The 139,821-nt window shown below is 45.7% G+C and overlaps 11 protein-coding genes, 1 long non-coding RNA gene and 1 pseudogene across 14 annotated transcripts; 2 read left to right on the top strand and 11 right to left on the bottom strand.

Moving 5' to 3' along the window:
• Positions 1–3,182: 3,182 nt before the first annotated feature.
• On the bottom strand, positions 3,183–16,505 carry LOC118671387 (keratin-associated protein 4-6-like). Its single transcript, XM_036339523.1, has 5 exons — positions 16,118–16,505; positions 14,924–14,942; positions 9,032–9,171; positions 8,733–8,942; positions 3,183–3,361 (listed from the first exon to the last, which is right to left on the bottom strand). Exons 1-5 carry the CDS (start codon positions 16,503–16,505, stop codon positions 3,183–3,185), a joined length of 936 nt encoding a protein of 311 aa, XP_036195416.1.
• A 15,770-nt stretch (positions 16,506–32,275) lies between these two features.
• On the bottom strand, positions 32,276–32,905 carry LOC118671386 (keratin-associated protein 9-1). Its single transcript, XM_036339522.1, has 2 exons — positions 32,753–32,905; positions 32,276–32,668 (listed from the first exon to the last, which is right to left on the bottom strand). Exons 1-2 carry the CDS (start codon positions 32,903–32,905, stop codon positions 32,276–32,278), a joined length of 546 nt encoding a protein of 181 aa, XP_036195415.1.
• A 2,449-nt stretch (positions 32,906–35,354) lies between these two features.
• Positions 35,355–42,760, top strand: LOC118672305 (keratin-associated protein 4-6-like). 3 transcript variants are annotated; one of them, XM_036341911.1, is made up of 3 exons: positions 35,355–36,629; positions 42,317–42,504; positions 42,607–42,760. In XM_036341911.1, exons 1-3 carry the CDS (start codon positions 36,039–36,041, stop codon positions 42,758–42,760), a joined length of 933 nt encoding a protein of 310 aa, XP_036197804.1. In that variant the 5' UTR covers positions 35,355–36,038. The 3 variants fall into 3 exon arrangements, with proteins under 3 accessions (XP_036197804.1, XP_036197806.1, XP_036197805.1); XM_036341913.1 differs by lacking the exons at positions 42,317–42,504; positions 42,607–42,760 and having other exon boundaries at positions 35,355–36,192; positions 36,319–36,941; XM_036341912.1 differs by lacking the exons at positions 42,317–42,504; positions 42,607–42,760 and having other exon boundaries at positions 35,355–36,202; positions 36,287–36,941.
• Positions 42,761–48,965: 6,205 nt separating this feature from the next.
• KRTAP29-1 (keratin associated like protein 29-1) lies at positions 48,966–50,048 on the bottom strand. Its single transcript, XM_036339513.1, has one exon. It carries the CDS (start codon positions 50,046–50,048, stop codon positions 48,966–48,968), a length of 1,083 nt encoding a protein of 360 aa, XP_036195406.1.
• Positions 50,049–54,914: 4,866 nt separating this feature from the next.
• On the bottom strand, positions 54,915–56,439 carry LOC118672358 (keratin-associated protein 16-1). Its single transcript, XM_036342001.1, has one exon. It carries the CDS (start codon positions 56,437–56,439, stop codon positions 54,979–54,981), a length of 1,461 nt encoding a protein of 486 aa, XP_036197894.1. The 3' UTR covers positions 54,915–54,978.
• A 5,933-nt stretch (positions 56,440–62,372) lies between these two features.
• Positions 62,373–63,835, bottom strand: LOC118672170 (keratin-associated protein 17-1). The gene has a single exon (XM_036341668.1). It carries the CDS (start codon positions 63,113–63,115, stop codon positions 62,792–62,794), a length of 324 nt encoding a protein of 107 aa, XP_036197561.1. The 5' UTR covers positions 63,116–63,835; the 3' UTR covers positions 62,373–62,791.
• Positions 63,836–64,887: 1,052 nt separating this feature from the next.
• LOC118672417 lies at positions 64,888–69,582 on the top strand. Its single transcript, XR_004973054.1, has 3 exons — positions 64,888–65,119; positions 66,894–66,990; positions 69,185–69,582. It is a non-coding gene; the product is annotated as an uncharacterized LOC118672417 (long non-coding RNA).
• Positions 69,583–74,074: 4,492 nt separating this feature from the next.
• On the bottom strand, positions 74,075–80,515 carry LOC118672295 (keratin, type I cuticular Ha3-I). The gene is made up of 7 exons (XM_036341903.1): positions 80,081–80,515; positions 78,105–78,187; positions 77,269–77,425; positions 75,914–76,075; positions 75,704–75,829; positions 75,083–75,303; positions 74,075–74,882 (listed from the first exon to the last, which is right to left on the bottom strand). Exons 1-7 carry the CDS (start codon positions 80,426–80,428, stop codon positions 74,765–74,767), a joined length of 1,215 nt encoding a protein of 404 aa, XP_036197796.1. The 5' UTR covers positions 80,429–80,515; the 3' UTR covers positions 74,075–74,764.
• A 6,164-nt stretch (positions 80,516–86,679) lies between these two features.
• LOC118672297 (keratin, type I cuticular Ha1-like) lies at positions 86,680–92,543 on the bottom strand. The gene is made up of 7 exons (XM_036341904.1): positions 92,151–92,543; positions 90,604–90,686; positions 89,544–89,700; positions 88,435–88,596; positions 88,225–88,350; positions 87,859–88,079; positions 86,680–87,142 (listed from the first exon to the last, which is right to left on the bottom strand). The coding sequence occupies exons 1-7, from the start codon at positions 92,496–92,498 to the stop codon at positions 87,031–87,033; spliced, it is 1,209 nt and encodes a 402-aa protein (XP_036197797.1). The 5' UTR covers positions 92,499–92,543; the 3' UTR covers positions 86,680–87,030.
• Positions 92,544–99,236: 6,693 nt separating this feature from the next.
• Positions 99,237–102,976, bottom strand: LOC118672296 (annotated as a pseudogene).
• Positions 102,977–108,688: 5,712 nt separating this feature from the next.
• Positions 108,689–112,430, bottom strand: LOC118671678 (keratin, type I cuticular Ha1). Its single transcript, XM_036340295.1, has 7 exons — positions 112,029–112,430; positions 111,799–111,881; positions 111,301–111,457; positions 110,332–110,493; positions 110,122–110,247; positions 109,728–109,948; positions 108,689–109,055 (listed from the first exon to the last, which is right to left on the bottom strand). The coding sequence occupies exons 1-7, from the start codon at positions 112,374–112,376 to the stop codon at positions 108,929–108,931; spliced, it is 1,224 nt and encodes a 407-aa protein (XP_036196188.1). The 5' UTR covers positions 112,377–112,430; the 3' UTR covers positions 108,689–108,928.
• An 8,010-nt stretch (positions 112,431–120,440) lies between these two features.
• LOC118671740 (keratin, type I cuticular Ha7-like) lies at positions 120,441–124,767 on the bottom strand. Its single transcript, XM_036340476.1, has 7 exons — positions 124,322–124,767; positions 123,253–123,335; positions 122,134–122,290; positions 121,683–121,844; positions 121,456–121,581; positions 120,855–121,075; positions 120,441–120,636 (listed from the first exon to the last, which is right to left on the bottom strand). Exons 1-7 carry the CDS (start codon positions 124,748–124,750, stop codon positions 120,501–120,503), a joined length of 1,314 nt encoding a protein of 437 aa, XP_036196369.1. The 5' UTR covers positions 124,751–124,767; the 3' UTR covers positions 120,441–120,500.
• A 5,692-nt stretch (positions 124,768–130,459) lies between these two features.
• On the bottom strand, positions 130,460–134,615 carry LOC118672402 (keratin, type I cuticular Ha7-like). Its single transcript, XM_036342056.1, has 7 exons — positions 133,983–134,615; positions 133,724–133,806; positions 132,780–132,936; positions 132,230–132,391; positions 132,015–132,140; positions 131,273–131,493; positions 130,460–130,879 (listed from the first exon to the last, which is right to left on the bottom strand). The coding sequence occupies exons 1-7, from the start codon at positions 134,472–134,474 to the stop codon at positions 130,798–130,800; spliced, it is 1,323 nt and encodes a 440-aa protein (XP_036197949.1). The 5' UTR covers positions 134,475–134,615; the 3' UTR covers positions 130,460–130,797.
• Positions 134,616–139,821: the final 5,206 nt, after the last annotated feature.

Raw genomic sequence — 139,821 nt, 5'->3', positions numbered from 1 at the left:
GCATCCCCAGTGGTTGCTAATCACTCTCTTGACCTGTCACCCTATAGGTTGGTTTCACTCTTTTAGATCTTCTTTACATTATGATTGTGACATTCAACAATGTAAATATTTGTAGTTCATTTATTATTGTTGGTATATAATCTTCCACTGGATAAATATGACACAATTTATTTGTTGACTGTCCACTTGAGAAATATGTAGGTTTTTTGTAGTTTGGGACTCAAAAAATAGTATCTCTATGAATTTTTTTGAATCGGTCATTTGGCAAACATATATAAATGTTCCTTTGGGGGAATATATATATATATATATATATATGCCTAGCAGTAGATTTCTCATAGACTTGCTTGTTCAAACTATTCTGTTCTCTGTAGGATCTTGGCTATCTTTCATTAGTTTTTCCTAGATATTTTATTTTTATGGTCTTATTTATGGTATAATATAAAATTTTATTTGTAACTGCTTCTGACATACAGAAAAACATTCATTTGTATATGAATTTATCTTGGAACCAAATTCCCTCATTATTTTAAATAGCTTACTAATAAAATTTTGTTGGAAATTTTGAATACACAGTCATATCCACAGAAAATGGTGGTTTTATCCATCAGCAGCCTTTTTATCTTATAAATTGTTTCTTTAGTCCACGGGTAGGCCCTCCCTTTAATATTGAATAGAATGGTGAAGTGGATTTCTTTGTGTATTCTCTGTAGCTCTCCATATTTCATAATTAAATATTAAGCTTTCTGTCTTTTCTGTAGATTCTTTACATCAGGGGAACTAGGGTTTTTTTTATTCCTATTTGCTAAGGCATTCTGTATTTGAAATGTGTTTAAATTTACAAAATGCTTTCTCTTTACCTATTGACATAATCATATGATTAGCCTCCTCTTTTTTTTAGTAAATATGATTTTTAAAAAATTGATTCATGTTTTGATGTTAAACAAACCTTGTATTCCTGTAAACAATTCAGTGTGGTTATGATCATATGTATATGGTGCTGAATTTGATCTGCTTATATTGTGTTTAGGACGTATGCTCTGATTGCATCCCACACATTTATCCTTCAGTTCTTATACCATTTCCTCCACCTCCCTCAAATAAGTCAACCCTAAATATTGCAGAATATGATCAGAATGACACCACTTCCTCTGAATGAATTTGCACCTGACGTGACTCCCTGTATTGGGTTTCCAAAGGACTTTTATGGCCCACAAGATTAACCCACAGTGCTCTCGCAGAGTAGGGCTTGGGGAAAAGTGTTACCTTTTAAAACAGTTCACAGGAATATCCCACAAGTCACTTTCAGGCACACATGCCATGATGGAATTCCAAAGTAGCTATGGTGGCAGGAATAGAAGCAGGTGTGGACCAATAGCATGGCTCCCTCTCACCTCTGCTGCCTCTGCTGTACATGCTGTTGTCATAAGCAGAGAATGGTATTGAGCCCTTATCGAAGCTAACCACCCCATGTGGAGGCTAGTTTTCTACATCAGACCACTTCCACACTGAAAAGACAACAGCAGTTCTACCTTATTATAATTGCATGTGTGGTGCATAGAATTGTCTTCTCTGTCTGCAGTGCTACCCACTAGATTACAGTATATAAGTCATAGGTTAGCATCACTTTGAACCAAGGGATCAACTCTTATGATGAACAAGGTCAACAGTAGGCACAAGACCATGGGATCTACTTATCCTATTATATATCACATGACAGAGAAATTGCAAGCTTGATGAGAAATTAAAATGGTCTCTTAGATGTGCAGCAAAGACACCAACTTAGAGGTGACATCCTGCTATATTGTGTTCTGGATGTGGAATGTACCTCAATCCAATGGTCATTATATGGTCTGACATATATGTAGGACCACATATATCCATTAAAAAGTAGAACCCACAGGTTCAGAAAATGATGGATGGAAGTTGGAGTGAACATTCTCAAATTAACTCCCAGTGACACACTTGGGAATCTATGTTTCTTGTCTCATAATGCCTTTAGGCTCTCCTGGGTTGAAGGTCTTACTCTTTGAAAGACACCTTTTTGTCAGGAGACACAACTATCATCTGGCCATTGTGCACTCCTAGAGAACAGTTATTGTTTGGTGAGGGATTGTTATGTTGAAGGTAAGAGAGCAGAAAGAAATATATCTGGAACACAGGATTTCACTGGAGTGACTCGTGGTGGGTTCAGGCTCAATGACATTCATAAATGAGCAAGGACAGCAACCACAGCATGCCAATCAGATGTAACTGGGGCTCAGACCTACATCTTTTAGATGTAGATGTACGTGCCTTTGAGCAAGAACAGGAGACCCAGTCCTGGATCTGAGTCTGTTCATTATTAGCTTGTGACATCGCACAATGAACTGTTTGTGTGTTGTTGTTGTTCTGAAAATTGGAGATAATAATGTGGGAGGTGCTATTGTGATGCTCAGAATGGATAATGCATGTAGTATGCAATGTGTATTTAAATCCTTATATCAGGAATTCTGTACAATAAATCACACACAATACGGATGAATTATGATATAGAATTTATTAAGAAACACATAGTAAGACTCCTGATTCTACAAAGACAACTCAAAGTGATCATAAAAGAAGAAAGCATGATACAAAAACCATGAATACACTGAAAAAGAATATATGATTGTGAAGATTATTGATCAATTACAGAAACCTATGAAAAAGTTATGACAATTTTATTTCCTAAGTTACTTAGAGGAACTAGGTAATCCTACTTCAAAATCAAGGTCAATTCCATATCGAGGATTATAAAACTGGTACATGACCTGCATGCACAGGAGGAAGGTCAAAGTCCTGTGACCTCCAACAAGCTGACTCAAAACTTGTAACCAAACAGATGAGTCACAGAAATTATGGTCCAGCATGCTGGTGCCAGCAAAGTGAAGGAAGACCATTTGTTTCCATAATGGCAAATCAGTTCCCAGATGATATGTGTGCAGATGGTGGTTGTCTGGCAAGGTGATCAGCAGCAGCAGGGCTGGCCACAGCTGGATCCGCAGCCATAGCTTATGCACCCAGGCACGCAGCAGCAGGTGGGGTGGTAGCAGGTTCTGCAGACATTCACGGGACTGCAGCAAACTTGCTGGCAGCAGGGTGAGCAGCAGCAGGACCCGCCACAGCTGGACCCACAGCAGCTGGGCTGGCAGCAGGGAGTGCTACAGCAGCAAGGCTGGCAGCAGCTGCTCACACAGCAAGGGCGGCAGCAAGGCTGGCAGCAGCTGGTCCCACAGCAAGGGCGGCAGCAAGGCTGGCAGCAGCAGGACCCACAGCAGCTGGACCCACAGCAGGTGGGCCTCCAGCAGGTGGTTCTGCATGTGGTCCTGTAGCAGGTGGGCTGGCAGCAAGAGGAGCAGCTCATTTTGTCAGGTGTGGAGGGTGGGTTTCTGTTCAGAGGTGAGTTTCTCAGATTCTGATGGTGTCTTCTCTTTGGGGGCTTTTATACTCTGGACCCCCAATAATGGGACCAATAAGCAGGACTTTCCTTGCTGTTGTTTCCTTGTTTGTAGTCACAAAGAAATTGTCAAGGAGGAAGTTGTTCCCCGTGTTTTGAGGGTTCTGTAAATTACCGTTTAATCGTCTCCTTAATTGGGAATACTACTTAAGAATCTTTTCCAGAAATGGGACAATCAGGAATCATCCCCAGCAACATTTCTGGTCATGTGACATCATCTGGTCGTGTATTACTTCCTGCTGGTTTGAAGAAGGTCAGGATAGTGGTCTCTTCTCAGTGTTGTTCCTTTGGCCATAAAGTATTTAGATTGATGTGCTGTTGTCATAAGCAGAGAATGGTTTTGAGTTTTATCTATAATATCCATCTTGGAAGCAATCGCCCACATAGCCAATGTTCTTCTTATACCACTTCCACATTGAAAACACAGCAATTCTTTCTTTCTATGGTAGCGAGTTTGGTGTGTGGAATTGTCTTTGTCTGCAGTGCTACCCACAAGCTTACAGTCTATTGTGGCAGGATGCTGGATAGCAACATTTTGGACCACGGAACCCACTTTATGATGAACAAGGTCACCAATAGGCACATAATCATGGATCTACTTGCCCTACCATACATCACATGACAGAGAAGTTGCTGGACTGATAAAAAATGAGTATGGTGTTTTAGATATGCAGCAAAGATACCACCATAGAGATGACAACCTGTAGGATTGATATATTGTCTTCTAAATGTGGCATATATTTTGGTCCAGTGACCATTATTTGCTTGACATATATGTAGTACTATATGTATTCATGAAAGTTAGTATCCATGGATTTAGAATATGTTATACTTGAAATGTTAATTCTGTTTCTGATATATACAAATACAATTCATGTTTGGATGTCGATCCTGTAATCACACTGCATGATTATTTCTAATAGCTCATTGATAGATTTTTTGGACATTTTAGATGCACAGTTATATCATCCACATATGATAGGATTGCCCTTCTAAAGCTGAATGTAAAGACACAAACAGGAGCAGAACCAATTTATACAGGCACTTTAAAGAGGAAGAATCATATCAAGACAAGGAGAATATCCACTACCCAGGTTGAGATGATGTACAAATGAATGTGTGTTTCTCAAATGGGAATATGGCAGTGAACCCTGGAAGTTCAGAGTCAGGAGAGGCACACGGGCAGAGGTGAGCAGAGCACAGCTGCCCCGCACAGGGGAGAGAGACATTGCACCTGAGCCTTCCAGTTCCTGAGGCAAGAGCACGAGTTTGACATGAATGCAGGCAGTGCCACTAAACATTGTGTTCTTCTAAATTATTTCTTCTGATTCTTTGCTCAGAAAATAACCCTCCTGTTATTATTTGACTACCCTGGTAGGCCTTTGTGGACCGAGAAACCACTGGTCAAATACACTATAAAAACTACAGTTACTACATTTATAATTGTGGCTAATCATTGGCATATTAATTTATGAGGATCAATTAAGTTGTTATGCCTCAGGGGTCGGGTAGCAACTCATCCTTGTGTGTGATTGAGATCAGATGTCTGAGTCTGCGAGATTTAAATCCAGCTCCTCATAGATTTGTCACAATTCTGAAAATGGACCTGAAAGGGAGCTTCTTGTTTTCCCAGGTGAATGCATAAAAATGTCATGGCACCCTGTGCCATGTATTTATTTCAGTGTGATGCTTTTGAATGCTTGTGGACTTCTGAGAATGACAGCAATGTCAGCAAGCAATCAGTGATGTGATTGGACAAGAGAGAGAATTTGGGGACTTTAGAGAGACTCAGCAATGGAAAGGACCCTTAGAGCCCCCTATTGAATTTACTCACGGAGAGTGCAAATCAAAGATACAGTATCCCAGTATCTACCAATTGGTTGTTTAGTTGATGCTTGATTCCTGCAGTGATGTGAGTTCCTACCCCCATGGTAGCCTATCCCATTTGCTAACATCTCCCATAACAGAGCTTCCTTATGTGAGAGTCCACCCTCCTGGGCCTCCTGCATCTTTTGCTCAGTCAGAAGGCATTGCAGAGCAGCTCCTCCTCTCATTGGACACTTTGTCCCCTGATAGTCCTGCTTCAGCAGCGCATTCCCTTCACTCTATCTCTTGCATGTGTTTCCCCACCTCGTGGAATGCACTTCTGATGAAGGACAGCATTTCCCTGTTGAGTGCATGAATTTTATGAAGCTCAATTTTTCTCAAGGACCATGAAATTGACATTGCCAAATAGATCCTTATTGTGAAGAAATTGTTAAGAGTAGTTTCTCTTAATATTGTAGTTGTTCCTAGATTATGGTTTGATGGAATATAATAAGATCCTGAAATGTATGGACATTTGTTACTATTCTTACTACTTGGCATCTGTGCCGATTTTGTAAGATGCTTCTAGTTTCCATTATCCATTTTCTGTGGATTGTACATCTGTTTATCTCTGATTTTATCTTCAACCATAAGTTCTTTATTGTGGAAGTAAGTACAATTGATTTTGGTTATGAGGTTTAAATCATATGGAAAAGTCCTCAGGTTCCTGCTCTGCCACTCACTAGTTTTACTGTTAAGGGAAATATAGTGTATTCTTTATGCCAACTCATGAATTGTTTCTTACCTATACCATATAATCATCCCTTACAAATATTTTGTTTTATTATCCAGCTACCATCTTACATATTATGACCATCCATGGATTAATCTGGAAGTGTTACTTCCTCTATTTTCCTTTCTTTTACTGGGGCAGCCAGTCTGCTGGCAGATACTTTCTTGGAGATACCACTGTTCTTATGTTTTCAACAGACATGACAAAAACAAATCAATTCATCACCCTTATTTTTAGTAGAGAATAGTAACTTTCCCTTTTCTTTTCCCTTAATAAGCTAAGATTTATTTCTCTCTTGCTTATCTCTTTATCTCTGACTTAGTACAACTGACCTCAATGTTACAAATTATAAACATCACAAACCAGGAATAATGGTAGGTCTTCTCCCAAACCAGGGAGAAGATCATGGTGTAGCGATGACGTCCATGGCTAATGAACACAAGGATGACCATTTTTAGCACAATTCCATTTTATTCCCGAAAAACCTACAATTACTATAATATATGGACACGGAATACCTCAAAATTCATTAATTGATAACCCCAATAGCAGAATTTATGCCCAATGGAGTTTTTATGGCAAGAGATCAACTTCTAGTTTCAAAGGCAGTGGACAGAGGAAATATTTCGAGTCAAAACAACTCTGAGGAGTATATTGAGCATTATTTATATGTGTATGTATTTTTGGATTAAAAAAGTGGCCCGAGGGAACGATGTTAATTGACTATTTGCCAGTGGTGAAAGCCTTGACTGACTGCTCACAGTCCTGGAAGGAGCAGGTTGGACTATAGGCATTTGGAGAAGAATCATGTAGAGGGAGATGGTCTGTGGACAGAAAGTGTTTGCACTTTGTGTTCCACTTCAATGCCCCCCGCAGAGAGTATCCACCATTTAGGAGACACTGGACAACTCTGAGTTTGAAACAGCTCAGCCTGTGTCCCTTCTCAAGTGCACCAACACTTTCACAGGAAATATGAGCAAAGTAGCCATGGAGGAAGGGACAGAGGCTTTGTGTGAACCAAAAGTAAGGACTTCCTCTCCCCACGGCTCCTCTGCTCTATGTGCTGTTGTCATAAGCAGAGAATGGTGTTGAATCCTTATCTGTAATATCCATCTTGAAAAGTAATCACCCACACAGAGCAATGTTCTACTTGTACCACTTCCACATTGAAAACACAGCGATTTTTCCTGTCTATGGTTGTGAGTTTGGTGTGTGGAATTGTCTTCTTTGTCTGCAGTGCTACCCACGAGCTTACAGCCTATTGTGGCAGGATGCTGGATAGCAACATTTTGGGACCAAGGGACCCACTTTATGATGAACAAGGTCAACAATAGGCACATAATCATGGATCTACTTGTCCTGTGGATCTACTTGCCCTACCATACATCACATGACAGAGGAATTGCTGGACTGATAAAAAATGAGCATGGTGTTTTCGGTGTGCAGCAAAGATGCCACCATAAAGATGACAACCTGGGGGATTGATATATTGTCTTCTAAATGTGGCATATATTTTGGTTCAATGACCATTATTTGCTTGACATATATGTAGTACTACATGTATTCATGAAAGTTAGTATCATGGATTTAGAAATAATGGGTGAAAGTAAAGGTGACCCTCTCATGTGAATCCCCCGTAACATGCTTGGGAATTGGGGCTTCCTAGAGCATCATGCCTCTAGTTTCTTCTGGATTGGTACTTTTACTTCTCAGAAAGCACTTTTTATCAAGTAATACCATGTAATTTTATAACTATCATCTGGTGAGCTTAGAATTTTCCCATGAGTAGAGTAGCAGGCAGAGAAAGCAGTTACTATTTGGTGAGTGATAATTACCACGAATATGTAGAAAGCAGGGAGAAGTACATCTGGAATGTGGGAATTTATTGGGGTGTCTCATGGTGTGTGCAGGCTCATTGTCAACCTTATCTGAGCAGTGACAACACCACAGCTTGCGAAGGGTTCAGTAACCAGAGGCTCAGACCTCTACATCTTTGACATGTAAATGTCAGTGTCTTGAGCAGGAACAGAAAACCCAGTCCTGGATCTGAGTCTGGTCAATATTATTAGCTTGTGACATTATGCAATGAATTTGTTTTTCTAAAATTGTAGATCATAATTGTGGGAGCTATTGCGCTCAGAATGAATGATACATATAGTATGCAATATGTATTTAAATCAGGAATGCTGTACAATAAATATACACAATATGGATGGCTTATGGTATAGACTTTATTAAGAAACACATAAAGAAGAGCCCTGCATCTAGTAAGACAATTCAATGTGATCCTGAAGGAAGAAAGTCTTATACAAGAATCATGATTACATTTTAAGGAATTGTGATTAGGAGGATTATTATTCAGTTATAGAAACCTATTAATGGAATAGAAAGATTTGTTGACTCAGTTATTTAGAGGGAGCCATTGGTCCTGACTTCAGAGTTAAAGGCAAGACCATGACTGCACATCGAGGATGCACAAAGTGGGGGCAAGATCCACATACACGGGAGGAAGAGACTGAGGGAAGTCCTCTGCACTCCATCCAGCTGACTCTTTAAACAGGCAGATGAGTCACAGAAGTTATGGTCTCACATGCTGGTTGTCAACAAAGCCCAGAAGGTTCATTTGTTTCCATAATGGCAAATCAGTTCACAGACATGTGTGCAAATGGTGGTTGTCTGGCAAGGCGATCAGCAGCAGCAGGGCTGGCCACAGCTGGATCCGCAGCCATAGCTTATGCACCCAGGCACGCAGCAGCAGGTGGGGTGGTAGCAGGTTCTGCAGACATTCACGGGACTGCAGCAAACTTGCTGGCAGCAGGGAGAACAGCAGCAGGACCCGCCACAGCTGGACCCACAGCAGCTGGGCTGGCAGCAGGGAGTGCTACAGCAGCAAGGCTGGCAGCAGCTGCTCACACAGCAAGGGCGGCAGCAAGGCTGGCAGCAGCTGGACCCACAGCAAGGGCGGCAGCAAGGCTGGCAGCAGCAGGATCCACAGCTGGACCCACAGCAGGTGGGCCTCCAGCAGGTGGTCCTGCAGCAGGTGGGCTGGCAGCAAGGGGAGCAGCACATGGTGTCAGGTGTGGAGGGTGGGTTTCTGTTCAGAGGTGAGTTTCTCAGATTCTGATGTCTTCTCTTTGGGGGCTTTTATACCCTGGACCCCCAATGTTGGGACCAATAAGCAGGACTTTCCTCCTGGTTGTTTTGGTAATTACTGTGGAATTGTCAAGGAGGAAGTTGTTCTCTGAGTGTTTTGAGGATTATGTAAATAACTGTTTGATCTTTTCCTTAATTGTGAATCCTAATGTACAGCGCTTTCCAGAAATGAAACAGGAATCATCCTCAGGTACATTTCTAGTCCTGTGACATCATGTGGTCGGTGGTCTTTCCTGCTGGCTTGGTGAAGGTCAGAACAGTTGTCTCTTCTCATCTTTACACCGTTGGCCTGGTTAATATTGGGAAGTGTCCTGAGATGTCAGGAGCCAGTGAGTTCTGTATGAATGGAGCCCTGCTTGTGTGTAAGTAAGTCTGATCTCCCAGAATCTGGATTGAGAACTCTAGCATTATTTGCCTGTGGCCACCTACTAGAACTTGTTTTCCAGTTCCATCAGACACCCTTGGGTAGAGGACATATCACTTATTTTTTTCTCTAATGCAAATCAGCATCAAAACAGGAGAGTAGAGGCAGAAGCCACCCACTAGGTTTCAGAGCATCAATGCATTCATGTTCCATCTCTGTTTTCTTACTGGGTCAGCATCTCAGGTGAGACATCCTAACTTACGCATACTTTCTTCTATAAATTGAGGCAAACAGGTGAGATATATGATGGTTAAAGTGTATTTGTTGTGTAATTGATGTATTCCAACAAATGTGGAAAATGGTCAGCCATAAATTTTTCAGTGTTTTTGTGCTCAATTCTCTCTTTCTAGGTAAATTTGTAGGAATGAAATGGCCATGTCGTAAGGAAAGCACATAGTCAACAGTGTGAAAGAACAGAGAGCAGAGTCTCAATATTTCACTACAGCAGGGTCACCTGCTTTTTCTGATACTGTGAGCCTTATGAATTCTAGTGGCATATAGCTATACTTGCCTTTTTATTGAGGTACAGTTGACATAAAACATTATATTAGTTTCAAGTGTGGGACATAATGATTCGTGTTTGTATATATTGCAAATGATCACCATAATAAGTCTAGTTAATATTTGTCAGTTTTCCCAACACCATTTATTGAGAAGACTATGCATTCCCCAACTTATATTCGTGGCTCCTTTGTCATAAAGATATTGACCATATAATATGTGGATTTATTTCTAGGCTCTGTATTCTGCTCCATTGATATGTGGGTGTGTTTTTATTGCCAATAACTTACTATTTTGACCACTGTAGGTTTGTAATATAGTTTGAAATCAGGGAGCATGATGCCTGTACCTTTGCTCTTCTTTCTCAAGGTTGTTTTGGCTATTCAGAAATTTTTTTAGTTCCATATAAATTTTAGGATTTTTTCCATTTCTGTGGGAAAAAAATGCCATTAAAATTATAATATTAATTGCATTGAATTTTAGATTGCTTTAAGCATTGTGGACATTAATATTAATTTTTCCATTCCATGAGCACAGATATTCTTCCATTATTTGTGTCTTCTCCAATTTCTTTCATTTATGTCCTTTAGTGACTGTCACAGGTCTTTTATCCCTTTGGTTAAATTTATTTCTATATATTTTTCATTTTGATGCAATTATAAGGGGAATTATTATCTGAATTTCTCTTTCTGATGGTTTGTTAATGTGTGGAAATTCAGCATTTTGTATATTGACTGTATAGACTGCAATTTTTTTGAAATTGTTGATTAGTTCTAACTGTTTTTTGGTGGAGTCTTTATGTTTTTCTCTCATTATATATTACATCATCTATAAATAGAGTCAGTTTTACCTCTTCTTTACTGATTTGGATACCTTATTTTTCTTACTAATTGCTTTGGCTAGGACTCACAGTAATACTATGTTGAATAAGAGTTCAATATTATGTTGAATAAAATACTATGTTAAGTAAGAGTGGGCATTCTTGTCTTGCGTCTGATCTACATATATATAAAAGCCTAAGAGACTTGGACAACCGGTTGACTGGTCGCTATGACACACACTGACCACCAAGGGGCAGACACTCAATGCAGGAGCTGCCCCCTGGTGATCAGTGTGCTCCCACAGCCAACCTCCTGCACCAGCCAACCTCCTGTGGCCCCAATTGCCTGCCAGGCTGAGGGACCCCACCTGTGCAGAAATTCGTGCACTGGGCCTCTAGTCTTATATAAAAAGCTTTCAGCTTTCCACGATAGAGTTTGAAGATAGCTGTGAGCTTTTCATATATGGCCACTATTATGTTGAAGTATGTTCCCTATATGCCCTCTTTGTTGATAGTTTTATAATAAATAGGTATTGAATTTTGGCTATTGCTTTTTCTGCCTCTATTAAGACAATCATAGAATTTTTATCCTTCACTTTGTTAATGTGGTGTGTCACATTGATTTGCAGATGTCATGCCACCTTTGCATCCCTGGAATCAGTTCCACTTGATCATGGTGTATGAGTCTTTCAGTCTTTCATTGAATTCTTTTTGCTAATATCTTGTTGAGGATTTTCCATCTATGCTCATCAGGGATATTGATATGTAATTTTCTTTCTTTGTTGTCCTTGTCTGGTTTTGGTATCAGGGTAATGCTGGCCTTATAAATGAGATTGGAAATTGTTCCTTCCTCTTCTGTTATTTGAAAGAGTTTGAGAAACATTGGTATTAATTCCTCTTTAAATGATCGTTGGAATTCACTAGTGAAGCCATCTGCTTGTAGACTTTTGTTTGTGGGAGGTTTTCTATTATGAAGTCAATTTATTAGTAATATTAGAGGCCTGGTGCACAAAATTCGTGCAAGGGGCTTGGCCCTTGAAGCCTCGGCTGGCCCTCTCAGCCCCTCGCAGCCTCGGCTGGCCCTTGCACTCCTGGCTTCCTTGGCCATCCCTCACAGCCCCAGCTTCGTCCGGAAGGTTGTCCAGAAGGATGTCCAAATGGTCATTCTACTGTTCGGTCTAATTAGCATATTAGCTCTTTATTATATAGGATGACTTCAGATTTTCAATTTCTTTACAAATTATTCTTGTTACATTTTCTGTGATATCAATTGTAGCATTGTTTCTTTCATTTCTGATTTTGTTTATTTGAGTCTTATTACTATTTTTCTTAGCGAGTCTAACTAAAGGTTTGTCAATATTCCTTCTTTACAAAATACCTGCTCTTGGTTTCATTGCTTCTTTTTATTGTCTTCTTAGTCTACTTTTTTTCAGCTTTTGTCTTTGTTATTTTCTTTCTCTATGAACTTTGATCTTCCTTATTTCTTCCTTTTCTAGTTTTGTGGGGTGTAGAATTCTCTTCCTCTTTTTCCTTTTCTAATTATTCTTCTTAATCTAGAAATTGTAGATGTTCACAATTTGAAGAAGCAGAGGAAGGTTGAGAGTATCAAGGGGAGATTGCAGATGATGTTTCCAGTTACCTCACTTTTACAGCCTGAGTGTTTCCTCTCAAAATTCATATGTTGAAGCCCTAGTCCTATATAATAAAAGGGAAATATGCAAATTGACCCTAACAGCAGAATGACTGGGAATGAATGGTCACTATGACACACACTGACCACCAGGGGGCAGACGCTCAATGCAGCAGCTGCCTCCTGGTAGTCAGTGCGCTCCCACAGGGGGAGCTCTGCTCAGCCACAAGCCAGGCTGATGGCTGCCAGTACAGCGGTGGTGGTGGGAGTCTCTCCCGCCTCCTCAGCAGCGCTAAGGATGTCTGACTGCAGCTTGTGCCTGCTCCCTGCTGGCAAGTGGACATTCCACGAGGGCTCCCGGGCTGTCAGAGGGATGTCTGACTGCCAGGTTAGGCCCAATCCCCCGGGGAGCGGGCCTAAGCCAGCAGGTGGTCATCCCCTGAGGGTTCCCAGACTGGGAGAGGGCACAGGTTGGGCTGAGGGAGCCCTCCGAGTGCACAAATTTATGTGCACCGGGCCTCTAGTATCCAATATAATGGCATTTGGAGGCGGCATCTATGATAGGTAATTGGATTTGGCTGAAGATATGAGGGCAAGTCCCCCATGATAGGATTAGTGATACCCTACCAGCCAGCACCTTGATCTTGGATATCCCAACCTGCAGAACTGTGAGATACATGTTATTGTTTGAGCAATCCACTAATTAGTCATTTGTTATATATAGCTCTCCAAATTGACTTGTACATATTTGGGGGCTTAGTGTGCTCAGACCAATTTCCTCCCGCCAGACGTTCACTTTTATGTCTTAGGGTTATATTCATATTAAAGCAGAAAGTCATGATGTCAGTGCATGTCACCGAACAAAAACATTCACTCAGTAATTCTGGAGACCTTTTTATAAAGACTCTGGCTCCTTCATTTGTCAAGTAAGACAATTCCAAAGTGTGTGTTTTCCATCCTTTAGGAGACTTTTCCCTGAGGTTTGCACTTCGTTGTAAACTTGATACTGGCTTTATACACATTTCTGCCTCATCATTTTCTCAACTCTCTGCCAATGTGATCTGCGCATCCCAAATAAACTGTGGTCACTTGAATCCTTTCTCAGGATATTTTTTCTTTGAGAATCCAAACTATGGCTTTCATTTACGTCTGTAAAATAGCAGAATGTATGTCCAATGAAGTTTTTATGGCAAGAGATCAATGACTTCTGGTTTCAAAGTGAGTGGACAGAGGAAATATTTCCAATGAAAAGAACTTTGAATACATTGAGTATTACTTATATATGTATGAATTTTTTTCAAAAACAAACAAACAAAAAACCAACCTGATGGAACGATGTAAATGGCTATTTGCAAGTGGTCAAAGGCTTGACTGATGGGCTGAATCCTGGAAGGAGCAGGTTGGACTGTAGGCATTTGGAGAAGAACCATGTAGAGGGAGATGGTCTGTGGACAGAAAGTGTTTCCACATTCTGTCCCACCTCAATGCCCAACCCCCCAGAGCATATCCACCATTTAGGAGACACTGAACAACTATGAGTTTGATACAGCTCAGCCTTTGTCCCTTCTCTAGTGCACCAATACTTGCACAGGGAGCATGAGCAAAGTAGCCATGGAGGAAGGGACAGAGGCTTTGTGTGAACCAAGAGCAAGGACTCCCTCTCCCCACGGCACCTCTGCTCTATATGCTGTTGTCATAAGCAGAGAATGGTGTTGAATCCTTATCTGTAATATCCGTCTTGAAAAGTAATCACCCACACAGAGCAATGTTCTACAATGTTCCTCATTGAAAAGACTGCAGTTCTCCCTTTCTATGATTGCATGTTTGGTGTGTGGAATTATCTTCCTTGTCTGCAGTCTTATCTACCAGAGTACACTGTGTGGTTATAGGATGCTGCACAGCAACGTTTTTGATTCGGGGACTTTATAAAGAACAAGGTCAACAATAGGCACATAACCATGGATCTAGTTGTCCTATCATACATCACATGACATTGAAATTACTGGCCTGGTTAAAACATTGTAATAGTGTTCTAGGCGTGTAGCAAAGACACCACCATGGAGTGATGACCTGTAGGATTGATATATTGCCTTCTAAATGTGGTATGTATTTTGACCCAATAACCATTGTTAGGTTGACATATATGTAGTACTCTATGTATTCATAAAGGTTAGTATCCGTGGATTCAGAAGCAATGGGTGCAAGTAAAGGTGACCCTCTCACTTTAACCCCCTGTGATATACTTTGTAATCTCGGCTTCCTAGTGCATCAGGCCTTTGGGCTTTTCTGGATTGGTAACTATACTCCTATGAACGTACATTTTGTCAGGAACATAATCTAATGTTACAGCTATCATCCGGTCAGTTTAGACTCCTCATAACAGTGAGTAGCAGGCAGAGAAAGCAGTTACTATTTGGTGAGTGATAATTAGCACGAAGATGTAGAAAGCAGGGAGAAGTACATCTGGAATGTGGGAATTTACTGGGGTGTCTCATGGTGTGTACGTGCCCCATGACAACCTTATCTGAGCAATGGCAACACCACAGCTTACCAAGGGTATTGTAACCCGAGGCTCAGACCTCTACATCTTTGACATGTAAATGTCAGTGTCTTGAGCAGGCACAGAAGACCCAGTCCTGGATCTGAGTCTGGTCATTATTATTAACTTGTGACATTACGCAATACATTTGATCTTTTTCTGAAATTGTAGATGATAATTATGGAGGCTGTTATGATGCTCAGAATGAATGATGCATTTAGCATAACAGTATACATTACTATCCCTGTATCAGGATGCTGTACAATAAATCACACACAATATGGATGGCTTATGGTAAAGACTTTATTAAGAAACACATAGGGCCCAGCTGGTTTGGCTCAGTGGATAGAGCGTCGGCCTGCGGACTCAGGGGTCCTAAGTTCGATTCTGGTTAAGGGCATGTACCTTGGTTGCGGGCACATACCCAGTGGGGAGTGTGCAGAAGGCAGCTGATCGATGTTTCTCTCTCATCGATGTTTCTGACTCTCTATCCCTCTCCCTTCCTCTTTGTAAAAAAATCAATAAAATATATTTAAAAAAAAAAAAAGAAACACATAGGGAAGAGTCTTCCATCTAGTCAGACAACTCAATGTGATCCTGAAGGAAGAAAGTCTTATATAAGAATCATCAGTACATTGTAAGGAATTGTGATTAGGAGGATTATTATTCAGTTACAGAAACCTATTAATGGAATAGGAAGATTTGTTGACTCAGTTATTTAGAGGGAGCCATTGGTCCTGACTTCAGAGTTAAAGGCAAGACCATGACTGCACATCGAGGATGCACAAAGTGGGGGAAGTCCTCTGCACTCCATCCAGCTGACTCTTTAAACAGGCAGATGAGTCACAGAAGTTATGGTCTCGCTTGCTGGTTGTCAACAAAACCCAGAAGGTTCATTTGTTTCCATAATGGCAAATCAGTTCCCAGATGATATGTGTGCAGATGGTGGTTGTCTGGCAAGGTGATCAGCAGCAGCAGGGCTGGCCACAGCTGGATCCGCAGCCATAGCTTATGCACCCAGGCACGCAGCAGCAGGTGGGGTGGTAGCAGGTTCTGCAGACATTCACGGGACTGCAGCAAACTTGCTGGCAGCAGGGTGAGCAGCAGCAGGACCCGCCACAGCTGGACCCACAGCAGCTGGGCTGGCAGCAGGGAGTGCTACAGCAGCAAGGCTGGCAGCAGCTGCTCACACAGCAAGGGCGGCAGCAAGGCTGGCAGCAGCTGGACCCACAGCAAGGGCGGCAGCAAGGCTGGCAGCAGCAGGACCCACAACAGCTGGACCCACAGCAGGCGGGCCTCCAGCAGGTGGTTCTGCATGTGGTCCTGTAGCAGGTGGGCTGGCAGCAAGAGGAGCAGCTCATTTTGTCAGGTGTGGAGGGTGGGCTTCTGTTCAGAGGTGAGTTTCCTAGATTCTGTTGATTCCTTCTGTTCCGAGACTTTTATACTCTGGAACCCAATGTTGGGACCAATAAGCAGGACTTTCCTCCTGGTTGTTTTGGTAATTACTGTGGAATTGTCAAGGAGGAAGTTGTTCTCTGAGTGTTTTGAGGATTATGTAAATAACTGTTTGATCTTTTCCTTAATTGTGAATCCCAATTTACAGCGCTTTCCAGAAATGCAACAGGAATCATCCTCAGGTACATTTCTAGTCCTGTGACATCATGTGGTCGGTGGTCTTTCCTGCTGGCTTGGTGAAGGTCAGAACAGTTGTCTCTTCTCATCTTTACACCGTTGGCCTGGTTAATATTGGGAAGTGTCCTGAGATGTCAGGAGCCAGTGAGTTCTGTATGAATGGAGTCCTGCTTGTGTGTAAGTCTGATCTCCCAGAATCTGGATTGAGAACTCTAGCATTATTTGCCTGTGGCCACCTACTAGAAATTGTTTTCCAGTTCCATCAGATACCCGTGGGTAGAGGACATATCACTTATTTTTTCCTCTAATGCAAATCAGCATCAAAACAGGAGAGTAGAGGCAGAAGCCACCCACTAGGTTTCAGAACATCAATGCATTCATGTTCCATCTCTGTTTTATTACTGGGTCAGCATCTCAGGTGAGACATCCTAACTTACGCATACTTTCTTCTAAAAATTGAGGCAAATGGGTGAGATATATGATGGTTAAAGTGTATTTGTTGTGTAATTGATGTATTCCAACAAATGTGGAAAATGGTCAGCCATAAATTTTTCAATGTTTTTGTGCTCAATTCTCTCTTTCTAGGTAAATTTGTAGGAGTGAAATAGCCATGTCGTAGGGAAAGCACATAGTCAACAGTGTGAAAGAACAGAGAGGAGTCTCAATATTTCACTACAGCAGGGTCACCTGCTTTTTCTGATACTGTGAGCCTTATGAATTCTAGTGGCATATAGCTATACTTTCCTTTTTATTGAGGTACAGTTGACATAAAACATTATATTAGTTTCAAGTGTGGGACATAATGATTCATGTTTGTATATATTGCAAATGATCACCACAATAAGTCTAGTTAATATTTGTCAGTTTTCCCAACACCATTTATTGAGAAGACTATGCATTCCCCAATTTATATCGTGGCTCCTTTGTCATAAAGATATTGACCATATAATATGTGGATTTATTTCTAGGCTCTGTATTCTGCTCCATTGATATGTGGGTGTGTTTTTATTGCCAATAACTTACTATTTTGACCACTGTAGGTTTGTAATATAGTTTGAAATCAGGGAGCATGATGCCTGTACCTTTGCTCTTCTTTCTCAAGGTTGTTTTGGCTATTCAGAAATTTTTTTAGTTCCATATAAATTTTAGGATTTTTTCCATTTCTGTGGGAAAAAAAAATGCCATTAAAATTTTAATATTAATTGCATTGAATTTTAGATTGCTTTAAGCATTGTGGACATTAATATTAATTTTTCCATTCCATGAGCACAGATATTCTTCCATTATTTGTGTCTTCTCCAATTTCTTTCATTTATGTCCTTTAGTGACAGTCACAGGTCTTTTATCCCTTTGGTTAAATTTATTTCTATATATTTTTCATTTTGATGCAATTATAAGGGGAATTATTATCTGAATTTCTCTTTCTGATGGTTTGTTAATGTGTGGAAATTCAGCATTTTGTATATTGACTGTATAGACTGCAATTTTTTTGAAATTGTTGATTAGTTCTAACTGTTTTTTGGTGGAGTCTTTATGTTTTTCTCTCATTATATATTACATCATCTATAAATAGAGTCAGTTTTACCTCTTCTTTACTGATTTGGATACCTTATTTTTCTTACTAATTGCTTTGGCTAGGACTCGCAATAATACTATGTTGAATAAGAGTTCAATATTATGTTGAATAAAATACTATGTTAAGTAAGAGTGGGCATTCTTGTCTTGTGTCTGATTTTATATATATAAAAGCCTAAGCAACTGAACGACCCATTGACTGGTCGCTATGACACGCACTGACCACCAAGGGGCAGACACTCAATGCAGGAGCTGCCCCCTGGTGATCAGTGTGCTCCCACAGCCAACCACCTGCACCAGCCAACCTCCTGTGGCCCCAATTGCCTGCCAGGCTGAGGGACCCCACCCATGCACAAATTCGTGCACTGGGGCTCTAGTCTTATATAAAAAGCTTTCAGCTTTCCACGATAGAGTTTGAAGTTAGCTGTGGGCTTTTCATATATGGCCACTATTATGTTGAGGTATGTTCCCTATATGACCTCTTTGTTGATAGTTTTATAATAAATAGGTATTGAATTTTGGCTAATGCTTTTTCTGCCTCTATTAAGACAGTCATAGGATTTTTATCCTTCACTTTGTTAATGTGGTGTGTCACATTGATTTGCAGATGTCATGCCACCTTTGCATCCCTGGAATCAGATCCACTTGATCATGGTGTAAAAGTCTTTCAGTCTTTCATTGAATTCTTTTTGCTAATATCTTGTTGAGGATTTTCCATCTATGCTCATCAGGGATATTGACATGTAATTTTCTTTCTTTGTTGTCCTTGTCTGGTTTTGGTATCAGGGTAATGCTGGCCTTATAAATGAGATTGGAAATTGTTCCTTCCTCTTCTGTTATTTGAAAGAGTTTGAGAAACATTGGTATTAATTCCTCTTTAAATGATCGTTGGAATACACTAGTGAAGCCATCTGCTAGTAGACTTTTGTTTATGGGAGGTTTTCTATTATGGAGTCAATTTATTAGTAATATTAGAGGCCCGGTGCACAGAATACGTGCAAGGGGCTTTCCCCTTGCAGCCTCGTCCGGCCCTCGCAGCCCTCACAGCCCTGGCTGCCTTGGCCAGCCCTCACATCCCCAGCTTCGTCCCGAAGGTTGTCCAGAAGGATGTCCAAATGGTCATTCTGCTGTTCAGTCTAATTAGCATATTAGCTCTTTATTATATAGGATGACTTCAGATTTTCAATTTCTTTACAAATTATTCTTGGTAGGTTTTCTGTGATATCAATTGTAGCATTGTTTCTTTCATTTCTGATTTTGTTTATTTGAGTCTTATTACTATTTTTCTTAGCGAGTCTAACTAAAGGTTTGTCAATATTCCTTCTTTACAAAATACCTGCTCTTGGTTTCATTGCTTCTTTTTATTGTCTTCTTAGTCTATTTTTTTTCAGCTTTTTTCTTTGTTATTTTCTTTCTCTATTAACTTTGATCTTCCTTATTTCTTCCTTTTCTAGTTTTGTGGGGTGTAGAATTCTCTTCCTCTTTTTCCTTTTCTAATTATTCTTCTTAATCTAGAAATTGTGGATGTTCACAATTTGAAGAAGCAGAGGAAGGTTGAGAGTATCAAGGGGAGATTGCAGATGATGTTTCCAGTTACCTCACTTTTACAGCCTGAGTGTTTCCTCTCAAAATTCATATGTTGAAGCCCTAGTCCTATATAATAAAAGGGAAATATGCAAATTGACCCTAACAGCAGAATGACTGGGAATGAATGGTCACTATGACACACACTGACCACCAGGGGGCAGACGCTCAATGCAGCAGCTGCCCCCTGGTGGTCAGTGCGCTCCCACAGGGGGAGCTCTGCTCAGCCACAAGCCAGGCTGATGGCTGCCAGTACAGCAGTGGTGGTGGGAATCTCTCCTGCTTCCTCAGCAGCACTAAGGATGTCCGACTACAGCTTGTGCCTGCTCCCTGCTGGCAAGTGGACATTCCATGAGGGCTCCCGGGCTGTCAGAGGGATGTCTGACTGCCAGGTTAGGCCCAATCCCCCGGGGAGCGGGCCTAAGCCAGCAGGTGGTCATCCCCTGAGGGGTCCCAGACTGGGAGAGGGCACAGGTTGGGCTGAGGGAGCCCCCTGAGTGCACAAATTTATGTGCACCGGGCCTCTAGTATCCAATATAATGGCATTTGGAGGCGGTATCTATGATAGGTAATTAGATTTGGCTGAAGATATGAGGGCAAGTCCCCCATGATATGATTAGTGATCTGATACAAAAAGAGACCAGAGTCTTCTCTCTCTCTCTCTCTCTCTCTCTCTCTCTCTCTCTCTCTCTCTCTCTCTCTCTCTTTGTCATTGAAGGATACAGAAATAAAGCAGGCATTGGCAAACCAGGAGGTAAATCCATCTAAGTGGGCACCTACCCTGCCAGCACCTTGATCTTGGATATCCCAACCTGCAGAACTGTAGGAAATGCATGTTATTGTTTGAGCAACCCACTAATTAGTCATTTGTTATATATAGCTTTCCAAATTGACTTGTACATATTTGGGGGCTTAGTGTGCTCAGACCAATTTCCTCCCACCAGACGTTCACTTTTATGTCTTAGGGTTATATTCATATTAAAGCAGAAAGTCATGATGTCAGTGCATGTCACCGAACAAAAACATTCACTCAGTAATTCTGGAGACCTTTTTATAAAGACTCTGGCTCCTTCATTTGTCAAGTAAGACAATTCCAAAGTGTGTGTTTTCCATCCTTTAGGAGACTTTTCCCTGAGGTTTGCACTTCGTTGTAAACTTGATACTGGCTTTATACACATTTCTGCCTCATCATTTTCTCAACTCTCTGCCAATGTGATCTGCGTATCCCAAATAAACTATGGTCACTTGAATCTTTTCTCAGGATATTTTTTCTTTGAGAATGCAAACTATGGCTTTCATTTACCTCTGTAAAATAGCAGAATGTATGTCCAATGAAGTTTTTATGGCAAGAGATCAATGACTTCTGGTTTCAAAGTGAGTGGACAGAGGAAATATTTCCAATGAAAAGAACTTTGAATACATTGAGTATTACTTATATATGTATGAATTTTTTGCAAAAACAAACAAACAAAAACCAACCTGATGGAACGATGTAAATGGCTATTTGCAAGTGGTCAAAGGCTTGACTGATGGGCTGAATCCTGGAAGGAGCAAGGTTGAACTATAGGCATTTGGAGAAGAACCATGTAGAGGGAGATGGTCTGTGGACAGAAAGTGTTTCCACATTCTGTCCCACCTCAATGCCCAACCCCCCAGAGCATATCCACCATTTAGGAGACACTGAACAACTATGAGTTTGATACAGCTCAGCCTGTGTCCCTTCTCAGGTGCATCAACATTTGCACAGGGAGCATGAGCAAAGTAGCCTGGAGGAAGGGACAGAGGCTTTGTGTGAACCAAGAGCAAGGACTTCCTCTCCCCACGGCACCTCTGCTCTATATGCTGTTGTCATAAGCAGAGAATGGTGTTGAATCCTTATCTGTAATATCCGTCTTGAAAAGTAATCACCCACACAGAGCAATGTTCTACAGTGTTCCACATTGAAAAGACTGCAGTTCTCCCTTTCTATGATTGCATGTTTGGTGTGTGGAATTATCTTCCTTGTCTGCAGTCTTATCTACCAGAGTACACTGTATGGTTATAGGATGCTGCACAGCAATGTTTTTGATTCGGGGACTTTATAAAGAACAAGGTCAACAATAGGCACATAACCATGGATCTAGTTGTCCTATCATACATCACATGACATTGAAATTACTGGCCTGGTTAAAACATTGTAATAGTGTTCTAGGCGTGTAGCAAAGACACCACCATGGAGTGATGACCTGTAGGATTGATATATTGCCTTCTAAATGTGGTATGTATTTTGACCCAATAACCATTGTTAGGTTGACATATATGTAGTACTCTATGTATTCATAAAGGTTAGTATCCGTGGATTCAGAAGCAATGGGTGCAAGTAAAGGTGACCCTCTCACTTTAACCCCCTGTGATATACTTTGTAATCTCGGCTTCCTAGTGCATCAGGCCTTTGGGCTTTTCTGGATTGGTAACTTTACTCCTATGAACGTACATTTTGACAGGAACATAATCTAATGTTACAGCTATCATCTGGTCATTTTAGACTCCTCATAACAGTGAGTAGCAGGCAGAGAAAGCAGTTACTATTTGGTGAGTGATAATTAGCGTGAAGATGTAGAAAGCAGGGAGAAGTACATCAGGAATGTGGGAATTTACTGGGGTGTCTCATGGTGTGTACGTGCCCCATGACAACCTTATCAGAGCAATGGCAACACCACAGCTTACCAAGGGTATTGTAACCCGAGGCTCAGACCTCTACATCTTTGACATGTAAATGTCAGTGTCTTGAGCAGGCACAGAAGACCCAGTCCTGGATCTGAGTCTGGTCATTATTATTAACTTGTGACATTACGCAATACATTTGATCTTTTTCTGAAATTGTAGATGATAATTATGGAGGCTGATATGATGCTCAGAATGAATGATGCATATAGCATAGCAGTATATATTAAAATCCCTGTATAGGATGCTGTACAATAAATCACACACAATATGGATGGCTTATGGTAAAGACTTTATTAAGAAACACATAGGGAAGAGTCTTGCATCTAGTAAGACAACTCAATGTGATCCTGAAGGAAGAAAGTATTATATAAGAATCATCAGTACATTGTAAGGAATTGTGATTAGGAGGATTATTATTCAGTTACAGAAACCTATTAATGGAATAGAAAGATTTGTTGACTCAGTTATTTAGAGGGAGCCATTGGTCCTGACTTCAGAGTTAAAGGCAAGTCCATGACTGCACATTGAGGATGCACAAAGGTGGGGCAAGATCCACATACATGGGAGTAAGAGACTGAGGGAAGTCCTCTGTATTCCATCCAGCTGACTCTTTAAACAGGCAGACGAGTCACAGAAATTATGGTCTCACATGCTGGTTGTCAACAAAGTCCAGAAGGTTCATTTGTTTCCATAATGGCAAATCAGTTCCCAGATGATATGTGTGCAGATGGTGGTTGTCTGGCAAGGTGATCAGCAGCAGCAGGGCTGGCCACAGCTGGATCCGCAGCCATAGCTTATGCACCCAGGCACGCAGCAGCAGGTGGGGTGGTAGCAGGTTCTGCAGACATTCACGGGACTGCAGCAAACTTGCTGGCAGCAGGGTGAGCAGCAGCAGGACCCACCACAGCTGGGCCCACAGCAGCTGGGCTGGCAGCAGGGAGTGCTACAGCAGCAAGGCTGGCAGCAGCTGCTCACACAGCAAGGGCGGCAGCAAGGCTGGCAGCAGCTGGACCCACGGCAAGGGCGGCAGCATGGCTGGCAGCAGCTGGACCCACAGCAAGGGCGGCAGCATGGCTGGCAGCAACAGGATCCACAGCTGGACCCACAGCAAGTGGGTCTCCAGCAGGTGGTCCTGCAGCAGGTGGGCTGGCAGCAAGGGGAGCAGCACATGGTGTCAGGTGTGGAGGGTGGGTTTCTGTTCAGAGGTGAGTTTCTCAGATTCTGATGGTGTTTTCTCTTTGGGGGCTTTTATACTCTGGACCCCCAATAATGGGACCAATAAGCAGGACTTTCCTTGCTGTTGTTTCCTTTTTTATAGTCACAAGGAAATTGTCAAGGAGGAAGTTGTTCCCCGTGTTTTGAGGGTTCTGTAAATTACCGTTTAATCTTCTCCTTAATTGGGAATACTACTTAAGAATCTTTTCCAGAAATGGGACAATCAGGAATCATCCCCAGCAACATTTCTGGTCATGTGACATCATCTGGTCGTGTATTACTTCCTGCTGGTTTGAAGAAGGTCAGGATAGTGGTCTCTTCTCAGTGTTGTTCCTTTGGTCATATTTAGGTTGGGAGGTGCCCTGAGTGGTCAGGAGTTGATGGGTTCTGTGATTAATGAAGCCCTCTTGAGTCTAAGTCTGATCTCCCAGAAAAGTGGATTCAAGGCTCCAGCCTGTATGTATCTGAGGCCTCCTACTAGAAATGTGTTGCCCAGCTCTGCCAGAGACTCTTGGGTCCTTGGCCCACTGTTTTGCACATGTAAATCAGCACCCAACCAGGAGAATAGAGGCAGAAGCCATACACTTGTTTTCTGAGCATCAAGCCATTCATGTTGCATCTTTGCTTTCTAGCTGAATCGGGATCTCAGGTGATAGCTCTCAAGTTGCACATACTTTCTTTCATAAATTCAGGCGAAAAGCGAGATAAAATGAAGACCAAGGGAAATTTGAGTATGTATATTAATACTTTTCAACAAACGTAGAAAGTTATCACATACATGTTAGAATGTGTTTCTGCCCCATTTTCTCTCTTCTAGGCACATATGCCAGAGTGGAATTTCCATGTCATAGGGAAAGCACAGAGTCAACAGGCCAGGAAGGCTAGGACAGTGTTTCTGCATTCCACTACCAACACTGCCTCCTGCTCTTGCTGATATTTTGAGCCTTCTGAGTTCTACTTTATGTATCTCAGCTTATTTTTTATTGAGGTATACTTGACATATTAAATGATATTACTTTCAGATGTAGAACATTATGAATTGATATTTGCAAAATGATCAGCACAATCAGTCTAATTATCATTTTCAGCATTCATAGCTATTAATTTTCTTGTGATAAAAACTTTTAAAGTCTACTCTCTTGCCAAGCCAGTGTGGCTCAGTGGTCTTGCCAAGCCAGTGTGGCTCAGTGGTTGAGTGTGGACACATGAACCAGGAGGTCACAGTTTGATTCCTGGTCAGAGCACATGCCTGGGTTGCAGGCTCAATCCCCAGTGAGCAGGGAGGTGCAGGAGGCAGCCAATCGATGATTCTCTTTCATCATGGATGTTTCTATCTATCTCTCCCTTTCCTTCATCTCTGAAAAAAAACAACAACATTGAAGATCCACTCTCTTAGCAACTTTCAAATATGTGATACAGTATTTTTAACTGTAGTCATCATGCTGTACATTACATCCCCATGACTCATTTCTTTCATAACTGGAAGTTTGTACCTTTTGACCCTCTCACCCATCTTGCCCACCCTGCACACCCCACCACTGGCTGCCACCAATGTTTTATTTTTAGATTCTAGATATAAGAGAGATTATATGGTTTTTGTCTTTGTCTGACTCATCTCACTTAGCATAATGCCTTGTAGGTCGATGTTGTGATAGATGAAAAGATGTACTTTTTATGGCTGAATAATATTCAGGGGGGAGGGTGTGTGTGATAGATATGCAGGTTGTGTTCATATCTTGGGTATTATAAATAATGCTGCAATGAGCATTGTTGGTGCACATATCTTTTCAAGTTAGTGGGGCCTTTTTCAGATGAATATCCAGAAGTGGCATTGCTGAGTCATTAGGCAGTTCTATTTTTAATTTTTGAGGAACATCCACACTGTTTTCCACAGTGACTATGCCAATTTAAATTTCCACCAACAGTGCACAAGAGATTTCTTTTCTCCACATCCTCACCAACACGTGTGAGGTCTTGTCTTTTCGTTTATTTATCCTTGTAACAGGTATGAAGTGATATCTCATTGTGGTTTGAATTTGCATTTTCCTGATATTAGTGATGTGGAGCACCTTTTCGTGTACCTCTTGGCCATCTGTATGTCTTCTTTGGCAAAATATTTATTCAGATCCTCTGTCTGTTTTTAAATTTAATGTTTTATGGGTTTGGGAGTTTTATCTTCATTTTGCTATGGAGTTTTATGAGTTCTCTATGTATTTTGGATAATAACCCTTATTAGATGTATGATTTAAAATATTTTCTCTCTTTCAATAGTTTGCCTTTTCATTTTGTTGATGGTTTCCTTTGCTATGCAGATGCTTTTTAGTTTGATGTAGTTCTACTTGTTTATTTTGCTGTCTTTGCTTTTGGTGTCATATAAAAAAAAACAACAACACAAAAAACCATTGGCAAGACCCATGTCAAGGAGCTTATTGCCTATGCATTTATCCAGGAATTCTGTGGTTTCCAGTCTTACATTTCAGTCTTTAATCCATTTTGAGTTAATTTTTGTGTATGCTATACTGTAAGATAGTGATTCAGTAACATTCTTTTGCAATGTGAGTGCCCAGTTTTATTTCAACACCATTTTTGAAAAGACTGTCCCTTTCCCATTTTGTATTCTTGGCTCCTTTGTCATAAATATATTGACCATTATATGGGTGTTTATTTCTAGGTTCTGTATTCTTTTCCATTGATATGTGTCTGTTTTTATGCTAGTACCATACTGTTTTGATTACTATAGGTTTGTAATATCGTTTGAAATCAGGGAGCAAGATACCTCCAGCTTTGTTCTTGTTTCTCAGGACTGCTTTGGCTAGTCAGAGATATTTGGGGTTCCATATACATTTTAATATTTTTTTACTTCTGTGGAAAATGCCATTAGGATTTTAATAGGGATAGTACTGGATCTGAATATTGTTTTTAGTTTGGATACTTAACAATATTAATTCTTCCAATCCACGACCATACAATATATTTTTGATTGTGTGGTCTTCAGTTTCTTTCATATATATCTTTACTTTTCAGGGTAAAGGTCTTTCACATTCTTGGTATATTTATTCCTAGTTATTTTATTCATTTTTATGCAAATAGAAATGAAATTATCTTAATTCCTCTTTCTGATAATTCATTGCTAGTATATAAAAATGCAACATTATATATATATTTATTGGTTTGTAACCTGTAACTTTCCTGAATTTATTGATTAGTTCTAAAAGTTTTCTGAGTCATCTTTAGGTTTTAAAAAATATATGTAATATTACTTCAACTGCAAATAGTGTCAGTTTTACTTCCTCATGCCCAATTTGGATGCCTTTGTTTAAAAAAACCTATTTTTACTAATTACTCTGGCTAGGACTTTCCGTAATATATTAAATAAAGTGGTGAGAGTGGCCAGAGGGATTGCATGAGTGACTGGACAGCGCCTGAGACAGGAAAGGCTCCCTGCACTCATGAGAGCTGCAGATGCGGTCCCTGCTGCCCGAGCATGTCGCTGCCGGGACCTGACACGGGAGGAATGTTGTAAACAACACCATCTATACACATGAGGGATTATTCCTGCCACTGTTGAGGTAGAAAATTAATTGCACTCTTGCTAGACCTCAGCACTCAGTATCATTGCCGCTTGTATTGACCTGTGAGCGTTGGTGCCCTTGAGCAGGAACAGAAGACCCCATCCTGGATCTCAGTCTGTCCGTTATTACATGGCATCACACAATGAAGTTTTCTCATCTAAAACTGGGTAATAATTCATGGAGGTCCATTCTGCAGCTCTAGTTGGATGCTGCACATGGTGTGCAATAGGTATATGACTTCCTATGTCAGGAATACTGTACAGTAAAAGAAAACACAGTATGGGATTTAAAAGGTACTGATTTTATTAAGGAATGTGTAAGGTTTCCTGCATCCAGGGAGAGGTTACAAAGTGATTGTGAAAAGAAGAAATAGGATAAAAACTATGCATATATGATTATGAAGATATTGATCAATTGCAGAAACCTATTAAAAATTATGAAGATGAGTTACTTAAAAGGAGCAAGAGATCCTGACTTAAGAGTCAAAGCAAGAACATGACTCCATATCGAGGGTGCAGGAAGCTGACTAGTGATCCATAGCATGGGGGAGAGAGAACCGAGTGAAGGCCTCTACACTGCATCTCAAGCCTCTGAGCCGGCTGGTGCATGACAGGAATGGTGGTGGTGGTATGCTGGCTGTCTTCGAAGTCTAGGAAGTGAAATTGTCCACATGGCAAATCAGTTCACAGATGGTGTTATTTCCAGTTGGTGGTTCTTGAGGGAAGACTCATCAACATGAAGGCTGGCAGCAGCTGGACACACAGCAAGGGCGGCGGCAGCAGCTGGGCTGGCAGCAAGGGGAGCAGCACATGGTGTCAGGTGTGGAGGGTGGGTTCCTGTTCAGAGGTGAGTTTTTCGGATTCTGATGACTCCTTTTCTGGAGCTTTTATACCTGCGGCCCAAAATGTTGGCACGAATGGCCCGGGTTTTCCTTGTTCTTGTTTACATATTTAATGTTGTCACTTGGAAAATTTTGAAGAGGAAGTTGTTCCCTAAATGTAATTAATCTCTTCAAAATAAGTTCTTAATCTATTTTTTTAATTGAGAATAACTCATAGGAACCTTTCTATAGATAAATAAGAAATGGTCACATTATCAGCATGTTCCTGCTTCATAATCGGGTGGGTCCTCTGACCCATAGAGTGCCTGCTGCCTGGGCAGGTCCAGTGGTTGGTGACTTGATGCCCAGTCTGTTTATTCCAGAGTCACTTAGGTCACTGACTGCACACTGTCTTTCTTTTTGTCATTAATGTAATAATTAGATCAGGAAAGATGATACCTGAAGTATCATTGAGTATGAACATGTTCAAAAGTTTTTATGGCTTAACATTCATCTTAAAAAGTGCTCAAATATATAATTTCCAACTTAGTAAATTGTTATTAATTTTCAACTTGATAAAAGATCTCAAAGTGAACATCCATGTCACCCTGGTTGAGAGAGAGAATCTCACCCTCATCCCCTTTCAAATTTTAGCGCTCACTCATCCCCAAAGGTCATGAGTTTAGGCTGCTCTTAAACTTTATATGAATGAAATAATGTAGAATTGGCTACTTTCTCTTCATATGATGATTGCGAGACTCAGCTTCCTTATCTGAGCGTCCACCCTCCTGGGCCTCCTGCATCTTTTGCTCATCGGGGTCCCTTTGATCAGACAGTCAGGTGGCATTGCAGAGCAGCTCCTCCTCTCATTAGTCACCTTGTCCCCTGAGAGGCCTGCTGCAGCATCGCATTCCCTTCACTCTGATCTCTGACATGTGTTTCCCCGCCTCATGCGATGCTTCCTGACAAAGGACAGCATTTCCCTGTTGCCTGCATGAATTTTATGATGTGCATTTTTCCCCCAAGGCCCTTGTCACTAACCTTGAAAACGGATCTTGATTTGTAAGATGAAGTTCAGAGTTGTTTCTCAAAATATTCTAGGTGTTATCGGGTTCTGGTTTAGTGGAATGAGATCTCCTTATCCTGTACAGTATACGGCCATATCTTATCATTCTTATTACTTGTGCCTATGCTGTTTTGTAAGGTGCTTCTAGTTTGCCTTATCCATTTTCTATACTAAATTGCCACCAAGATTGTGCATCTATTTACCTCTTGTTTTATCCTCGGCCGTAAGTTTTCTATGGTGAAAGTAGAATGCAACATAGTTTGGTTAAGGGAATTAAACTCATATGGAAGAGTCCCCAATTCCTATTCTGGCACTCACTAGCCATATGTTTTGGGGGTAAAGATAGAATACACTTAAACCAACTCATGAATGGTTTCTCAATATACTGTGTGATCTCTTACAAATATATCTTCATTTTTCAGCTACCATCTTACATATAGGTCTGCCGATGGATTAATCTAGAAGTGTTTTCTTTCTCTTCCCCCCCCCCTATATTACTGGTTCAGTCTGTCTGTAGTCAGATACCTTTATAAGAGACCCCAATTCTTATATTTTCAAGGGATGTTCCAGAAAAAAATATATTCATCACCCTTATTATTTATAGAGAATAGTTTTTCTTCTCTTCCTCAATAATCTAAGATAGTGTCTATTTTGATAATCTTTGAATCCCTGAGTTAATGCAAACTAACCTCAGTTTACAAATTATAAACATTAAAACAAAGGTATTAATGAGAAATCATGGCACATCCATGGAGAGTTTAGTGCTCATCTCAATGACTAAAAAAATACATGAGTGGTAATTTTCAGCACAATTCCATCTGACTCCTTCAAACCCTACTTGGTTATAATATATGAACACGGACTACCTAAACTTCAGTGATTGATGGCCCCAATGGCAGCTTTTATGCCAGATGGAGAATTTTTACTGCAACAGATGAAAAACTTTTGGTCTGCAAAGGCAGTGGAAAGAGGATATATTCCCAATGAAAAGAACTGTGATGAGTACAATGATTGTGTGTGTGTGTGTAATTTTGTATGGGAGGTGGTCGATGGCTTCAGAAAATGATGTTTATTGGCTACTTGCAAATGGTGAAAGGCCTGATTGAGTTATCTTATCCCTGGAAGAAGCATGATTGGAAGATAAAGGCATTTGGAGAAGAATCGTGTCCATGGAGATGGTGTGTCAGAAGATGGTGCTTCCTCTTTGTGTGCCACATCAGTGCTCCCCAGAGAGCATCCACCACTGAGGAAGCTCTGGACAAGTACAAGTTGGTATAACTCACATTGTCCAGGCCCTCAGGTGCACCGGTACTTGCACAGGGGCATGAACCAAGTAGCCATGGTGGCAGGGATTGAGGCAGGTGTGGACCCACAGCACAGGTTCCCTCTCCCCACAGTTGCCTCCGCTGGATGTGCTGTCGTCATAAGTCGGGACAAGAGGTGAGTTGGTATCCATAGCATCATTTATGAAGACTAACCACCCCAAGTGGACCCAAGTGTTCCACTCGGATCACTTCTGAAAAAGGCAGTCCTTCCTTACCTTGATTGCACGTTTGGCAAAAAGAATTGTCTTCCCTGTCTGCAGTGCTATCCACCAGCTTACAGTATTGTCATAGGACCCTGAATAGCATCACTTTGGGCCAAGGGACCCACTCTATGATGAACAAGGTCAACAATAGGCACGTAACCATGGATCTACTTGTCCTACCGTGCATTACATGACAGAAATTTCTGGCCTGGTAAAAAATTGGACTGGTCTCTTAGATGTGCAGCAACGACACCACCATAGAGGTGACAACATACAGGATTGATATATTGTCTTCTGGATGTGGACTGTACCTTAACCCAATGGCCGTTACTATATCATTAACGTAGGACCGCAGATATCCTTGAATGGGAGTACACATGGGTTGGGCAGACATCAGAGTGAATCTCCTCACGTTAACCACTAGTGACACACTTGGGAATCTGTGCTTCCCGTCCCATCACGGCTGCAGACCCTCCTGGACTGAAGGTTCTACTCCTGTGAGAGCACATTTTTGTCAGGGACATCATCTAAGTCAGAACAATCATCTGGTCAGTTTGGAATGTCATAGGAATAGAATAGCAGGCAGAGGATGCAGTTCCTATTTGGTGAGGGACACTTGTCAGGAAAGGTAGAGAGCAGGGAGAAGTGCATCGGGAATGTGGGGATTTACTGAGTGGTGCATGCCCCATGACAACATTCACCCGAGGCTTCTTTGGGATGTAAATGTGCGTGCCTTTGGGCAGAAACAGAAGACTTTCCTGGATCTGAGTCAGTCCAGTCTTAGCTACGTGACCTTAATCAATTAATGGGGGTTCCCCCCTACAAACAGAGATAACTCTTTGTGGGGCTGTTACGATGCTCAGTCCCTACTAATACATATAGTATGCAGTATGTATTTAAATCCCTGTGTCAAGAATTCGGCGCAATAAATAAAGCACAATATGGATGAATTTTATGCTATAGAATTTATTAAGAAACAAAGGGTAAGACTCCTGCAGTTAGGAATACAGTTCAAAGTGATCCTAAAAAAACAAAGCATGTTACAAGAAGCATGACTACATTGATAAGGAACATACGATTATGAGGATTATTTATCAGTTGTAAAACCTTTTAAAAATTATAAGAATTTGTTTTTCTAAGTTACACAGAGGGAGTGGGTGAAGACCTTGACTACAGACTCAAAGCAGAGACCATAGCTCCATATCGAGGATGCAGGAAGCTGGCACATGATCCACCAACCCGGGAGGGAGAGGATCAGGGACGTCCTGTGCACCCCATCAGGCTGATTCAGAAGCTTGTATCAGGCAAATGAGTCCCAGAAAATTATGGTCAAGCATGCTGGTTGCTAAGTCTAGGAAGTGAACAAGTCTCCAAAATGGCAAGTCAGTTAGCCGAAGATGTTATGCTCACATTTTGGTTTTCTGACAAGATGATCAGCAGCAGGAAGGCTGGCAGCAGCTGGACACACAGCATGGGCGGCAGCAGCAGCTGGGTCTGCAGCAGGTAGTCCTACAGCAGGTGGTCTGACAGCAGGTTGGGCGGCAGCAAGGCTGGCAGCAGCTGGACACACAGCATGGGCGGCAGCAAGGCTGGCAGCAGCTGGACACACAGCATGGGCGGCAGCAGCTGGATCCACAGCATGGGCTGCAGCAAGGCTGGCAGCAGCTAGACCCACAGCATGGATTGCAGCAGCTGGATCCACAGCATGGGCGGCAGCAAGGCTGGCAGCAGCTGGACACACAGCATGGGCGGCAGCAAGGCTGGCAGCAGCTAGACCCACAGCATGGACTGCAGCAGCTGGATCCACAGCATGGGCGACAGCAAGGCTGGCAGCAGCTAGACCCACAGCATGGACTGCAGCAGCTGGATCCACAGCATGGGCGGCAGCAAGGCTGGCAGCAGCTAGACACACAGCATGGGCGGCAGCAAGGCTGGCAGCAGCTGGACACACAGCATGGGCGGCAGCATGGCTGGCAGCAGCTGGACACACAGCATGGACGGCAGCAAGGCTGGCAGCAGCTGGACCCACAGCAGGTGGGCTGGCAGCAAGGGGAGCAGCACATGGTATCAGGAGGAGAAGGTGAGTTTCTGTTCAGAGGTGAGTTTTTCAGATTCTGGGGACTTCTTCTGTTCTGGGGTTTTTATACACTGGGCCCCCAATGTTGGGGCCAATCAGTAAGACTTTCCTTGTTTTTGTTTATGTTGTTTTGGTAATCACAGGGAAATTGTCAAGGAGGAAGTTGTTCCCTAAGTGATATGAATATTTAGAAAATTGGTGTTTAATGTGTTCCTTAATTGAGAACAACTCATTGAAACTTTTATAGATAAAAGGAAGTAGTCACAATATCAGCATACTACTGAAAGCAACCTATAGATTCTGTGCAATCCCCATGAAATTTTTCATGTCAGAAATAGAAAAAAACATCCTAAAATTTATATGGAATGACAAGAGATCCAGTATATCCAAAGCCATCTTGAGAAAGAAGAGCAAACCTGGAGGCACCATGCTCTCTGATTTCGAACTATTTTACAAAGCTATAGTAATCAAAACAGTATGGCATTCGGTATAAAAACAGACACATAGATCAATGGAACAGAACAGAGAGCCCAGAATTAAACCCAAATATATATGGTCAATTAATTTATGACAAAGAAGCCAAGAATACACTGTGGGGAAAGGTCAGTTTTTTCACTAAATGGTATTGGGAAAACAGTGAAGTCACATCCAGAAGAATAAAGTTGGGCCACTATCTTACACCATATGCAAAAATTAACTCAAAATGAGTTAAATACTTGAATGTAAGCTCTGAAACTATAAAATTCCTAGAAGAAAACATAGGCAGTAAGCTCATTCTCATAGATCTTGGCAATAATTTTTTGGAGTTGACACCAACACAATGGCAAAAAAACTAAAAAAATGAAACTGCAGCAAACTAAAAAACTTCTATGTAGCAAAGGAAGGAAAGAATCAACAAAATAAAAAGGCAACCTACTGAATGGGAGCAAATATGTGCAAATTGTATAGTTGATGCTGGGCTAACTTCCAAAATATATAGAGAACTTATATAAGTCAATAGCAAAAAACAAAACAAATGGTCACATCTTAAGTAATTATAGAAATCTCAAAACTCTAAAACTGACACAGTACAATCCCCAGAACTGGTTCAGATTTTACCTGTATTACATGCACTCATGAGTGTGTGTGTGTGTGTGTGTGTGGGGGGGGGTTCTATGCAGATTATCATATGTGCTGTATGGATTTGTGTAATCACCATCACAATTAAGATACAGAACTGCCCTTCTCCATAAGGCTCTATCTTTGTAGCCACACCCACTCCCTCCCACTCATCATCCGACACCCCTGCCTACCACTACTCTGTTCTCCATCTCTATAATTTTATTTCCAGCATGTTCTACAAATGGAATCTTACAGTGTGTAACCTCTGTGATTGGTTTTTCACACTCAGCATCCTTCCCTTGAGATCATGCATGTTGTTCTTTGTATCAATAGCTTGTTCCGTGGTGTATCACAGTTTATGTGTTCCATCATTCACCCATGAAGGGCCCCTCAACAGTTTCAGGTTCAAAGAGCTTTAGACATCCTTGCATAGGAGACTAAATCTAAGATGAAAGTCACAGCCTGTCTTAGATCTGAAAGAGTCGTTACTAATCCAATATATGGCACCTGATTTGGGGAGCAGTAAGTATACCTAAACTTCGTGGGAGTATTTATATTAACTAGCCATACTCCCTAATGTTGTATTCACCCTCAGCACCTCTATCTCAGGTATAACCGCATAGAAAATGTTACTGCTTGTATCAGGTAAAAAAAAAAAAAAAGATTAAATAACCCCTACACATCTCTCAGCAGAGACTAAAGCAGTTCAGAATGAAAAAGGCAAAGGTTTTCCCCCGCGATAGTAACCTCGGTATAAGTTCACACTCATTGCCAACCACTTTCTGCCATGACACCCTGAACTGCACAATGCATGCCAACTCTGATACATTAACGAACATGAATATTATTCAGAAAGGAAATGGTTTTAAAAAAAAGAAAGGAAACCCTGCCAGTTATGATAACATGGATGGGCCTGGAAGATATTATGCTAAGTGAAATAAATCAGTCACAGAAGGACCAATATTGCATGAATCACTCATTTGAAATATTAAATACACAAAAGGAGCATAGAATAAAATTTTGGTTTGCAGAGGCTGGCGTAGTAGGAAATGGCGAGCTGTTGTTCAATGGGTATAGAATTACAGTGATACAAGGCAAATAACATCTACAGGTCTGCTGTACAACGTTATGGCTATAGTTGACAATATAGTATGGTACACTTAAAATCTTGTTAAGAAGGTAAATCTTAGGTTAATGTTCTTACCACACACACAAAAAATGAAGGGGATGGAAAGAAATATTTTTGAGGTGATGGATATATTTATTACCTTAATTATGGAAATGGTATTATGGTACATGCATATGTCCAAACTCATCAGAATGTATACATTAGAAGTGTAATATTTTGCATATTACATATTCCTCAGTAGAGCTGAGGGAAAAGAAGAAACATCAAAATTTCATGACTTGGTTTTTCCTCGTACACCAGTTACTTATTTCCCATCTGAAAGTCTGGAAAATGGTCCCTGATTAGCAGTGGGGAGAGGAAATATCCTAAGAGTCTATTCTTATGCCAGCGATGCCCTGATTCACATTCAACACTTCTCTGCCCACCTGGCCCACAATGAATGAGACATCAAACTAAAATGCAGCTGTATCCCCCTAAGTCACCAAAAGGAATGTGGCTTATTATGACCCAAAGGGAGACATGTTGGGCTGTGCAACATGAGACACACATACATGATCTAAATGCATAAATCACATGACAGCTTTCTTTAAGGAAGATGAAGCAAGAAAGACACATAAGAGAAGATCCAGGAAGAGCTGAAGTGAGGAATCCTAACCCATCAGGAAAAGGAAACAATGTTTCCATCCATCTTGAAAGGGTAGCCAGGAAAACAAACCTGGCTAATTTCCTAATCACCTGTTAATTAGGACAAACAGGACAAGGAAAGAGCACAGCTTCTGATGACAGCAGCCCTTAGCAGGGTATAAAAGGGGACCTGGGGCGAGCAGACTTCCAAACCTTCCAACCCACCTTCCTGAAAACTCACTCCGAACCTCCACCCTCTGACACCATGGTCAACTCCTGCTGTGGATCCGTGTGCTCTGACCAGGGCTGTGGCCAAGGCTGCTGCCAGACCACCTGCTGCCGCCCCAGCTGCTGTGTGTCCAGCTGCTGCCGCCCCTCCTGCTGTGGCTCCAGCTGCTGCCGCCCCTGCTGTGGCTCCAGCTGCTGCAGGCCTACCTGCTGTGGCTCCAGCTGTGGCTCCAGCTGCTGCAGGCCTACCTGCTGTGGCTCCAGCTGTGGCTCCAGCTGCTGCAGGCCAACCTGCTGCATCTCTAGCTGTTGCCGCCCCACCTGCTGCCAGACCACCTGCTGCCGCCCCAGCTGCTGTGTGTCCAGCTGCCGCCGCCCCTCCTGCTGTGGCTCCTGCTGTGGCTCCAGCTGCTGCCGCCCCAGCTGCTGTGTGTCGAGCTGCTGCCGCCCCAGCTGCTGTGGCTCCTGCTGTGGCTCCAGTTGCTGCCGCCCCAGCTGCTGTGTGTCCAGTTGCTGCCGCCCCAGCTGCTGTATGTCGAGCTGCTGCCGCCCTAGCTGCTGCCCGACCCTCTGTTGCAAGACCACCTGCTGCCGTCCCACCTGCTGCCAGACCACCTGCTGCCGCCCAGTCTGCTGACTTCCCTGAACTGTGCCCACTGGTTTTCATCAGCCAATCTTCTTGATGTAGTTTAACTGAACTGAGTCATGAGAGGCCAATTGTCAAAACTTAGTTCCAACTGATTCTTAAACTGATTTTGGCCTCCTAATATATATTGTCCCCCCCACCCCCCAAGAGCATGCTACTACCTGTCTCCCAGATGAACACAAAGTTTGAATTTTCTCTGAAATCTTTCAACCAACATGTCATCCCTATTGATATATTTCTTCCCGGCCATCTTTTTTCAAATGGAGATGTCCCTAAATCTTAAATAAATCTGAATTTCCCAGGCATACAAATACAAGAGTATCGTGTCTGATCATTTTTCCTCTTGACTTGCCAGTTGTTCTGTTGTTCTGTTGTTCTCTCTGCAGAGAGCAGAGGACAGCAGGTGATTTCAGGATGCGCCCCCTCTATGCCCTCAGCATTCTTGTTTTAATGTAGGAAGGTGGTTTCTTACAGCAAACACTTTGATCTGTCGGCCTGTGGTCTTTCTCCGGATGAAGGAGCCAGCTCAAGGCAGGCCGGGGGTCCAAGTGTGTAGAATCAATGTTCGGCCAGTGATGGGTGCAGTGGGTACATACTCTAGTTCTTTCCTCTCAGGTGGGGGCAAGGAGTACCACTCTTTAGAGGTCCTTGGTGGAGTGACGCCCAGCTGCCCACAGGAGTAAGCTGCTCATTCCATCACCCTACACTGGCCTCCGTCCCTTCCCCAGATCACTTCCCAGGTTCCCTGCAGTGCCTTTTAGGATGATCTCCCAAATAAACTACTACATCTCAAACCCCTGTTTGGGAGTCTGTTCCTGAGGGCACCCAATCTGAGACGCCAGTATTCCAAATGTAATTACTTGTGTCCTTTAACACATTTTAAACATATATTATGAATGGTTGTCAACTGTCAGTGTCAACTTAGATACAGTAACCAACAACGTCCAATAGGGGTATTCCAGTGTCCCCTGAGGAAATGGCTGTGGATTCCTTTGGGAAAGGACTAGAGCAGGGGTGGGCAAACTTTTTGACTCGAGGGCCACAATGGGTTCTTAAACTGGACCGGAGGGCTGGAACAAAAGCATGGATGGAGTGTTTGTGTGAACTAATATAAATTCAAAGTAAGCATCATTACATAAAAGTGTACTGTCTTTTTTTTTTTTTTTTAGTTTTATTCATTTCAAATGGGCCGCATCCGGCCCGCGGGCCGTAGTTTGCCCACGGCTGGACTAGAGTGATCAATGCTATATACACTTGCTGTGGTCCTTGGTCTTGGAGGACTGGCCTTACTTTCAATGAGTCAGTGGGTTGTAGATCTGAGAACTGGCTCAGCCTGGAAACTGGGTGAGGGGTCATAATTTCCCATTGGGATCACTAACCTCAGCCTGTGGGTCCCACAGCACTTCACCCCCAGTTGTCATCCCAAATGTGCTTGCTGCCCATCACATATTTATACCCACATTACTCTGACCATTAAATGCTGCCAGCTGGCCTCTGCTACTTCAAGGACATTCTCATTCTCATTGCTCCTTGGGAACTCAGTTCTGTGACAATATTCCCTACCACGAGCTCCAACCTTAGAGAATAGATCTCTCTACCTGTTCATTCCTTCTTACCTTAGTACACAGGGCACCCCCTGAGTCCTCCTAGGGAGCTTATTCAGCTGGTTGGGTTTCCTGGCCTTGTGGCTAGAGCTATTCTAGCCTGTTAACTTCTCTGCACCCTTTGATCCCTTCATCCTCATCTCTGTGTTGTGTGGTACTAGATAAATCTGTACAAATGATCTATTGTTAGCTAATATTACCTCAAATTTTAGCAGCTTAAAATGAGACTCATTTACTGTCTCATAGTTTTCGTGCATCAGGAATCCCAAGTAAAGCTCAGCTGGGCTCTCTATTCCTTAATGATTCATAAGGCTGCAATCAGGGTGTTAGCTGGCACTGGCATCTCATCTCAAGTCTTAGCTGGAGAAGAATCCACTTCCAAGTTCACAGATGTAGTTGTTGACAGGATTCCAGTCCTCGAGGGCCATTGGAGTGAGAGCCTCAGTTCCCTGCTGGTTGTCGAATGGAGACTGTCCTCAGTGACTTGCCACATACTTCTCCCCCACAGGGCCGCTCACTTCCTCAAAGCTCTGAGGGCGAGAGAAAGTCGGCTAGCAAGATGAAAGTCACCATCTCATATAACTTAATCACTTGATGTTGCCAGAGGTGGTTGGTTAGAAGCATGTTACTCACAGGGAGGGAATTATGTTAAGACCATGAACACCAAGAGGTAGAAATCACTGGGCCACCTAAGGGGCTGCCTACCACACTCTTAATTGAGTGAGAGAATAAAAACACACCATACATATATGAAGATCCCACTTCTATAAAATTCAAAAACAACTAAAACTGAACTATCATGGTTAGGATGCATACCTAGGTGGTAAAACTGTAAAGCACACCCGTGAAAAGATTAAGAATCGGGGCAGTGATTATATGTAGGGGGGAAGGAGAGCGATGTGGTCAAGAGAAGACACATCCAGGGCCCTCTTGGTGACAGCAATGCTCTTTTGTTTGACTTGGGTTTTGGCATAGATAGATGCTTGCTTCATAATTATTATATTATACGTGAATGTTTTATACACTTTTCAGTATACAGCAGTTCCCCCTTGAATCTGAGGTTTTGCTTTCTGTAGTTTTAGTTACCCCACAGTCACCCATGGTCTGAAAACAGTAAATGGAAAATTCAAGAAATAAACAGTTCATAGGTTTTAAGTCGCACGCCATTCTGAGTAGCATGGTGAAGTCTTGCACTGTCCTGCTCCATCCCAGCTGGGTAGTGAATCCTCCCTTTGTCAAGTAAATCCATACTATATGCCCTGCTCAGCCGTAAGTCACTTACTAGCTGTCTCAGTTATTTGGTCAGCTGCCTTGCTACTGCAGTGCTTGTGTTCAAGTAACTCGTGTTCGCTTAATAATGGCCCCAAGTGTAAGAGAGTGATGCTGGCAGCTCAGATATGCTAAAGAGAAACTGTAAAGTGCTTCCTTTAAGCGAAAAAGTGAAAGTTCTTAACCTAATAAAAAAAGAAACAAACAAACATAGGCTGAGGTTGCTAAGATCTACAGTAAATTAGATCTTCTATTCATGGAAGGGTGAAGAAGGGAAAAGAAATCAGTGCGAATTTTCTGTGGGAAGAACCTCAGGATATTTGGGGGAGCTCAAGAAGAGAGAAATTGACCTAAATCTATAGGTATTGCAGGCAAAGCTGATTGCAAGCATCTTCTGGCTTGGCTTCTTAGCCTCGAGAGGCTGTTAAAAGTTCAGTCTGAAGATTCCACGTGAAAAGTACCAGCAAAACAGATTTAAAAGAATGTAATCACAACCACAGTGAGGTACCACCTCACACCTGTTAAAATGGCTATTATCAACAAGAGAAGTAATAGCAAGTGTTGAGAGGATGTAAAGAAAAAGGAACCCTCAGGCACAGCTAGTGGGAATCTAAACTGGTACAGCCACTAGGATAACAATATGGAGCTTTCTCAAAAAAAAACTAAGGATGGAGTTACCATTTGACCCAACAATCCATCTTCTGGGTATCTACCCCGAGATTTGAAAACATTTGTTTGTAAAGATGTATGTATGCCTATTTAATTGCAACATGATTCAAGGTGGTCAAGACTTGGAAACAACCTAAGTGTCCTTCATTGATGATTGGATAAAGAAGATACGATACATATATACAATGGAATACTACTCAGCCATAAGAAAAGATTACATACTGCCATTTGCAACAATATGGGTGGATCTTGAGGATATAATACTAAGCAAAATAAGTCAGATAAAAAAAAAGTCAGGAACCATATAATTTTACTCATGTGGGATATAAAACTGAACATATAAGACAAAAACTCATAGACACAGACAACAGTGTTGTGGTTACCAGAGTGGGTGGGGGAGGTAAAAAGGGTAAAGGGGGTCAGATATATGATGACGGAAAGAGACTTGACTTTGGTTAGTGAACACACAATGCAATATACAGACCATGTATTATAGAATCATACACTTGAAACCTATATAATTTTATTAACCAAAATCACCCTGAAAATTTTAATAAACTGTAAACATAAATATTCGAGCCTATATGACCCATCACCACTCTTGCCGCTCTTAGGTAAATAAACAGGCCAAATTTCGTAAGACTCGACTTGTTATGAAAACAAATTAGATTTACTATAATTACTTTTGGTTAAAAAGGGGGTGAATGTACAGGGGAAAATTATGTTTTTTCCCCTTTACGCTATACCAGGAGGTGGGGATGACATTCTCTAGAAACTCCTACCAATGGAGAAGGCAGGGACTTCACTCTGAACAACTTTACCCTTGTTTGCTGTGCTTCTCCTGGCAACCTCTCATAACTAACGCCCCACTCCCCAGGTCTGCTTTTGTCTTTATTGAAGATGGCGTTAAGATGAAGGCAGATGCCATCTCAGGGGAGTGACTTAGTTCCCGATTCTCTCCCATGTATACAGGAGCTATACATGTTCTTAAATGGTTGTTTGTTTTCTTCCTGTTAATCAGATTTTGTCCATTTAACTCTTAGACCAGCAAGCAGAACCTAGAAGGGTAAAGGAGAACTTTTTTTCTCCCTGACACAGAGTTGGACTTGGGCATGGATTCAGTTTGTCACTGTAAACATGTCAGCATCGTGCCCATCACCCCAGAAATAAGTCCCAAAGTCAGCTGAAGAAACAATGAACAGAACAGAAACAGAGGCATTAATGCAGTGGTTCTCAACCTTCTGGCCCTTTAAATACAGTTCCTCATGTTGTGACCCAACCATAAAATTATTTTCGTTGCTACTTCATAACTGTAATGTTGCTGCTGTTATGAATCATCATGTAAATATCTGATATGCAGGATGGTCTTAGGCGACCCCTGTGAAAGGGTCGTTCGACCGCCAAAGGGGTCACGACCCACAGGTTGAGAACCGCTGCATTAATTCATGGAACAGTCTTGTATCTGTCAGAGAGGAGGGGGTGCTGGATGGAAGAAGGTGAAGGGATTAGTCAAAAAACATATACATAACACATAGACACAGACAACAGTGCGGTGATAGCCAGAGGGGAAGGGGGGTGGGGATAGGTGGAGGTGGGCAGAGGGAGGGAAAATGGAGACCGGAACAGACTGTTTGGGGCGGAGGGTGCACGAGGCAATGTGCAGATGATGTTTTGTTGCCCTGTACACTTCAAACCTGTATGGTGTTGCAAATCAATATCATCCCAATAAATTCAATTTAAAAATACCTGAGGAGGGAAGGTGTATTGAACCTAATGAGATGATCAGGAACTGTATCTTATGACTAGATTATGAACAAAGCAGGAACGATGCTAACATCCTTTTATCTGAAAAAGTTTCCGTAATTCTCAATTAAGAAACATATTAAACACTTATCTGCTACTCATTAAAACATGTAGAAAATAACTTCCTTTTTTACAATTCCCCATTGACTGTGGAAAACAATATGAACAACAACAAGGAAAGTTCTGCTCATTGGTCCAAATTGGGTGGGAGAGCGTATAAAAGCCACAGGATAGAAGGGGAGCCCTCAGCATCTGAGAAACTCACCTCTGAACAGGAACCCACCCTCCATACCTGACACCATGTGCTGCTCCCCTTGCTGCCAGCCCAGCTGCTGCAGGCCCACCTGCTGTGGGTCCAGCTGTGGGTCCTGCTGCTGCCAGCCTTGCTGCCGCCCCTGTTGTGTGTCCAGCTGCTGCCAGCCATGCTGCCGCCCCTGTTGTGTGTCCAGCTGCTGCCAGCCTTGCTGCTGTAGCACTCCCTGCTGCCAGCCCAGCTGCTGTGGGTCCAGCTGTGGCGGATCCTGCTGCTGCCAGCCTTGCTGCCGCCCATGCTGTGGATCCAGCTGCTGCCAGCCTTGCTGCCGCCCATGCTGTGTGTCCAGCTGCTGCCAGCCTTGCTGCCGCCCCTGTTGTGTGTCCAGCTGCTGCCAGCCTTGCTGCCGCCCAACCTGCTGTCAGACCACCTGCTGTAAAACCACCTGCTGCCGACCCAGCTGCTGCTGCTGCCCTTGCTGTGTGTCCAGCTGCTGCCAGCCTTCCTGCTGCTGATCACCTCACCAAAGAACCACCATCTTCACACAACACCTCTTAACTGACTTGCCATTTTGGAAAAAAATTCACTTCCTCAACTTGGCTGACAACCAGCATGCGGTACCTAAATTTCTGTGACTCGTGTGCCTGATACAGCCTCTGAATCAGCTGGATGGAGAGCAGAGGACGTCCCCAATCCTCTTCCTCCCGTGTGTATGGAACATGTGTCAGCTTCTTGCATCCTCGATATGGAGCTGTGGTCTCTGCTTTGACTCCGTAGTCCAGGTCTTCATCCTCTGAGTAACTTAGAAAAAGGAATTCTTGTAACTGTTACATAGGTTTTCTGCAACTGCTGAAAATCTTCTCAGTCCTGTTTTCATTTCCCATGCGCTCCTGGTTCCTGTAATCCTGCTTTCTTCTTCCACAGTCACTCTGAGTTGGCTTCCTGGTTAGGGGAAGTTGTACCTCTATTTCTTAATAAATTCTGTGCATTCCACACTGCGTTTGGTTTTATTGTAAAGCATCCTGATTTATATACCAGGATTTATACACCTGCTGCACATCATATGCATGATCCATTCTGAGCTTCATATAGTCCCCCCAAAATAATTATCTCCATTTTTCACATGAGAACATTTCATGGGGTCATGTTAGATAGCTGATTTGGACAGACTCAGACCCAAAACTGTGTCTTTTGCTTCTGCTCAATGATACTTAAGTTTTAATTTCAAAACAAATTAGACAATGTTGTGGGACTGAGCACCAGCAAGATAATTCTTTGTTGGCTGGTGAAGGTGCCGTGTTGTGACCTAGGAGGAGTGTTTGGCAGCATCTGGCTTCTACCCACTAGATGCCAGTAGCACCCCTTTCTGGTTGGGCCATACAGAGCTAAGATGGGTGGGGGAAGTGGATAAATGTACAAAACACAGGAGTAAAATCTATAGTATAGAGGAGTTATCTAAATGTGTAGAGTTGGATAATAATAAACGTGACATCCCAAAACTCATGGGATGCAACAAAAAATGCTTTGAGGATGATTTATATGTTTAAGTATTTATATAAGAAGAGAAGAAAACCTCAAAATCAATGAGTTAAATGCCCCAACTTAAGAAGTTAAGAGAAAAGCAATAGCATTGCCCCCAAACTACACAGAAGAAAATGAATACCTAAACAAACAAGAGTAGAAATTAGTAAAACAGAAAGTGTATATATATATATATATATATATATATTTTTTTTTTTTTTTCAACAAAACCAAAAGTTTGGCCTTTTCTAAATTGAACAAAATAGATACAACTCTGGGAAGATTGATCAGCTAAAAATGATACCAAAGTTCAATAATGTTATGAAAGAAAACTTGGGCCTTAGGATATGAATAAAACAAAGTTTTATATTATTTTAATTATCTGTTGCTTTGTTACAAACCATCACTAAAAACAACTATTTACTATTTCTCATGAGTTCATGGGCTCACCCATGCTGGGTGCCCAGCTGCTGCCAGCCTTGCTGCTGCCCATGCTGTGTGTCCAGTTCTTCTGTCTCACATGGTATTGACTGGGACACACACAGGCAAAGGACTGGTCTCAACAACATAACTCCTACAACCAGTAACCACGAACCACTCAATAGAGAAGTGGGTAAAAGATGTAGCTAGGAATTTTATTTAGAGGAAACATACAGTATAGCCAAGAAATGTTAAAAAAAAATTGTAAGTAATTGAGAAAAATACAATTCAAAACCTCAAGATTCTGCCTGGACAGCATAACTCAGTGGTTGAGCATTGACCTATGAACTAGGAGGTTACGGTTCGATTCCCGGTCAGGGCACATGTCCCAGTTGTGGGCTCCATCCCCATTGTGGGGCATGCAGGAGTCAGCCGCTCAATGATTCTCATCATTGATATTTCTATCTCTCTCTTCCTCCCTTAAATCAATAAAAATATATATATTTTAAAAACTCAAAATTCCAATTTACACCACTATATTGAAAAACAATGTAAGTCTGACAATATCAAAAATTTAGGGAGGATGTGAAACTACTGAAGCTCTTGCACGTTGCCAGAGGGGTGGAGGGTGGTATAAATTTGTACAGCCCCTTTAGGAAACAAACTGGCATTTCTCCTTAATGATAGACCTATCAGTCAAACGTGCCAATAATCTCACTCCCCCAGCTTTGCTGCCAACCAACATTCGGTTAATTGTTAAATTGCAAGGCTGCTGAGTGGTGTGGAGCCTGTTTCACTTTGATTTGGTTCTTCCTTTTTCCTGTAGCTCAGTGTGCCAGCTGCTGGTCTGCCTCATCTATCCTGACATAAACTCATGAACTCAGCCTGGGGAAAGTGGCCAGCCCCTCCCTGTCCCCTCTAAGAATCTTAAAAAGAAAATAGGACTCTTCTCTTCAGTCTCCGCCACCATGTTAAAATCTGTGACAACCAGTCAGGGAAGTGCTGTGTCCTACAGAGCCGGAGGGTAATGGCCATGTTTAGAGGAAAAGGAATGGGGTTTCCTGGCAAAGGGCCCTGAAACAGAAGGTGGGGCTAATACGAGTTGGGAAGTGCCTAGGAATGCCATTCTGACTGTAGCATAGATTCTTCTGATGGAGGAACAGTCCAGCGGGCCGAGGATGAGTATGACCTGAAATGTGGAGAAACTCTTCAAAAGAGGTCTCCAAGGATGGGCTGGACCACCCTGGGTGCATGCATTTTTTTATTACGATGCATTCCAGCATCGGAACTGACAGCCACTCGGAGGTTTTTATCAGGATTCCTGCCATGCCTGAGATTCCTTGAGGGCCCTGAGCACTCTGCCTTACCCCATCATTACTTAGTTGATTGCTTACTGGCATGTTATCATTCTCCGAAGTCCATAAGCATTCACATAGCGTCTGCTTTAAAGAAAACGTACACACTGTCATGGGACTAGGCATTCCCTTGAAGAAGGGGGAGAGGGAGAAGTTGTCTTCTGAAAGGCATTCAGGGCAGAACTCACAGCCTTGATCATGACCGTGGACCTGATTTTTGTTTACACACCAAGGAGGAAGCCACCTCTTGGAGCAGACTCACATTAGCCAAGCCCATAAAGCAAGGACGCCTACTTACGAACTTACAGGAGAATAGACTGTAACAGGAACTCCTGAGCTACCACACGAGCACGGAATTGGCACTGGAAGTTAAAGGAACTAATGTCAGATGGCATTTGGCACCTTTCTTTCACAATAGTCCTCACGAATGGAACTTGAAAACTCACAGTCCTGTGACTAACTCTCCATCTCCCCTGTGCAGTGCTTGGCAGGGGCACGGCCAACATTTGCCTCAGCGATGTCTTCATGCCGAGTTTCCATGATGCCAACACCCTCGGTTACGTTTCACATTGCCTATATCTTCAACCAGATCTGAATCAATTCCTCCAACTTTGAAGATATCCTTCGTTTTAAGGTGACTTTACATAATTTGGTCCTTTTTAGTGTAGATTCCAAGTGTTGGGTGGCATCTCGGTGTAGGCCCCACTTATGCGTCCTCACTCATACTATTGCATCATTAGCATCTTTCCTGAAATCTATGTTTTGGTTCATTCCTACCATAATATCTTTTGGTTATTTATGATATTTCTAATTGTATTTTTGGATGGCTGGACTTATTTATCATTCTCTTCCAAAAAAAAATTTTATCAGTGTTGTGGAGTTATCAGAATATTGCATTACTCATTTTTTGTGTGTCTTTGTTCACACCCATCATATTCCTTCCCTCCTTCCCATGAGTTACACACTTGTTATGAGATGGGTCAAATATGAAGGTCAACCTCTAGATTAGGCACTCCTGTGCGAGTGAGACTGTTAGGGAAAGAACAGGGGTTCATTTCAGGGACTCAGCCTCCGTCTTCATTTCATCCAGTCCTTCCACTTTTCTTTTAGTGCCTTGGAACCTCCAGTCCCTGTGTGAGCTTCCCGGAAGGCTCCACTGCTCCTTGGCTTCGGCCAGACTCGTGAATCAAACCCACAAGTCAGGTCACTCTCATCATTTTTCTCCAGCCACCATATGGCCAAGAATTTCTGGGAAGCTCAGAAAGAGTGTAGCAGCACTGTGTCCGTTTACAAATATTAATGAAAACCGGGTCCTAGAGGGAAGGCTCTGCTCACTGCTGAGACAGGCACAGCAGTCTCTCCCCAATCCCAGCCCTTTCTGATCCCATGGGAACCTCTCCGTTAGAAGCCTTTTCTACCAGGGGTTGAATCCTGTGTTGGCGCTCCCAAGCCTTCTCCTCTCAGAAACCTTGATTAACAACACCAGAGTGGACCCCTTCAGACTTTCTCATGCCCCAAACATAAATCAATGAAGTCTACGTTAAGTAGAGAGTGTAAAGCCGATAAGGAAAGCATGCATATGTCTCCTTTATTGTCACGTCTTCTTTATTGTTCCTGGTTCAGCTTTATAGCCTGCCCTTGGCCAGAAAGCCTTCAGACCCTCTTTCTAGACAAAAACATTCCTTACCAAGATAAGGGCATGATAAAAACCCAGCTCTTGAACCTCATTCAATTTCTTGCACATTATGTCCCAGAGCACTTGGAGAATAGGAGTAAAACACACATTGACAGTGAGGAATCTTAGAGAATGAGAGATGCCGAATGTGTTCAGACAAGCAGATGCCATTCCATGTTCAAGTTTCTGCAAATCGTGCACCTTTAAGTTTGACCTCACCTCAGGAAAATATTCTAGGATGGATTGCTCAAAAGACCCTTTGCGATTCCCTAGAAAGAGAACATGGGACCACTTAGACCAAGTCATGGCAAATGCTTTAACTTTTTATTTTTGCTAGATTAGTTGATCCAAGAAACTTAGTAGAAAATGAATCTGGATTTCCACAGGGCGATTTGGAAAGGACTCTCCTAATACCTTCTGAAGAGAGTGCAGAAATATAGACTGAATTCAGTGACAGTTGCCAAAACATGTCTCATTTCCAATGGCAACTTCTCACTTTACCTAATAACAATAAGCCTTTGATCCCCAATTCAAACTGAGACCCTGGATGAGAGATGTAGTAGAGCAGAGGTTCTCAACCTGTGGGTCTTGATCCCTCTGGGGGTTGAACGACCCTTTCACAGGGGTCGCCTAAGACCATTGGAAAACACATATATAATTACATATTGTTTTTGTGATTAACCACTATGCTTTAATTATGTTCAGTTTGTAACAATGAAAATACATCCTGCCTATCAGATATTTACATTACAATTCATAACAGTAGCAACATGACAGTTATGAAGTAGCAACGAAAATAATGTTATGGTTGGGGGTCACCACCACATGAGGAACTGTATGAAAGGGTCGCGGCATTGGGAAGATTGAGAACTGCTGTACTGGAGGGACAGTTAGGCAGACAGCTTGGGGCAGAGCTACAGAATGGTCTTTTCTGCAGGTTCTCGAGGCATTGGGAGTTTGCTAGGGAAGAAACACGATGGCTAACCTGAACTCAAAGTAAAGAGCCATATACCTGAAATATTCTTAAAAAGAATAATAAAGGGAAAAAGTAAATTTCATAATTTTACATTATGTATATAAATACTTACATTTCTAAACCCTGGTACTATATTGTTTGACTTCTTTATAAATAGTACGTATGTATTGTTTGTGTTTTTATTAAATGGAACAGCGACTAGAAGGGCATATAAGGATGTACCTGACAAGGGAAGAAGATAATGGCACTGAGAGGGTACAAAAGGCACATCCACTTTATCAGCAAATAGGGTTGCAAGAACCGGACACCAAAGGCAGACCCCTGACTCAGAGGGCCCGGCGTCCTCGTGGCCCAAGGAGGCCTGGAGGAAATCCACAGAGCGGTGCACTGAAAGGAAAGGAAACGCTCTGAGAGTCTTGCTCATCATGCTTGACAAGTCCCACTTTAATTAGCAGCTGGCAGCCAAGGAGTCTTTTGAAGGACTGGGCAGCATCAAAAGAAAAAGTGGGAAGAAGGCCTTGCTGAAGTGAAGTGAACTGACATCAGGAAAGGCAAGCTGTTGTGGGGACTGTGCTCACTGACAGCTTCTCCTTGGTTAGGAAGGATCTCTTGTGGCCGGACAAGTTCCCACGCCAGGACCTGGAGAGAGGGTGGGGCAGGAATGGGGTGCGTGAGCAAGCAGGCAGCGTTTGTGCTTGGCCGGGGGCGGGCGCCGCGGGATGGCTGTACCCTGGCAGACAGCCGCAGAGCTCAGAGGTGTGAAGCGGGCTCCGTCAGCCACGAGTTGCCTTACAGGAGCTGGACTCGAGGCCAGGTTGACAGGAAGTCGGCAAGCAGGGGCTGGCTTTGCAGGGACGTGGAGGGGTTGGCTGGAAGCAATTGGAGTCACCACTGGACACTTTGCCTGAACCTGTCACACAGCAGGCGGGTTGGCGGGAAGGGGATTTGCAGCCACCTTGGTTGCAGGAGATGGGTCCGCCACAGGTTGGTTGACCAGAAGGCCCGGTGCCACAGGATGCGGGTGTGCAAGAGTTCTTCACAGAGCAAGGGGGCTGGCAGTTAGCTGCCGGCCAGCAGATGAAGGATATGGAAGGAGATGCTTGGCAGGGTGGTGGCTGGCAAGGGGAGGTCACACAGCAAGCAGGATCACAAGAACCGAACATGCAAGGCGATGGCTGGCAGGGAACGGGCATGCAGGGAACTGATTGGCAAGTCTTGAAAACGTAGCAGATGGGCTGGTAATAAGTTGATCTGTAGGGCTGACCTTCGCCACTCATGGGGTGGCATGAACCCGCTTGGCAGCAAGTTGGCTGGCATGGAGTAGCTGCACAGGCGGTCGGTGGGCACGATGTTTCAGGACAGGGAGTCACCTCAGAGCAGGATGGCTGGCAGGACCTAGTGTCACGGCAGACTGATTGGTCACCAGCTGCCTGGCGCGATCCGGACATGAAGATAGGTCTCTGGCAGGAACTTTGCTGACTGGGGCTGGCTTTGCAACACTTTTCCCGGCCGCCGGCGGGTTCTGAGCAGGAGGGCTGACAGGAGCTGACCAGACGAGGAGCCTGACCGGTGCTGGATTCGTAGCAGGCTGTGCAGGAGCAAATGGGTTGGCAAACAAAGCCCACACAGGAAGTTTCTGGAAGGCAGGTAGGGTGGCATGGAGCAGGTTCACAGCCTCCTGGGACACTGCTGGATGGCTGGCAGTGTCCTTGGCATGTGACCAGTTGCCAGGTTCTGCTCCGGCAGAAGCTAGGCAAAAGGATGCCATTTCGGAAGCTGCCACTCGTTGGACACATGGAGATGGTGGGCCCAGCTGGAATGGCCACGGCATTTCCAGGACAACAGCCGTCCATCATGGCGCTGGAGCTCATTTGCCAGGAAGACATCTGATACACAGGGGCCTTTATAGGCCTCCACTAGGGGTGTTGGCGCGACATGGAGCATCTTTCCTTGTTGTTGTTTCCACCGGTTTGCAGGCAGACATCTGATTAGCAAGCTTCAGGAGCCGGGGAGATGCTTTTACAACTTGTCTGTTGAGTGAGGAGTTTTCTTTGCTAAGTTTGGATTCCTGGATGCTGCTCCTGCCCGGCGATGAGCTGTCGCTTTGACAGGTTGTGCTCCGACCTCCTGGAAGCAGGCCTTTCCCAGCACAACCTCTCATCAGGAGGCCGTAGCCCGCTCTCCCACCAGGAATGCAGCTCTGAGCCATTCAATTCAGAAACAAAGCCCTGACCCAGTTAAGGGAGGATGATGTCAGAGAAGGAGAACAGAAAATCAGTCAAGGACATTCTTTCTAGACCTTTCCCACTTAGCTTTCCTGAAACAACTCTGCTAGGACCAATGACAATAGTAACAGCTTCCATTTATCGCATACCTACTACGTACCAAGTCCTTGGCAGCATTTTTCATGGAATCTTTGCAGTGACCCTAGTTACTAGGTATAATTGTCACCACCATTTTGGAGGTAACAAACCAACTTGGAATTTAAATCGTGTTCCCCAAGTTATGCAAGTAATGAAGGGTAGAAATAAGATTCAAACCTAAGTTAGGCTGACCCAAATTCCTCTGAAACTGACCACCTACTAGACCTCCCGACTTTGGAGGGGGAATGGGGTGACTTTAACATAGTGACTGAAGGCTGACATTCTTGCAGCAATACACCTGCTACGTGTGGGTGGCCCAGACCCCACGCAGGGGTCATCTGCCCTCTCCGGTGACTGTAGTCATCAGATCAAACGGGTATGAGTACTTACCTCTGCTCATCAATACATTCAAAGACAATCATTGGATTTGGAAATTTAAAACTGCCATGTGCTTCATCAGGAAAGGTTAAACTCACACTATGAAGTCAAAGTATATATATTCTGTAAATATAAAAATGCAACAACCAGATGTGACATGAGGCCATAGCTGCGAAGTTGTGTTAGTGTTAAATCAACCTCTTCCAAGAGGGATTTGCAAGGTGCTTTTCTGATTCTCCCCCTCTTCTTCTGGGCTGGTCCAGGCTCTGCTTCACCATCCAACTCCAGCATCCCACACCGGTCCACGCCCTGGCCTGGTTCACAATGGAGATGCAGGGTGGAATGGATAGACCATGGCTTTGAGAGCCAGACAAGGCTGCTCTGGATTTCTGGTTCTGCCGCTAACTCACTCTGTTGGACCTCTTAGCTCATGACCCCGTGTTCAAAGTACCAGGAGTTCATCAATTGCATTGATGAACTTTTGCTCTTACTCTCTGTTTGAATTATTGAGAGTGCCGGACATCCTGGAAGATACTTTTCAAAGTACCAGATACAAAATGCCATCACCTTATACCCTCCACCCCCTCATTTTAAAAAGAGACAATTTTCTGATTGAATGATGCCTAGAAAACTCTTCTCCTAGTGGTTAAAATGCCTTTCCTCTACCATTGCTTTTTATTTATTTATTTTTTTTGGTAGGGATACATATATCTTTTTATTTGTGTGTGTGTTCTCTGCTTTCTTTTTTAAATTTTATCTTTATTGTTGAAAGTATTATAGATGTTCCCTTTCCCCCCATTGACTCCCTTCACCTTGTACCTGTACCCTCCCCTCCCCCTGAGGCCTTCACCGTGCTATTGTCTGTGTTTATGGACTATCATATATGCATATAAGTTCTTTAAATGGACTGACATAGGAAAGGGGCGATGGAATGAAATCTACCATTGCTTTTTATGTCACAGCATCAGTCACTTCTTTTGCCCTCATTTCATTGCTATTCATTTCAGCATCTTGTAAACTACACGGGTCCCTAAAGGATGTCTTATTCCTAAATATATATCCCAAACCTCTCATCTCCCAAAAGGAAATACTTGAGAGATGAGAGGTTTGGGATGTAGATATTTAGGAATAAATACCAAGTAAGTTAATCAAAATGGGACTTAAATGTATTTGAGAAACCAGTCAACTTCAATCTGAAAAAGATACCTAAATCCTTTACCCATATATACCACTGTTACTGTTTCAAAGAAATCCATTTTTACATCCATTTTTTCTCTATTTCTTCTCTTTCCTCCCTTCTTAAGAAACCTCTCAAGAAGTTGGTAAAAGAGTACAAACTTTCAGCTATTAGAAGGAGTTCTGCAGATCTAATGGCTATAACATGGTTGATAACACTGCATTGCATAATTAAAATTTGCTAAGAAAAGTTATATGTTCTCATAAAAATAATAGATATGTGAGGAGATGAATGTGTTCATTAATTAGATGGGAGAAATCCTTTTCCTATATATGTATATCAAATCATCATACTGTACATTTTCAATATCTTAAAACTTTATTTGTCAATTATACCTCAGTAAAGCTGGAAAAAAACATCTTAATAAAGACAACTTTCATTTAAGTTCAAGGCACAAAGGACTGTTGGGATCACATCAGGAAATACGGCAATACAGAAAAATCACAGGTTTTGGGCAGAATTGGGTTTTAATCATGTGTATGTTACCAGCTATGACTATCCTGAATTTTGTGTTTATCATCCCCTTGTGAATATAGATGTAAAATATACTGGAGGCCTGATGCATGGAATTCGTGAAAGGGGATTGGCCCTCGCAGCCTGGCTTTATCCAGAAGGTCGTCCGGATGGTCGTTCTGCTGTTTGGTTTAATTAGCATATTAGCTATTTATTATGTAGGGTAGTATATATAACATAATGTGTGTATTTGCATATATGTGTACATGCATATGTACTCATACATATAAATTCATATATGTGTATTGTTTTGAACTTTAGATACATGTGTGCTCTCTGAGGCTTGTTTATATCAATCCACATTTCATTGGTAAGGTTCACTTATATTGCATGTAGCCATTGTCCAGTCATTTTCCTCTGCAGCAGAATAATCTATTACATGACTATACCATAATTTTCTTATCTCTGTGGATGGGCACTTGCATTGTTTGTCCTTTATATTCCTCACCTATAACATAGGGGAGAAGAAATCTTCTCACAGAATGACTGTGCTTTACATGAAACACTGAGTCCATGCTTGGCACAGAGATTTAAAATCTGGCTAACTCCTCTCTTGACTCTGGAAGGAGACAGAGCTAAATCCCAATAGTCTGATGAGACAGGAACGCCAATACCCGTGGCAGGATAAGTTTCACTTTTTACTCTACCATTGTCTAATCCAGTGGTTCTCAAACAGGGGCAATTTTTGCGCACACACACTCCCCAGGGGGGTGTTTGGCAGTGTCTGGAGACATTTTTGGTCATCACAATCTGGAGACACTACTGGCATCTAGTTGGTAGAGGTCAGGGATGCTGCTTAGTATCATACAATACATAGGACAGCACTATAACAAAGAATGACCCAGCCCAAAATGTCAATAGTGCCAAAGTTGAGAGCCCTGGCCTCCCCTCCCTTGTGCTTAGGAGAGCACAAGCTGCATTTTGAGGACAAGGGATAGCCCTTTGTTCTGTGTATTATGTGTAATGGATGATCACTTTGAAGAGACTCCATCCTTAGAGATTATAAGAGGCTATGTATGGAGTTTTTACAAAAAATGTGTCTTACAAGACTAGGAGAACATAAGTAAAGCTCTTACATAAAAAATCCTTTCCTATTGTAATTAGGACCCCCCCCCCCCCCCCCCCCCACATACACATGTTTTCATTCCACTGGGGACCCAAAAGCCACTGGTTTCCTCCCCAGTCTCCCTATATCCAAGAGCATACTCCTCATTGCAGTTCTCAACACCAAGGCCAAAGGGACATTCCAAAACAGTGCTCTTCACGTCACTGCCCAGCATACAATTCCTTGATGCTTTCATGTCATCCCTGCACCATATCCAAGTCCCTCTGTCCAGCATACAAGGTCTGACAAGAGCAGCTCATGGTCTGCTTACCTGACCTCAGAGCTCACCACTCCTCTAAGCACACGTTTGCCCAGGCCTCACCTAGGGAATAGTGTGCTCACAGACAATTCATGTGTGTGCTTCCTCTGCCTAGAACTCTTCCTTCCTGGTTTCTAACTGCTCAGTTCCTACTTGTGCTGAAAGACAAGTCTTCCGTATCACAGTCCCCAAGAATCCTCCCCTGGCTCCCCCTAACACCTTGCTGAGTTCCCAGTGCCCGTGCCTGCCTCTACCCCAGCATTTAGCACGATGAAGTATAGTTCATTGTCTCTCTGTCCATCTGTCTCTCCACTTGAGTGAGCTCCTCTGAGAGCAGGGACTGAGACATTTGTCATCTCATTCCTAGAGCCTAACCTAGTCCCTGGCACCTCACAGTCTCTAATAAACCTTGTCGGATGGATGAATGGTTGGATATAGCTGCTCTCAAAGACGAGACAAGTCAGCTGATGAGGTGATGGCATTAACAAGAGAGAGGTGAAAACAGCATGTCGCTTCAACTCAGCCATGTTTATTGGACAGTTAAATACCCTCTCTCACAGAGGAGGTCCCCAAGGAGCATGAGCACACACAGCGGGGGAGCACAGGCAGGAGGACTGGAAGCAATGTAGCCAGGAAAGAGACTTGAGACGATGTGGCACAGCTCAATGACAACAGCAGACAGGCACCCAGAGTGTCCTCTCAGTGCCCAGGAGGCCTTCATGTGGGCCATTCAGATACTGTCATTTCCGAAGAGTTATTTGAAACATAAGCAGATGGGGAGTGATGCTGCAGAAAGAAAAAGATTCTAGCTACGTCGTGCTGCGCTTCGGGGGGGGGGGGGGGGGTCGGGGGCGGGGGGCAGGCGAGGGGCAGTAAAGCTTCCTCTCTAGTCGGAGGTTTGCTTTGCAGGAATCGGTGGGCTGAGGTCCGTTCAGCGGTTGGCAGGCTTGGTGGCAGCAGGCTGGCTGGCTGTGGCCTCACGGGTGGTTGGGCTGGTGGAGTTGGCCTCCGTGGGCTGGCAGGGATTGTCCTCTGAGACTTCGGCCTTGCCGGGAGTGGAGTCGGCACCATCCTGTTGGCTGGAAGTGGACTTTTTGCAATCTCTTTTGCAGGAGTTAGCACAAGGCAGGCAGGAGCTCATCGGGCGGTAGGAGAATGAAGTGATATAGGCCGGGCGGCGCAGGATGGAGTAACAAGGGCGGTAGCAGGCAGGGCGGTAGGAGATGGACGTCACATACGGCTGCCTGTAGGTGAGGGGTCCAGAGTAGATTGAGCGGTAGATTGGGCGGTAGGGGACCGACGTCGTGCAAGACGGTTTGCAGGAGCTGGGTATGTAGAAAGTCCGCGGGTAAGTCGGTTGGCAGATGGCAGATGCAGAAGACCCCGGGCGGCAGCAGGGAGGCTGGCAGGAGGGAGATGGGCAGGAAACAGGCTCACAGCAGATTGACTGACGGCTCTGGACTAGGTAGCAAGCAGGTTGGCATGGACGAGGCACACAGACACTTGGTGAGCAGGGGCTGGGCTCTGAGCAGATGGGTTGGCAGATGCTGGAGACACAACACGAGGGCTCTTGGCAAGTGCTAGAGACACAAGGTGGTTCCCAAGGGCTCGGAACACAGCAGACGGGGCGAAGGCAGACAGGCTCACAGACCAGAGCCACGCAGGGAGCCGGCTGGCAGATGCTGGGCCCGGAGCAGGTTGGCTCACAGGGACTGGGCTCACAGCAAGTAGCCTGGCAGCTATTGCCCACGGAGCAGACGGATGGGCAGCAGCTAGGCGTGGGGCACACGGGCTGACAGCAAGCAGGTTCACAGACCACTGGTTGGCAAGAACTAGGCACAGTGCAGACAGCTGGGCAGCAGCTGGGCTCACAAACAACTTGCTGGCAGGGGGTGGACACACAGAGGACCGGTTGGCAGGAAGCAGCCTCGCAGCACACAGGCTGGCAGCAACTGCTTACGGAGCAAGAAGGCTCACATGTGGTGGCCTCGCAGCACACGGGTTGGACACAGCTGCTCACGGAACAGCAGGGATCACACGTGGTGGCCTCGCAGCACACAGGTTGGACACAGCTGCTCACGGAACAGCAGGGATCACACGTGGTGGCCTCGCAGCACACGGGTTGGACACAGCTGCTCACGGAACAGCAGGGATCACACGTGGTGGCCTCACAGCACACGGGTTGGGCACAGCTGCTCACGGAACAGGAGGGATGACAGCATTGTGGGCCACAGCTGGATGCTCCGCAGCCATCTTGACAGGTCATCAGTTGCCACGTCTGGCTCTGGCAGGAGCTGGGCAAGCAGACGGGCCCTCTGCAGCTCACCTCCGTGGAGCAGAGAGAGATGGCTGGCACGGAGGGGCATTTCCTAGAACAGCAGTTTCCAGACATGATGGAGGTGCCTCTGCTCCCTGGTGAGTGCTGTGAGGTGGCTGCCTGTCTGGCACAGCTCCCTGGGGCCCTCTCTTTTATACCCCCTCACCGGCATATGGTGTGTTGAGCTCCTGCGTCTTTTCCTCGTTGCTGTTTGGGCCACTTTTCAGAGGAACATCTTATTATGCCAAGGTTTGTTGACCTGCGGTTGTTTATCTACCCATAAAGAAGCTGTTTGTTTATTGACTTGCTAAATGTGGAGTCCCGGGAGTTATAGGCCATCTTGGAATAAGCATCATCACCTTCAATGTTCTGTATCTCTGAGCATCATGAACAGGGAAGAAGAAAAGAACTTATCGTTTATCCATCTTCTATCCTCTGTACCGGGCCCTGAGCTGGATTCAGGGGATGCCCATGCATAAGACCTACTCACTCATTCTCATAGATGTCACTGTCTGGTGGGCAGGCAAGTGTACAGGCAAACTCATCGCCATGCAATGATAAACTTAACAATAGACATACGGGGATTAGTGAGAGGACCAGTGATGAACTCTGTGGAAGAGGGGATATCTGGGATGGATCTCAAATGACTGCACTTTATAGCAGTGATCTTACTTAAAACCATCAGCAATCCCATGAGATAGGGAAACTTCTTCTTCCATTACAGATGAAGGAAAGGAAGGGGGAATTGGAATCCAAAAGTTTGTCACTTGCTAAAGATCGCACATGGCTTGCCTCCTAATCTGGAGCTGCTCTTCTTCCCCCTCACCATCCTGTCTGGACAGACCTTTCTCAGGAGCCTTTGTCAAAGCCACATGTCACAGGCTTCGTCCTGTTCTGTGCCCCAGACCGCTGGCTCTGCCTGTCCCTGGAAGGCACTTGGCCTAGCCATTCTACTTCTGTTTCCTTTTTTTCCTTCCTCTCACCCCCACCTCAAGCATCCAGTAGACCTCCAGAGTTCTTCTTGCATTTGGTGATTTAAAAAAATATATATTTTATTGATTTTTTACAGAGAGGAAGGGAGAAGGATAGAGAATTAGAAACACCCATGAGAGAGAAACATCGATCAGCTGCCTCCTGCACACCCCCTACTGGGGATGTGCCCACAACCAAGGTACATGCCCTTGACCGGAATCGAACCTGGGACTCTTCAGTCCATAGGCCGAAGCTCTAGCCACTGAGCCAAACTGGTCAGGGCGCATTTGGTGATTTTTTAAAATTAAATGTATTGGAATAACATTGGTTAATAACATATAAATTTCAGGTGTACAACTTTCTAATAAGACATCTGTATACTCTATTGTCCTTTGGTGATTTTAACAGCTCCTAAAAGAAAGATACATCCAAAACCCAAAGGGTAAAGAAGAAAGATAGGTATTTTATTTTTTACAAAAGCATTATGATCAAAAGCAAAAACACAAATGCTTTCTCAAAGCATGTGTCAATGCTACTGCTTGAGAAAGACATGATGTGGGAAACAAACCCTAAGTTTAAACACCAAGGACTGATAGCCCTGCTCACTGAGGCCCCATCTTGCCTCCACCATGTGCTTTCAACATCAATACAAAAGGCGGCTTTGGAAAAGCTGAACCATTTTTCCATTCATTCCCCATTCTTCTCTTCATTCATTAATTTATGCAATCATTTGCCCAATTTCAATTTTATTCATCCAACCAACCCAGCCATCAGTGGGTTTTGTGTGATGATACAGAATGAATAAGTTGCAATTCCATAAGGAGCTCAAGTTTAGAAGAAAGATACTGCCATAAGCAATTATGGTACAGTATATGTACAAGTGCTACAACACCTGGATGCACGGGTGCTCTGTGGGCACCCAGGAGAAACAGCAATGTGGTTTTGAGGAAGTTAGGGAAGGCTTCTTAAGAGAGCATGATGCATTTGGGGAGCAGCAAATGGTTCCATAGCTGAGATGAAAAGTGTAAGAGGACAGGAAAGGATAGTGATGGGTCTAGAGGGGTTACTAGCCACTCAATCATGAAAAGCCTATGAACCACGGTAATAAGTTGAATTTTATACTGACACCTGGAGGGTTTTAAGCAGGGGAGTAACTTGGCCAGGTCTGCCCTTTGGAAATATCTCTCTGGCTGTGGAGAAGGGATTGAAGAAGAAGGGTGAGTCTGGAAGTGGGCCGACCATTAGGGGTCTGGGGCAATTACCCAAAAGCTTCATGGTGAACTAACCAGTGCCTTGGGACTAGAGTGATATAAGATGTTTTAAAGAGACAGAATCTACAGGGCTTAGTGGTTGAAAGGGAAAGATTAGGAATAGGGAGTGTCATTCTTTGAGATGTGGATCTCAGCAATAGAGGAAAAGAATTTTAGAAAGCATTGCAGTGGATAAGGCAAGGAGAAGACCCCAAGACCCTGATCTCCACATTTCCAGTTCTTCTCTCCATCCACCTTCTCTTCCTCAGCCAAACCAGCAATAAAATTCCAGATGGAGATGCCCCACCCAAAAAAAAATCCCTCATAAAGGCTCTCAGCCAGAAAACTTGCATAGTATCATTCATTATGCTAGAATGTCATCTCCTCCAAGAATCCTTCCCTGCTAACTGGAATAAGCTTCTCTTTTAACTATCTAGCCCATTCCTACTTTATTGTCTTCTGTAGCCCTTGGCTCCCTTGATGCCATATAAGCACTAGGAGGATAAGAATTTTGTTTATCCTCTGATGTAAACCCAGCACCCAGAGCAGTGTTTGATACGTAGGCAGTTCACTATTAATATTTGTTGAATGAGTGAATGAGGACCTCCATGGACAAGAGGAGCAATTCTCTGTCAATAATTCAAAGAAATTACTACCTTCCATTCATGCTTCCATGAGGCCATGGTCATGAGCAACGAAAGAATGAGCTGGTCTTAATCATAATTGCTCAATGTAGACCAGTTGACCTCTTGGCAACTTTGTCCCTTTGGCATGCTTCTGCTCTGACTGTGGCTTTGTCCTAGGGGTTATAGAGCCAGGAGTTAAGAGGCCAATTTCAGGCAGAGCAAACAATGACCTAAATAGTAGAGTCTAAAACTGAATCAGGGCAGAGTCAAATCTCAAATTCTCTTCCAAAGCAAGATACTGAAAATGCTACTAGAATTTTTAATGCAAAAAAAAAAATTTAAACTCAAGCAACTATCATTAGATACTTGCTAGAACAGCTAAACATTAAAAGACGGACAATATCAAGTGTTAGCAAGAACATGGAGCAACTGGAACTCCCAGATATACAAAATGGTGCAACCACTTTGCAAAACAGGTGGGTAGTTTTTTATAATGTGAAACATTCACTTCCCATTTGCCCAGCAATCCAACACCTAGAAATTTATCCTAAATAAATGAAAATATATGTCCACACAAAAATTTGTACATGAATATTCATAACAGCTTTATTCATAAAAGCAAAAAACTGTAGACAACCCAAATGTCCATCAGTAGATGCATATTTTAATGTAGTTTATTTATACAATGTAGTTTATTCATTCAATAAAAAGGAATGAGCTATTGAGAGCTACAGCAACATGAATAAATATTTAAAAATGTTATTCTGCCGAAACCGGTTTGGCTCAGTGGATAGAGCGTTGGCCTGAGGACTGAAGGGTCCCAGGTTCGATTCTGGTCAAGGGCATGTGCCTGGGTTGCGGGCACATCCCCAGTGGGAGGTGTGCAGGAGGCAGCTGATCGATGTTTCTCTCTCATCTATGTTTCTGGCTCTCTGTCTCGCTCCCTTCCTCTCTGTAAAAAATCAATAAAATATATATAAAATGTTATTCTAAGTGAAAACGTTCACAACAAATGATTTCATTTATATGAAATTCTAGAGATGGTGAAATTTATAGTGACATAAAGCAGATCAATGGTTGTCTGATATTGGGGTCAGGTCGAGGGGACACTACCTGCAAAAGGACACTGGGGAATTTGAGGGATGATGGAAAATTCTAGATCTTGAGTGCCATAGTGGTTAAATATATACAATTGTCCAAATCTCATCAAACTACACTAAAATGGGAGTAATTTATTACATGTAAATTATATCTCCAAGTTAGCTTATAAAAAATGAGACAAAAAAATTTAAAAGCAAAACCAGCATAATCCTAGTTTTATTGTAAAAATCCTTAGAAAGGAGTCTGGAAAGATACATCTATGCTAATAAAAGGGTAATATGCTAATTAGACGGGATAGACTGGTTATCTTCCGGACATCCTTCCTGACAAAGCCAAGGGCTCGGGCGGTGCCTCCTGGGGTCCCGGGTGCCTGTGGCCAGCCAGGTGGAGGGAAGCCTGGGTCCTGGGTGCGGGGCCAAGGCAGAGGCGGTTAGGGGCAATCAGGCAGGCAGACGAGCAGTTAGGGGCGATCAGGCAGGCAGGCGAGCAGTTAGGGGTGGTCAAGAAGGCAGGCAGAGATGGTTAGGGATGATCAGGCAGGCAGGCAAGCAGTTAGGGGTGATCAGGCAGGCAGGCGAGTAGTTAGGGGCAATCAGGCAGGCAGGTAGAGGGGTTAGGGGCAATTACGCAGGCAGGCAGGTGAGCAGTTAGGAGCCAGTGGTCCCGGGTTGAGAGAGGAATGTCTGACAGGCCAGGATCAGGCCTAAACCGGCAGGTGTACATCCCCCGAGGAATCCCGGATTGTGAGAGGGTGCAGGCTGGGCTGAGGAACCCCCCCTCCCGTGCACAAATTTCGTGCACCGGGCCTCTAGTATTAGTAATAAAGCCTGAGTGGTGAGAATTTGAGTGGCTATTATGTCTTCTTTATATTTTTCTATATTTTTTCTATATTTTTAAGAATCATTGCTATGCTTATAATCAGAAAATATTTTTGTTTATTGAATAAAGCATTGCTTTGTAGGAATAAAAATAAGTATTGTTCTCCCAGTACAAGAGCAGAATCAATTTTATTCCACATGTAGCAACTCAAGGTCATATTCAGCAAGAGGTTGAATCAACTACTTCTTGAATTTTAACCTTCCAGCCAAACCCACACATAGCTGGGTCAGGCTCCATTTAGCAGACAGGTGCTCACCCTTCCCCTTCCTGGATCTTCAGCAGAAGGAAAGCAGCTGGTATCCGGACATGAAAACCTAACCCAGAAAAGGGAGACTTTGCCGAAGCATAAGGCTGGAAGAAGGACCTGAACTACCCAGAACATCCTTAGAACCTGTGTGTTGTCAAAATTTTGCTACAGGAATCCCTTCCATTTAGAACCAAGCTTGTCTTATCAAGCCTTCTCCCCTGACTTTGCTAGAAAGTTCTGACCAAACCCGAAGCCTCCGGCAGAACCATTCTAGAACTACAACACAGGAGGCAGCCAAGCACCTCACTCAGGTTAAACTTGGCCAGCATCAGCATTTACCTGGGAGCTTTTAAAAATGCAGGCCCCAGCCAGCCGGGGTGGCTCAGAGAATCAGGAGGTCACCGCTCAATGCCAGGTCAGGGCACATGCCTGGGTTGCAGGCTCAGTCCCCAGTAGGGGTCGTGCAGGAGGCAGCCAACCAATTCTCTCTCATCATTGATGTTCTATCTCTCCCTTTCCCTTCCTCTCTGAAATCAATAAAAATCTATTTTTAAAAATAAAAATGCAGCTCCCAGGGCCTCCACCCTCGGGCTAATGGATAAAACCTCTAGCAGCAAAGCCCAAGGACCTGTTCGTTTAAAAGCCTCCCCAAGTGAAGCTCACATCTCACGTAGAACTTCAGTCTGCACGTGTGGTTCTCAGGCCTCCGTGATAAGAATACCTGGAGTCCTTGTGAGAAACACAGGCTTCCAGGCCCCCGGCCTCCGAATGCTGATTCTGCCTGGCTCAGGGAGGGCTCCCCTTAACTACCCCTGGGGGTTCTGATGTAGGCGATCCACGAACTGCTTGTCAGAAGCGCCTATTGTGGACGCCAGAACGCATTTTTCTGGCCCAGTGCCCAAGACGGGGCGAAGGAAGAGGCGGCAGAACTAGTGTGGTTATGCCAGCGTGCTCGCATTTATTAAGAAGTTAACAGAGAGGAATCTGTGCGTCTCAAACGCCTCCGAAAGCTGACGAGGAGGGGTCAGTCCCAGGGGCACCTTGAATGAGAGGATGCTCACGGTGACCACGTAACTTCGTGAATGTCAAGCCAGCCGCGGGGATGCCCCCTTTCAGCTTCGGGGGTCGCTTTGGGTGGCACCCAGTTTCAATTCCTCACCAGCACGTGGCTCTAGCTCTCAGGGCCTTGAAAGGCCAGGCCGGGCGCCGGAGAAACAAGCCTCCCCTACAAATACCACCACGGGAGGCGAGACACTGTCCTGGAAGGTCCTGGAGACGAGGGGCCTCGCCCGGAGCAGATGGGTGGACGCATTCCGTGGGGCTGCCTCCGTGGAGGGGGCACGGGGAGCTCTTCATTTCGTGTCGCAGACGGGCGTGGGCTGGCAGCACACGGGGCCGCAGCACCCCGAGGAGCCGCAGCAGCTGGACCCGCAGCAGGAGGACCCGCAGCAGCCGCCCCCGCAGCCGGAGCCGCCGCCGCAGCCAGAGCCGCCGCCTCCGCAGCAGCCGGACCCGCCGCAGCAGGAGGACCCGCAGCAGCCGCCTCCGCAGCCCGAGCCCCCGCAGCCGCAGCAGGACCCGCAGCAGCCGCAGCAGCCGGGCTGGCAGCAGCACATCTCGCAGCAGTCCTGCTCCTCACCGCAGCAGGTGAAGCAGTCCCCCGGGCAGCACCCCATGGTCCCCGCTGGTCAGGGCGCAGGTCAGGACCGCAGCCGGAGTTCCCCAGGTCTGACCGGTCACCTGCTGGACGGCAGCTTTTATATCCCCTCCGCCGGGGTGTGGGCCCGAGGGCCAGATGTTTCCTTTGTTATTATTTATGCCCGTGTCCAGAAGGTCTCATTAGCTGCCTGTTTATTTTCCAGCCCTGAGTACCTCAACTCATAAAAAGGCCCCACTCCTCCCAACAGGCTATTTGTCCAGAGGGTAAAAATACACCTTCGGAAAGCCCTGTCATCAGGCCAAACTGGGGCCAGCCACCGTGAGCCAGGGCTGGAGCCAGGAAGGGGAAGACCCCCGGATCTGGCTCTGGCAGGGGGTTCCTCTTCCATGTCTTCTATGGCAAGCGGGCAGCCAACTTCTTTGCCATGGATGCTAATCCCGGAAGAAGAAAATCGTCAAAGCAGCTCAGAGGCCACTGAGGAGGTCTGGCCATGTGGCTCCTGCCAGCTGGAAAGGGCATCTTCATCCTAGCCGTGCGAGCAAGGCAAATATTTGTGTGTGTGTCTCTGTGTGTGGTATGTGGAGTGTGCCTCACGTTTGTTTGGGCTTCATCAGTGACCAGCAATCATGAGTAATAACTGCCCTATGAGACGGAGAGAGACTCATCATAAAACTGCGAAAGGCAGGGGGACCATGTTTCTCTGGGCTGTGCGATGAACCAAACACTCAGCCTTCTCTCCAAATGGGCTGAAAGAGCAGTGGGCAGAGCCTGCAACACCCGGCCTAGGACTTCCCTTGATAGGAAGAGGAGGAGGAGACAGGGGAAGAGGAGGAGGAGACGGGGGAAGAGGAGGAGAAGGAGGGAGAGACAAAGGAGGAAAAGAAGGCAGAGATGGGGGAAGAGGAAGGAGGAGATGGAGGAAGAGGAAAAGGAGGAGGAGGAAAAGAAGGAAGAAGAGATGCAGAAGAAGGAGCTGGAGAAGGAGGAGGAGGAGGAAGAAGAACTGGAAAAGATGATGAGGAGGAAGAGATGGAAAAGAAGGAGATGGAGGAGGAGGAAGAGATGAAGGAAGAAGAGATAGAGGAGAAGGAAGGGAGGGAGGAGAGGAAGGGAGGAAGGGAGGGAGGAAAAGAGGAGATCATTGAACATCCAAGACACCACATTAAAATGGGAACGTTGTGCACTTTTTTAAGACCATCTGTCAGAATGAGAGATAAGCATACCAAATACCCAGAGTACCATCAGTCAATAAAACGCCATAGGAAGACTAGAATCCACAGGAGATGCAAGTCCCCGTGTAAACTCTGCGAAGGATCAAATTTCCTGTCTCCGTTTGGGCTTCGGTACCTTGTCATCCTCTTGGAATGATAATAGCAACTCTGGAATCTATGGGCTCGGCCCTCTGGGAGGCAGCACCGGAGTGGGAGGTGGGGATGGAAGGTGGTGGTGGGTGTGGAGATCTGAATCAAGGGACACAGTCCCTCCTTTTCAATCTCCTTTCCTTTTTCAGATGAGCCTGCAGGTAAGGCAGCTCCTAGAAAGGGCTAGAAGTACTGAAAACCAGGAGGTGGGGGGAATGGAGATGGCGAGAAAGGATGGGCTAGTTGGATCTGATGTGACCCTCAGTACGTCATGGGATGTGGAATGTTAGAACTGGGAGGAACCCCAAAAGATCACGTGGTCCAGGGTTTCTAAACCATGTTTTACAATCAGAATTGCCTAGGTGAGGGTGGGGACTTCTGAAAAAGACAGATTTCAACCTGCACCCAGTTCTGTTAAATCAGAACATGTGCTTGTGGGAGCTTGCGAAGCTATATATTTGAAAGTTTCAGATTATCGACAGGCGAGGAAACACTGATATAACTTAATGCCGCCATGACCATCACCCGCAGGCACTTTTCTATACAGAAGACGATAGCAGGGCACAGGCAGGACACATTCGTGATAGACTTCGTGATGAAGGCTGTTTCCTGGTCCTGCGTTCCTCCCCCACTCCACTCCCACACATGCACACCTCTGGGTAAGTAACACAGCGACCGTCACAGCAGATGCATTCTTTTCATTCTTTTGTAATAATAGGCGATGCATTCACATGGTAAACATGCAAAAGGAATGCAGTGAACAGTCGTCCTTCTCTTCCTGTGTCCCGCCAGGCCTGCCTCTCACCCACCTTCCCTCTGTCCCTCTAACCCCCGCACCTGAACTCACTCATCTAGAATGTGGAAATTGTGATGATAATAGCACCAATCTCATAGGGTTGCTGTGAAGGTTAGATGGGTTATTGTATATGCAAATACAGCACTTTGAACCTTAGAACAGTGATTGGCCACATATTGCTTGATAAATATTAGCTATTATTTACATACAAAAAGAGATAGTTAGATGTACATATAATACATATTTTTATACATAGTTCATTACACAAATGGTAGTGAAATATGCACCCTGTTCTTAACTCTTTTTTCCTCTTAACAAGATATCTTAATCATTCCACATCAGTACATAAAGTTTTTTATAGTATTCTATTGTGCCAATCATTTATTTAACCAATTCTCTATTGAAAGACATTTGTTTCTAATTTCCAATTTTGTGCTATTATAAACTTTATTACTTTAAATATTTACTATGATATAACTTAGCATGTCTTGATGTATCCCTCCCATCAATTCTTGGGATAGAAATTGCTGAGTCAATGAGTTTTTGTATTTGTAATTTTGATGGATGTTGCCAGGCCACCCTTCATAAAGGTTGTACCAGTTTACGCACAGCTCGGCAAAGGGCGAGAGTTCTGTCTCTTCATGCTTTACCTGCAGTGTCATCAGAGTTGGACCTTGACAATCTGAAAGGAAAAAGATAGGATCTTGCAATGTTTTCATTTGCATTTCTGTTTTTGCGAATAAAATTAAACACTATTTCATATGCTTAAATGCCATTTATGCTCCCTTTTCTGTGGATCATCTTTCCTATTGTCCGGTTTTCTATTGGGTTGTTGGTCTTTTTCTTTGATTGACAGGAATCCTTTATGAAATAGAAGGTAAAATATTTGCCTGTATTATGAGTTAAAAATATTGTTTTCAGTCCTGGTTGACATGGCTCAGTGGTTGAGCGTTGACCTATGAACCAGGAGGTCACGGTTCGATTCCCAGTCAGGGCCCTGCCCAGGTTGTGGGGTGTGCAGGAGGCAGCTGATCAATGATTCTCTCTCATCATTGATGTTCCTCTCTCTCTTCCTCTCCCTTCATTTCTGAAGTCAATAAAAATATATTGTTTTCAGGATGACATTAGCCTTTGATGCTGTATTTTAATGCTAATTATATTATTTACATTATAAATTTCATACCTGTTTACTGTGGAATTTCTGAAAAATACAAAATGATTAAATATAAGAAAATAAAAATCATCTATAGCCCCACAATGATGTTTACTCCTAATTTTCTTGTTTCCTTTTTAGTGTTTTTCCTAAATATTTGCATAAAATATTGATATGAATATAGATGGTATCTGAGTTTCGGGGGCTTGGATGGTATCATAGCATAAAAGAGAGTGGCCACTCGTCCATGGTGGGCATCCAGTGAAATGTGCATGGTCCTGTCTTGTTCCCGACCACCATCCTCCCTCTGATGGCACCAGTTGGGATATCTGAGTTCTCCCTGCTCTCTGCAAATTCTGCATCCTTCTGCCACCCCATCTAGGAGGCCCAAGGTCTCCTCTGTCAATTGCCTCCACCACAAAAGTCTAATTGCAATTGCATAAGCTAAGCATTGACTTGAATCATTCTCTCTGCACTTCCACAGGAATCACCCTACCCTGGCGGCGGTGACTATTAGAAAGACCCCACTGATGCCCAAGTCGTGAGGAACAAGCAGCAGGAAAAGAAATGGCAGGAGAAAGGTAAGAGCAGTGACTATTTTAAGGTCTCATTCTGACACGTAGTTTTACAAAATCAGAATCATACTGTGAAAAATTGATTTATGCACTGACTATTGTACTTAACCCGAGAAAATGCTCATAAATGTGTTGATTGTTAAATATTATAAACATTTGGGCATTTTTATGTTGATATAAACCTGCCCCATTTTTGGATATCTAAGTTGTTTCCAGTTTTCCAATATTAAAAGCAATACACTGAGGTGAACTTCCTTAAATACGAACCTTTATGCATCTTTCTTATCTCTCTAAAATAAATTCCTAGAAATGTGATTACTGAATCTTCAGCGTGTTAATAATTTTAAATCTATGAATAAATATTTTAAAATTATCCTCCAGAAAAATTGTCCCCATTTGCACCCATTTCACAGTGCCTTTACCAATACCAGTTTTTTCTTTTTAATTAATTTTATTGGAGTGATATTAGTTAATAAGATTATGTCAGGTGTCCCCCCAAAATGTATATACACTTTAACAGGTGATACCTCGATTTTCTTTCTTTTTTTTTTTTTTTTTGATAGCTCAAAATACATTTGAAAATGAAATGTATTTTAATAAACACTGCCTTTAGAATTATTCAAAGTGTGTATACAATTTTTTGGGACACCCCTATATAAGTTTCAAGTGTACATTTCTATGATACAGGATCTGTGTGTGCATAGTGTACCTCTCACCCAAAGTAAACTCTTCTTCCATCACCATATTTTGACCTCCTTTACCCTCTAATACCCACCTCCTTCCCTCCAGTATCCATCATACGTTGTCTGTGTCTAGAGGTTTTTTTGCTTTTCTTGTTTATTCATTTGTTACCTTTCAGTTTTATATCCCAGGTAGGAGTAAAATCAAGTGGTCCTTGACGTTTTCTGTCTGACTTATTTCTTTCTCAAGAGATTTGTCAAGATTCATAGTCCAATCATGAAATCTCTTTGTCGTATTTATTTGTACTTATTTCATTATTAGTGCATTTATTTCATAGGCCACTTTTATTTCTTCTTTTGGGAATTATCTATTCATGCCCATTTTTCTATTAGGTTATTCATCTTTCCTAGTTTATTTATAAGAGCTTATTTTATGCTACACATTAACTTTCCTTTCTGACACTCACAGATGTTGCAAAATTTGTGCCAGGGTATCATTTCTTTCTAATTGTGCCTATGATATTTTTATGCATAGAATTTTCTTTTTTTTTAAAAAAAATATATTTTTATTGATTTTAGGGAGGAAGGGAGGGGAGAGAGAGGTAGAAACATCAATGATGAGAGAGAATCATTGATCGGCTGCCTCCTGCACACCACCCACTGAGGATCGAGCCCACAACCCAGACATGTGCCCTTGACTGGAATCGAACTCGGAACCCTTCAGTCTGCAGGCGAACACTCTATCCACTGAGCCAAACCAGCTAGGTTAGAATTTTATTTTTATATAAGAGCATCTACTGTATTTTTTCCTGCTACTTTTATGCTTTGAATCTTCTTTAATCCAGACAATGATTAGCTTTTAGTCTTTATAGTTGCATTTTTTTATGCATAATGCTGTTCTCCATGAGGAATTTATTTTGAGGTGTGGCAGATACTTCTTTACAAAAATGTCCTGGTATTCCTAATTGGGGGACTCAAGTGCCTATTAAATTAATGATTGGTGTGCAATAAAGAACAAGGTGAGGAGGTACCGCAGGAGTCATTAGAAACCTAGGCATGGAATCTATTCTGGCGGCCTCTAGTGTCCATCTGTGACATTTCACATGTAGTTCCCGGTGGTTCTTTTAGAGGCAATCACAAAATAAGTCCTGATCTGGCTTCACCAGAAGGAACGCAACAAAAACTTGGTGTACGTGAGAAGCTTATTACACTAGAGGCCCGATGCACAAAATTCGTGCAAGGGTAGGCCTTTCACAGCCCCAGCCATCTCGACCCTTGCAGCCCCGGCTTTGTCCAGGAGGTTGCCTGGAAGGTCATCTGGAAGGAAGTCCGGATGGTCGTTCTGCTGTTCGGCCATTCAATCCATTTGCATATTATACTTTTATTATTATAGATGGCACTGATTTAAATCGTGTGTCCAGTCAACCATCTCTTGGCAAAGGGGGCACATTATCAGCCCCTCCAATGGTGCCAGGTACTGCACTAAGCATTTTCTATGTGTTTTCTTGCTTCATATCCAGGACAGCTATACACAATAAGTATTATCCTCATCTTGAGAAAACCAAGGCTCATGGAGGTCAACTACTTTAACTAGAAGATGCAGGGCTTGGATTTGAACCCAGATATGTCTGCTTCTGAAACCCAGCCTCCTTCCTCTGTGTCTGTGTTTCTTGAGGCAACCAGAGGAAACTGCCTCTTTGTCTTCAGGTAAGTCTTAGAGTAAGATATAGTCAAGTGATTGCGAGTTTCACAAGCACAGAGGCCATAGCTGATTTATTCACCAGTTTACATGCATGGTTACCGGATGGTAGCCACTCATACATAGTTACAAATGAATGGCTAAATAAAATCATAACGGAATGTGAGATGACCCCTCGTCAGCGATGCAGTCAAAAAGTGTCAACTGGAAGAGAATGGAGTCCCTGGTGCCGTTCCTCACTCACCCCTCTCGCTCTCAGTCTCTGCTTTGCTCAGTCGGGTCTGGAATCAGCACTGTTCTGTAGGACCTGCTGCCATAATGGAAATGTCCATGTCTGCTCCACCAACATGGGGTCCACTGGACACACATGACCACTGAGCACTGGAAATGTGGCCGATGTGATGGAGAAACCGGGTTTTTCACTGTATTTAATGTTCATATATTTTCATTGAATAGCCACATGTAGCCAGTGGCTTCTGAGTTGGACAGTACAGCTCGAGATTCTGTTTCAGATGACATGGCAGGCTTGGTTGTTGGAATTAACCTGCATCATGAAAATAGCTAAAAATGCTGTTTTTCCTTTTTTTTTTTTTTTTTTTTAATTTGAGCCTTCTTAAGGCATCAAAGAACTGAGAAGATAGTACAAACTGCAAAGAAATTATCAAAGAACTAAGTAATTGGTAGGTGCTCAGAGAGGTGGACTGAGCACTATAATTGCTTTTCCCTCAAGGACATTTGCTGAATTTGACAAACTTGAATTACAGAAACAGAAAATAAAGTCCAGGTCCCACCCATAGTGGAGACCCTCTAGGAGATCCACCCCTCTGTAAGGCTGGGACCCCAAAGGGCCACACCCTTGGGGTAATGATGAGCCATATATAATCTTAGCCCACCCACACCTACTGCAGGGCACTGGTCTTGCACATCACCTGCGTGATTCCAAAAAATTCAGGCAATGAATTTAAAGAGGTCTCTAACCGGTAGTGCCGGAGTGCAGTGGCAGGAGCAAATGCCACTCTTTTCTGGAGGAACACACAACATCATCCTACCTCAACGAAGTCCCACAAATAATATTCCAAGGAAAATGAAGGTGGTAATCATTAGTGTTGGTCACCACATGTTTCTCTCTCTGCCTTTCACAAATATGGCAGGAATGCTCTTCTTACCTCCTTTGAAGTTGGCATGACTAAGTGACTTCCTTTGGTTAATAACATGTGAATGTTATTCACTGAAGACCGAAGCTTATGAGTCATTGCAGAATGGGCCATCCTCCCAAGCAGATCTGTGCAAGTGTAGCTAGAGTCGGAGGTATTGTCAGCCTGGCCTCTTGAGTAAGCATGATGATTGGAGCCTCCTCATGGCCGGTGGTGGAATTAGAGCACAAGACATACACTCTTGTTGTGCTGAGATTTGGGAAACCTGGGAGTTGTTACTGTGGTAATTGTAACTTTGCCTGTCATGACTGATGCAATGAACAACTCACAGTCACTCATGACTAAGCACACAAGGAAACAAGGCACCATGAGTGAGAGCCAGTAGAAACAACAGAGCATAAACAAAGCACAGAGACTTCAGATACTGGAATTTATCAAACACATCCTATCTAATAAAGAGGGAATATGCTAATTTACCCTCACACCATCGCAAAGATGGTGGCACCCACAGCCGATAAGGAGGGAATATGCTAATTGGCTGCCACACCCTCAAAAGATGGCAGCATCCACAGCCACAAGATGGCGGTGACCAGTCCCCTCAGCCCTGCCGGGGCGGCAGGCACGCGGCAAGGCCAGGCCGACCTGGGGGGAGGCCCAGACTTGCTGCGTGCCTGCCTCTGGAGACCCCCAGTCCCAGCCCGAGGCACAGGCAAGCCTTGGATGGTGGCTGCCCGGCCGCCCAGGGATGCCCGAGGCTCAGGTAACCAAGGTCGGCCGAGGCTTGCACTGCCAGCAGTGGCAGCAGCAGAGGTGTGATGGTGCGTCGCCTTCCCCTGATCGCCGGGTCACCTTGCGCCCCTGAGGGCTCCCGGACTGTGACAGGGGGCAGGCCGGGCTGAGGGACCCCTCCTCCAATGCATGAATTTTCATGCATTAGGCCTATAGTATTATATTATGTTTCTATCTTTAAAGCAGCAGTCACCAACCAGTGGTCCACGGACCACTGGTGGTCCATGAGGTCCGAAAGGTTGGCAACCACTGCTTTAAAGGAATAAATGACAAGCTGGAGTATATCTGCAGGGGTGGTCTTTAAAAATACAGCTGACAAAAGAAACTCAGCCCTGTTTAGATGCCCATAGAATTGTGTGGGTGCTGGAAAATAGAGATGTAATGTCTGCTGCTTTCACTTGGTTCCAACACACAGAAAAGACAAACCAGAGGTCCCAGAGAGAGTCCCTGCTCTTGTCTCTACTGCTGTGTAACAAATACCCCAAATATAGTGCTGTAAATCAACAAACATGTTATTCTGCTCATGGATTCTGTGGGTCAGACATTCTGAAAAGACACAGCAGATGACCTGTTGGTGCTCTATGATGTGTGTCCTCTGGAGAGGCGTTAAGACTGTGTGGGCTTCCTCAGGGCTCAGTGTCTGGGTCTCAAGCATCCCAGGAGAACCTGGTGGAAGCTGCTTGTCCTTTCATGAATGATCCTCAGAAGTCACAGAGTGTCGCTTCCTCTGCAGCCGCAAATCGGCCCAGGTTTGAGGGAAGGATCTATGTCAACAGGAAAACCAGCTCTTGTAAGAAGAGCATGGGGATAAGAGTTATTGATGCACAGTCTCTCTCTTCTCCTAGGCAATCCTTTCCCTTATCTGTGGGATGCTAATGTTCTATAGTCATTGTCCTCTGCCTCTTCCCTCTCCTTTCTCCTCAACAACAAAACCAAGATGTGTCTGGTATCAGCTATTTCCTGAGGTTTACTAATAAACCTTTAACTGAACCATACAATACATTCTCACTCTATGCTTTGCTTCTCTCTCTCCCTCCTCTCTCTCTCTCTCTCTCTCTCTCTCTCTCTCTCTCTCTCTCTCTCTCATCTCTCTTTTCCTCCCTCACTCCCATAAACAAGAAACTAAGGGGGTTATTCAAAGGAAGTTGAAGGAAGGAAGAGAGAAACCTTCTGAGCTGACCCTGAAGGCAAATTTAATTCAATACCTACCTCCAGGTTTGCAGAAGCCAGGGAAGAGTGAGAACCAGAAAAGATGGTCCATGTTGAATGCACACTTGTCTCCATTCCAGTCTCCTATTCCCAGGAGAAGCTGCCCAGGCCTGTATTTTATGTTTGGGACATTCATGCCACCACAAACCCCATTACCTGCCATCTTGGCACTCTCTATCCATGTATTGGGGTTCTTCAGTGAGATAGAACCAATAGGAGATATACGTATGTGATGAGATGTATGATGGAACCTGGCTCCTGTGATTATGAGACTAAGTAGCCCCCTGATCTGCCATCTGCAAGCCAGAGAACCAGGAAAGCTGGTGGTGTGATGCTGTCTGATCCTGAAAACCAGAGAACCAGGGGCACGATGTCCAAGGGCAGGGGAGGATGAAGGTCCAGCTCAGGCAAAGGAAGCGAATCCACTGCTTTTTTGCTCTCTATGGGGCCCTCAGTGACTGAATGATCCCCTCCCACAGTGGTGAGGGCGATCAATCTTCTCACTGGGAAAAGGATCTTTGTGACCGAAACAAAACTGTCTGACTTGCAACTCTCCAATAAGACAAGTGTGTTCCAAAGAATTTCCACTCACACCTTTATTTCAGGTTGAAATGTCATATCCCAATTTTTCAAGGGGTTATGGGGAAACAGGGCTCACCAATCTACTGGGTTTCACCATATTTCTTTTTATTCCCCTACTAAAAAAATTTTGAGTCCAAACCTATAATATATTTACTTATTTTTATGCATTTTATAATATGTATATATACTACATCTGTAAAACATTATGCATGTTGTTAAATAGGCACCAGACATGACTAATAAAAAATTTTAAAGGACTAAGTCCTCTGTGATAAAGCTTTAAAAATTATATTAGTTCTTATTATAAAGTAGACATAAACATTGGCACTCCCAAAATATATTGTAATTCAATAATATGAAAGATAATGTTAACATTAATAATATTTTGGTGAGAGAATGTGATTGAAAAGGAATCTTTTTTAACATTTTGGTTTAGTGACTTGTAATGTATTGACTTAAAAGTCTGGTTCTGTGTACAATATATTTCTGCATGTGTTCATAACTATGAAATTTTCAGGAACAGAAATAGTCACTGCTTGATTTTGATGGCTGTGGACAAAAACCTGTCCAACATGCGGAGATGGAGTTGGAGAAGATGATTGTTGGCTGCGTATATTTTTCCTAGTTCTCTCCAGGTTACAATATTTCACGTTGCCAAGAGGCACAGACTTCCTCTCAAGATCCACTTCTGTTGTTGACCTGTTTCTGTGATTCGCTCGCATGTTCCCTCTGAAGAGCTTGACAGAAAACGTTTGCAGAGACCCTCATGGATTTGCCATTCCTTTCCCACCACCTTCTTCCCAAACCTGAAATCCACAAGAATGAGTGGGTGTGTCTAGTGGAGACTTTTCCTTTAAGTAGAAGTCACAGACCATATATTAGAGTGAATGATCCCTTCATTTGTTGGAAGAACACCGGTTACTTGTTATTTATACAAGACGCCCAACTTTGGAATTGATGAACGAAAAGGACAGTTATCACTTTTGTGCCAGATTAAAAGTTTATTAGGAGGTTAACAAGGCATCTTTTCTTGCATCTCCAAAGACCAAAAGAGTGACAAGGAAAACGTCTCCCAATTATGTTTAGCTTCATAGTGTGCCCATCAGCAATATCACATTTAATGAAATTATTTTACAATCACATCTAGATGAGTACCTGTGAAAGCACAACACATTATGTAAATGTCACTGTGATAATAGGTATTACTTGACCCTGTTATAGATTTCCCTATGTGTCTCAGAAGATGGAGACAGTAAGGTGACTCTGCCATCTCTTATAGCAGTGGTTCTCAACCTTCTGGCCTTTTAAATACAGTTCCTCATGTTGTGACCCAACCATAAAATTATTTTCGTTGCTACTTCATAACTGTAATGTTGCTACTGTTATGAATTGTAATGTAAATATCTGATATGCAGGATGGTCTTAGGCGACCCCTGTGAAAGGGTCATTCGACTGCCAAAGGGGTCGCGACCCACAGGTTGAGAAACGCTGTCTTATAGGAAAGAATCAAGCCAGAAATTTCATCAGAAGCCTAGAGGTGAACCCTGGAAGCTGGTGCAAGAGAAGTTTCTTCCTTTATCCAAAGTGGTCACTGTTGGAGATGTTTGAACCAAGTAGAGTTGAGATGTGACTTCGGAGCCCTTCTCCTCCTCCTGGCACCAGGGCCTCTAGCACACAAAGGTACTGCAAGGCCCACACCGAACACGCGGGCCACAAGGATTGGAGACACAGGGTCCAATGGGCTTGTCACATGCATTGGTTGTAGCACATGGGTTGCAGGGAAGACTGGAGACAAAACCATTGGGGCAAGTTAGGGTGACATGAGCTGAAGAAACTGGAAGATACTAAACACACTTTGTTTATATCTTTCTTCCTTTGTTGCCAACCAAACTCTTGAAGTTATAAAATGATTTCCATCAAGAAGAGCCCTCAACCCCCACAATCTCGTGTGCTCTCAAGGAAAGTATAACTAGCTTCATACTCACTTGCAGTCCTCGCTCTCCAGCAGGCCCCGGTACGTGTTGATCTCACACTCCAGCCGGGCCCGGACGTCCAGCAGCACCTGGTACTCCTGGTTCTGCCGCTCCAGGTCACCCCTGATCTCGGCCAGCTGGGACTCCACGTTGGTGATCATGCACTGCACCTGGGACAGCTGGGAGCTGTAGCGGGCCTCTGTTTCCGTCAGCGTGTTCTCCAGTGAGTCCCTCTGTGTGGGGAAGAGGAAGAATGTCACAGAGCTGCTCCTTTCGCATGTCCCTCCATAGGGTTCCATAGAAGTCACAAGCTTCCACAGTTAAAGAGACACCCAGCCAGGATTGCTCAGTAGTTAAGTATCGACTTATGAACCAGAAGGTCACAGTCAAGGCACATGCCTGGGTGGCAGGCTTAATCCCCATTAGGGGGCATGCAGGAGGCAGCCGATCAATGATTCTCTCTCATCATTGATGTTTCTCTCTCTCTCTCTCCCTCTCCCTTCCTTTCTGAAATCAAAAAAACATTTTATTTTTTTTTTAAAAAAAAGAGAGTTAAAGAGACTGTGACCCAAAGGTCTGCCCTGTGGCTCTGATTCCCCTGCTTTCTCACCAGCAGGTCTGGACAGTACCCACCAGGTTGTGCTGGGCCTGCAGCTCTATCTCCAGGGCGTTGACTGTGCGTCTCAGCTCAATGATCTCCGCCTGGCAGGTCTGCAGCTGCTCTGAGCTGGACACCACCTGCTTGTTCAGCTCCTGGGTCTGAAACACCAAAGGTGAGAGACAGGCTCAGACCCTGCCTTAAGGGTCCCAAGGTGCTGGGTGGCCATGTGCTGAGATGCCCACCTGGTTGGTGTACCATTCCTCCACGTCCCTGCGGTTGGTCTCCACCAGGGCCTCATACTGGCACCTGGTCTCGTTGAGCACGCGGTTCAGGTCCACGGTGGGGGCAGCGTCCACCTCCACGTTGAGGCGGTCTCCAATCTGGCAACGCAGGGTGTTGACTTCCTGATGGAGATTTAAAATATTGGAACAGTATTTATTACATTTTAATGATTTAAAAAATTAAAGGATCCTGATCCTCTCCTCTGAGAATGCAATTCAACTTGTGATCATTCGTAAGCTTTCAACAGCTCAGTTCCTTCTGATCCTCTCATTAACTGGGTTCTATATTCATGACTAATCTGTGTATTTCACTATACAAAATGCTTTCAAGTCCATGACCTCTTTCCAGCCTCGTGTGCAGTGTAGCACTCCTCATGTGGAAGGTGAAGTGTAATGCACCACAGTTTGCACTGTGGGTCCCCAAACACCAAGTTCAGGGATTTTGCTGGTATACCAGAAAGCCTCTTATGTTGGATTCTTAACCATGGGTAATGAAAAGGGTAGAGTCTGGCCAAAGATGAATTAAAGACTGCTTACTTCAAAATCTGCCATCGTCGCATAACTGGTGATTTGTTGGTTCCACCAGCATAGATCTTGCTGGAGGAAATCAGTGTCTCTTCATTTCACTGCTGATCTCACTGAGCCAACATTGTGTGGTGCTTGGGCTTTGGTGCACGTCAGGCAGCTTTGAGTTGGGTCTCACCTCTACCCCTTACTATATGGCTTCTAGAAGCTTCTAAATGCCCCAATTTCTACCTCTGGAGTTCAAAAGCACTTGGTACAACATTTGGCACCCAACATGCACTTGAGTAATATCAACTATCACCATTTACATTGTTTGGGAATTTAAGGTTTGCACGTAATACCAGTTTTCTTTATTGTGCAACCGAGCAGTGGTGGTGAGCATTTTTCTCAGTGTTTCCTGTCCAGCAGAAAGTGCTCTGAACGAGAAGGAAGAAAGAAAGGGGCTTCGTTTCCAGCTCAGCCCTCTCTGCTGTGTCGAGAGGCCTCATCCTGGCCTCTCCAGTTGCTAAGTGGAGAATTTGGATAAAAGACCCCCGCGGACGTGCTCTGACTTGGGGACTGCCTGGTTGCCGGCCTTTCATTATTGGGCCCGCCAGCTTCCTTCACTCTCATTCCTGCCTCCGGCAGAAAACTCCTAATCTGCTATCAGGGATGTTTAGGTTACTCATTCTCGATAAACCCCTTTTTGTTTGGAAAACACGTTCCCCAGCTTGCTGAGCCTCTCCCACACCCCATGGGGTTGGAAACAGGCCGTGGCAAGTTCAAGCCCGTTGCTCCTTGGGAAACCTCACCTGCTCGTGGTTCTGCTTGAGGCAGAGAAGCTCCTCCTTCAGGGACTCCACCTGGGCCTCCAGGTCAGACTTGCACAGGGTCAGCTCGTCCAGGATCCTGCGCAGGCTGTTTATGTCCGATTCCACCAGCTGCCGCAGGCCCATCTCCGTCTCATACCTGCGATACGTAACAGGAGCATCAGATGCAGACCTGACCTAGACTCTGGTTTGGTTTGTCAGACAACTGGGAGTTGGGGCTTGTGTTCGTACAACCATCTCCTTCATTTAGGTTTTTAACACCGAGCAGTAGCTCCTAGAGGAAAATTCCCTGGTGACTATTTTTTAAAGTATATTTTTATTGATTTCAGAGAGGAAGGGAGAGGGAGAGAAAGAAACATCAATGATGAGAGAGTATCATTGATCGAGCCTGCAACTCAAACATATGCCCTGACCGGGAATTGAACTGTGACCTACCTCCTGGTTCATAGGTCGACCCTCAACCACCGAGCCACGCCAGCTAGGCTGTAATTATTTTTAATAAATAAAGAGCCAGTGGACTTAAAGGGATAAAAGCCCATGAAAACGGTGAGATGTCCAAAATTAATACATCTCCCGTAGTCTCCCGATGGACTTCTTTTCAGAGGAGAGCATTGGGGAGCAGGCTCCAGCACTAGGTTGGGGGATGTTCTGCAGAGAAGCAGGAGGTGAATCCGGAAAAGAGGTCTCTGAGCTCTGGTGAGCCTCGAGCCCTTGGGGAACACACGCAGGGAAACGCTCTGTTGATGTTCGTCAGAGTTGAGCACAGGCTAAGGGCACGGAGAGGACAGAGAGAAGGCAGCACCCCGCTTGCCACTCACTTGGTCCTGAAGTCGTCTGAGGCCAGCTTGGCGTTGTCGATCTGCACCACCAGCCGGGCATTCTCCGACTTGCTGCACAGGATCTGGAAGACCCAACACATGCTGGAGTGAGCTGGGTTACTTTCAGCAGCGGCAGTCCCTACTAATTATCTATCTGGAAGGAGCACCCTAGCAGATCTTGTATAAGACTATTAAGTGCTATCTCTGGGCTCAATAACTATTTGAGAAATTTAATTTGAAAAGAACACCCAGAGAAGTATCAGTAGATAAATTATCTTTCTTTTTCTTTCCTAATAAGCAGTACTGAGAAGTTGATAATAAGTAACATTTATTTTTTAAAACGTACTATATGTCTGGCATGGTTCTAAGAGCTGAGGATACAAAAATGAGTAAGCACAAGATCCTGCCCTCAAGAAACTCCCAATCCAACGGGGAAGATATATATATATATATATATAACGTCCAAAATGACCGAAAGCTCGACCAAACATCGGGAGTCAGTCCTGCAGTCGTGCTGGGTCGCCGTGGCAACACAGCATTGACTGCCTCACTGTGGGTGCCTCTTCGACCCAGCACTGACTGCCCAGGGGGCTGTGATCAGGCCAAGAGAGAAAAACGGCTATTCCTGTATAATACATAAAAATCTAGAAAGATTTAGAGAAAATAAAAGATATGCCAGGTAAGTATTGAACAGAAGAGCTGAAGTTGCTGCATGAATACTGGGTACAGGCTTGAAGCCAAAACACAACTCATGAGGTATAGTCATTGTAACATAACAAAAGGTTCCTTTCACTAAAGAGAAAAGATGGTTCCCAATACTGATACACACAATAGAACAGTGTGGGGGTTCGGAATGAGCCTCACCAATATGTCTCAGTGGTATGCAGATTTTTGAGCTAAGGGCAATTTTAGCTTCAGGCTCAAGTGTAAATTCTGCCCCTCCCTTTAACTACCTAAAAAAATTTGAATTAGAGGCCTTGCCCATAAGACATTTTCCTATATAATAAAAGGCTAATATGCAAATTGAACTGCAGAATGACTGGTTGCTATGACACACTCTGACCACCAGGGGGCAGATGCTCAATGCAGGAGCTGTCCCCTGGTGGTCAGTGTGCTCCCACAGGGGGAGCACCACTCAGCCAGAAGCCAGGCTCATGGCTGGCTAGCACAGCAGAGGTGGTGGGAGACTCCATGGCAGCGCTAAGGATGTCCGGCTGACGGCTTAGGCCTGCTCCCCTAAGCCATCAGTCGGACATCCTCTGAGGGCTCCCGATCTGCAAGAGGGTGCAGTCTGGGCTGAGGGACACCCCCCACACACACACACTGAGTGCACGAATTTCATGCACCGGGCCTCTAGTAAGGAAATAAACTTGCAGCTGGGAACATGGGATGGATCAGGAAAGCAGCCATGCCCTCCCGGCTACCCAGGATGGCTTGGCACCATGTCCTGGTAGGTAGTTTTCAAGCTTTCTGGTTCTAGCCAACCATTGTATGCCCTCACTGGACAGTACAACCAGGAGAAACCCAGAGGCATCTAGGTCAGGACAATGATGTCACAGAGATTAGGGACCCACAGAGGATAGTAGTAAGAGGTCAGAGCCATCAAAAGTGCAGATGCGAGAGAGAGAAATGGTCTGGTCTTTACAGAAGGTTCCGCTTTACCGAAGGTTCTCGGGCCCAGTCTTTTCTCTCACCCCAGGGTAGTAATTCCGGAGCTTGGCAAATGCACAGCAGCTTTTAATTACAGCGTATTTATGCAAAGTGCTGCTACCTCCACAAAGACTAACACTATGCAAATGTTCAGACCTAACAGTCCTGAGCCTAGAAGAACATGGGCCTCCAGGAAACAAAATGGAAAAGCCAGACTTGAACCCCTGTGTTTTAATTCCCCCCAAGAGCCCGTCTTATCTCTGAATCAGAGCTCACATTCCCTCCCTACAGCGTCCTGCCAGGGCAGTGCGGTGCCCACCCCTCACCTTCTGCTGCAGCTCCTCGATGGTCCGGAAGTAGGACTGGTAGCTGGGGCACATCAGGGGCTCCTGGGGCTGGCAGCGCTCCTGGATGAGGCTCTCCAGCTCCGCGTTCTCCCGCTCCAGCTGCCGCACCTTCTCCAGGTAGCTGGCCAGGCGGTCGTTCAGGAACTGCATGGTCTCCTTCTCGCTGCCATTGAAGGAGCCCTCGCAGAACCAGCCGCAGTTGCTCACGTTGGCGGGGATGTTGCTGGCCCCGGGCAGGGGGGTGCTGTGGCAGCTGGGGGCCACACAGGGCCGGGCGGGGCAGCTGGAGCGGCAGCTCAGGTTGGGCAGGTAGCAGTTGTAAGGCATGGTGCTGGGAGGGAGCGAGGCGCCGGCTGAAGACAGAGTCCCAGTTCTCCAAGGAGCGTGTGGGTCTCCTAGTTCTGGGAGCCTTTATACCCCTTCCGCAGAGGGTGTGGACATGGAAGGCAGCCCTTTTATTCCTACTTACTTGGCGATGGTCAAAAGCCCTTCCCCTTGGTTTGTTATGTTTCCTCAGAAGAGTCCCTCACCTCATAAAAGTCTTTACTGGGGCTTCTCCCTACCTCAGGACTCCTCGTCCATGCTGAGCGTCGATGAAGTAAGAGCCTCACTGTGTGGCTTCAAAGCACTGGCCCCGCGAACGCCCTGGCCTTTATTACTGGGCGTGGCAAGGCCAGGAATACTGTCGTTCCTTTGCTTCCTGGCTTCCCAGCCCTGACTCCTTGGCAAGCCTCTGGCTCTGCTCGCTATGACAGAAAAACTTAGCTCCTGCCTGTGTGTCCTTGGCTAGGTCAAATTTCCAGCACTTGCTTCTAAACCCATGTTCTCAGAAGAATAAATCCCTCTGGAACCATTCAAACTGCCTGGTTCCCAGTGGCCGTTGCCTGATATGCGGGCATCACCTATATCTGTGATAATGTCAATCAACCAAATAACAGATGTTCACCAGGATCATAGTTCGGACAGGGAACAGTGAGGAATGGAGGGTCAGACCAGGGCTGTGGTCAGATGGAGCTAGCATTTGTTGGGCACCTACATAGGTCCAAGGTGGTGCTAGGCACTTTTCAGAAACATGAGCTCATTCAATCCTCACCATGAGCCTTCAAGGATGAGTGGTATTATACCCATTTTACAGATGGGCAAAACAAGGCATAGAGGGTAGGAGTTAATATGTTGTGAAGCCAGGATGCCAGCGCGGATCTCTCCTCTTTCCATCATACTATGCTTCCTAAATAAGTCAACTACCTCCTTCTCTAACTTCTTCAGACCTCAGTAAGTTGGGAAGTTCTGCATCAGAGGAACTGGGAGAAGCTCAGTAAGGACCGTGTGAGCCAGAGAGTGACAGATGAGGGTGGAGGAGAAGCAGACTCTTTCCATCCTCCCCTGCTGCATAGGTACAAATGACCTACCTCCTTTCCTAATTCTGACAGATCCTCTCTTCCTCCTTCCCAAGCTCTCATCTCACCTTGAACATGTCGTTGTCATGATTCATGTCTACCTCTCTCTCTAGATGAGTTCCCTGAAGGTATGGAGGGCCCTTATATGAAGGTGCTTGAGTTTGGGCTTTATCTTAAAGGGAAAGGGGAGCCATTGAAGGTTCTAAGGAGAGAAGTGATGTAGTTTCATTCTTGATAAGCTGCATTTGAAGGAACAGGGAAAGGTTCAGCAGGTCCTTGGAGTTGACTAGAATTCCTGACAGATATAATCCCAGTGCAGATATGAGTGCTAGAGAAATAAGCCCAGGGAGAGAGTCCACAAAGAGAAGAACAAGGGGCTGAGGACCAAACTTTGGAAAACTCCCCAACCAGAGAGCAGGATGAAATGGAGAACTGGAGAGAGAACATGAAGAGAGCCGGTTCATGGCACGACAGAAGGTCAAGGAGGAGAAAGCATCAAAGTGGAGCTGACGGTCAAAACTCTTAGTGTGGCAAGGGGCCCCGTAAGATCAGAACCATGGAGAGGGTCTTGGATAAGTTGACCAGCAAGTTGCCAGGACCTTTCCTATACCACACCTGTGCTCTTCAAAATAACACCCACACTGAACTTTGGTAAACTGAGACTTTAAACACCCTGAGCTGAGATGTTCATTGTTTAGAGAAATCCTGCCACAGTCAGTTTGTACACCTGATTATAAAGCTTGTGAGCTTTGCTCTTACCCATACAGACTTTCTTACCATAATTAATGTACTTTAAGCAGCTTCAAGGCTGTCAGTCTTGTTTGGATCTGATGATTTATAATAGTTGGTGATGTAGGAACAATTACCCAAGAAGCAGAAGCACTTGGAACTGTCCATGCCTGTAACTTCTATTTTGTTGCAAGGCATAAGGTGAGATGTACTTAATATCCTAAAGGGAGGTGATGAGGAAAGAATTCAGTTGTGTGCCTAGATATACTGCCCAGGGAGAAGAGGGGCTCCTTACCATCGTCCTAGCAGGGGACACAGCAGAACTCAAATAAAGGTGCTCGAGCAGAGCCCAAGCCGCTCAGCTACAGCTGCAGATCAGCAACCAGACTGCTTTGCTCTTCCTTTCCTCTTTCCACCTCTTAAGGTAGAGCTCAAATGCCAAAATTATCAAAAGACAGAGGGCACATCTTGGAACAAGTGTGATGGTAAGGATCTTAATGATTATCTCATTCAAGTCTCTCACTGTACAAATGAGGAAACAGGGGCACAGGATGGAGAAATGGCTTGCTTAGGGTCTTATCATTTGAACCCAAATCTGCTGACCCCTTGAAGTCCCAGCCCCCATCACCATGCTTCAGAAGTGTTCAATAATTTCACAACCAATCCGATCTGCATTGGTCCTAGGGAGAGAAATTAAAGGCAGTGAGGGGGAGAGGGCAGAAAATCTTGTCCACCATAGATATACTTAGTTGAAGAAGAATGAAGGGTGAATGTGGAGGTGATAGAATTCAGCAATATTGAAGTACTTTATGGACTGATTTCAATTTTTATTTTTATACTAGAGGCCCGGTGCATGAAAATCATGCACAGGGAATGGGGGGGGGGAGGTCCCCTCAGCCCAGCCTGTACCCTCTCTAATCTGGGACCCCTTAGGAGATGTCTGACTGCTGGCAGTCAGACATCCCTCTCATAGTCCGGGACCACTAGCTCCTAACTGCTCACCTGCCTGCCTGCCTGATTGCCCCTTACTGCCCCCCTGACAGCCTGGACACCTCCAACTGCCCCCCCCCCCCCCGCACTGGCCTTGTCGCCCCACGCAGCCTACTGTTAGGTTGTCTGTCCAGTTGTTTTGGTCATGATGGCCCCTGGCTTTTTATATATTAGGATTGATGATACAATTATATCCCATCAGATACAGAATTATATCCCACTGTTTGGAGAAACTTAGAATCACAACTGTTCAAATGATGATAACCCTACTCAAGAGCAATACACTGACCCAAAATAAGGTAAACAAATAGTTATAATAAAATTAAAATGATTGTAACCATGAGGACAATTGAGAGGTAAAAAAGAACCACACTACAATGATAACACTGCATGTTTTTGAATGGTAGGATTATGAATGCTTTCTTTTTCTTCTCTACTCTTTTTTGTCTCCTCCAAATTTTTTAAAAACATATTACTTCTGTGCAAGAAAAAGACATAAAATTAACATTAAAAATTCCAAAAGGAAATTCTTGCAAGTCTTCTAAAACAATAAAGAGCTGTAAAGGGACGCGGGTAAGGCTCCTATTCCAACATAATCATTAAATTGCCATTGAGCTTGTTATTCTGGAAATAAAGCCTTTGTCATGGTTGGCATCCACACTCTTGTGGTAACTGCTGAGTTTGCCAGTTTCCAAAGGGAGCTATTAGGAAGTGATGAAGGGAAACCAAGCTTCCTATGGGAATCAAAGGACCTGTTGCTCGTGAACTGGCCGATGTGTAGGTCTCAGCTGCAGGTGAAGAGAATGCCAAGAGGACCCAGCCTTGGAGAAATGTTCTGTCAGCCATAGCCCAAGACAACTGGGTATTTCAGGATCACTTCGCCAGACGACACTCTTAGAATGGGTTTCCCACACACATGATGATAAAATGTCTTTTCTGCAGATAGTGCCTGAGTCATATGAAGTCTAGAATCTTAGAATGTTGGCACTGCCAGGGAAGGCCTAGGCAGCCATCTCATTCAACTCTTTCATTTTGCAGATGGGAAGGCGTTGACACCGAGGGGGAAGAAGCTTGCCAAGGCTCATGTGCAGAGTTTGTGTGAGTGTTGGAACTCAAACCATTGAAAAAAGATACATCCCTCAAAAGACTGCACTCTCAATGAAAAGGTGAACTTAAAAAAATGTATGCTCATTGTTACAGGAAGATTTAAAGAAGAAGAAATTGAACTTGCTCTTACTGGGTTCTAAATTTAAAATAGTATGCTATATTTTAAGAAGCCAGTCATAAAATACTACATATTGTATGGTTCCATTCATAGGCAGTATCCAGAATAGGCAAATCTATAGAGACAGTAGGGGCTTCCTAGTCCTGGCAGGTGCGGGGAGGGGGCTATGGGAGTGACTACTAACTGGGTAAAAGAGTTCTTTGGGAGGGTGATGAAATATTCTAAAATTATGGTGAAGGTTACATTATTCTATCAATATATTTAAAATCATTGAACTATATACTTCATATAGGTGAATTTTATGGTATATAAATTATATATTACTAGAGGCTGTTGCACGAAGATTCGCACAATAACCCTTCCTTCCCCAGGCTGCCGGCACCAGTTTTCCTCCGGCACTGGTTTTCCTCTGGCACCCGGGACCCAGACCTTTCTTCCGGCCGCAGAGGAGAAGCCAAGCCTCTTCAGTCTTCAGTCTTTCAGTCTTCAGTCTTCACTCCGGCTGGAGCCTTCTGTCTTTGCTCTGCGCCTGCGTATGCAAATTAACCTCCATCAACAAAGACGGGGTAATTTGCATATTCACTCTGATTGGCTGGTGGGCGTAGCGGAGTGACGCCAATTTGCACGTTTCTCTTTTATTAGTGTAGATGGTATGAGTTATATTTCAATAAAGCTATTTTTAAAATAATTCAGAAGGATAAAACAATAGGACAGAAGCCATATTAAAAATTGATAGTGGTTGAGAAGTTTACACAGGTGTTGAAAAGCATGAATCAGTTCTAGAAGCCCCTCGCTCCTAAGTAGGAAAACAAAACCAGCCCCAGTCCTATACATAATGCAGTGAAGCTACACAGCACTAGAAACAAAGAGACAATCTTAGAAACAGTCCAAGAGAGATTAAAAAAAAAAAAAGGATTATCAGCAATAGAACCACCATTAGATTGACAGTAGGCTTTTCAGCAATGACAACAAAACACAAAAGACAATGGTGTTTGGGAAGCACCTATCCCTGATAAAGGCAGCTGCAGGCAACTATTGGTGGACAGTGGTCCCAGCATGTACAGAGAACTGATGAGAAGGATTAGACAGGGGTATTTGTACAAGGTGTGGAGGTGGTTCCTGGGCTGGAAATTGCCATGAAGGAAGAAAGAGAGACTGGAATGCACCCACCGGGTCTGGGACATTCTACACACAGCACGGAGTGTCACTCAATTATCTCCCAGGGTCTCATGCCTTAAGTCTGGATAAGGGAGCTCCAACATCAACAACAATGGAGTAAACATTCAAAGAACTGGAGTATGAATTGAAGACAAAGATTGGAGCAGACATCATCGTAGCAGGGGGAGATAGTGTCAGCTTCATCTGAAGGAAAGAAGACATGACTAGGAGTTTGGCCAATGACTGGGACAGTGGCATCGCACAGACCACAGAACCATAGCCATGGTAGCTACTAACCTTGGCCGACATCAGTGGGCACCAGTAGGAGCAGGGCCCCAGCAAAGCTGTCGGTTTTCACATTGGCAAAGATTCGGTGTCCTAGTTTGATGCTAAAGTACTTTTGTGGGGGAGGGGTCCCAAAATCCAAATTTGATCTCAGTGATTAAAACATTCAAATGAGAAGTGAAACACTTGAAAAATCTGTTGGGTATTATTCAAATATAAGCTCCTGCTATTATGAGTTCTTTGCCCAAAGGCGTTTCAAGAGATGTTTGGGTTGCTAAGAGCATCATCTTTCCCCAGGTGACAACTTTGAAGAATGCATAAACTCTGTGTGCTTGTTTGAAATCAGTTTTATTCTCTCATAGTCACACCTCACATGTAACTGACATTCAGAGAGTGAGCTCTGGGTTCAGGCCCATGGTTGTTACTATGCGAGCAAGAGAGAAAATGAGCCGTGCAGTTCCTGGCACTTGGTTGCTGTCCCTCTTCTCGTCGGCACTTGGGAAAGAAACAGTGGAACTTTCTAGAAATGGTAACCGTTGTATTTTACTAAGTAAGGTCCCATAATGAATGTGTTTATCATATTTAGATGAGGCCTCTTGCCTTCGTGGCCCCACTGGTTTCCTGCTGGCCTGAGTGCACGCTGGGGCTCCTTGTGCTTAATGAATGTTAATTAATGATGACGAAGACCTTTTAGGAGAGGATTCAACTACACAGTCTGCCTAAGCTTTCAAGTGGGTTTATAAGAAGCACATAACATAGAGCGAACACTTGGAAAAGTATGAATACACATCATCTCTGCTTTGCAAGAGGAAAGTTTATTAGAAGATGTGCAAAGGGACTGGGGAACTGCCAGAGAAGGTCAAAGCAACAGAGAGAACCACAAAACATCTCAGATGACACCGTCATGGCCCAGACCTGTCTGACTCTCAGCTCAGACAATAACTACAGGAGAGCAGCCTTGAATGAAGAGGATCAAGCAGGCAGGGCTCAGAGCTGGCCACATGCTGGGCATATGTTCTTCTTCTAGACCAGGATCGATGGTGATGCCTGCGGTGAGTTCCTGCAGTGATGGTTGTCAGAGAAACAGGGCTGGTCCATCCGTGGTCTTCTGTCTTCATGCGATCCTCCTGCTGGCACCAGGATGTCTAGCAGGGCCCACAGCGGGTTCGGAAGCCACAAGGGGCGCAGGGATTGGTGACGCAGGGCCCGATGGGCTTGTCACACGCATTGGTCGTGGCACAGGGGTTGCAGGGCAGGCTGGGACACAGAAGTATTAGCTTGTTAGCATGAGAGGGATAATTTCTCTTTTAAAAAGGAGGGGGCTCAACCCCAGGAGACATGGGGATAAGAGGAATTCATTCTCTGACACCTTAAGAAGCCAAGCCTCTTCTGATCACCCCTTCTAAAAGTCAGACAGTGATGGCAGAAAAGAGCCAAGCCTGGTGTTGTAATCCCAGCCCTCGCTCTGTAACCCTGGAGTCCTGGGGAAGTCACTTCATCCCTCAAAGCCTTGGCCTCCCCGCTAAAACAGGATTAGTAAGACCTACCATACAGAACTTTGAAAAGTCCACAAAACTGTATTCATAAAAATTCTGTGTTAGGGGCCAAGTGCTAGACCCTGAGTTACTGAGTCATCCTCCCTTTTGATGTTCAAATGCTCATCTCGATGATGGTTATATGATCCTCACGTTGCCTGCCTCAGATGGGTCCAACTGGGATCCACAAAACAATGGATTGGGGCGCTTGGGTTAAATCTCACCCTGAAGGTGGTACAAAGCTTTATGTACCCATCAGCGTCCAAGTCAAGTCTCTCAAGTATCCTTTGGACCAGAAAATACCTTTAGCCCAGGTTACGGTAGCAGAAATACCATACATCTGGTCTCTACAGACATGTTGGCTTCTGAAACTTGACTTGCAAAGTCCATAATGTATCCTTCTGTAGAACTGGGCCTGTGCTGCCTGTGGGTACTCACTTGCAATCCTCACTCTCCAGCAGGCCCCGGTACGTGTTGATCTCACACTCCAGCCTGGCCTTGACGTCCAGCAGCACCTGGTACTCCTGGTTCTGCCGCTCCAGGTCACCCCTGATCTCAGCCAGTTGGGACTCCACGTTGGTGATCATGCACTGCACCTGGGACAGCTGGGAGCTGTAGCGGGCCTCTGTCTCTGTCAGCGTGTTTTCCAGTGAGTCCCTCTGTGTGGGGAAGAGGAAGTATGTCACAGAGCTGCTCCTTTAGCATGTCTTCCATAGGGTTCCACAGGGTTGAAGAAGCTATGACCCAAAGGGCTGCCCTGTGACTCTGATTCCTTTCTCACCAGCAGGTCTGAACAGTACCCACCAGGTTGTGCTGGGCCTGCAGCTCGATCTCCAGGGCGTTGACCGTGCGTCTCAGCTCAATGATCTCCGCCTGGCAGGTCTGCAGCTGCTCTGAGCTGGACACCACCTGCTTGTTCAGCTCCTGGGTCTGAAACACCAGAGGTGAGAGACAGGATCAGACCCTGCCTTAAGGGTCCCAAGGTGCTGGGTGGCCATGTGCTGAGATGCCCACCTGGTTGGTGAACCATTCCTCCACGTCCCTGCGGTTGGTCTCCACCAGGGCCTCATACTGGCACCTGGTCTCATTGAGCACGCGGTTCAGGTCCACGGTGGGGGCAGCGTCTACCTCCACGTTGAGGCGGTCTCCAATCTGGCAACGCAGGGTGTTGACTTCCTGGTGGAGGAAGGAGAAGGAGTGAACCCACAGAAAGAGTCTAAAATAAGCTCTCTTTGAGGGATTCTGGTGTGGTTGGAAGAGGTTTGCACTGAAATTTAGGATTTATGAGTTGAATTCCAGTAGATGGAAAACCCAGCTAAATTACCTCTTGTGATTCAGTCCTCCTGTCTGAGCCTCTCCTCATCTGTGTCGTGAGGCTGCTTGGTTAAATGATTGCTAGTGTTTCTTCCCACTTCAAGATTCTATCATTTTCTCCAGATTTTCTCTTTTCTCAGTGATAAGCTTAGCATGATGACTGGTTTATAATTGTTGCTACTTAGATATGTAGAAATGAGGTTTACCAACTACCATTTATTTCATATTTCCTACCATTATACACTATCTGTTAAGGGTTGTATCCTCTTCATCACAACATCTAATGTTTGAGACATGCATCTGATTTCCTAGTATTACATTCAATCATCAGGTCAGAATCAACCATTATTTGAATCAACCTTCATTTCTCCCACTTTCCTCATCCATCCATCTATCCACCCACCCACCCACTCACCCACCCAGCTTGGTTTCTAATATCTAGGGTGACACCTAATACAAAGAGTTTGCTATCTAGTTCCAGTTTCAGTCATTCATTTGGCATCTATTCAGAAGATCACAGATCTTATCAAACAGTAGAAAGGATCTTAAACATCTTTGTCTGGACTATTCATTACAGGTCTGGCCCCAAGTAGAAATAGGTCAACTGAACACACTCTTTTAGATTTAAAAAATAAAAATAAAGAAAAGGAGGCCTGTGACTTATTCCCTAACAATCCCCCAAATATGTTTTGAGCAACCAGCAAAATGTTGTGTTAGCTCTAGGATGCTTAGCAAAGACCCACCCTATCCTGCTCAGGGGCGTTGTGGAACTCTCACTATTGGGATGTTGGGGACTGGGCCTCCCTCACCTCCTCGTGGTTCTGCTTGAGGCAGAGCAGCTCCTCCTTCAGGGACTCCACCTGGGCCTCCAGGTCAGACTTGCACAGGGTCAGCTCATCCAGGATCCTGCGCAGGCTGGTTATATCCGACTCCACCAGCTGCCGCAGGCCCAGCTCCGTCTCGTACCTGCACACACAGCCAAAGGTTCAAGGAGGCTAAAGAGGAAGACTTTCTCCCAGGCTTTACTTGGCTGACTTATATTTTGAATTTCTTTTCAAAGTTTATGAAAGGAAAAAGTATCACCATGTTGAGTAAAAAGACCTATTTCTTCCCTGAGCCCCGGAGAGAAGGTTCTAATCTAATAGTAACTGCGTTTGTTCTAAGAGTCCATTTACAGGTTGCTGTCAGCTACGTCCTGTCATCTTGCCTTCTTAAGTGAGTCTAAACTTCGTAAGCCTGACATACAGACTGTCTCGCCCTCCTTTCCAACCACCCCGAGAAGCCATCTGGCGTTGTGAATTAGAAGTCAGTCAGATTCAACCTTGACACTGTGGCTGTGGATAAGTTCCTTAATCTCTCTGAGCCTTGACTTCCTGATCTGTAAAAGGGGAACCACACTAGCACTTCATCGGGTTGGCCTGAAGATGGAGAAAGGTCATCAGTAAAATTACATTGTCAACTGTAGGGTCCCATCAAAATGCAAAGGATTTTATGATTGTGATGGTCATACCTAGAAAAATTGATAGGTTCTCTGACATGGATTTTGCCTCCTGTATTTTTATGTGCTGAGAGTGACTAACTTATGCTAAGAAATCAGTGTGAAATTCACTTTTCAAACTTGGTCCAGACATGAAGTTGAAAGAGAGAAAGAATGGGTGGTTTCTGGCATTCCTTCAAACTAAACCTCAAATACGGAATCTTAGGTTCAGTGTGAGGAGATGTGGACACATTGGACCTAACGAAGCCAATGCAAGAATCCTCCCATAGCATCCAGACAGCTTCTGCTCACATGCTCCCTGGATGGAGTCCCTCACTTTGCCATTCAGCCTGCCCCTCACTAGACTTCTCTGATCATTAGAGAATTCTCACTTGGTCCTGAAGTCGTCTGCGGCCAGCTTGGCATTGTCGATCTGCACCACCAGCCGGGCGTTCTCCGACTTGCTGCACAGGATCTGGAGCCAGAATTAATTGTGAGGTGAGTTATACTAAGAAAGAATGCCTTGTCTCTTCACGTAAAAAGCTATTTTAATTAAGCCACATTTCTCCCAAATAGCTTCGAGTCTTCTCGGATGTTCAGTTTGGGGATAAAAGGAAGATTGATCTAACTGATCATTTCCAAACTAGAACCGTGGAGGGGAAATGTGTCTGCTGTCAGGAATCCTCTTCTTGGTCTGCTGCTGGCTTCCTGTAGGCATGGAGCATCCTGGGTACCAAGCCTCACAAAGTGGGACCAGTGCCCCAGTTAGCTTAGGATTAGGGGGTTCCTGGGATGCTAAACCCAGGAAGATCCCAGGCAAACCGGGACAAGTTGGTTATCCTACTCCCAGACCCACGTATTCGCCCTGCTGACCTCCACTCTCCCCTCAAGTTACCCTGGACAAGGCTTTTGTTGCACAAAGCTTCTCCCTCTACCTGGAGTGCCCAGGGATGCCCTCACCCACCTAGCAAGACCCCTTGCATAACCCACCTTCCCCTCCTTCCCCAGTTCTTACAGAGGGTCACTTCCTCTGTGAGCTCTCACAGTACTTTGCCCTTAGCTAGTTACACTTCTTACCGCCTTCACCATGGTCATTCATTGCCACATCTCTCTCCCCTGTTGGATTGTCTTAGTACTTCATCCCTCACTCCAGCACTGAGCCTAGTACTAAGTGTGGATCAATATGCATGCTCTTCAGATTACACAGCTCTTTCTGGCATTCACTCTGTCAGAACTACAGAACTGTGGACAGTAGATCCCCTCTGAGAATCAAGAGCTTGTGCAATTGGCATAGCACTCATCCTTCAAACTCTGCTCGGATGCTGCCTCTTCCGGGAAGCTCTCCCTGATTTGCACTATGTATTAAGTCCCACTCTGTGCTGACTCTTTACTTATCCCCACTTCTGCTTCTGCATTTCTGGCCCTGAATTCTCACTCGTGTGCATGCCTGCTTTAGGGGGTGGCACAGTGCGCCTTTCAGTGAGGCTCTGGAGTTAAGGACCCTTCTGCTGTTTCTACAGCCTATTACTACAGATTTGAAAAGCTATGAATACTTGAGAATTCACCAATGAAATTCCTAGTTCTGAGAAATAATTCGGTTGCATGTTTTGTTTTGAATGGTATGGGCTCTGAAAACAAGACCAGGATATCATAATGGAATTAAAGAATCTGATATTCTGGTTTTAGGTAAGAAGCAGTATAAGATGGCTATGTCTGATTTCGGCCTAAAGCCTTGCCCTCCCCCGAGTCTGTAAGTTTCCCTCGTGGGGCTCCCCAATCAGATGTTCTAAGACTACCTGATGGGCCACACCTCAGTTGATGAAGTCTGTGTCTTCCTCATTCTCCACATTAGTTTTGCACAGTGTTAAATCCGTGTGGAAGCGGGTCTGTTGAATTTGGATAAACAGGTCACTATGGCAGTGCGGTGCCCACCCCTCACCTTCTGCTGCAGCTCCTCAATGGTCCGGAAGTAAGACTGGTAGCTGGGGCACATCAGGGGCTCCTGGGGCTGGCAGCGCTCCTGGATGAGGCTCTCCAGCTCCGCGTTCTCCCGCTCCAGCTGCCGCACCTTCTCCAGGTAGCTGGCCAGGCGGTCGTTCAGGAACTGCATGGTCTCCTTCTCGCTGCCATTGAAGGAGCCCTCGCAGAACCAGCCACAGTTGCTCACGTTGGCGGGGATGTTGCTGGCCCCGGGCAGGGGGGTGCTGTGGCAGCTGGGGGCCACGCAGGGCCGGGCGGGGCAGCTGGAGCGGCAGCTCAGGCTGGACAGGCAGCAGTTGTAAGGCATGGTGCTGGGAGGGAGCCGAGCTCTGAAGGTCAGTGTCAAAGCCTGATTCCTTTTCTCTGGTGTAAGCCCTGGCCCTCTCCTCGGCCTTTATATTCCGTCAGCCGTGGGTGTGGCAACCACGTACAGCATGGCCCACCTCTACCCTGATTACCCATTTTTCCATTCATTTTCTAGCCGCCTCACGCGAGTCCTTCACCTCGTAAAATGTTTTACTCTGGCTTCTTGCTAAGTCAGGACTCCTCACCCATCGTGCTGGTTGGTTAACTAAGGGCTTCAAAGTGGCCAGCCTATTACCTTGTCCACAGGAGCGCTTATTCACAGGGTGTCGAGGTAGATTGACAGCTGTCCCCTGTCCCCCCGAGTTGGGGGCACGTCTGTGCCTCTTTGTCCTACCCAAGGAGTGGCCTGTGCCTCACCCAGCTCCTACTCAGTAAGGACTCGGTGAGACCAACCCTCGGTGGAAGCCCATCTGCAAACCAGACTCCTGGGGTAGGGAATCCTGGACGCTGCGGTCAGAAAGGACTTGGGAGGCCATCCAGTTCAATGTCCCTTAGCCAGTCCATCCAGGGCAGGGGGAGGCAATGGCAGCCTCTTCCTAATGGGGGGCAGAGGGGAGGTTACAGGACGCCCCCCAGGCTCTGTTTCTGCTCTTCCTCAGTGTTCACAGATCATTAAGAAAACTAACGTCTTGGGACCTACACAGCCTGAGGACTGTAGCACGTGCTTACACACAGTATGACTGTTATTAGAATGGCTCCTGCTTCCTGAGCACCCACTGTGCTAAGCACCTCAGATGCGTCATCTGCTGCAGTCCTCCTGAAACCCTGCTTTGTAGATGAGGACACCAAGCTCCTCCGTGGTGGAGCTAGCATGCAAACCCGGAACTCTCTGGTTCCAAAGGCCGCGCTCTCTCCATCCCTCTCTCTCTCTTTCGATCTTCTCGCTGCTCAGATGCAACAGGACACACATGGATTGAATTCAATGGGACTCAACCACTACCAGGCCATACCCCCTCCTACCTTAGAATGGACCCAGAAATAAAGGCCTGGTCTTGACCAAAGAAGAAAAGGATGGTTCATTCTAATGGAAGGAAGTCTGCTTAGTGGGGAAGTGAAATCCCCACCAAAAGCTAGAAAAAAGGAATTCCTCAGTGTCTTTGACATAGAAACACCTGCGCCCAGTTCTCCAAAGGATGTGACCCTGAAAAGCCACCCCATTGTTACGTGCTTGGTGGCATCTTGTGACCATCAGTATATTTTGGCAAATGGATATTCTGCCCTCATGCTATTCCAGACAGAGGTAGGAACTATGAAGATTTTATGCTTAATCGACCAGTGCTCAAAATATGACAGCAATTCCTTAAAGTACTTCCTCTTGGAAGCTCCATGCTGATTCCTTCCCGACGTCCAGTACTCAGATCACCCCTTCGTCAAGTTTGTCTTCACAGCCTGGGACATTTCTTTTGCTGATCCTCATTTGGAGGCAAATCTTCACCTTCTAAAGGTGTGTTTATTTTTGGAATCAGCCAGATATCATTTGGAACCAACTCTAGTGCGTGGGATAAACAACCAAACTAAAGCGCATCTTTGATGGGTAAGAAACTTGTCACTATAAAATAATAGTGTACATTTTCTTGGGTGATTCTAAAAGTCATTTCCAAGATGGAGTTTCAAATATACTTTCAGCCTAGCTGGCGTGGCTCAGTGGTTGAGCATTGACCTATGAATCAGGAGGTCATGGCTCTATTTCCAGTCAGGGCACATGCCCAGGTTGCAGGCTCATTCCCCAGTGTGGGGCGTGCAGGAGGCAGCCAATCAATGATTCTCTCTCATTATTAATGTTTCTGTCTCTCTCTCTGAAATCAACAAAAATATTTATTTAAAAAAATACACTTTCATAAAAGACAGCAGCTTTGGAGGAAAGGTGTGCTCTCCCAGAGTGTGTGCTCTTGAAGGCGCTGACAGCCTCACCCACGTTCACAATCCACAACTCTCTGCCCCTCCTGCCTGAGTCCCTACCTTTAGCGAGAAGTGGAATGGCTGTGCAGGTTTCAAATAAGTGCCAGACTGACTGAAGCCCTATACTGGCTGAGATAAAATAACATAAATTGAGTAGCTGGATTCATAGGCTTTTCTCTGTCTTTCTCCCCTTCTATTCCCCAAGCTTCACAAGAGGGAAATCTAGACAATGGTACTTTTTAAAGATTAGAAAAGGGATACTGTGTTGCAAACTGGTACATATACCCATGGGGAGTGGGTCCCTATAACCATTACTATAGCTTCTATGTCAGTCAGAATGGAATAGTCCAGAGGGGATTATCCTTCCATAGTGGAAGGCAGAGTTTAGAAAACACGACTATTCCCACTTTTGAGTAGAAGTAACCATGATTGCTGCATAACTACATGGTTGTTAGGTAATGATGGTTGAGAGGACTTAGGTCTATGGAGAAAAGAGCCAGGTTTCAAGTAGCTTCCCAGGAATTCTGGAAGACAATTGCTCTTTATTTATTCCACTTACTATATATTGAGAATTCTTGCCTTTGCATAAGCAATGGCATTGTCTCTAGTCAATGACCCTTCAATAAACATGATGAGCAAATCAAATCCTAGCAAACAGAGAGGTTTTACACCTGCCCGTGTAATTGTGGCAGACGCCGTGGTAAGGCTTCTGGTTTCCAGATGTGAGCAAATTGCAGTTGAGATTTAAGGATACTATTTATGATGGAAGCTGAGGCTATTTTTGTGGGAAAGATCACACGTAAAGTCATCAGTGGTAGTTAACCATGGAGTGGAGTCAAGGCAGACCTTCTGCTGAGGCCAACCTCCCTGTGGCAGGACTTTAAAGGCATTAGGAGGCCCCCCCTCTTCTCCCAAAACCATCTTCCCTGCGTGGCCAGGTCCTGGCACTTGAAATCCTCACCATGATAAATGGAGACTTGAGTTGGGGTGGTGAACACATAACACAGTATACAGATGATGCATTATAGAATTATACACGTGAAACCTGTATCATGTTATCAACCAGTTACCCCAATAAATGCAGTAAAAAAGAAAAAATGAGAAATATAAAATGTGTTTTCTAGGAAATTCAAAGTAACATATTGGACCACTTGTCAATTAATTGTATTTTAATGTGTACACATGGCAAGGAGAGGCCAAGAATAGTATCAATAGGCACACACCAAGCAGGAGGACTGACTATGCCAGAGACAGATGAAAAGTCACCCACTGGGAATTAAGAAGCACACACTGTTAATACCAACACTAGCCCATTATGTTGAGCCAGCCCCAGTGAGAGCTACTCATGAGATCAGGATATAAGGCTTCCATAGACTGTTTTATAAAAGCAACTGTTGCCAAGTTATCAACTGCCCAGCCTCACTACATTGAGGGGAGGAATTGTGATGGTAACCCAAGAACTAAGCCCACAGTTTTGGCTTTTGGCTCTGAGAAGATGCTCAAACAGGGTTTCCAATGAGAGACACGCAGGAGAGGACCTAGAAAATGTGCCAGGTCAGTAGCAAGATGCCCTGAGCAAAGACAGGAACAGACACCTCAAGATGGGATTCTGGGCTTATTCCACAAACCCTCCCCAAGGCCACCATTGCTTCTCTTATACTCAGTCTTAGAGTCACAGTGGAAATGGAGTCCCAACAGGGGTCATAAGGGACAAACCACGTCAGAAAAATGCAAAGTTCATCACTATGTTTTTAATTCTGCACAGTTTAGAACAGAGAAGTAAAAAAGAGAACATGAAATGACCCAAAGGAATGGGACTTCATTGTCCTCGTCTTCTGGGAAAGCTGGATTCAGACAGAATGAGAACCTGTTATGGGACTGCTCTGCAGATCAAAGGGGACAGCAGATTCGAAAACCTTTTTAGTAGTCCACAGAGAATAGAGCAACGTAAGCTTCAAGCTTCGTGTTTAGTGTGAATGTGTTGCTTTGAACTTTTTCAATAAGATCACTATCAAGTTGATGGTTTGAGACAGATTGAAAGTCGCTGAAATACGGCTTCTTCCCCCAGCATCCCACTGAGCCTTTATATTCCCCACTTACCTTCCCATTGCTGTTTCCAGTGGATTTGTCTGAATTCTCATCTCTGACTTCCACCCAACCGGCATGGCTCAGTGGTTGAGCGTTGACCTATGAACCAGGAGGTCATGGTTCAATTCCTGGTCAGGGCACATGCCCAGGGCACAATCTCCAGTAGGGGGATATACGAAGGTAGCCAATCAATGATTCTCTCTCATCATTGATGTTCCTATTTCTCTCTTCCTCTCCCTTCCTCTCTGAAATCAATAAAAATATGTATTAAAAACTAACAACTGTGACTTTGTTTTACTTCTGTGTCACTTCAGCTGTTCCTCCCCTTCTTTCTCCAACTGCTTTTACCCAGATGCCATGTCTATCTTCAGGGATTGAGTTACCCAAGGCAGAACCTCATGTCAGGGCTTTGGAGAGCTCCAGGCCCGCTCTATCATTTCTATCAGTGGTCCCCAAGGTCCTTCCATACTCGAACACCTTGCCTTTGACAATCTTAACAACTCCTGCAGCTCTAACTACAGTTAGGTAACTCCAGTGTCTCTCCCAAATGCAATCTTTTTTCTTTCTTTTTTTTTCTTTCAGTTCTTTCCACTCGAGACCCACTGTTGTTTCATTTTCTCTGGCTCAAAAACTTCACACCTGTTGACCCATCATAGGTATCCAATCAGTACTAGTTTCCTTTCATCTCACTCCATTGTTCTTCTACCTCTAATCAGCTTCCATATTTGAAGCTGAGCCTCTGAAATCCATCCCACCCTTGCCCACCCACTCCCCCACCTCCACCCATCTCAGTCCTTGTTTTTTACCAACCTCCTGATTGATCTTCCTTCTTTCTCATCTAATCCCACCATCTTCTAGGACCCACCACAACCCAGCCTACACATAGCTGCCTGATATATCATCTGCCAACCTTCCTTACAAGCAAATCTCACAGGTAACCATTCAGGCCACTGCCAGATATGATTTTACCTAACTACTTTGCAGTTGCATCTTCCACTGCCACACAGATCCTCTGTTCCAGGCTAAAGATTGGTCTGTCAGGCTCTAAACACACCTCCTGCTTCATCTCCTTACCAGGCAAAGTTCATGCTTGGAAAAACTTTCCCTCTTCTCAGACCTGCACACACTCATTTGTCCAAACATATCCCATGAAACTTTATTTCAGAATTATGCTAATGTCATGTAGTCATAGTTGATTGAAGTTGGAAGTATATAAAGTTTTAATGTCCTTCTCATGAATCCTCACCAGTGATACTATTCCCTGTTTGTTCCATGTATAGTAGTTCATGGTTTACAGTAGATTTTGATCAGGTGAAAACAGTGTAGTCAATGAGACAGGCGGACAAAATTTATATAATCGGAATATCTGGGTTTTCAAAGCCCTGATTGAGCGCTACCTCCTTCTTGGAGGCTCTTCTTATCACTCCCCCAGACCTCGGAAAGTCATCATTCTTTAGTTACACCTTTCTTGAGTCACATTGATGAGTGTGTGGCAGTTATTTCTTTGTCTTATCCACCCTGGACTCTAAATGTGCTGTGGGCCAAGATTGGGCTTCATTTATTTGTGTTCTCAGCACCCCTCATTGTGCTGGCACACACACCAGATGAATGATGGTGGTTGTGTCGGTGAGGTAGCATTAAGTTAAACGGATAATCTATAAAGTGGTTGATAGAGTTGAGAGTTTTAATAATTCATAAATGAGGCAACTGGGAGGTAAGGTAGAATCAATGTTTGCTGGAAGAGATTTAATGAACATTGGCCTTTTTGGGAATTATAGGAAATAAAAGATAAAGAGGTCATGGAAGAACATTATAGATATGAGCAAAGACCTTGAGGAAAAAGTAAACTTGAAGAGAGGGAGGTAAGGAGACACGCCTGCCTGCATTTAAAGGATCCTTTGATTACAAAATATTGGGCATAAAAGTGAGTACAAGATGAACCCGTTTGGCAAAGATAAGTTTTAGTTCTATTAAATGGGCCGTGGTGGCCTGATACCAAGTGAAACTGTCCTACGGCAAGCAAAGCTGGAGCTGGGGCGAGAGATTTCAGCATCATCAGCATAGAGGTGCTAGCTCTTCCTGACTAGGGATGTGGAAAGAGCAAGACAAAGGGCCAAGGGTATGGGCTTTCTTCTATTTGGGACAAAAAGTGGAAGTTGGCTAATTGAGGGTCCGCCGACAGGTAGTCAGAGATATAAGAGGAGGACCCAGAGGGTGCAGGAAATCATTGAAGGTACATTTTGAAGGAAGGATCGGTATGTACATGGGTGGTGCAGGTGCAGCCAAGATGTTGAGAGGAAGAGGCAGCTGCTTTTGAAGCAGTTTCTGCAGAAGCTGGTCTTCACAGTGTAGGAGAAAGGGAAGCAGAGGACTTCACAGTGAGGAAGGGGCAGTGGGAGAGAGCAGTGAGGATGGAGAGGAGTCTCAGAATTGTCCAGGGCCCTGCAGCCAAAGCAAGATGGGCATCAAGTAGTGAAGGCCAGGTTTTCTTCATGGTCTTCCCTTGGTGGGAGCCTCCCAGGGGATAGCCCTTTCTCACTGGAATATGGTGGCTGGGTTCAGTCATTCACCTCATGTCAACCTCCTAATGAAGGGGTATTTTTTATGGAACAGCCATGAGAAGCACTTTACAATGCATGAATATGAATGAGAAACACATTTACAATGCCAGAGAAATAAAGTTTATTGGGAAGTAAATGAAGCAGGCTCCTTGCATTCCAGAGAATACCAAAGAAGCCAGGAAAGCAGGAGACATATATGTATAGGAAACGCCCTAAAGTAATACCTGGAGCTCAGATTACAGGGAGCTGGACATCTTCAGATACAGAGAGACTCGACCTTCAACAGGAGGGAGGTTTCCAGACATTGGAACTTGATGTGTCTTTGCTTGTTGGATCTGGAAAGCATTTCCATGTCTAGAAATATCATAGTTGGCGTGACAAGATGTCTAAAGGCAACTGAGCTCCAGCAAAGTAGTACCTAGGAACCTTTTCCATGTTTGATCTAAATGACTTCATTGTTGTCTTCAAAGAGGATGCCAGTATTTAAGTAAACAGCAACTTGTTAACAGGGCCCACAGGAGTTTCCACAAGCGTTGGTGGTAGCACACGGATTGCAGGGGAGGCTGGGAGAACAGAGTTTTAGAATGGATTAGAGAGAGGATGGAGAAAACACCAAGTTCAATGAAACAACCTATGAATTCACAGTGGTGGAGTTAGTTGGAATCAAATGTGTTATTACCAAATCCTTTTCCCTTCCCCAGAATGACATGGGCAGAGGTGGAAACTTGTCCTTTTGAAAAATATTACCTCCATTGTTAGCTCCCTGAGGCAGGGGATGTATGCATTTTACCTTTGACCTTGCATATATGCTTAACTGTCACATGGTAGACACTTGATTAATGTTATTGGGTGAGTTGAAAATATGGCCGACATGTGAGTGTCTACAGTGTCATTAGTCCCACATACACTTCCCCAGAAATATTTTGCCTCATACTCACTTGCAGTCCTCGCTCTCCAGAAGGTTCCGGTACGTGTTGATCTCACACTCCAGCCGGGCCTTGATGTCCAGCAGCACCTGGTACTCCTGGTTCTGCCGCTCCAGGTCACATCTGATCTCACTCAGCTGCTCCTCCACATTGGTGACCATGCACTGCACCTGGGACAGCTGGGAGCTGTAGCGGGCCTCCGTCTCCGTCAGCGTGTTCTCCAGTGAGTCCCTCTGTGTGTTGAAGAGTAAGAATGTCACAGAGCTGCTCCTTTATTTAGCACATCCCCCCACAAGGTTCCATAGAAGTCACAAGCTTCCAGAGTTAAAGAGACTGTGACCCAAAGGTCTGCCCTGTGGCTCTGATTCCCCTGCTTTCTCACCAGCAGGTCTGGACAGTACCCACCAGGTTGTGCTGGGCCTGCAGCTCGATCTCCAGGGCGTTGACTGTGCGTCTCAGCTCAATGATCTCCGCCTGGCAGGTCTGCAGCTGCTCTGAGCTGGACACCACCTGCTTGTTCAGCTCCTGGGTCTGAAACACCAGAGGTAAGAGACAGGATCAGACCCTGCCTTAAGGGTCCCAAGGTGCTGGGTGGCCATGTGCTGAGATGCCCACCTGGTTGGTGTACCATTCCTCCACGTCCCTGCGGTTGGTCTCCAACAGGGCCTCATACTGGCACCTGGTCTCATTGAGCACGCGGTTCAGGTCCACGGTGGGGGCAGCGTCCACCTCCACGTTGAGGCGGTCTCCAATCTGGCAACGCAGGGTGTTGACTTCCTGATGGAGGAAGGGAAAGGTGTGAACCCACAGAAATAGATCTGCTATCTTCCTGCGATAGCCAAAAAGTTCACTGAAAAGAATATCCTGACTTTTCCAAAGACTGACACAGATATTATATAAAAATAAATTTAAATAAGGATCACTTCGATTCCTTTCTGGGAAAACTGAAATACACCCACATTTCCTATAAGACTAAGTCCCAACTCCTGGCCATGCGCAGGTCCTTTGTCATTTCCTGTCACATCCCTACAGGTACCGCATGCCCAGCCATACCCATTCATGGCCTTTCTCAAATATACCTCACTTTGCCGCTTTGTGTCTTTGCTCAACTTCCTCCCTCAGATTACAACACCCAAGTACCAAAGTGTTCCCACTCTCCATAATATGCCTCTGAGAAGAGTTACCTTTCAAGCAGACTGGATTGTTCTCAGGGCTGCTCATATATCTCATATAGCAGTTATTTCCCTCTGCTGGGATTACATCATGTTTTAACATTGTTGTCTCCCCCAGACCAGAGACAAGACTGTGGGGCCTTTGAAGAGAGGGGCTATGTCTTATGTCTTTATTTTCTCTCAATCTCTACCACCAAATTAGGGACCAACAGTGACCAACAGAGAACATGGATTTCCTTCCTCAGCATCTCCAGCACCTACCCAACCCTCCCAGCTCACCTTGCTGTATGCTATGGACATAGCATCATGATTCCCTGATCTGACCCTGAGTTCTTCAGAGAAGGGTACCAACCAGGGATCCTGATGGGCAAGTGCCTCCTCATACCTGATGCTGAAGTGTTAGCTCTGAAGCCTATTGATGTTGGTGTTTTGTTTTGTTTTTCTCTCACCTCCTCGTGGTTCTTCTTGAGGCAGAGCAGCTCCTCCTTCAGGGACTCCACCTGGGCCTCCAGGTCAGCCTTGCACAGGGTCAGCTCATCCAGGATCCTACGCAGGCTGGTTATGTCTGACTCTACCAGCTGCCGGGAGGAATGCTCCATCTCGTACCTGCACATACAGGTTGAAGTGGGAGGAAGAGCCAGGAAGGAAGCCCATCTTCCTGTCCCATGTCCTGTTTGAATGGCATTGCCTCACTGTCTTTGAACTGACACAGTTTTCCATCCCTTCTTTTCCATGTGTTCCTCAAGCTCTGCATGGATAGTCTGGAGGGAGCCTGACCCATCCTAACACCCAAAGGTGCCCACGGGGACTCCTGGAATGGAGTCTCTCTCTCTCCTCTCAATGTTGTTGGTTAATACACCACAAAACCAATCCATTCTCTAAGAATTAACTTCAATTTCTAAATTCAGGGGTTTAAGAAGGACCAATAGAGACTGAAGAGCAGATAGCATATGAATCTGGGCTCTGAAACGAATTTCACATATCCAGTCATAAGAGGAGAGATGAAAAGGGGGAAATGGCTTCCTCTTCTTTTCCAGGCAACATTAGGCCCACAGGGCCATGAAGGAGCCATAGGGACCTTGGAGGTTACCTGGCCGAAAAGTTTCAACATACTTGGTTCTGAAGTCATCAGAGGCCAACTTGGCATTGTCAATACAGATCACCAGCCTGGCGTTCTCAGACTTGGCACACAGAATCTGAAAACAAGGTTCCACTGTGAGGACCACCTGAACTTGAGAACTTCTTATTGATCAAAGACAGCCAACTGCTGCTGTGCCCCCACATACCCAACTCCTCACCTTCTGCTGCAGCTCCTCAATGGTCCGGAAGTAGGACTGGTAGCTGGGGCACATCAGGGGCTCCTGCTGCTGGCACCGCTCCTGGATGCGGCTCTCCAGCTCCGCATTCTCCCGCTCCAGCTGCCGCACCTTCTCCAGGTAGCTGGCCAGGCGGTCGTTCAGGAATTGCATGGTCTCCTTCTCGCTGCCATTGAAGGAGCCCTCGCAGAACCAGCCGCAGTTGCCCACATTGGCGGGGATGTTGCTGGCCCCAGGGAGAGGGATGTCATGGCAGCTGGGGGCCACACAGGGCCGGGAGGGGCAGCTAGAGCCGCAGCTCAGGTTGGACAGACAACAGTTGTAAGGCATGGTACTGGGAGAGGTGATGGAACAACAGACGAGCTGATGGAGGTGGATATAGGTGAGGTTTGAGTCTCACCTTCCTCCATGGTCCTTTTATACCCTTTATTGTGGGTGGGGGTTTGGCATGTTGCATAGTTTTCTTTCCTAATGCTTCAGGTAATTTTTTCTCCAAAATATGCTTGTTAGATGCCTCCGCAGAGTCTTCCCTCATCCCATAAAATTATTCCATTCATCTTGTGTCACACGGGCTCCTCCTGGGTACTGATGGTTGGTGAAAACAGAGTTTCATCAGATGGCTTCAAAGGAGACAGAATCATCACAACCCCAAATGGTTCTTCCCATTACTCAGAGGGTAGGACAGCCAGGGACAGGGGGTGGAGTTGTTTGGGACTCCTCACCCATGAGGTTCTGCCACTGGAATCCCTAGAAAGAGAGTTTGGAGTGAACAGTCTTCTGGTGGCCTTCTTCTCCCAGGTGTATTCACATTTCAGTGTTCAGTACAACTTGTCTTTCAGCAAAAATTTATCCTGTATCAGCTGCAAGGATCCTGAGCCTTACTCCATGAGAGTTTTACTTGGGGACTTAGAGAATTTGTCAGTAATGAAGAGACTGAAAATAATTGAGTATTTATGGTTGGGAAAAGAAACCAGTGGAATGGGCAGGCACAGTACTAAAGCAGAGTTCAGCCTCCTGCCCTTTTTTGTAAATAAAGTTTTATCTGCACATAGTCATGTTCACAGTATCTATGGTGCTTTCATTCTATAGTGGCAGAGTTGAGTAGTTGCAACAGAGACCATATGGCCTAAAATATTTACTATCAGAGTCCTTTTCAGAAAAAGTCTACCAACCTTCACTGAAGCAACAATCTCCCCAAGATGAGAAAGAGAAGAGATGGATAGAGGGAAACATGCTGGGAATAGTTCACAGAGAGTTCAGGTGGCAGTGTTGACGCAAATGCTTCAGACGTAACAAGAAAGGGAAACCTGAATGAGGTGCTCAGAGCTATCTTTGTATCCATAGTGACCTTATCTCAAAGTCTCTGGAAATTTCTCTTGCCTTATTCGTATACTCAATCCTCTTACTGAGAGCATTGAACAACCCTAGTAGTGTGGCTCTGCCAACATGAGATATTCCCAGAACAAGTCTCAGCGCCCATGAGAATGCAGTTTCACTCTGTTGTCCCTAAGAAGGGGACACCACCTGTGAGGAGTGTGTATAATTCTCCATCATCTCTGGGATCATATACCCTTTGACATTTCAAAACCCTTGGGAATCTCCCTCTTGCCCAATAATGAATCTTAACAAAGTAGCCCTCCCATCTCACCTATTTTCTGTCACTATATCTGTCCTTTGTTTTGCACAGAAACAAAATCATGGTTCAGAAAGAATTCCTAAAAGATCATTTGTGGAACACAATGTAGATAAGTTAAGAAGGATGTGTCCAGATTCAAAGGCAGTGGGGAAGGAACAGAAAAGTATATGTCTGAAGCTAAATGACCTCAGTTCACATCTTCACTGATGATATGACCTCAAAGAAGTGAGTTCCCTTTTTGACTTGTTTTCTTCATCTCTTACATTGAAGTAATAGTAGTTTTGTTGCTCAAGTTAAATAAGATATTGTGTGTGAATATGGTTGGGCAAGGGGGTGATGGTGATCATTTCTGTAACCTTCCTCCTTCCTATTGTTGGCCTAGATTATTCAGATGAAGAATTTTGTGAAAATTCAATTTTGTTGAACAGACACCTGGACAGGTTGCCCATGCCAACCCAGTAGTGATCAAACCCCATTCACTTACCTTGCAAGCACTAGGGGCACACAACTATACTCATAAATTAATCAACAAAAATGCAAATTTTAACACTAACTTGGTGACCGGAATAGAAAGTTGGCAGATGGCCCATGGTCCCCACATTCTTTGTTAAGTTCCTGATCTTGTGGGTTTGGTTATCTTATTTGGGGTACTTCTTGAGGAGGACAAGTTCTTTACATGGGGTTGTACTGCCACCAAAGCCTCCTTTCTTGTACTGGCATTGAAATGGGCTCTACTCATCCTCTGGGAATCCTCCAGCCTTACATTTCCGTGCAAGTATTCATAATAACAATGACAATGGTGATGATGATGAAGATGATGATACCATTTCATAAATACTTATTATGTGCCAAACAAGGTGCTAAGTGCTAGGGCACAATTCTCAGTTGATCCTTCCAACAACTCTATAAGTTTGATCTATAAAATCTGTCCAACTTTACAGATAAAGACACAGATTAGGAAAGGCTCAGAATCTTCCCAAGCCACGGCCAATAAATGGCAGAGCTGGGGTTTAAACTACTCAGCTGTCTAACTCCTGAGCCTGAATACCTAAACACAGTGCAAAATATTTGGCACAGAAGTTTCTCTGATTTTTCTAGGGGACAGAAATATTGGATTAATTTCTGCCTATTGTCCCACTCGTAGTTTTTGCTTCTGGTCCCTACTGGGACCCTGTTACCCAACCCCTACTAACCACATCAGCCCTTCTCAGGCCTCTCTGCCCAAGCAGTCCTCTCACCTTCCTGAACTAAGACCAAGTTACACTCAGCTTTTCTCTACAGGGCAATGCCATCCTTTTTTTATAATTGGCTGGTATATCCAGATTGGAAATGAAATGGTGTGTTTTTAGCATCTAAACAAATGAAAATGCACAATGGCATGAGCTAAGGTGACTTAGTATCTGGGAGGAGGCCTACCTAGCCTTGAACTTTTAGCCCTGTGAAAGTTCACTTCAGCAGTGAGTTTCATGGCCTAGAATCAAAGAATTTTATAGCTAGAAGGACTTGAATTCATGGAAGAGAAAACGACGAAGGCACAGACAGTGAGGCAGGAAGGAAATGAGTCCCAACAGATCACTTTCTAGTCAGGTAGCCTATGGGACCCTTCACACATAGTGTTCCTGTCTTCCTGTCTCACCCAAAGAGTTTGGATTCTATTGCTGTCATCAATGTCAGAGATGAAGAATCTGAGACACTGGGAAGAAATTTAACTTGTCCAATGGCACATGTAGGTAGATTCAAGTCTGCCTGGGCCATCCCACCTCCTTGTGAATTAGAACAGCAGTTGCCAACCTTTTGGATCTCATGGACCACCAGTGGTCCACAGACCACCGGTTGCTGATCTCTGAATTAGAGAGATGAGACAAGACAAGGTCAGGGAGTGTCCAAGCACAAGAACTGGAAGAAGACACGGAAACGAGATCATGAATTTCGATGCCAGCTCTGAGGACAGACATATTGTTTTGCTTCTCAGTAGAATGGGGGTTAAAAAGTGACAAATGCCACAAGCTTGTGATGAGGCGTGACTCCTGGAAGTAATGAAATGGGCTTTTATAGAAGAAAATGCTGAGGCTCCTGGGCAGTGCTATCCTGCCTGTCGATGCTGACAGCAGCCTCAGGCCTTAAAGGGCTCCAACAATGACTTTGACCCCAGGTACAAGAATGAAAAAAGATGCTTTATCTCTATCCCATAGCAAATATAAAATTTTCAGGGAAACAGAAAGAAAAAGAATCAGCAAAAATATTTAGCTTGTAAGCCTGGGTAAAAGTCAAACATCGGAGAGTGATATGCCCAGTGGGCTTAGAGTTCAGTCCAAGAAAGCTCAGGAGCCAATAAAACAGATCACCAAAGAACACTCACAGGACATGCCAACCGAGAAGGGACCTGGGGCCAGAGAGTATCAATTAGAGCTGAGTAGAAGATACACTCCTGGCTCAGAGTTGAGTGGGGATTTAGAAAAGAGAATATTTGGAATAGTCAAACTCAGACAGGTAGAAAGTAGAATCGAGGTTATTACCAGGGGTTTGGGGCAGGTGAGATTGGGAGGTTTAATGAGTACGGAGTTTCAGTTTGGGATGATGAAGACGTTCTGGAAATGGATGGTGGTGATGGCTGTACAACAGTGTGAATGCACGTAGTGGCCCTGAATCATACACTAAAAATGGTTAAAGTGGTACATTTTCTGTTATATATATTTTACCACAATTTTAAAAAAATAATGAAGGTGTTGGTGGGGCTGTGGTCCTTTCTGCAGGCTCCAGGGAAGACTCCATTTCCCTGCCTTCTTCAGCATCCAGAGGCTACTGCATTCCTTGGCTCGGAGCCCCCTTGCTCCCTCTTCAGATCCTGCAGTGATGGGTCAAATGCTTCTCCTGTCACATCGCTCGGACCTGTGTCCACAGTCACATCTCCCTCTGGCTCTCTTCTCCCTCCCTTTTCCACTTTTAAGAACCATTGTGATTACATTGGGCCCACCAGCTAATCCAGAATAAATCTCTCCACCCACCAACCCCCCCCCCCATTGCAAAGGCAGCTGATTTGCGATTTTAATTCCATCTGCAACCTTAATGTCCCTCTGTGCATAAACTAACATATTCCAGGTTCCAGGAACTGGGACATGGACACCTTTGCAGGGGAGGGGAGCAGTTATTTTGCCTACCCCATGAGCTTTTAGAATTACACCAGCATTATTGTAAAATAATATATGTAAGCAGGATATGCAATCAATGAACAAGCAAAATGAGGCAGGACCTCTGACCTGAACTTGACCTTGGATTTGGAGGAAATCACAGACTTGGTGGCCAACCACATGGGAGACGGAAGTTCAGGTCAGAGGCTTCTCACAAATCAAGTGGCCAAACATGCAAATCTGAATCCATCCCGAAATTTGAGCTTTGAAAATAAGGATTAAGAAAAGGATCAAGGGGGAAGTTATAGTAGAAGGAATAAATAGTTGCTTTATTTAAAATATATATATATATTTTTTCAACCCATTTTATTATTTTAGTACACGAGACTGTGTTTCACTAACGTGGGGTCTGATACCAGCTTTAGGAAGCCTGGTGTGATGGGCAAATTAGTGGGGAAAATTAGACCCCTCTGTGGTCTCTGATCCCTTCCTATCAAAATGGTCCTCTGAGGTTTTAGCAAGTGGATGCTTATCACTTCCGTGGCTCTTCATTAGAAATTAAAGAAAGATCCCCATTCTTGATGAGTGCTGCTGTCACCTTCAGTACCCCAAGATCTGCTTGCCTCTCCAGCCTTTGGTCACAGGGCCAGGGACTCTGGCTTATAACAGCACTACCTGGGTTTTATGACTTTTAACAAATTGTAAATAACTTGCAGCCAGGACTGTTTTTTTTTCTTTATGTGTCTCCCCTCCCTGCAGCCCCGGGTCTGCATGGGGCAGGTATTCATCAGGTACTGGTTGGGCTGCACTGAGAAAGGCAGGGGTATCAAGTGAGGAGTTGAGGGGTCTCTAAGCCCCAGAGCACAGAGGGGAAGCGAGTAGCCGAAGCCCAGGCTGGTAATGATCCACCTACACAGGAGGAAGGAGGAAGCCTTGGGCACAGCAGAGGGTCCCTTCACTAGGTGATCCTGAGACTGTGGGACCCCCAGTCACCCAGGTGATACAGTGCCGACCCTATAACTTCCTGCCTAGAGAAGATGAGCTTTCCAGAGAACCTCTCTCTCTGGCCTCCAGCTCATGCCTTTGAATATAATCAGCTCTAGGAGATGTCAGGTCAAGAGAAGAGGGGTGGGGGTGGGGAGAATCTAGGAATGGCCAGGGGGAGAGAGGAGCCCTAGCCCTGCCGCTACCCTGCCCTCCCTCCTGCCACCCTGCCTCACCCATGGGTGCCAGGCCAGCCCTCTGCCCACCGAGCATAAAACGGCTCTGTATCCAAGAGTCAGGTCATTATATGGCCTGACTTTCAAGTGGCTTTTTATAGAGTGCTCCAGGGATGGGTGTGGTGAAACAAATGAATACCAATGAGACATGAATACCAATGAGAAAGGCGTCTGCTTTGCCAGGGAAGTCAAGTTTATTAGGAAGTTCCAAGGAAGGCCGCTGGTGCTGGGAGGGTTCTCTGGACAAGCAGAGAAGGAACAGACCCTGGTGAAGGCAAGGTGGGGCAGGGAATGAATGATCTAGAGTAGGTTGGGTGAGTTTCCAGCCATGCAAATTGTGTCTTCAGGCCCTTGTGTCAAATGAACCAGGGCCAGGTCAAAGCTCTGGAGCCCTGGGCCCTGCCTCCTGGCTCCTCTGGCAGCCCTTAGTGCACAAAGGGGCTGCAGGGTCCACAGCGGGGGCGGGGGACACAAGGTGTGCAGGGATTGGAGACACAGGGCCCAATGGGCTTGCTGCAGGCGTTGGTTGTGGCGCAGGGGTTGCAGGGCAGCCTGGAGAAAAGAATGATGTGGAAAGGTGAATTGAGGGAGGCTTATAATACGTACCAGAGAGACCCCAAGAATGGAATGCCCATCTGGACTTGGCCTGACCTATAACAGAAAGGCTAAAGGCTCAGCGGCTACAAAACTCACGGTCAAATTTCTCATGGTCTCCCTACCATATAGCGCCAAAATTCTAGACAGAAACTCTGAAACTGTGGCTTTGACTCCCAACACTGTCTATTCCCAGCTGGTGACCTTGGGAAATTCCCTTAACTTCTCTAAGCCCAGTTTCTTCCCCTACAGAATGGGGAGAAGACTGATCCAGCCTGCCTGCTCTTAACTGTACATAAGGCCAGATGAGGTAGTGGGTGGAAATGTACCATCTACAGAAAACAGTATTATAAAACATAAGAAATATCATCAATATTATCACATTAGAATGCAAAGAATTGTCTGGAAAATTTCAGTTTGTACATTAAACAATTCTTGCCGTTTTATGTTTTCAGTGATGGCCATATTGTGTTCCCTGAGTTCTGCTTGAGCATGTCTGGTGTGAAGTCATAATTTTCTTTTCAAGGCATGCAATCTTTCCCTGGAGTCCGACTGAGAAGTATGTGTGTGTGTGTGTGTGTGTGTGTGTGTGTGTGTGTGTTCATCAAACACCCCCAGCCAGGTACTCACTTGCAGTCCTCGCTCTCCAGCAGGCCCCGGTACGTGTTGATCTCACACTCCAGCCGGGCCCGGACGTCCAGCAGCACCTGGTACTCCTGGTTCTGCCGCTCCAGGTCACCCCTGATCTCAGCCAGTTGGGACTCCACATTGGTGATCATGCACTGCACCTGGGACAGCTGGGAGCTGTAGCGGGCCTCCGTCTCCGTCAGCGTGTTCTCCAGTGAGTCCCTCTGTGTGTTGAAGAGGAAGAATGTCACAGAGCTGCTATCTTTAGCATGTCCCCCATAAGGTTCCATAGAAGTCACAAGCTTCCAGAGTTAAAGAGACTATGACCCAAAGAGTTGCCCTGTGACTCTGATTCCCCAACCTCACTTTCTCACCAGCAGGTCTGAACAATACCCACCAGGTTGTGCTGGGCCTGCAGCTCGATCTCCAGGGCGTTGACCGTGCGTCTCAGCTCAATGATCTCCGCCTGGCAGGTCTGCAGCTGCTCTGAGCTGGACACCACCTGCTTGTTCAGCTCCTGGGTCTGAAACACCAGAGGTAAGAGACAGGATCAGATCCTGCCTTAAGGGTTCCAAGATTCTGGGTAATCATGTGCTGAGATGCCCACCTGGTTGGTGTACCATTCCTCCACGTCCCTGCGGTTGGTCTCCACCATGGCCTCATACTGGCACCTGGTCTCATTGAGCACACGGTTCAGGTCCACGGTGGGGGCAGCGTCCACCTCCACATTGAGGCGGTCTCCAATCTGGCAACGCAGAGTGTTGACTTCCTGTGGATTCAGAAAAAGCAAGAGTGACTATCCTCAGTGAAGAACAGACTCGAAGGAATGGCATTGTTTGTTGAAGCCGGTTAGTCTGTTTCCTCAGGAAAGAAACCTAGTGGAACAATCTCTGACGGTTCAAGGCAAGGTGATCTGTGCTCCATGTAGGCCCAGCTCCCTCCTCTCCATGACTGTGCCCACCAGGATTCAAAGAACAAAATATGACCATAGGTGTGGAAACATGGAGCAGACTGACACATCTCAGAGGGTAGAGGAGTGGTAGTTGGGTGGAGGGGGGCAAAGGGGGAGGAAATAGGGGACATCTGTAATAGTGTCAACCATTTTTAAAAGATACATATTTTCCAGGACCTGCTTGGATGCCACTGAATGTCAGACTAATCCTCTACTTTCCCAGTTTGCATCAAATAATTCTTGCCATCAAGTAAGAGAATAATTTAATCCCAGGAGAGAGAAGGAGCCCCGGATTATTCTTCACCAAGACTTTGAAAGAGTAGAGACTCTTTTGGCTCTTCGTGGTGAGAAATGACTTTGCATAGCGTGAATACAACAATGGGGCCTGGAACACCCCCGCCAATGTGGGCATTCTGCAACACAGCGACCAATCACAAGCTGGTGGGAGTGTTCGGGGAAATCCAATTATGAGTGAAAGAGACAACTTATCTGGGACCATGTATAGGTTTCATCTCTTCATTTTTTTCTGTCATTATGAACTGTTGGTGTTTTAAAAGGAAATCACTAAAGCCACCTCAGCAGGAGACTAAATCAGGGTTCTTCATTTCTCATTTCCGGCCTCACCTCCTCATGGTTCCTCTTGAGGCAGAGCAGCTCCTCCTTCAGGGACTCCACCTGGGCCTCCAGGTCGGCCTTGCACAGGGTCAGCTCGTCCAGGATCCTGCGCAGCCCATTCATGTCCGACTCCACCAGCTGCCGCAGGCCCAGCTCCGTCTCGTACCTGCACAAGGACAAGATGAGAACAGTAGCTGGCAGACCTCCAAGACTCCCAGGGATGATCTTTGATAACCCCATTCCGCTTGTCTTTCCACTTTCTGCAATGAGTGAAACCAGGAGACAGAGGGTTCTGGAGGCTATCAAGACCCAATATGGATCCAAAAGCAATAGATTGATTTGAGCCCTCATCTCTTGGTGATTCCTTAGCTGTGCTCCCCTCAATCCCTGTAGAATCCTTTGTGACCAACGGATCAAACTGTTATTCAATAAAGCTACGGGAATCCCTTTTCTTCTGGAGAGTTAACAAAAGAAGTGGACCCCAGTGCACATTCTGAAAGAACTTACTTGGTCCTGAAGTCGTCTGCGGCCAGCTTGGCGTTGTCAATCTGCACCACCAGCCGGGCGTTCTCCGACTTGGCGCACAGGATCTGGAGAATGAGAGGGCGCTTAGTGAGGGCAGTAAAGAGGAGAAACTAGAGTCAAGATGACACAGAGGCAAGAAACACACTTCTCTACCACAGATTGACAATCATGGCAAACTCCCCTTGCTTAGCAATGGCAGCAAGGCCCCTCACCTTCTGCTGGAACTCCTCGATGGTCCGGAAGTAGGACTGGTAGCTGGGGCACATCAGGGGCTCCTGCTGCTGGCACCGCTCCTGGATGCGGCTCTCCAGCTCCGCATTCTCCCGCTCCAGCTGCCGCACCTTCTCCAGGTAGCTGGCCAGGCGTTCATTCAGGAACTGCATGGTCTCCTTCTCGCTGCCATTGAAGGAGCCCTCGCAGAACCAGCCGCAGTTGCTCACGTTGGCGGGGATGTTCCAGGCCCCGGGCAGGGGGGTGCTGTGGCAGCTGGGGGCCACGCAGGGCCTGGAGGAGCAGCTGGAACGGCAGCTCAGGTTGGGCAGGTAGCAGTTGTAAGGCATGGTGCTGGGAGGGAGCAAGTCACCCAGCTGAAAACAGAGTCCCAGCTCTCCAAGGAGCATGTAGGACTCCTTCTTCTAGGAGCATTTATACCCTCTCTACAGAGGGTGTGGACATAGTATGTAAAGTCTTTTTTCTTCTCACATCTTCACCACTTTTCAAATGCCCTTCCCTTCAGTCTGTTATTTGCCTTCCTCATAAGAGTCTCTTGTCCCATAAAATTCTTGTCCATAAAATTCTTTACTTGAGCTTCCTGCTAAGTCAGGACTCCTCTCAGTACACCCATGAAATCAGACTTTTGTGGTAGACCTTCAAAGAGGCCACACAGTCTAGCCCAAGTAACTGCCCTTGTTAACTGGGAGTTGGTCTATCCAGTGGCATTCTTTTGTGTCACGTGATCCTGTAAACCCATAATCAGACCCACCTCATAGCCCACCTGGCATCTCTAGGGAGGGACTGGGATTGAGTCAAGGAAGAAGTTGTATGAAGTGGCAGCAATGGGCACCCTTTCCATCTGCTTTAAGAGTTGAATCCTTTAGCACTGTAGCACCCCAAGCCTTGGAAACCCGGAGGTGGACAGCTGTTTGTGTGACACCTCTTGTATATCCCTTAAAGGGATTATAGAGAGATTTTAAAGGTAGAGGCTTTGATCATTAGTTGGGAGTCAGGGGAGTTTCTGGAGGAAGAGTTCATTTTGAAAAAGAGTTGGGAAAAATGCAAGCTGAGAGAGACAAACAAATGCTTTTCAATGACCTGGGAAAGGTATCTGGAGACAGGTGAGAAGAAACAAGAAGGTGACGGTGGACTTTTCCACGGGCGTCCATAGCATTGGGACAGAGTAAGCAGGTAGCTGGGAAAGTCCAGAGACCGCCCAGAGGGGCTTCCACAAGCATGAAAACCTTTGAGGTTGATCTTAAAGCATCATGTGGATTGACTTCATATTCCGTCATATACCCATTTTGGCTTTAAGATAAAAAATCGTTCCAAAGTTTCCAGTTAAACTATCTAACGTTTTGCCCAGTTTGCTGAGTGAAATCGATACACCAGGGAGATGTACCGATCCTGTCCTGGGCTTCCCAACCCCGGCCTTTCTCGGTTCCACGTAACCTGGTTTAAGAACCAAAAGTTAGAAGGTACCAGGGACGGCTCTGTGGTCATGTCACTGAATCCAGGGACCTGTTCACAGGGAGAGAAATTGCTGAGATGCCGCATAAGCAGGGGACGTAGCAAAGCAAGCCTGGAGGATTGGGGTTGGTTTGAGGGATGAGGAAAGGCACCAGAAGGTTTGAAGGCAGGCATAGAAGGTCTGAGGAAGAGGTGGCCAAAGTTCTGAGTATATATATCAGTTGCATAATTATAGGCATCACCGGGCCCCCCTTGCATCTTGGGTAGCAGCACCCCAACCTCCACTGTGGCTTTGGCTGCCAGCCAGAGTGGCAGCTTTATTGACAACTTATTGGAGTCCTTCTCCCCATCCAGCTTTCATGCCAGTATTCTGACGGCTCTCTGCTTGAGTCTCAGATAAAAGGTCCTTCATCTCCTTCTCCAAGGCCATTATCGCCACTTACTTATAATGCCATTAAGATGCTCCACCGCACTACAAAGAAGCCCCAGGCTTATAATAAAATCAAATTTTCTTTGTTTTCCTCCAGGGCAATTAAAGGAGAAGAAATAGATGGGTGCTGGGGCAGGCATCACCGACTCTCCAGAGCAAAGGCACAAGGCTGGGCAGCTCGGTCAATAGGAAGCTCCTGTCTCACTTCGTCTGGGCTCGGGACGAATGGAAAGGCCTGTGAATCAGCCTCGTGAGCATTTGCTTGTAGAGAAGAACACGGAGCCTCCTGCTTCCCAACTTGTCAGCCTGCAAGGAGCTGTTTCCTCAATCCCGGCTTCCTCGCCACCCAGGGAGGGTTCCTCTGAGCACAGACTCAATGCCAGCAGCATCCTTCACACTCTTTGGCCCGATCTCCTGACTGGCCAGTGTAGCATTGTGGAGGCTTTAGTCAAAGGAGAATGTGCAGGTTGTAAATACGAAAAGATTGGAGGATTGGATTGACAAGTAATGGCACCGAATTTGTGCACAATCCAGAGATCAGAGAAATGGAGAGAGATGGAGCAGGGAGAGGTGTGTTTAATAAGAGAGGTAAGAACGCAAAGAAGAGGGAAGAAGAAAACCTAGGAGGAATCCCCAGAATCACATGGGGCCATGTATATCAGACAAAGATACCCCGTCTTCACAAGGGTGAACCTGGAGGATGCAACACTGGGAAGTAACCAAGACAACCTGCATGGGTGATGGAAGAGTGGCCCACCTGCTGAGTGTCCTGTGAGATGTAAGTGGCGATGACTCGGGAAAGATCTATAGACGCGAGACCACAGCTTCTGGGGCCTCTGAAAGAAGCAGCAGCCTTCCAAGGCATCCCGACCAGAGCATCACCTCCCCGATCCGCACTGAGATGTGTCTGTGGCTGAGAAGGACACCATTGTCTGCATGCAGGCAGCGCAAGTCAAAAGGGGGACAAAGGCTACCTGTTCCTGAACGAGTGAGGACCGTGCAGAGAAGCAAGGAGCAGAGGGAGTCAGACCTGCATGGGCTCCAGTTCACGAGGAACAGGTTACCCGTGTTACCTGGAGATTCCTTTTTCCCCGCAGAAGGGGAAACGGCACAAGAATTCTGGATGGAGCCGCAGATGGGCTGGCTGGTGAGTGACCATAATGCTGCCGTCCTTGTAAATCTAGCCTCTCTCTTGCGGTGTTTCTAGAGTATCGATAGGCTTGGGGGAATTTGTTGCTCAGATTCATAGGGGAAGTGGGACTCTGGTGCTGTGAGGTCTCCACGACCTCCCACAGGTGAGGATCAGACTTCACGCACTCTCTCATGTCCTAATTAAAATAGCTGCAAATCTTATTCAGTCAGAGAGAAACTGAGCAGTCAATGGACTATCAGAGCCACTTTCTTCATTTAGTTCAATTTTATTCCAAATGCACTTATTGAGCAGCTCCTCGGTGCTGGGCATGGGACCACAGTGATACAGAAGACTCGTAGTTCCGGTAGAGGCTTATCTTTTCATGAGCAATTCAGGCTAATATGGGCCCCAAAATATTTGAGAAACAACAAAAAGGTAAGGAAGTGAGAAATTTTAAAGGTGTGAGCTGGACATTTGGAGATAGGTCTGTGTTTAATGTAATTAGAAGGCTGTATACGCGACATTAAGGAAAGCAGGCATTTGTTGAATGTCTACATAGCACGTGGCATAGTCCCAGGGCTGGGACTGGGAGGACAGGGGAATGGGAGGGAGATGGCAGACCCCTGCCCTCTGTGAGCTCTCAGTCCTTTTGGGGAGATAGACAGGTCCACAACGAACTCTAATATGAGGTAATGTAATTGGGCCCTTCACCCCCGCCCCTCAAAAAAAAGTTTCTTCCTTCCCACTTCTTCCCACACCTATTTGTGCCCCAAATCCCAGTCAGGGCTTTTCAACCCAATTCATAGTTCTCAGCCAGGGGCTGAGGGATGAGGCCATTTCAGATGATTTACCTGTATTCCGAAGGTGTATTGGTGACCCCACTCTCTAGGTGGGGTCAGGTAGAATTCAAACAACTGATCTTGTTAGAACCCATATCTTTTTAAGAATCTTTGCTTCAACCAGGCCTGGTAATGTGTGTGTGTGTGTGTGTGTGTGTGTGTGTGTGTGTGTGTGTGTGTTTAAATATATTTTTATTGATTTTAGAGAGGAAGGAAGAAGAAGAAAGAGATAAAAACATCAGTGATGACAGATAATCATTGATTGGCTGCCTCATGCATGCCCTACCCTGGGGATGGACCCCACAACTTGGGCAGGTACCCTGACCAGGAATGGAACCGTGACCTCCTGGTTCATAGGTCGCCACTCAACCACTGAGCCATGTTGGCTGGGCATAATTCATTATTTTGATATTTGGTTCTTGTTGTTTTGGATACCACCAATGGTTCAGCCCTGCAGCATCCCCGTAGGCACTGAGATGAGTTGCAAAGCAGGTGAAGGAGGCAGGTATGGGGCAGAAGAAAGAAAAAGTGCTAAACCAAACAAGTGAACGAGGAAATAGAAAGGGGGATGCGATCAGTGGCGAGAAATGGAGGTGACACCTGCTAGTGAGCAGACACAGCTGTGCCACCCTCGGGACCAGGGCCCTCCTGTGGGTGCAGACGTGTGGCGGAGGGGCGTGGAGCCCGGCGTGAATGGCTGGACACATGTGGAGGATGTCTGATAACCAGGGAGGAAGAAGGGAGAAAAAGGAGATTTGGGTACAAAAACCAGGGTAAAGGGGGAGCCTCCGCTGACAGAGGCCAGGAGGTGGCCAGAGGCCAGGAGCTCAGCCTGAATGTGGCTGGGTGAGGCGGACAGTGCAGGGTAGGAGAAAGCACAGGAAGACTCTCCTTGGGGAGAACCCCAAGCCCTTTGCTGTGTAAATCCATCTCAGCCACCCCTCCCAGCACTGAGAGTGGGTCTGAATGGGAAGTGTTGTCCAGACGTGCTTCCAGCAAAGCCCTTAGAGCAGCGGTTCTCAACCTGTGGGTCGCGACCCCTTTGGGGGTCCAACGACCCTTTCACAGGGGTCGCCTAAATACATCCTGCATATCAGATATTTACATTACGATTCATAACAGTAGCAAATTTACAGTTATGAAGTAGCAATGGAAATAATTTTATGGTTGGGGATCCCCACAACATGAGGAACTGTATTAGGAAGGTGGAGAACCACTGCCTTAGAGGTTCAGCGCAGGGAAAGGGCAATGGCCTGGGAATGAGAGGCCTGGGCTTGAGTGAGACCAGCCGTGAGAACTTAGGGGGTCATTTCCCCTCCCTGACCCTGAACTCCCACTGCAAATGGGCACGCGGACACCTGTTCTGTCTCTCTCGGGGTTCGGCAAACTGAATAACATATGAAAGTGCTTTGTCAATGGTAAAATGATGAACGTGTATATGGGAATCTGTTTTTCTTCTTCTCCTCTTCCTCAATAGAGTGGGTTTAGTAATGGCTGGGGGTGGGGTGACCTTCCTTGGTGATTCCCAGGCATTAAAATGGCCAAGCTCCTCAAGCTATTTTGAGGTGCTATAGGAGTTTCATTCCTTGTATCACCTTTTGTGACATAAAGCCTCAGAAATGGTTCCTCTGGCATAAACACTCTCTCATTTCCTTCAAGGAAACGCATTGGGGGTAGTTATGGTTCTGCTGACACAATCTGAGACTTAGCCTCTGTAAAGCACAGAGGTTAAGAGCAATTGCTGGGGGCAGACTGCCTGAATCTAAATTCTGGCTTCACTACCTAGTAGCTGTGTGATCTTGGGTGTGTTACTTAACCTCTCTGAGCCTCAGTTCCTCATCTGCAAAATAGGGATAGCAAAAGCATTGGCTTCATAGAATTGCTGTAAGGGTTAATTGAGTATAAACTTATCTGTGATTTAGTGCCTGGCTTATAGTAAGGGCTCAATGAATGTGAGCTTTGAATACAATGTGATGATGATGATGATGAAAATGAATATTGTGGTGGTGGTGATGATAGTGATGATGATAATGATGGGCTGCTTGGTTTCCAGGGAAGCTCTTCACACTTCCCCAAGTATAATAGACCCGTCTACCCAGTAATTCTTCCCAGGAACCCAAACCACTTCACACACGCACACATACACAAACAATGTCTCATCAAAGCTACTCTTATAATTATAAATGACAGGGCATTGGATGTGAACTTAAGAAATACGGGTCAATCACCCTGGGGCCCCATTGACTCATTTCATGTCACCAGAAGAATCCCTCAACCACTAAATGACTCACCTTCTCTCTCTCTCTTTTCCCTTAAATGGGAAGAATAATGCTCGCCTACTCTGTCATGTGCAGGAATAAGTGGGTTTATTTTGTTAGGCAGCTTTGAACTTGTTGGATGAAAGGAGCTATTTAAGTACAAAGGAGGAGGGGAAGGTGTTTGAGCCAGGTGCTAAAATAAGACTAATCAAAATTGCTCTTCCTTAGCGGGACCCACTCTTGGGTAGTGCCTCAGGGGTGTGTCACCTGTGCCCAAACACCTCCACCACTTGGGGGGGGAAAGCAGAGGCACCATAAGGTAGGAGAGGAGGGCGTGACAGCCTCTGACCCTTCCGAAGTTTCCTATGATCGGAGTCCTGGCGCCTCCCAAGCAAATCAGTCCTGTCTACACGGACAGTGGCTGACAGATAAGAAGAGTCTGGGCTTGAGAGCAGTTGAAGGCAGAGAGCTCCCGAGCTCTCTCCACCTCTGGAGCTTGAGACTGGTCCTTCCTGCACCGAATGGGCTGGATTCAACAACCATCAGCCGGACTTTGTAAATGTCCCGGCAAGTGACTTTGATTCAGAGGGATCGCAGAGCAGAGAGGGCTCCACTTTAACACGTAAGACAAATACGACCTTGAAAGCGGAGTCATAGAATCTGGGGAGAAGAAGACCCTCTGCAATCATCTCGTCCAGCGCCATCAAGTCTCCGAGTCCCCGCCTCAGCATCCCCACCAGGTGGCTGCAAAGGCCCTGCTTTCGTATCTCCTGTGATGGGGAACTCCCTGCCTCCTGCCTTTGGCCAAGTGCAATGCTGCTTTCTGGAGATGTGCTGTTCTCAGCCTAAATATGGAGCCTCCAGCCCAGGTGTCTAATGCCTGCAAGTTTCAAGCCCAGCAGCTGCCAGAAGGACTTGCCAGGGGAGCCTGTTCAGGAGCATGGGTGGGTCAGTTTGATGGATAGACCGATAGTCTGACAGGCTCAGCCATCACCAGGGTTAAATATGTCCAGAGTTTTGTCATGTGCAGGGCAAATGCTCTAGCTCAGCGGCCTGAGGGATCCCTCCCCCATGGGACTGGCCAGGAGAGCAGGGCCAACCCCTTCTGCAGAGCCTGGCCAGGCAGCGGCTCACTCCCCAAATAAAGCCCCTAGCCCGGTGGTTCTTGAACGTGAGAGCGCATAGAACCATCTGGAAGTCTTGGTAAACCAGACTTCTGCTTTAGAAAGTCTTGGGTGGGGCTCAAGCATGTGGATTTTCCACAAGTTTCCAGTAGTGCTGGTGCTACTGGTTGGAGGACCACACTTCACCACCACCCTAAACCTTCTCATGTTGGATTGTTTTCCCCTTCAAAGCTCCCAGAGGATGGGCTTTGGTCTAGTTCAGTGGTCGGCAAACTGCGGCTCATGAGCCACATGCGGCTCTTTGGCCCCTTGAGTGTGGCTCTTTCTAAGCCTTAGGAGTACCCTAATTAAGCTAATAACAATGTACCTACCTATATAGTTTAAGTTTAAAAAATTTGGCTCTCAAAAGAAATTTCAATCGTTGTACTGTTGATATTTGGCTATGATGACTAATGAGTTTGCCGACCACTGGTCTAGTTCAAAGGGACTACAGGTCAAGCCTTGACTCAGCCACCAGCTGAGACTAATGACAGCTGCTCCCTGCTTGCGGGTTTCTGTGGGACCCTGGTCACAGGTCTGTAACGCCCAGCACGGGGCCTTGCAGGTCAGGAGCATGAGATCACGAAGCTGACTTTATGCAGAGACCCGGCAGGACCTCTGGATGGAGCTTTTCCTCTGCGCAAGAGCCGTGATGCTGCAGCCAGATAAAGGGGTGCAGTGTTTTAGTGTCTGTGTCTTAAAAGCTCTGTGAATCTGGGTCTAAATAGGCTGGTCAGGTCCACAGCCAGGCATCTCTCGTCCGTGCGGTTTTGCTGCAGTCCCAGTTCAACCCCAGTCATCCACGGCTTTGGCATCTCCCAGAGCCACAAGCCCTGCTTCTGCGGGAACGGCTGGTTCAAGGAGCTCCCAGCATCGCTCTCGGCATGGGATGGAGAAACTGAGACCAGCAGGCTCTGGCCTCCTTGTGCTGCAGAAGGTGAAGTTTATTAGTAAAATAAAAACAAGGTTACCTGCCACATCTCAGAGAAACCAGGAGGCAATGGAAGAGAGAAAAGGAAGCACAAGTCCAGGGCCCGGAGCTGAGCGGTAGGACTGGAATCCCACCAAGGAGAAGCGCCACCCGCCTGGCTCCAGTCTCCGGGGTTGGCTGAGGCAGTAAGGCTCGATGGAGCCGAAGGATCGTGTTCTGTTTTCTGGCACCTCGGGCTGAGGAATATGTCAGCGCTGAGGCGACGAGCAGGGCCCACGGGAGGCCTGAAGAGGCCTGGAAGGGCAGGGAGGGCAGGGGGTACAGGCTGCAGGGGCTGGACAGGGGGTGCTGGAGGCCGGGGTTGTGCATGGGTTGCAGGGAAGCCTGCAAAGAGAAAAACGCTGTTTGTAACATTGGCATCAGAAGTTCATGAAAGACAAAAGGATACCGGCACTCTAGAATCGGAGGAGCAAACAGGGTTTTAGACCTTGGGTAACAAGTTTGTCTTCAAAGATTGCATCTGCAGTGCCACCTCTAGGGCATTGCCAATAGGAGGTCTCTGCTTTTACATGTGACATTGACACAGACATCAGAGAACCTACTTGCAGTCCTCGCTCTCCAGAAGGTTCTGGTACGTGGCGATCTCGCCTTCCAGCCGGGCCTTGACGTCCAGCAGCACCTGGTACTCCTGGTTCTGCCGCTCCAGGTCAGCCCGGATCTCTGCCAGCTGCCCCTCCACGGTGCTGATCAGACCCTGCATCTGGGCCAGCTCGGTGCCGAAGCGGGCCTCGGCCTCGCACAAGGAGTTTTGCAGACAGTCCTTCTGTGATGCCAAAGAAAATGAGAAGCAGGTTAAAAAGCATGGATTCCTGCCCGCAGGCTCTGCAGCCAGATGATGACACCCCCAGGAGGTTGCCAGAGGACAGTCCAGCCCCTGTTAGCAGTCTCCAGCTGGAGACTAGATTGTCCAATGTGCTATGGCTCTTCATCGTAGACCTTGGGAGGGCTTTGCAGAACCTCCCTCATCTGGGTTAATGTGCATTCCCTCAGCATTCACTTCATGAGAATGTTCAGTGCTAAGGGGATGAGGTCAAGGTTCAGGCTGTGCCCGGGTCTCTATTTAAGGGAGGCATATACTGAACCCGGAACTGTTCCTGGGAGTGGGAGCCAAGCCCAGTCTGCCATGCACACACAGGAGCTCACCAGGTGGTGCTGAGCCTGAAGCTCCACCTCCAGGGCATTCACTGTGCGTCTCAGCTCCAGGATCTCCGACTGGCAGCACTGCAGCTCCTCGGAGCAGGACGTGGCCTGCAGGCTGATGCCTTCAGACTGAAGCACAGTGGGATCAACGACACAGGTCAGCTCACTGGCCCACATGGAAGCCGGGCTCCCCCAGCCCACCTGCCCCCTGCTCTGCAGCACCGCCTCACCTGAGCTTGGAACCACTGCTCCACATCCTGGCGGTTGGTCTCCACCATGGTCTCGTACTGGCGCCGCATCTCCTCCAGCACCCTGCTCAGGTCCACGGTGGGCTCCATGTCCAGCTCAATCAGGAGCCTGTCTCCCAGCTGGCACGTCAGAGTGTGGACTTCCTGTGGGCACAGAAGGAGGGTGTCCTATTCACTGAGCTCCTACTACTTCCACCCAAAGCCTCAATGATCTCCCACTGCCCGTCCTCCCAATGATTTTCCTTCACCCGCTGCGGATGGAGAACATGCTCCCACTGAATACCAGAGCTCCTCTTCATAGCTTCTGAGGCTTAACCATAGGCAGGGCCTGCAGAGCTTCCATCCCGAGCCAGAGGAAGAGCCTCGTTTCTTCCTTCCACTGAGCCTGCATTCACCCCCCAGACGTCTACACAGATCACACAAAGGACCCCACCTGTTCATGGTTCTTCTTGAGGCAGAGCAGCTCCTCCTTCAGGGATTCTACCTGGGCCTCCAGGTCGCACTTGGCAAGTGTGAGGTCATCCAGTGCCCTGCGCAGGCCGCAAATGTCGGCCTCCAGCAGCTGGTAGAGTGAGTGCTCCATCTGGTACCTTTACCAAGTCAGGGATAGGAGTTGGGGTTCAAGGGTAGAAGGGACCCAGGACCCAACGTACACCCATAACATCACTGGCTTCGCTCTGCAATCTCATTGTGAGTTGGCATTTGCTGTGTAGTGTGCTCACAGTCAGAAAGCAGTAGGGTGCTCCCCACTCATTCAACACTAAGCACCTAAGATGAACCCGCAAAGTGGCCGATACTGAGGATACCAGGATGGACAGATGGCTGACGGCCAGAGGGGAGGCAGCAGAGTAATGAGGTAATTACGATGCAGTGTGATCACCGCAGAACCCCCTCTTCCATTTCCCCTGCTGAGACGGACCCTGGGATCTCTCTCAGATTAAAAGCCAACAGCGAGCATGGAATGAAGGAAATGACTTTCTTTAGCTCTAGAGGAGTGAGGCTTCCATGTGCCCTGAAGAAAGACAACAAAACATAAGGCCCCTTCCTGCTGTGACCCTGTGACCTCCACCTGCCTCCATGGCATCATGAATTACTAGAGCTCACACATTAGTCAGGCTGCAGTGTGGAATCATATCCTCACTGAGGCAGCAAAGTTCATAGGAAATGGCCTCAGGGTAGGAAATCAGGGGCCAAGTTCCAGTTCTACCTCTCAGTAGCCACTTGACTTCTGGCAAGTCACATCAGCACTCTGAACCTCCGCGTCCTCATGAAGGAGAGACCATCACTGCCCTGCATACTTCACAAGGTTCTTACAATGGAATCAAGTGGCCGGTCGTTCTAAACTGTCATGTTGTCAACTCTAAAGGCTAAACAATTATGGGGGGTGGGGTGTTCTTCCAAGATCTTGGGCTTAACTGTCCTTTATTTTCTCTTGCTGGAACTGTTGGTTTGGTCCTGGTCAATTACATCTCTGATGCCAACTGCATCACAGGAGAGAAGAAGCCAGAAGAGGCCTCTGGCCCTGTCCCCTTCCCATCTGACCCCAACTCACTTGGTCCTGAAGTCATCTGCAGCCAGCTTGGCATTATCGACTTGGATGACCAGCCTGTTGTTCTCAGATTTAATGCACAGGATCTGAGGAAAGAAAGTAGGCTCAGTGATTCACTGTTCTCAGACCATCTGTGGCCTCAGGTCAAAAGAAGTCCTGTTGGCTGGGTTCAAACTGCAACATCCCCTTGGACAAACACAAACTCCCAAACATGTAAAAGATGCTTGTGCAAACTGAACATATAAAAAAGATCATTTTATTTTGCCAGATGTGTTGCCTAGCCAGATATGAACAAAAAGATCTGGAGTCTAGACCCGAGAAGAATGGCTGGTGATGAAAGTTTTAAGGTGGGATCCATTCCTAATAAGAGGTCCTTTGCGCTGGTTGGTCAACTTCCCCAAAGGTCTTCTCTGAATCTAGCCAGATTTCTGTGGGGGGCCATTCTGGCATTCCTTGTCTTCCTGTCTTTCGAACTAAGATGTAGGCTCTTAAGCAGCACTGGCATGATCATCAGAGGGGACAGCTGATGTGCAGAAGAGGCCAGTGCTACTGAATGGATATACTCTGGCTCCTGCAGGACATTGGAGCATCCTCCTCTGCCCCTTTTACGGCACCAGAAGTTAGTTGCACTGTTTTTGCAACTACAGTTTAGGAATTTAAGTACTGAACCTAAGTAAGCATAAACTCAGAATCCTGGTAAGTCAAATCCTACGTCTCATCCTTTACACGTCCCCATTCATCTCACCTTGAGAGTTTCTCTTCCCACATCTAAAAAACATTTCAGCTATTGCTGCTTCCACTGCCAGTCCAGGCCCTGGACATTTAGTGCAAGAGTCAGTAATCTTTGTCTGTAAAGGGCCAGAGTGTAAATATTTTAGGCTTTGCAGACCATGGGTCTCAGTCATGACTACTCAACTCTGCCACTATAGCACAAAGACAGCCAAAGACCATACATCAGTGAAATAGCACAGCTGTACCAATAAAACTTTATTTACAAAATCAGGCAGCAGGCCAGATTTGGCCCATGGGCCACAGTTTGCCAACCCATGACCTGGAGAACCCCAAACCTCACCTTCTGCTGGAGCTCCTCGAGGGTCTGGAAGTAGCACTGGTAGTTGGGGCACGTGGTGGTCTCATGGCATTTGCTCCACTCTCGGATCTTGGTCTCCAGCTCCGCGTTCTCCTGCTCCAGCTGCCGCACCTTCTGCAGGTAGTTGGCCAGGCGGTCGTTCAGGAACTGCATGGTCTCCTTCTCATGGCCGTTCAGGGTGCCTTCACCGTAGGCCCCACAGCTTCCGATGTTGGCAGGAATGTTGCGGGTTCCTGGCAAGGGGCAAGCATTGTGGCAGCTGTTGGGCAGACAGAGATTGGGTCGGCCCAGCGGGGTGGTCCCCACTCGAACTCGGTTGACATGTGCCAGGCTGGCCAGGAGGCCCTGGCAGGCAGCCTTGGCCTCTGAAACCTGGCCCCTGCGGGGAGAACTGCAGTGGTCAGAAGTCATGGTGCTCAAAGGCTGGCCTCCGGCTTTGTCCACGGTTGCATTTGCTGGAGCCTAAAACCTTTCTTCTCTAGATCTTATATAAGCCTGTAGTGGGAGTTGAAGCAAGAAAACTGGCATTTTGCTCATTAATATGTATATCGAATGTTATACGATCACTTGGTTAGTCAGTGATTTTGTCTCCTATAAAGAGTTAATGAGTTCATAAAAAAGGCCTACCCCACACAGGATGCTGCTCCCATGCAGATTCCTCGCACACAGGGGAAGAGTTCTTCATTGAGCCACCCACACTCTGGGGCTGTGAATTCTTTCCCCACTGTCAGCTTGTATCTGTGAGATAATCAAGACCCTGGGACTCCTAACATGTCCTCAAAAGCTCTGTCCCCCCTGTGGTCTTTTCCTACCTTAGAATGTTGTCATCATGGCAAAGTCTAAGATGCTAGTCCATCAGGCACACTGAGGAAAGAGAAAAATCACAATTTTTCCCCCAGCAGGTATGTATGGAATGCTGGGGAGAGGGAGGGGGCACTGCTTGGCCTCCTTGGAGGGAGCGGGTTTGATTTTAATAAGAGAGAGAAGAAAGTTAATGCCCTTGGTATTATAAAGGCAGTAGGAGGAGTGTTAAACATTTTTAAATAAAAGAGCTGTGAAGATTTTAAAGAAGAGAGCATCTGGTGAGACCAGAAAAAGACTTCACAGAATAGGGAGCATCTAAAATGTGTTTGAATGATGGTTTCCATGAGGGATTGGGGAAGAGAGTATCTCTCATAGAAAACAGAATGAACAGAATCAAACATGTTTGGGAAGTGGGAAAGAATCTAATTGTGTTGGCACTTACATGCCCCTCCTGGAAAGTTGTGTTTAGTCCAGATTATGGGAGCCTTGAATGCCAGGACCATCCCATGTATAGTCTTCAGGTAAAGGCAAATCATAGATAAGATCTGCCCCTGGTAGCTGACTTTCCTCAACTCTGAGGAAAAATAGCCAAAATCCTTGTGAAGGAAAGTAACAGAAAAGAGAAGGAAGTTTCCTCCTGTAGGCCAGAACAATGAAAGAAAAACCTAAATTCTAAATTGATTTTGGTGTTTGAAAACTAAATAACACACTTTAATAACCCAAGGGACATAGATGAAATCAAATGAGAAATGAAAGTATTTTGAACTGAATTAAAATGAAAATACAACATATCAAACTGATTTTGGCAATTAAAACTTTCCGTGTGCAAGTGTGAAGCCGATGAGCAGTTTTGGAAGTGGGGAAACACTTGGGAATGAAACTGGGTAATTTGTGATTCCCAGGAAATAAAACCATGTTCCTGTGTTTTGGAGTCTGCCGTCTAATTAAGGCAGGCAGTGATTTCTACTTTAGGGTGTCTGTTCTCAGGCACCTCCCATCCTTTCTGGGCATTTTTCCTCGTCAGACACTCTCACCCACTGACTCCCTCCTCGTCTTATTTTAAAAGATACCCACTCAAGAACTTTGATGTTTCACCTTTTGAAACTTCTTGCATTTCTTTGAAACGCACCTACCTTGATTGCCCATTACTTAGGAGACTCTAGAACAAAATTTAAATTTCCTTAATCTTCAGACACATTCAGCGCATCAGAAGTTTGTGGCCAGTCGTTTAATAAGCCCTGGAAAAGGGCAGCCAGCCAGCTTCAAGACTATGCTAACGAAGACGCTACTTTGACCCCATTCTTAAGATGAATGAATGAATGCACCTGCACCGGGAGTGCCCTTGAGGCAGCAGCACATGTCATAGCTGGCTCAAAAACATCAAATATCTAACCAAAAGGGATCTCAAAGTCCACTAGTCTTGGACCCTTTGGCATTGAATCCCTTCTGATAACCTCCCTCTAACTAGGTGCCCAGACCACCATGTTCCAAGATGACTCATCCCTGGCCAAGTTGGCCCTTGTGGCTCCCAGTACCCCAGGCTTTGTACAAGACAGTGGAATCAAGAGATAAGTAACAGCTAGCTTTAGAAGACTTTCCACATCAGGATTGTTAGAAAGTTCTTTATGCAGAGACAGATCTACCTCCCTGCTAGTTCTACCTATTGTTTCCATTTGTTCTTTTATTCGTGCATTCAACAAATATTTATTGAGTTCCTACCTGTGCAAGCAGGCACAGGCGTTGGATGCTGGTGATACATTAGCAAGTAAGTCAGAGTTTGCTCTTTAGTTTCCTTTCTCATTCTACCCACGGGGTCCCAGAGAGGAAAAATCCAGTCATTCTGCCCTGTAGAAGACCTTCAGCTCTTTAAGACTGCTGTGTGAGTTCTCATTCCTGGCTCTTTATTTAGCATGGTTACAAGTCCCCTTGCCTGCCATCCTGAGTATAATCCCTCTGAATACATTCCTCATAGTTCCTATCACCCTTAAGTGGGGGCCTTAGAAGTGAATTTCTGATGAGTTTGGATTAAGAGGCTGCCAGTAGATATGTGCAGATGTGGGCACTATTTCCAAGGCAGGGTTTACCACCAGCAGTGACCTTGTCCCGGTGACCCACTCCAATATTCACGAGCTCCTGCCATAGCAATGCCCTCTCAAGGCACTAAGGGACCTACAGAGATGAATTAGAGAAATCCCACTTCTCAAAAAAACTGAGAGCAGTAGAGATAGACCATGCAACTCAAAGGAAGGAGAGGCCACAGAGCCTTAGAGATGTAGAGTATCAAAGAGACGATCTTGAGCTTGAAAGATGGGCAGGAGGAGGCTCTTACCAGAGTCCGGGTAGCACACGATGGAAACCCACTCCAGCCACTAGCAGTGCCAATAGTAAGGGAGGGATGGAGGACAGAGATGCCCCAAAAGGACTCTCTAAGGCTGAGTGATTGGGTGTATATGGGGGGGAGGGGAAAGAGACACCAAAATGTTCTTGAGGTCACCCTGGGAGTGTAATGCGATCAGAAGGGAAGCTGGGAAGTCAAGGCAAAGAGCTGGCTAAAGGGAGAGAAGTAGAATTAAGTTTGGAGAGCGTGACATGTAGTGAGTGGGACTGGCCACTAGGGGGTCAGGGATAAGTGCCTGGAGCCTGGGCTGTTTGGAGGAACTGAGAAGCCCTCCTGAGGGGCTAAGGTTTCTTACGCCTGAAGGCAGGTAGGGAGGTTGAGGCAGCCCAAGGCTCAGACCTGACTGGCAGCCCTGCTTCTCAAAGGGAGAATGACCCTAGAGGGGAGTGGCATTTGGAATCTCTAAAACAGTGGCAGGGAAGATATTTTGGATAGAGGGAGTGTCGTCAGAAAGCAAGCAAAACCTGGATTCTAAATGAGCTGTCTTTTAGTCAAAATGAGTTTGGTATTTATATTTTTGAAAGTTAATACAACATTAAATGAGAAGGTGAGGGTTTTTTTTAAATATTCATTAAATGAAAAGCCATGGATGAGGAAACGGTCGGGAAACACTGAAATGATGAAAAAAGACAAAAATGATTCAACAAGATGAGCTCGTGAAGGCGATTGTGAGTGGTCCTGAGAAGGGACACATTGATTCTGTTCTTGGGAAGAGCAAAGGAAGATGAGGGGGAGGGGATGAGGCAGGGCCTTGGGTATCACACAGGGTGGACCACAGAAAACCAAGTATCTACATTTCAAATGCTCTTGTTCTGGAGAGCCCATAATTCCACCGTGATTTCCTTGGCTTCCCGGTGTGGGCAGTGGGGGGCACAGAAGTGTGGGCCCCTTCCCAAAGCTCCTTGGCCCACAGCCAGCCACCTACTCCTTCCCACTCTTCTGGGACTTGAGGAAAATGGCATTTGGAGTTGGAAAAAAGATGGTGGGTGGGAGGGCCTGAGGAGACCCGACTGGAAAGAACTATTACCAACCAGCACATCAGGAGTGCAGGGCTGGCTGACTGAAAACCAGTGGGGTTAGTGGTAGGTGGCTCCAAACTGGTTCTGGTCTCAAGCCAAGGCAGCCAGAGTCTCAGGGGGAGGAAAATAATCAATCTGGCTGAAATTATTGTGACCAAAGCAAAAGCAGATGCCACATCCAGGGCCAATCGGTGGGGGGGATCCTGATGCAGCCAGGCCACAGAGGGGAAGATGACATGCAGAAGGGAGAATCACCCTGAGGAAGAGAAGTGCTTGGATTTGGTACCAGAAGGGAACCTCGAGCCCTCAGGCTGCAGTAATGACTGAGCAAGACCTTTGTCCAAGTGCCCAGGGCCAGCCACCTGCCGGCCTCCCTAACCTGCAGTCTCTTCCAGGTCTGAGTAGCCTTTCCTGCAGGCCTAGTAGCCATGGGGGTCCCACAATTAAAGTGCATTCAGGGTGTGACCTGGCCAGAGAATGGGGGACAGACCAGATGTCCATGGCCCTGGCACAGGAAGGGGTCCTGGCCACTGCTTAAAACATAAGACTCTTGTGGGGGATCACTTAAGAGAAGGAAGCCCCAAAGAGCCCAATGGACATTCTTGTCCTCAGACAGCCCAAAGAATGCTTTTTAAAACATTTGGTTAGGCCACTTGGCATGGGAAATTGAGCTCCAATAACAACAGTCGATGGTTTTCATGATTGTTTATAAGTGGATGGGAGTATGGACAACCCTTCGGGAAACCAGCATGGGAATATGTGGTTCCTGGTGCTGCTGACGGGCTCTGCTACCACCTCATTACCTCCTCTTTCTCTCAATGAAGAAAAGACTGTCCCTGCTGGTTCCCAGGAAGCCCCATAAACCAGTATTCATTGAGTGCTTTCTACTAGTATATGCTGGGAGCATTACCTGGATTATCCCTTACCAATGGTGAGAGGGAAGTACATTCTTCTAATTTTACGAATAGGTCTCAAGAGGGTGTAGTGACCTGGCCAACGTCACTCAGCTGGTGTTGCAGAGGCGGGATTTAAGCCCAGGTCTGCCCGAATCTGGAACATGTGCTCTAGCCACCATACTACACTACCATGAAGAAGGACCAACTTTGCACTGGTCTTTGGACTAGGGTACATGGGTGAGCTGAGATCTGGGCACACTCAGCACTTGCCAAAAGCGAAATTGACTCCTCAGCAGGGAAGGGGCACAGCCTCTTCACTGCTGCTGCCCAAATGCTCTTCCACCAAGTCTGGCTGTGGACCACCTGGGCCTGTATCAGAGTCCCATCTAGGAGGCTGGCAGGCATTTGGAGCATTTGTGGCAACCACAGTCCTCACACCAGCACTTGGAAGGTGGCAGCAGAGGAGACAAGCACATCGGTGGCAGCGTCTCTCTAGAGAAAACCACATCCCAGAAGTGGGCCAAGACAGCTGTTCCCAGGGCCCAAGCTGGGCCTCCATGTCTAACAGCAGGAGGAAATGCCCTGCCTCCATGAAGGGGCCAGTTTGAGAGAAAAACATGGCAACTTGGTCAGGGCAGTTCTCAGTATGACCTCCCTTTGACTGGGTTGGAACTCGAATTTGTGTGATGTTGCTCTGGAACAAAATACCAAGAGGCCAAAGATGCCAAAAAGCACAGTAGGGACATGTTAGTTCTGAGCTGTTCTGAAGGAATTCAAACTTGGCAACCAATACTGCCTCCTTTCACCCATCTGTAAGGATCTCCGGGCAAGGTAAAGACATGTCCGGGGTCAGCTAAGGATCTTCATCCCAAGGCTCAGACCCCAGTGCCCCAGAGAGGTCCTGGAAGTGACATGTCAGGGCCAATGACCACCCAAGGGCTTGAGGGCCCGGGCTCCCTAGGACACCACATATACTGCCAAACACAAGAAGGAGACCACGTGATACAGGAAGGAGGTTTATTGACCATTTATTTAATACAGGAGCCCAATTACATTTTAGAAGATTCTGAAGCACTGGAGTAGAATGAAAATCCCAGAAGAGAGACTAGGTGGGAAAACAATAGTTTCAGTGGAAGACAATGCAATGTTTTTAAAAATCAGCCTAAGGCACAGATAGGAAGCCACTACTTAGAAGTTGTCTGCTGCCCTTTGATTCAGTGAAAATGCCTCCAGTGGGTTTGGTATTTCTAGAGAAAGACTAAGCAAGGTGAGGGCGATCCTAAACCCAGGACAGGCAGCCCTGACCTCCTGTGTTGGAACTCAGACCTTCAGAGTCAGCTCTCATGAAGACCCACAGGCCGGCGGGGGGCAGCTTGGACGAAGGGTACAGGAGGCAGGTGTAGAGCAGGGATTGCAGGGGAGTCTGCAAGGGAGAGAGAGAAGGGAGAGTTAGACATGGGAAATAAAAAGATATCTCAGTGCTGGAGACAGAAAAGATCAGACCAAAGTGGTGTAGGAGGGTTTGCCTCAGACAAATCACACAACCCAACGGAACCTCTTCCGTCAGACCCACGTCCACACTCAGCTGTGTCTTTCCATATCCAGGCGTCCCTGGGGCTCGGCTTAGGGACCCGGCTACCATTTGTGATCCATTCTATCAACAGCACGATCTGCCCACACCAGCAATGGTGAATGAGTTACTAAGCGAGGCGGGTTCTTTAGGATGAGATCTCCTGCACCAGTACATTGAGTTATCTCAACGGAATCTGACAGTCAGGTATGTGGCCTGGCCAGAAATTGCCTAGATGACACATACTTGCAGTCCTCGCTCTCCAGAAGGTTCCGGTACGTGGCGATCTCACACTCCAGCCGGGCCTTTGTGTCCAGCAGCACCTGGTACTCCTGGTTCTGCCGCTCCAGGTCGCAGCGGATCTCGGCCAGCTGCTCCTCCACGGTGCTGATCAGGCACTGCATCTGGGCCAGCTCCGTGCCAAAGCGGGCCTCGGCCTCGCACAGGGAGTTCTGCAGACAGTCTTTCTATAATGGGAAATAATGGGGGGAAAGTCCCAGGGGATGAAGAATTCAGCAGTGAAGATCACGGCTGAATTCACCAGGCAGGTGGCAAATTCCAAGAAGTCACAGGGCATTTCTAGAGCTCTGAAGAAATTACCATCAATGTGACCATGACTTTTTACACACACACACACACACACACACACACACACACACACACACACACAAAAGTCTAACTTGAACTGTCATGTTCCCCCTATGCCTCCAACACATGACATGAAGGAGACACCCAGCAAAATCTTGTGAAATGAGTGCCTGAACCTCCACACCTCGTTCTGAAGGAAGTGGAGTTAACGTGTAATAGGAACCATTTTTCTGGGTCAAACTAGCCTTAAAAGCAAGCCTTCTCCACCCAGGAGAGAGGAACCCAAATCAAGCTCAAACTTAATGTTTATAGGACTGAGTACGGAGACTTCTCAGATATGCTGTGACCAGGCCATGGCAGGGGCATTCACAGAGCCCTGCGGGTGCAGGAGGACTCATACCAGCTGGTGCTGGGCTTGGCGCTCCACCTCCAGGGCGTTCACCGTGCATCTCAGCTCCAGGATCTCCGACTGGCAGCACTGCAGCTCTTCAGAGCAGGACGAGGCCTGCAGGCTGATGCCTTCAGACTGAAGCACAGTGCACAGAGACATGATCACTGCCCTGCCCAGATGTCAGCCAGGCTCCCCCTGGCCCCTGCTCCGCAGCACCGCCTCACCTGAGCTTCGAACCACTGCTCCACGTCACGCCGGTTGGTCTCCACCATGGTCTCGTACTGGCACCGCATCTCCTCCAGCACCCTGCTCAGGTCCACGGTGGGCTCCGTGTCCAGCTCAATCCGGAGCCTGTCTCCCAGTTGGCACTTCAGAATGTTCACTTCCTGCAGGGACAGAAGAACCAACAGAAGAACCCCAAGTGAGAAAAGGGCTTTTGACAGAGCAGAAAGCACCTGAACCGCTCTCCTGACAAGCAGTATGAGGGGTGACTCCACATATACACTGATGTGAAAGGTCTTGCTGCCAGGGCCAATGAGAAGAACCCATCTGGAGACCTTCCTAAACTCATGAGGCAAATCTTTGGAGAAGAAACTCCCATCTACCACATCCCACAGAGTCAGCTTGACTCAAACCCAGATCAACCCATTATCCTAATGCCAATTGACTCCAATCCTAGAGCCACAGGATGAGAGGGGCTCCCTTTCCTGCCCAACACCCCACCACCATCACCACCACCACCACCACCATGAGTCTGCAGCCACAGGGCCAGACCTTCTCGTGGTTGCTCTTGAGGCAGAGCTGCTCCTCCTTCAGGGACTCCTGCTGGGCCTCCAGGTCAGCCTTGGCCAGGCTCAGGTCATCCAGGAGCTTGTGCATCCCACACATGTCCGCCTCCACCAGCAGGCGCAGGGAGTGCTCACTCTCGTGCCTTCCATCACAGGAGATGCAAGGTCAACAGATGTCAAGGAAAGCCCCTCTCACCTGATCCCGGTTCCCACCTTGGATGTTCATTTGCTCACCTGATCAACTATCACTGTGTTAGACTCTTAGCTACAGAGCCCAAACTGAGTCTCAGAAAGAATAGTAGATGTCTAGGATTATATACCTTGATTAATAGTAAATAAGGGACTCAACCTAAGTATTCAAACTTCAAATGCAGGATTCATGCTGCCATAGGTAAAAGAATGGCTTAAATATAAGCCTTCTGGACCTACAGTTTGCTACTTCACCCATTGGATTAATTATTTCTCATTGTTTTTCTCATTCATTCAATTGCAACTCTTAATACAAGAAGCTACAATGACAATTATTCCCACTAAATGGATTAGGCCAAGGGTTAGTGAGTCTGTCAGTGACCTATGCACTGAAAGTTTATTCTTGGAATGACTTGATTTGGCTTCAGGTTATAACACAAAACCCTCTTTTCTTCTAGATATGGGGAGAATATGACATAGGATCTAACCAATCTAGACCCTACCTCTTTTCTTGTTTTAATGTTTTTGTTCTCTTTCATCCCATATAATGACCATTTCTAGTAATAGGTTAAATTATGCTTTGGAGAGGAAGAAAGAGGACACTTATTCATTGATTCATTCATTATTCTCATCAACAACTATTTTTGAACACCTACTCTGGTGGACCAAGTACTCTGGTGGCCGCTTAGAAATAAAACAGGAGAAAGGAGTCACTCTTAGCCTGCTTCTGGCCTTACTTACTTGATCCTAAAGTCATCGGCAGCCAGCTTGGCGTTGTCAATCTGGCTAACCAGCCTGGCATTCTCAGCTTTGCTGCACAGGATCTAAGAAAAAACAGGAAGACCATTCACACACTAACATCACACTAGGCTCCAGATGTCTACCCTCCTGCTCAAGGAAACCCAAGAACTCTAAGCTCTTTGAGCCTTCAGTGGTTTTGCCTGCCATCGCCCTCTGCCTCCCTCAGGCCCAGCACACCCCAGGCTACTCCACACCCCACCTTCTGCTGGAGCTCCTCGATGGTCTGGAAGTAGCACTGGTAGTTGGGGCACATGGTGGTCTCATGGCATTTGCTCCACTCTCGGATCTTGGTCTCCAGCTCCGCGTTCTCCTGCTCCAGCTGCCGCACCTTCTGCAGGTAGTTGGCCAGGCGGTCGTTCAGGAACTGCATGGTCACCTTCTCATGGCCATTCAGGGTGCCTTCACCGTAGGCCCCACAGCTTCCGATGTTGGCAGGAATGTTGCGGGTTCCTGGCAAGGGGCAAGCATTGTGGCAGCTGTTGGGCAGACAGAGATTGGGTCGGCCCAGCGGGGTGGTCCCCACTCGAACTCGGTTGACATGTGCCAGGCTGGCCAGGAGGCCCTGGCAGGCAGCCTTTTCCTCTAAGCCAGGGTGGTACCCAATATCACCGGAGGAGGGGCAGACATTTCTTTCTCCAGGATTCAGGGTGCTGCCCAGAGGCTGGCTTGAGGTCATGTAGAAGGAAGTCATGGTGTGGGCTGATGCTACACAGGAGGTTCAGAGCAGCTGGAAAGGCCAAGACACGAGTCTGAGAACCCCCTTCCTTCCTGGGCCTTTTATACCCCATCCCAGGTGGGTGTTGGCTCAGTGCTTTGACCTCACTGCCTTGATTCTCGACCTGTTGTTGTACCGCCATCCTGTTACTCAGCTGTTGAGTTTACCACCAAGAGTTCCTCACCTCATTAAAGGAATGTTGATGATCTGAGGTGCCTCTTGCCTCTTTGATATCAAATTGTCTGTTTATGGAAGGTCAGAGTTTTATATTCCTACTCAGCCACCACCAACAGTTAATGCAGCCTCAGATGTCCTCACTCTGGGCTGGACGGTCTCCCTGTGGATGCGGCCACACTGAAGGATCTAATCTTTCAGTCAATGATTTGTGTAGCAGGAGAGACAGCAAATCTATAAGATCCAGTGGCTCTCCCACCTGTGGTTGGACTCAACCGAACTTTCCTTTCAAGAAAAATGCCATTGTATAAAACTAGCAAGTCTACTGATATTTGAATATTGGGTGGTTCTCATTTCTTCTTTTTTCTTTTCTCTTTTAAATTGCATACTCCCCTGGAGAAGCAACAAAACATCAATGCACTACGAAACATTGCTGCTAATTCAGTTTTAGTTGACTAGTCCACATCCACATTCATTCATTCATTCACTTGTTCAGCATGTTTCCTGAACACCCCCATAACTCAGGTGGTGTGCTGTGTCCAGGACACACAGTGGTCCCTGTTCTTCAGGAGAAAACAGTGTCACTGAAATCGTAGGGTCTTAAACTTGAATGAGAATCATAGATTAATGAGAGTTAGTGAAAGAAAATTCATCATCCTGACCACAGGTGTATCTAGAGAAAAACTACTAACAAAAAACAATAATCTTATTTAATCCAGAAAAGGTAAATTGGGCAACAGAGCTCAAAGGATGTTGAGACAAAAGTTCAAGAACTAACATTTAGAGAGGATACAGGTAAGCTAGCTATTCTACTATATTCTTTCCTATTGAGTCCTTCCCACTTGTGAGGTGGCTGTTCTTAGCTTTGATGAGGAAACTAGAATAAAGTTCATTTTTGATTCACAGAGCTGATAAACTGGCAAGGGCTAGATTCCATCTCATATCTGTAGAGCCCATTCTCTCTCAACCTCACCACAGCCCCCAGGAGGAACAACCTGTACTGCTTCCCAGGTCATTGCTTGGGAAAGTGTACAAGGCTTAATTATTAGACAGGAAGTTGGAGTGAAAAACAATATTATTGAGGGACCTTGTATTCCGGCACAGAGATACTGAGGCAGGGAGGACAATAAAATGCACATAGAAAAAGTTATACTTAAATATGAGAATCTGTAACATATCTCGGATCCCAAAGAGTTTCAACAAAGCTGAGGGGCCATTGCGACCAACTTCTGTGGGGCCAGGCATTGCCCCTCCAAAGTGACCAAGGAAAAGTAGAGGGACCTAAAGACTGAGGAAGATTGAATGGGATATTCCTAAAAGAGCATAAATAGGTCTCTTCTCTGAGCGAAGTTCGGGAACAAGGATCCCCATTGAAACCCAAATGGGAGGCAGTGAGTGTGAGGATTGGTGAGACCTAGGTTCTTGGAATTCTCTCAAGAAGAAATAAAATAAAGAGAACTGCAATTCTTCCCCAAAGGAAAACTGCTCTGGGTCAGCTGAGCCTCTCCCAGCTACCCTGAGGTCATCGATGAAGAATTCTCTGCTGAGGCAGTCCTTAGAAGACCTCTCCCAGTCAGGTTGTCCTTCAGAGGCCTCGGAGCACAATCTGCATATGTTCATCTTCAAACACCTTTTTGTTTCTCTCTTCCGTGTCATCATAGCATCACTGTAATCCAGAGAATTGGACCATTAAAATGGTTTCCTTTGATTTGCTAAATAGGCTCCATCTTTTGACCCTATCCCCAGGCAGGATTTGTCCCATTGATGAACATCTCACTTCCTTCCATCTCTGAACACACTTCTAGGCATCAGAGCTGAAGTTTGCATCCCTGGCTGACACCCCTCTCCGAAGCTGGATTTTGTGCCCCCTCTCCCCCCATGTGGGCTCTGTAAGGTTTGTGTTGCATAGCAGCATTGATGCTGCCTGCTCCTCTGTAGAGCAGTGGATTCTGCTGCTTATCTTTTGTCTCAAAGGAACTGGAAGTAAGTGGACAGCGTGAGGCGGGTGTTTGAGATACACTCGGCTGTGTAGGTGAGGAGGATCCCACCTGGACACAGTAGACTGCCCTGTTCACTCCCCTGTGAAAACAGGCCCCAGTGCCTGAGTACAACATATGTGAGCCGGGTAACATGAAGGGAGGTGCTGGCGATGAAGAGCCAAGAGAAAAGTAGTCCTGCAGCCCTCCTTCATCCACAGGGGCCACCTCTGTCTTCTCTCTTCAGGGGTAAAGTTTTTCGAGCTACCATCTATCTTCAGGGGGCGGTGGGCCACTGGGTACAGAATAGCATCATTCAATGCCATGGCGTTGGGGCCATTCTGATGCATCTCTGAGTGAGAGCAAAGCAGTGGAGTTGGAGCAGCCCACAGGGCTTGGGTCTCACCTGCAGCTACCTTGTCTATTGCAGGAGGGAGACTCTGAAGATACCTAAGCAAATGCGTACTGTCCACAGGCAGCACCCACTGTGTGTTACACCAGAAGGAAGTTTGCTTCTGGTAAAGATCAGAGTTGGTGGGAGGACACCTGAGGGACCTCTGATTTCAAAAGTCCGTCTTGAGAGGCTTTGAAACGGAGGAAAAGTCACCATTTTCTTTTCTCTTGCATGTGATTTGTTTTAATGGACAGGGCTGTGTTTTTATTGTAGCTAGCGTCATAGTTCATGACTTTGTTTTCTTTTTTTTCTGTATTGATTAAGGTATTACATATGTGTCCTTATACCCCATTACCCCCCCTTCCCACCCCCGCTCATGCCCTCACCCACCCTAGTGTCTGTGACTATTGGTTATGCTTATATGCATGCATGCAAGTCCTTTGGTTGATCTCTCCCACTTCCCCCCACCCTCCCCTGCCTTCTCTCTGAGGTTTGACGGTCTGATCGGTGCTTCTCTGTCTCTGGATGGGATTTTATACCTGTTACTTGAGCATCTTTAATTTGATTTTAAGGGTTTTTAACATTATTATTCTGCTTTATTTTTGTCCCAGGTCTTCAGTTCATCAGAGACTGATCAATATGAAAATAATTCTCTTCACTTCTGCCCCACCCCCCCACATCCCAGGTTCCTTTATCTACATTCTAGCACAGGGCACTTGCTTTAATATTTATCTGCTACTAGAACCCATTACACAGAATTTTAAGGCAGCATAGCAGAGTGGTTAAGGCCAGGAACTATGGAGCCAGCCTGCTTGGATTCAAATTCTGCTTCTTCCATGTACCAGCTGTATGAACGGGGCCTGGTGACTTGACCTCTCTATGCCGTGGTTTCTGCATGTGAAAAACGGAAGCAGCAATAGCACCCAGGTCATCGATCTGTTTAAGTATTAAAGAAGTTGATATCTATAAATCATCTATAATAATAAAAGGGTAATATGCTAATTAGACCAGACGTCCTTCTGGACATCATTCCAGACGTCCTTCTGGATGAAGCCAAGGCCAGAGCGAAGCTGCCCTGGTCCCGGGTGCCGGAGGGAAACCAGTGCCAGCAGCCGGGGGAAGGAAGGCCTACTCTTGCATGAATTTTCGTGCATCAGGCCTCTAGTTTAAAATAATGTCTGGCAGGAAGCACTCAACAAGTGTTAGCTGTTACTTTTTTTCAGATGGCCTTTAATCATGGTTTAAATGTTCACATCATTTGTAATTCAAAAATGCTTATTAAATTACCATTTTGTACCTATTTAAGTTAGCAAAGATCAAAAAGGGGGGAAATAGGGGACATCTGTAATAGTGTCAACCATAAATTTTTAAAAAGGTTAATGTCACAATGTTGGCACCGTCACATACTATGGCGTCATACAACCTCTTTGCAAGGCAGATCAGAAATGTCTATTAAAAGTACAGCTGTGCATACCCTCTGACCCAGTTATTCCACTTCCGGGAATTTATGCTGCAGACACACTTACATGGACACGTGTCCAAGGGTAATAAGGATATTCATGGCAACAGCTTGGGAGTCACAGCAGACCAGGAAGAAACAAAGTGCCCACCCACAGGAGCCTGGTTAATGAGTTGTTCATCCATGTAGGAAAAGGCTTACAGCCATTACAAATAATGAGGTAGATCTATAGATGCTGACATAGAAATGACACCTACAGTATAAGAGTAAATGAGAAAAAATAATCCAAGATACCTAGCATGCTACGTTTTATAATTACCAAAAGGGACATCTATGTAGACATAAATTTACAGCAAGACTGAATCTCAGACCATAAAGTCGGGTGTGAAAAATATATAGCTTTTCTGATACTTTAACTAAATTACACTATTAATCTTCATCTCTCACTATGCCAAAGGGCAGAACCTTCATCTCAGTTATCTTAAGTAGCCTTTCCCAAGGGGTGGCCCCAAGTTCCAGAGGCCTCTTTTCCATGGTGTTGGGGCTGAGGAGGAAGGCAGTGGTGTGTCCTCTGCGTTTTCATTCATCCACACTGCAGCCCAGGTGGCCCACTTGCGTCCTTCTGCCTAGAGCTTGGTTGTCAGAACTCCAGGTGCTGCCAGATCATCCTCATCCTCATCCACAGTCCCCTGGAGCTCGCAGGACCCCCTCTGTACATCTCTGCTGCTCTCCGACACAGACGATCGCTTTTAGCTGCTATGTCACCCTCGGCCTCAGGATTCTTTGTGAAGGTTCTACTTCCCAGACTCCCCTGGGGTCTTGGTGCCTCTCCAGATTCCAAGTGGGGAAGGGAGAACAGGTCCCCTCTGCTCCTAAATCCCCAAGCCTAACTAGGGTATCTATTATGCCCCTGCCCTTGACTCCCCATCCCAGCCTGGAAGAAGGGGTCAGACCAGCAGAGGACCTACCAGCATCTCAGTTCTCTTCTCTTCCCTGCCTCTTCATCCCCTGATCCCAACATGCCTTCATCTAACCAGAGAGCAGGACACATGACCTTCCTCGTATCAGACAAGTCCATGCTCTTGTCCTCTCAGGGCTTGGTCTTTGAACCTCAAAAGCCTCTTCCCTTCCTTCTCTATGCCATCCCTTCCCCGAATCATTAAATGTGGCTAAGGCTATAGCTTTTGTTAGCAGGGCCCTGTGTTTCAGAGAGAATACCATGAGCCGCATCTATCTGAACATCAAAATATTCCCCACCTTGCCTGGCTATTGTGGCTCAGTGGTTAAGCATCAGCCTATGAACTGGGAGGTCAGTGTGAT

This window comes from Myotis myotis, unplaced genomic scaffold, assembly GCF_014108235.1.
Source record: "Myotis myotis isolate mMyoMyo1 unplaced genomic scaffold, mMyoMyo1.p scaffold_m19_p_17, whole genome shotgun sequence".
NCBI classification, from domain to species: domain Eukaryota; kingdom Metazoa; phylum Chordata; class Mammalia; order Chiroptera; family Vespertilionidae; genus Myotis; species Myotis myotis.
This window is presented reverse-complemented; position numbering and strand designations above follow the sequence as displayed.

Coding starts and splice junctions, on each gene's coding strand:
- LOC118671387 (XM_036339523.1), bottom strand. CDS start 16,505: ATGAGCTGCTCCTCTTGCTGCCAGCCCACCTGCTACAGGACCACATGC. Junction 8,943..9,031: donor GCCTTGCTGCCGCCCTTGCT/GTGGGTCCAGCT, acceptor CCCTGCTGCCAG/CCCAGCTGCTGTGGGTCCAG. Junction 3,362..8,732: donor CAACCACCATTTGCACACAT/GTCTGTGAACTG, acceptor TCTTGCTGCCAG/CCCACCTGCTACAGGACCAC.
- LOC118671386 (XM_036339522.1), bottom strand. CDS start 32,905: ATGTGCTGCTCCCCTTGCTGCCAGCCCACCTGCTGTGGGTCCAGCTGC. Junction 32,669..32,752: donor CTTGCTGCCGCCCATGCTGT/GTGTCTAGCTGC, acceptor AGCTGCTGCCAG/CCTTGCTGTCGCCCATGCTG.
- LOC118672305 (XM_036341911.1), top strand. CDS start 36,039: ATGGTCAACTCCTGCTGTGGATCCGTGTGCTCTGACCAGGGCTGTGGC. Junction 36,630..42,316: donor AGACCACCTGCTGCCGCCCA/GTCTGCTGACTT, acceptor CCTTGCTGCCAG/CCCAGCTGCTGCAGGCCCAC. Junction 42,505..42,606: donor AGCTGCTGTGGGTCCAGCTG/TGGCGGATCCTG, acceptor CTGCTGCCAGCC/TTGCTGCCGCCCCTGTTGTG.
- KRTAP29-1 (XM_036339513.1), bottom strand. CDS start 50,048: ATGATGGACGGCTGTTGTCCTGGAAATGCCGTGGCCATTCCAGCTGGG.
- LOC118672358 (XM_036342001.1), bottom strand. CDS start 56,439: ATGTCTGGAAACTGCTGTTCTAGGAAATGCCCCTCCGTGCCAGCCATC.
- LOC118672170 (XM_036341668.1), bottom strand. CDS start 63,115: ATGGGGTGCTGCCCGGGGGACTGCTTCACCTGCTGCGGTGAGGAGCAG.
- LOC118672295 (XM_036341903.1), bottom strand. CDS start 80,428: ATGCCTTACAACTGCTACCTGCCCAACCTGAGCTGCCGCTCCAGCTGC. Junction 76,076..77,268: donor TCAAGCAGAACCACGAGCAG/GTGAGGTTTCCC, acceptor AATCTCCATCAG/GAAGTCAACACCCTGCGTTG. Junction 74,883..75,082: donor CTGGAGAGCGAGGACTGCAA/GTGAGTATGAAG, acceptor TTTTGTCTCCAG/TCTTCCCTGCAACCCATGTG.
- LOC118672297 (XM_036341904.1), bottom strand. CDS start 92,498: ATGCCTTACAACTGCTGCCTGTCCAGCCTGAGCTGCCGCTCCAGCTGC. Junction 89,701..90,603: donor GCAGACGACTTCAGGACCAA/GTGAGAATTCTC, acceptor CTGTGTGTGCAG/GTACGAGACGGAGCTGGGCC. Junction 88,351..88,434: donor AGGAATGGTTCACCAACCAG/GTGGGCATCTCA, acceptor CTGGTGTTTCAG/ACCCAGGAGCTGAACAAGCA.
- LOC118671678 (XM_036340295.1), bottom strand. CDS start 112,376: ATGCCTTACAACTGCTACCTGCCCAACCTGAGCTGCCGTTCCAGCTGC. Junction 111,882..112,028: donor TCGAGGAGTTCCAGCAGAAG/GTGAGGGGCCTT, acceptor CTCATTCTCCAG/ATCCTGTGCGCCAAGTCGGA. Junction 110,248..110,331: donor AGGAATGGTACACCAACCAG/GTGGGCATCTCA, acceptor CTGGTGTTTCAG/ACCCAGGAGCTGAACAAGCA.
- LOC118671740 (XM_036340476.1), bottom strand. CDS start 124,750: ATGACTTCTGACCACTGCAGTTCTCCCCGCAGGGGCCAGGTTTCAGAG. Junction 122,291..123,252: donor GCAGATGACTTCAGGACCAA/GTGAGTTGGGGT, acceptor GACTTGGTAAAG/GTACCAGATGGAGCACTCAC. Junction 121,582..121,682: donor AGCAGTGGTTCCAAGCTCAG/GTGAGGCGGTGC, acceptor ACTGTGCTTCAG/TCTGAAGGCATCAGCCTGCA.
- LOC118672402 (XM_036342056.1), bottom strand. CDS start 134,474: ATGACTTCCTTCTACATGACCTCAAGCCAGCCTCTGGGCAGCACCCTG. Junction 131,494..132,014: donor GCCAAGCCCAGCACCAGCTG/GTATGAGTCCTC, acceptor TTCCCATTATAG/AAAGACTGTCTGCAGAACTC. Junction 130,880..131,272: donor CTGGAGAGCGAGGACTGCAA/GTATGTGTCATC, acceptor TCTCCCTTGCAG/ACTCCCCTGCAATCCCTGCT.